At 43.2% G+C, this 122,941-nt stretch overlaps 3 protein-coding genes and 158 non-coding genes across 163 annotated transcripts; 159 read left to right on the plus strand and 2 right to left on the minus strand.

Annotated features, from left to right (window-relative positions):
- Positions 1–26,180: 26,180 nt before the first annotated feature.
- Positions 26,181–26,263, minus strand: trnal-cag (transfer RNA leucine (anticodon CAG)). Its single transcript has one exon. It is a non-coding gene; the product is annotated as a tRNA-Leu (tRNA).
- A 10,414-nt stretch (positions 26,264–36,677) lies between these two features.
- trnal-cag (transfer RNA leucine (anticodon CAG)) lies at positions 36,678–36,760 on the plus strand. The gene has a single exon. It is a non-coding gene; the product is annotated as a tRNA-Leu (tRNA).
- Positions 36,761–36,878: 118 nt separating this feature from the next.
- trnal-aag (transfer RNA leucine (anticodon AAG)) lies at positions 36,879–36,961 on the plus strand. Its single transcript has one exon. It is a non-coding gene; the product is annotated as a tRNA-Leu (tRNA).
- A 507-nt stretch (positions 36,962–37,468) lies between these two features.
- On the plus strand, positions 37,469–37,551 carry trnal-cag (transfer RNA leucine (anticodon CAG)). Its single transcript has one exon. It is a non-coding gene; the product is annotated as a tRNA-Leu (tRNA).
- A 105-nt stretch (positions 37,552–37,656) lies between these two features.
- On the plus strand, positions 37,657–37,739 carry trnal-cag (transfer RNA leucine (anticodon CAG)). Its single transcript has one exon. It is a non-coding gene; the product is annotated as a tRNA-Leu (tRNA).
- Positions 37,740–38,049: 310 nt separating this feature from the next.
- trnal-uag (transfer RNA leucine (anticodon UAG)) lies at positions 38,050–38,132 on the plus strand. Its single transcript has one exon. It is a non-coding gene; the product is annotated as a tRNA-Leu (tRNA).
- Positions 38,133–38,250: 118 nt separating this feature from the next.
- On the plus strand, positions 38,251–38,333 carry trnal-aag (transfer RNA leucine (anticodon AAG)). The gene has a single exon. It is a non-coding gene; the product is annotated as a tRNA-Leu (tRNA).
- Positions 38,334–38,838: 505 nt separating this feature from the next.
- Positions 38,839–38,921, plus strand: trnal-cag (transfer RNA leucine (anticodon CAG)). Its single transcript has one exon. It is a non-coding gene; the product is annotated as a tRNA-Leu (tRNA).
- Positions 38,922–39,039: 118 nt separating this feature from the next.
- Positions 39,040–39,122, plus strand: trnal-aag (transfer RNA leucine (anticodon AAG)). The gene has a single exon. It is a non-coding gene; the product is annotated as a tRNA-Leu (tRNA).
- A 103-nt stretch (positions 39,123–39,225) lies between these two features.
- On the plus strand, positions 39,226–39,308 carry trnaq-cug (transfer RNA glutamine (anticodon CUG)). Its single transcript has one exon. It is a non-coding gene; the product is annotated as a tRNA-Gln (tRNA).
- A 319-nt stretch (positions 39,309–39,627) lies between these two features.
- Positions 39,628–39,710, plus strand: trnal-cag (transfer RNA leucine (anticodon CAG)). Its single transcript has one exon. It is a non-coding gene; the product is annotated as a tRNA-Leu (tRNA).
- Positions 39,711–39,815: 105 nt separating this feature from the next.
- Positions 39,816–39,898, plus strand: trnal-cag (transfer RNA leucine (anticodon CAG)). The gene has a single exon. It is a non-coding gene; the product is annotated as a tRNA-Leu (tRNA).
- A 310-nt stretch (positions 39,899–40,208) lies between these two features.
- Positions 40,209–40,291, plus strand: trnal-cag (transfer RNA leucine (anticodon CAG)). Its single transcript has one exon. It is a non-coding gene; the product is annotated as a tRNA-Leu (tRNA).
- A 118-nt stretch (positions 40,292–40,409) lies between these two features.
- trnal-aag (transfer RNA leucine (anticodon AAG)) lies at positions 40,410–40,492 on the plus strand. Its single transcript has one exon. It is a non-coding gene; the product is annotated as a tRNA-Leu (tRNA).
- Positions 40,493–40,801: 309 nt separating this feature from the next.
- On the plus strand, positions 40,802–40,884 carry trnal-aag (transfer RNA leucine (anticodon AAG)). Its single transcript has one exon. It is a non-coding gene; the product is annotated as a tRNA-Leu (tRNA).
- Positions 40,885–40,992: 108 nt separating this feature from the next.
- trnal-cag (transfer RNA leucine (anticodon CAG)) lies at positions 40,993–41,075 on the plus strand. Its single transcript has one exon. It is a non-coding gene; the product is annotated as a tRNA-Leu (tRNA).
- A 507-nt stretch (positions 41,076–41,582) lies between these two features.
- On the plus strand, positions 41,583–41,665 carry trnal-cag (transfer RNA leucine (anticodon CAG)). The gene has a single exon. It is a non-coding gene; the product is annotated as a tRNA-Leu (tRNA).
- Positions 41,666–41,975: 310 nt separating this feature from the next.
- Positions 41,976–42,058, plus strand: trnal-cag (transfer RNA leucine (anticodon CAG)). The gene has a single exon. It is a non-coding gene; the product is annotated as a tRNA-Leu (tRNA).
- A 118-nt stretch (positions 42,059–42,176) lies between these two features.
- On the plus strand, positions 42,177–42,259 carry trnal-aag (transfer RNA leucine (anticodon AAG)). The gene has a single exon. It is a non-coding gene; the product is annotated as a tRNA-Leu (tRNA).
- A 108-nt stretch (positions 42,260–42,367) lies between these two features.
- On the plus strand, positions 42,368–42,450 carry trnal-cag (transfer RNA leucine (anticodon CAG)). Its single transcript has one exon. It is a non-coding gene; the product is annotated as a tRNA-Leu (tRNA).
- A 118-nt stretch (positions 42,451–42,568) lies between these two features.
- Positions 42,569–42,651, plus strand: trnal-aag (transfer RNA leucine (anticodon AAG)). Its single transcript has one exon. It is a non-coding gene; the product is annotated as a tRNA-Leu (tRNA).
- A 108-nt stretch (positions 42,652–42,759) lies between these two features.
- Positions 42,760–42,842, plus strand: trnal-cag (transfer RNA leucine (anticodon CAG)). The gene has a single exon. It is a non-coding gene; the product is annotated as a tRNA-Leu (tRNA).
- Positions 42,843–42,960: 118 nt separating this feature from the next.
- trnal-aag (transfer RNA leucine (anticodon AAG)) lies at positions 42,961–43,043 on the plus strand. Its single transcript has one exon. It is a non-coding gene; the product is annotated as a tRNA-Leu (tRNA).
- Positions 43,044–43,336: 293 nt separating this feature from the next.
- trnal-cag (transfer RNA leucine (anticodon CAG)) lies at positions 43,337–43,419 on the plus strand. Its single transcript has one exon. It is a non-coding gene; the product is annotated as a tRNA-Leu (tRNA).
- Positions 43,420–43,538: 119 nt separating this feature from the next.
- trnac-gca (transfer RNA cysteine (anticodon GCA)) lies at positions 43,539–43,621 on the plus strand. The gene is given in 2 exon segments: positions 43,539–43,582; positions 43,587–43,621. It is a non-coding gene; the product is annotated as a tRNA-Cys (tRNA).
- A 119-nt stretch (positions 43,622–43,740) lies between these two features.
- trnal-aag (transfer RNA leucine (anticodon AAG)) lies at positions 43,741–43,823 on the plus strand. Its single transcript has one exon. It is a non-coding gene; the product is annotated as a tRNA-Leu (tRNA).
- A 108-nt stretch (positions 43,824–43,931) lies between these two features.
- Positions 43,932–44,014, plus strand: trnal-cag (transfer RNA leucine (anticodon CAG)). The gene has a single exon. It is a non-coding gene; the product is annotated as a tRNA-Leu (tRNA).
- A 118-nt stretch (positions 44,015–44,132) lies between these two features.
- On the plus strand, positions 44,133–44,215 carry trnal-aag (transfer RNA leucine (anticodon AAG)). Its single transcript has one exon. It is a non-coding gene; the product is annotated as a tRNA-Leu (tRNA).
- A 309-nt stretch (positions 44,216–44,524) lies between these two features.
- Positions 44,525–44,607, plus strand: trnal-aag (transfer RNA leucine (anticodon AAG)). Its single transcript has one exon. It is a non-coding gene; the product is annotated as a tRNA-Leu (tRNA).
- Positions 44,608–44,715: 108 nt separating this feature from the next.
- On the plus strand, positions 44,716–44,798 carry trnal-cag (transfer RNA leucine (anticodon CAG)). Its single transcript has one exon. It is a non-coding gene; the product is annotated as a tRNA-Leu (tRNA).
- A 118-nt stretch (positions 44,799–44,916) lies between these two features.
- On the plus strand, positions 44,917–44,999 carry trnal-aag (transfer RNA leucine (anticodon AAG)). Its single transcript has one exon. It is a non-coding gene; the product is annotated as a tRNA-Leu (tRNA).
- Positions 45,000–45,493: 494 nt separating this feature from the next.
- trnaq-cug (transfer RNA glutamine (anticodon CUG)) lies at positions 45,494–45,576 on the plus strand. Its single transcript has one exon. It is a non-coding gene; the product is annotated as a tRNA-Gln (tRNA).
- A 320-nt stretch (positions 45,577–45,896) lies between these two features.
- trnal-cag (transfer RNA leucine (anticodon CAG)) lies at positions 45,897–45,979 on the plus strand. Its single transcript has one exon. It is a non-coding gene; the product is annotated as a tRNA-Leu (tRNA).
- A 116-nt stretch (positions 45,980–46,095) lies between these two features.
- Positions 46,096–46,178, plus strand: trnal-aag (transfer RNA leucine (anticodon AAG)). The gene has a single exon. It is a non-coding gene; the product is annotated as a tRNA-Leu (tRNA).
- A 306-nt stretch (positions 46,179–46,484) lies between these two features.
- Positions 46,485–46,567, plus strand: trnal-cag (transfer RNA leucine (anticodon CAG)). Its single transcript has one exon. It is a non-coding gene; the product is annotated as a tRNA-Leu (tRNA).
- Positions 46,568–46,672: 105 nt separating this feature from the next.
- On the plus strand, positions 46,673–46,755 carry trnal-aag (transfer RNA leucine (anticodon AAG)). The gene has a single exon. It is a non-coding gene; the product is annotated as a tRNA-Leu (tRNA).
- Positions 46,756–46,860: 105 nt separating this feature from the next.
- On the plus strand, positions 46,861–46,943 carry trnal-cag (transfer RNA leucine (anticodon CAG)). The gene has a single exon. It is a non-coding gene; the product is annotated as a tRNA-Leu (tRNA).
- A 306-nt stretch (positions 46,944–47,249) lies between these two features.
- trnal-cag (transfer RNA leucine (anticodon CAG)) lies at positions 47,250–47,332 on the plus strand. Its single transcript has one exon. It is a non-coding gene; the product is annotated as a tRNA-Leu (tRNA).
- Positions 47,333–47,451: 119 nt separating this feature from the next.
- Positions 47,452–47,534, plus strand: trnac-gca (transfer RNA cysteine (anticodon GCA)). The gene is given in 2 exon segments: positions 47,452–47,495; positions 47,500–47,534. It is a non-coding gene; the product is annotated as a tRNA-Cys (tRNA).
- Positions 47,535–47,653: 119 nt separating this feature from the next.
- trnal-aag (transfer RNA leucine (anticodon AAG)) lies at positions 47,654–47,736 on the plus strand. The gene has a single exon. It is a non-coding gene; the product is annotated as a tRNA-Leu (tRNA).
- A 108-nt stretch (positions 47,737–47,844) lies between these two features.
- On the plus strand, positions 47,845–47,927 carry trnal-cag (transfer RNA leucine (anticodon CAG)). Its single transcript has one exon. It is a non-coding gene; the product is annotated as a tRNA-Leu (tRNA).
- A 307-nt stretch (positions 47,928–48,234) lies between these two features.
- Positions 48,235–48,317, plus strand: trnal-cag (transfer RNA leucine (anticodon CAG)). Its single transcript has one exon. It is a non-coding gene; the product is annotated as a tRNA-Leu (tRNA).
- Positions 48,318–48,422: 105 nt separating this feature from the next.
- Positions 48,423–48,505, plus strand: trnal-cag (transfer RNA leucine (anticodon CAG)). Its single transcript has one exon. It is a non-coding gene; the product is annotated as a tRNA-Leu (tRNA).
- A 118-nt stretch (positions 48,506–48,623) lies between these two features.
- Positions 48,624–48,706, plus strand: trnal-cag (transfer RNA leucine (anticodon CAG)). The gene has a single exon. It is a non-coding gene; the product is annotated as a tRNA-Leu (tRNA).
- A 118-nt stretch (positions 48,707–48,824) lies between these two features.
- On the plus strand, positions 48,825–48,907 carry trnal-aag (transfer RNA leucine (anticodon AAG)). The gene has a single exon. It is a non-coding gene; the product is annotated as a tRNA-Leu (tRNA).
- A 108-nt stretch (positions 48,908–49,015) lies between these two features.
- On the plus strand, positions 49,016–49,098 carry trnal-cag (transfer RNA leucine (anticodon CAG)). The gene has a single exon. It is a non-coding gene; the product is annotated as a tRNA-Leu (tRNA).
- A 105-nt stretch (positions 49,099–49,203) lies between these two features.
- On the plus strand, positions 49,204–49,286 carry trnal-cag (transfer RNA leucine (anticodon CAG)). Its single transcript has one exon. It is a non-coding gene; the product is annotated as a tRNA-Leu (tRNA).
- Positions 49,287–49,405: 119 nt separating this feature from the next.
- trnal-cag (transfer RNA leucine (anticodon CAG)) lies at positions 49,406–49,488 on the plus strand. The gene has a single exon. It is a non-coding gene; the product is annotated as a tRNA-Leu (tRNA).
- A 118-nt stretch (positions 49,489–49,606) lies between these two features.
- Positions 49,607–49,689, plus strand: trnal-aag (transfer RNA leucine (anticodon AAG)). Its single transcript has one exon. It is a non-coding gene; the product is annotated as a tRNA-Leu (tRNA).
- Positions 49,690–49,794: 105 nt separating this feature from the next.
- trnal-cag (transfer RNA leucine (anticodon CAG)) lies at positions 49,795–49,877 on the plus strand. Its single transcript has one exon. It is a non-coding gene; the product is annotated as a tRNA-Leu (tRNA).
- Positions 49,878–49,996: 119 nt separating this feature from the next.
- Positions 49,997–50,079, plus strand: trnal-aag (transfer RNA leucine (anticodon AAG)). The gene has a single exon. It is a non-coding gene; the product is annotated as a tRNA-Leu (tRNA).
- Positions 50,080–50,187: 108 nt separating this feature from the next.
- On the plus strand, positions 50,188–50,270 carry trnal-cag (transfer RNA leucine (anticodon CAG)). Its single transcript has one exon. It is a non-coding gene; the product is annotated as a tRNA-Leu (tRNA).
- Positions 50,271–50,389: 119 nt separating this feature from the next.
- trnal-cag (transfer RNA leucine (anticodon CAG)) lies at positions 50,390–50,472 on the plus strand. The gene has a single exon. It is a non-coding gene; the product is annotated as a tRNA-Leu (tRNA).
- Positions 50,473–50,591: 119 nt separating this feature from the next.
- trnal-aag (transfer RNA leucine (anticodon AAG)) lies at positions 50,592–50,674 on the plus strand. The gene has a single exon. It is a non-coding gene; the product is annotated as a tRNA-Leu (tRNA).
- A 494-nt stretch (positions 50,675–51,168) lies between these two features.
- On the plus strand, positions 51,169–51,251 carry trnal-cag (transfer RNA leucine (anticodon CAG)). Its single transcript has one exon. It is a non-coding gene; the product is annotated as a tRNA-Leu (tRNA).
- A 119-nt stretch (positions 51,252–51,370) lies between these two features.
- trnac-gca (transfer RNA cysteine (anticodon GCA)) lies at positions 51,371–51,453 on the plus strand. The gene is given in 2 exon segments: positions 51,371–51,414; positions 51,419–51,453. It is a non-coding gene; the product is annotated as a tRNA-Cys (tRNA).
- A 119-nt stretch (positions 51,454–51,572) lies between these two features.
- On the plus strand, positions 51,573–51,655 carry trnal-aag (transfer RNA leucine (anticodon AAG)). The gene has a single exon. It is a non-coding gene; the product is annotated as a tRNA-Leu (tRNA).
- A 108-nt stretch (positions 51,656–51,763) lies between these two features.
- trnal-cag (transfer RNA leucine (anticodon CAG)) lies at positions 51,764–51,846 on the plus strand. Its single transcript has one exon. It is a non-coding gene; the product is annotated as a tRNA-Leu (tRNA).
- A 116-nt stretch (positions 51,847–51,962) lies between these two features.
- Positions 51,963–52,045, plus strand: trnal-aag (transfer RNA leucine (anticodon AAG)). Its single transcript has one exon. It is a non-coding gene; the product is annotated as a tRNA-Leu (tRNA).
- A 105-nt stretch (positions 52,046–52,150) lies between these two features.
- trnal-cag (transfer RNA leucine (anticodon CAG)) lies at positions 52,151–52,233 on the plus strand. The gene has a single exon. It is a non-coding gene; the product is annotated as a tRNA-Leu (tRNA).
- Positions 52,234–52,351: 118 nt separating this feature from the next.
- trnal-cag (transfer RNA leucine (anticodon CAG)) lies at positions 52,352–52,434 on the plus strand. The gene has a single exon. It is a non-coding gene; the product is annotated as a tRNA-Leu (tRNA).
- A 105-nt stretch (positions 52,435–52,539) lies between these two features.
- Positions 52,540–52,622, plus strand: trnal-aag (transfer RNA leucine (anticodon AAG)). Its single transcript has one exon. It is a non-coding gene; the product is annotated as a tRNA-Leu (tRNA).
- Positions 52,623–52,727: 105 nt separating this feature from the next.
- On the plus strand, positions 52,728–52,810 carry trnal-cag (transfer RNA leucine (anticodon CAG)). The gene has a single exon. It is a non-coding gene; the product is annotated as a tRNA-Leu (tRNA).
- A 118-nt stretch (positions 52,811–52,928) lies between these two features.
- Positions 52,929–53,011, plus strand: trnal-cag (transfer RNA leucine (anticodon CAG)). Its single transcript has one exon. It is a non-coding gene; the product is annotated as a tRNA-Leu (tRNA).
- A 118-nt stretch (positions 53,012–53,129) lies between these two features.
- Positions 53,130–53,212, plus strand: trnal-aag (transfer RNA leucine (anticodon AAG)). The gene has a single exon. It is a non-coding gene; the product is annotated as a tRNA-Leu (tRNA).
- Positions 53,213–53,320: 108 nt separating this feature from the next.
- trnal-cag (transfer RNA leucine (anticodon CAG)) lies at positions 53,321–53,403 on the plus strand. The gene has a single exon. It is a non-coding gene; the product is annotated as a tRNA-Leu (tRNA).
- A 105-nt stretch (positions 53,404–53,508) lies between these two features.
- On the plus strand, positions 53,509–53,591 carry trnal-cag (transfer RNA leucine (anticodon CAG)). The gene has a single exon. It is a non-coding gene; the product is annotated as a tRNA-Leu (tRNA).
- A 119-nt stretch (positions 53,592–53,710) lies between these two features.
- On the plus strand, positions 53,711–53,793 carry trnal-cag (transfer RNA leucine (anticodon CAG)). Its single transcript has one exon. It is a non-coding gene; the product is annotated as a tRNA-Leu (tRNA).
- A 118-nt stretch (positions 53,794–53,911) lies between these two features.
- On the plus strand, positions 53,912–53,994 carry trnal-aag (transfer RNA leucine (anticodon AAG)). The gene has a single exon. It is a non-coding gene; the product is annotated as a tRNA-Leu (tRNA).
- Positions 53,995–54,301: 307 nt separating this feature from the next.
- On the plus strand, positions 54,302–54,384 carry trnal-cag (transfer RNA leucine (anticodon CAG)). Its single transcript has one exon. It is a non-coding gene; the product is annotated as a tRNA-Leu (tRNA).
- A 119-nt stretch (positions 54,385–54,503) lies between these two features.
- trnal-cag (transfer RNA leucine (anticodon CAG)) lies at positions 54,504–54,586 on the plus strand. Its single transcript has one exon. It is a non-coding gene; the product is annotated as a tRNA-Leu (tRNA).
- A 119-nt stretch (positions 54,587–54,705) lies between these two features.
- trnal-aag (transfer RNA leucine (anticodon AAG)) lies at positions 54,706–54,788 on the plus strand. The gene has a single exon. It is a non-coding gene; the product is annotated as a tRNA-Leu (tRNA).
- A 494-nt stretch (positions 54,789–55,282) lies between these two features.
- On the plus strand, positions 55,283–55,365 carry trnal-cag (transfer RNA leucine (anticodon CAG)). Its single transcript has one exon. It is a non-coding gene; the product is annotated as a tRNA-Leu (tRNA).
- Positions 55,366–55,484: 119 nt separating this feature from the next.
- trnal-aag (transfer RNA leucine (anticodon AAG)) lies at positions 55,485–55,567 on the plus strand. Its single transcript has one exon. It is a non-coding gene; the product is annotated as a tRNA-Leu (tRNA).
- A 108-nt stretch (positions 55,568–55,675) lies between these two features.
- Positions 55,676–55,758, plus strand: trnal-cag (transfer RNA leucine (anticodon CAG)). Its single transcript has one exon. It is a non-coding gene; the product is annotated as a tRNA-Leu (tRNA).
- A 116-nt stretch (positions 55,759–55,874) lies between these two features.
- Positions 55,875–55,957, plus strand: trnal-aag (transfer RNA leucine (anticodon AAG)). The gene has a single exon. It is a non-coding gene; the product is annotated as a tRNA-Leu (tRNA).
- A 105-nt stretch (positions 55,958–56,062) lies between these two features.
- On the plus strand, positions 56,063–56,145 carry trnal-cag (transfer RNA leucine (anticodon CAG)). The gene has a single exon. It is a non-coding gene; the product is annotated as a tRNA-Leu (tRNA).
- Positions 56,146–56,263: 118 nt separating this feature from the next.
- Positions 56,264–56,346, plus strand: trnal-cag (transfer RNA leucine (anticodon CAG)). Its single transcript has one exon. It is a non-coding gene; the product is annotated as a tRNA-Leu (tRNA).
- A 497-nt stretch (positions 56,347–56,843) lies between these two features.
- trnal-cag (transfer RNA leucine (anticodon CAG)) lies at positions 56,844–56,926 on the plus strand. Its single transcript has one exon. It is a non-coding gene; the product is annotated as a tRNA-Leu (tRNA).
- A 118-nt stretch (positions 56,927–57,044) lies between these two features.
- Positions 57,045–57,127, plus strand: trnal-aag (transfer RNA leucine (anticodon AAG)). The gene has a single exon. It is a non-coding gene; the product is annotated as a tRNA-Leu (tRNA).
- Positions 57,128–57,232: 105 nt separating this feature from the next.
- trnal-cag (transfer RNA leucine (anticodon CAG)) lies at positions 57,233–57,315 on the plus strand. Its single transcript has one exon. It is a non-coding gene; the product is annotated as a tRNA-Leu (tRNA).
- Positions 57,316–57,433: 118 nt separating this feature from the next.
- On the plus strand, positions 57,434–57,516 carry trnal-cag (transfer RNA leucine (anticodon CAG)). Its single transcript has one exon. It is a non-coding gene; the product is annotated as a tRNA-Leu (tRNA).
- Positions 57,517–57,634: 118 nt separating this feature from the next.
- trnal-aag (transfer RNA leucine (anticodon AAG)) lies at positions 57,635–57,717 on the plus strand. The gene has a single exon. It is a non-coding gene; the product is annotated as a tRNA-Leu (tRNA).
- A 108-nt stretch (positions 57,718–57,825) lies between these two features.
- On the plus strand, positions 57,826–57,908 carry trnal-cag (transfer RNA leucine (anticodon CAG)). The gene has a single exon. It is a non-coding gene; the product is annotated as a tRNA-Leu (tRNA).
- Positions 57,909–58,013: 105 nt separating this feature from the next.
- On the plus strand, positions 58,014–58,096 carry trnal-cag (transfer RNA leucine (anticodon CAG)). The gene has a single exon. It is a non-coding gene; the product is annotated as a tRNA-Leu (tRNA).
- A 119-nt stretch (positions 58,097–58,215) lies between these two features.
- Positions 58,216–58,298, plus strand: trnal-cag (transfer RNA leucine (anticodon CAG)). The gene has a single exon. It is a non-coding gene; the product is annotated as a tRNA-Leu (tRNA).
- A 118-nt stretch (positions 58,299–58,416) lies between these two features.
- trnal-aag (transfer RNA leucine (anticodon AAG)) lies at positions 58,417–58,499 on the plus strand. The gene has a single exon. It is a non-coding gene; the product is annotated as a tRNA-Leu (tRNA).
- A 307-nt stretch (positions 58,500–58,806) lies between these two features.
- On the plus strand, positions 58,807–58,889 carry trnal-cag (transfer RNA leucine (anticodon CAG)). The gene has a single exon. It is a non-coding gene; the product is annotated as a tRNA-Leu (tRNA).
- A 119-nt stretch (positions 58,890–59,008) lies between these two features.
- trnal-cag (transfer RNA leucine (anticodon CAG)) lies at positions 59,009–59,091 on the plus strand. The gene has a single exon. It is a non-coding gene; the product is annotated as a tRNA-Leu (tRNA).
- Positions 59,092–59,210: 119 nt separating this feature from the next.
- Positions 59,211–59,293, plus strand: trnal-aag (transfer RNA leucine (anticodon AAG)). The gene has a single exon. It is a non-coding gene; the product is annotated as a tRNA-Leu (tRNA).
- Positions 59,294–59,787: 494 nt separating this feature from the next.
- Positions 59,788–59,870, plus strand: trnal-cag (transfer RNA leucine (anticodon CAG)). Its single transcript has one exon. It is a non-coding gene; the product is annotated as a tRNA-Leu (tRNA).
- A 119-nt stretch (positions 59,871–59,989) lies between these two features.
- On the plus strand, positions 59,990–60,072 carry trnal-aag (transfer RNA leucine (anticodon AAG)). Its single transcript has one exon. It is a non-coding gene; the product is annotated as a tRNA-Leu (tRNA).
- A 108-nt stretch (positions 60,073–60,180) lies between these two features.
- On the plus strand, positions 60,181–60,263 carry trnal-cag (transfer RNA leucine (anticodon CAG)). The gene has a single exon. It is a non-coding gene; the product is annotated as a tRNA-Leu (tRNA).
- A 116-nt stretch (positions 60,264–60,379) lies between these two features.
- Positions 60,380–60,462, plus strand: trnal-aag (transfer RNA leucine (anticodon AAG)). Its single transcript has one exon. It is a non-coding gene; the product is annotated as a tRNA-Leu (tRNA).
- Positions 60,463–60,567: 105 nt separating this feature from the next.
- On the plus strand, positions 60,568–60,650 carry trnal-cag (transfer RNA leucine (anticodon CAG)). Its single transcript has one exon. It is a non-coding gene; the product is annotated as a tRNA-Leu (tRNA).
- A 118-nt stretch (positions 60,651–60,768) lies between these two features.
- trnal-cag (transfer RNA leucine (anticodon CAG)) lies at positions 60,769–60,851 on the plus strand. The gene has a single exon. It is a non-coding gene; the product is annotated as a tRNA-Leu (tRNA).
- Positions 60,852–61,348: 497 nt separating this feature from the next.
- trnal-cag (transfer RNA leucine (anticodon CAG)) lies at positions 61,349–61,431 on the plus strand. The gene has a single exon. It is a non-coding gene; the product is annotated as a tRNA-Leu (tRNA).
- Positions 61,432–61,549: 118 nt separating this feature from the next.
- On the plus strand, positions 61,550–61,632 carry trnal-aag (transfer RNA leucine (anticodon AAG)). The gene has a single exon. It is a non-coding gene; the product is annotated as a tRNA-Leu (tRNA).
- Positions 61,633–61,737: 105 nt separating this feature from the next.
- On the plus strand, positions 61,738–61,820 carry trnal-cag (transfer RNA leucine (anticodon CAG)). The gene has a single exon. It is a non-coding gene; the product is annotated as a tRNA-Leu (tRNA).
- A 118-nt stretch (positions 61,821–61,938) lies between these two features.
- On the plus strand, positions 61,939–62,021 carry trnal-cag (transfer RNA leucine (anticodon CAG)). The gene has a single exon. It is a non-coding gene; the product is annotated as a tRNA-Leu (tRNA).
- Positions 62,022–62,139: 118 nt separating this feature from the next.
- trnal-aag (transfer RNA leucine (anticodon AAG)) lies at positions 62,140–62,222 on the plus strand. Its single transcript has one exon. It is a non-coding gene; the product is annotated as a tRNA-Leu (tRNA).
- A 108-nt stretch (positions 62,223–62,330) lies between these two features.
- On the plus strand, positions 62,331–62,413 carry trnal-cag (transfer RNA leucine (anticodon CAG)). The gene has a single exon. It is a non-coding gene; the product is annotated as a tRNA-Leu (tRNA).
- A 105-nt stretch (positions 62,414–62,518) lies between these two features.
- Positions 62,519–62,601, plus strand: trnal-cag (transfer RNA leucine (anticodon CAG)). The gene has a single exon. It is a non-coding gene; the product is annotated as a tRNA-Leu (tRNA).
- Positions 62,602–62,720: 119 nt separating this feature from the next.
- On the plus strand, positions 62,721–62,803 carry trnal-cag (transfer RNA leucine (anticodon CAG)). The gene has a single exon. It is a non-coding gene; the product is annotated as a tRNA-Leu (tRNA).
- Positions 62,804–63,109: 306 nt separating this feature from the next.
- On the plus strand, positions 63,110–63,192 carry trnal-cag (transfer RNA leucine (anticodon CAG)). The gene has a single exon. It is a non-coding gene; the product is annotated as a tRNA-Leu (tRNA).
- Positions 63,193–63,311: 119 nt separating this feature from the next.
- trnal-aag (transfer RNA leucine (anticodon AAG)) lies at positions 63,312–63,394 on the plus strand. The gene has a single exon. It is a non-coding gene; the product is annotated as a tRNA-Leu (tRNA).
- A 108-nt stretch (positions 63,395–63,502) lies between these two features.
- Positions 63,503–63,585, plus strand: trnal-cag (transfer RNA leucine (anticodon CAG)). The gene has a single exon. It is a non-coding gene; the product is annotated as a tRNA-Leu (tRNA).
- Positions 63,586–63,690: 105 nt separating this feature from the next.
- trnal-cag (transfer RNA leucine (anticodon CAG)) lies at positions 63,691–63,773 on the plus strand. The gene has a single exon. It is a non-coding gene; the product is annotated as a tRNA-Leu (tRNA).
- Positions 63,774–64,875: 1,102 nt separating this feature from the next.
- On the plus strand, positions 64,876–64,958 carry trnal-cag (transfer RNA leucine (anticodon CAG)). Its single transcript has one exon. It is a non-coding gene; the product is annotated as a tRNA-Leu (tRNA).
- Positions 64,959–65,077: 119 nt separating this feature from the next.
- trnal-aag (transfer RNA leucine (anticodon AAG)) lies at positions 65,078–65,160 on the plus strand. The gene has a single exon. It is a non-coding gene; the product is annotated as a tRNA-Leu (tRNA).
- A 108-nt stretch (positions 65,161–65,268) lies between these two features.
- Positions 65,269–65,351, plus strand: trnal-cag (transfer RNA leucine (anticodon CAG)). The gene has a single exon. It is a non-coding gene; the product is annotated as a tRNA-Leu (tRNA).
- Positions 65,352–65,456: 105 nt separating this feature from the next.
- trnal-cag (transfer RNA leucine (anticodon CAG)) lies at positions 65,457–65,539 on the plus strand. The gene has a single exon. It is a non-coding gene; the product is annotated as a tRNA-Leu (tRNA).
- A 119-nt stretch (positions 65,540–65,658) lies between these two features.
- trnal-cag (transfer RNA leucine (anticodon CAG)) lies at positions 65,659–65,741 on the plus strand. The gene has a single exon. It is a non-coding gene; the product is annotated as a tRNA-Leu (tRNA).
- A 105-nt stretch (positions 65,742–65,846) lies between these two features.
- Positions 65,847–65,929, plus strand: trnal-cag (transfer RNA leucine (anticodon CAG)). The gene has a single exon. It is a non-coding gene; the product is annotated as a tRNA-Leu (tRNA).
- A 321-nt stretch (positions 65,930–66,250) lies between these two features.
- trnai-aau (transfer RNA isoleucine (anticodon AAU)) lies at positions 66,251–66,333 on the plus strand. The gene has a single exon. It is a non-coding gene; the product is annotated as a tRNA-Ile (tRNA).
- Positions 66,334–66,441: 108 nt separating this feature from the next.
- On the plus strand, positions 66,442–66,524 carry trnal-cag (transfer RNA leucine (anticodon CAG)). The gene has a single exon. It is a non-coding gene; the product is annotated as a tRNA-Leu (tRNA).
- A 1,090-nt stretch (positions 66,525–67,614) lies between these two features.
- On the plus strand, positions 67,615–67,697 carry trnal-cag (transfer RNA leucine (anticodon CAG)). Its single transcript has one exon. It is a non-coding gene; the product is annotated as a tRNA-Leu (tRNA).
- A 511-nt stretch (positions 67,698–68,208) lies between these two features.
- trnal-cag (transfer RNA leucine (anticodon CAG)) lies at positions 68,209–68,291 on the plus strand. Its single transcript has one exon. It is a non-coding gene; the product is annotated as a tRNA-Leu (tRNA).
- Positions 68,292–68,410: 119 nt separating this feature from the next.
- On the plus strand, positions 68,411–68,493 carry trnal-aag (transfer RNA leucine (anticodon AAG)). Its single transcript has one exon. It is a non-coding gene; the product is annotated as a tRNA-Leu (tRNA).
- A 108-nt stretch (positions 68,494–68,601) lies between these two features.
- trnal-cag (transfer RNA leucine (anticodon CAG)) lies at positions 68,602–68,684 on the plus strand. Its single transcript has one exon. It is a non-coding gene; the product is annotated as a tRNA-Leu (tRNA).
- Positions 68,685–68,802: 118 nt separating this feature from the next.
- On the plus strand, positions 68,803–68,885 carry trnal-aag (transfer RNA leucine (anticodon AAG)). The gene has a single exon. It is a non-coding gene; the product is annotated as a tRNA-Leu (tRNA).
- Positions 68,886–69,191: 306 nt separating this feature from the next.
- trnal-cag (transfer RNA leucine (anticodon CAG)) lies at positions 69,192–69,274 on the plus strand. The gene has a single exon. It is a non-coding gene; the product is annotated as a tRNA-Leu (tRNA).
- A 510-nt stretch (positions 69,275–69,784) lies between these two features.
- trnal-aag (transfer RNA leucine (anticodon AAG)) lies at positions 69,785–69,867 on the plus strand. Its single transcript has one exon. It is a non-coding gene; the product is annotated as a tRNA-Leu (tRNA).
- A 105-nt stretch (positions 69,868–69,972) lies between these two features.
- Positions 69,973–70,055, plus strand: trnal-cag (transfer RNA leucine (anticodon CAG)). Its single transcript has one exon. It is a non-coding gene; the product is annotated as a tRNA-Leu (tRNA).
- Positions 70,056–70,173: 118 nt separating this feature from the next.
- Positions 70,174–70,256, plus strand: trnal-cag (transfer RNA leucine (anticodon CAG)). The gene has a single exon. It is a non-coding gene; the product is annotated as a tRNA-Leu (tRNA).
- Positions 70,257–70,374: 118 nt separating this feature from the next.
- trnal-aag (transfer RNA leucine (anticodon AAG)) lies at positions 70,375–70,457 on the plus strand. The gene has a single exon. It is a non-coding gene; the product is annotated as a tRNA-Leu (tRNA).
- Positions 70,458–70,565: 108 nt separating this feature from the next.
- On the plus strand, positions 70,566–70,648 carry trnal-cag (transfer RNA leucine (anticodon CAG)). Its single transcript has one exon. It is a non-coding gene; the product is annotated as a tRNA-Leu (tRNA).
- A 307-nt stretch (positions 70,649–70,955) lies between these two features.
- trnal-cag (transfer RNA leucine (anticodon CAG)) lies at positions 70,956–71,038 on the plus strand. Its single transcript has one exon. It is a non-coding gene; the product is annotated as a tRNA-Leu (tRNA).
- A 307-nt stretch (positions 71,039–71,345) lies between these two features.
- Positions 71,346–71,428, plus strand: trnal-aag (transfer RNA leucine (anticodon AAG)). The gene has a single exon. It is a non-coding gene; the product is annotated as a tRNA-Leu (tRNA).
- Positions 71,429–71,533: 105 nt separating this feature from the next.
- trnal-cag (transfer RNA leucine (anticodon CAG)) lies at positions 71,534–71,616 on the plus strand. Its single transcript has one exon. It is a non-coding gene; the product is annotated as a tRNA-Leu (tRNA).
- Positions 71,617–72,999: 1,383 nt separating this feature from the next.
- trnal-aag (transfer RNA leucine (anticodon AAG)) lies at positions 73,000–73,082 on the plus strand. The gene has a single exon. It is a non-coding gene; the product is annotated as a tRNA-Leu (tRNA).
- A 108-nt stretch (positions 73,083–73,190) lies between these two features.
- Positions 73,191–73,273, plus strand: trnal-cag (transfer RNA leucine (anticodon CAG)). Its single transcript has one exon. It is a non-coding gene; the product is annotated as a tRNA-Leu (tRNA).
- A 105-nt stretch (positions 73,274–73,378) lies between these two features.
- On the plus strand, positions 73,379–73,461 carry trnal-cag (transfer RNA leucine (anticodon CAG)). The gene has a single exon. It is a non-coding gene; the product is annotated as a tRNA-Leu (tRNA).
- Positions 73,462–73,580: 119 nt separating this feature from the next.
- On the plus strand, positions 73,581–73,663 carry trnal-cag (transfer RNA leucine (anticodon CAG)). The gene has a single exon. It is a non-coding gene; the product is annotated as a tRNA-Leu (tRNA).
- A 685-nt stretch (positions 73,664–74,348) lies between these two features.
- trnal-cag (transfer RNA leucine (anticodon CAG)) lies at positions 74,349–74,431 on the plus strand. The gene has a single exon. It is a non-coding gene; the product is annotated as a tRNA-Leu (tRNA).
- Positions 74,432–74,752: 321 nt separating this feature from the next.
- Positions 74,753–74,835, plus strand: trnal-aag (transfer RNA leucine (anticodon AAG)). Its single transcript has one exon. It is a non-coding gene; the product is annotated as a tRNA-Leu (tRNA).
- A 108-nt stretch (positions 74,836–74,943) lies between these two features.
- On the plus strand, positions 74,944–75,026 carry trnal-cag (transfer RNA leucine (anticodon CAG)). Its single transcript has one exon. It is a non-coding gene; the product is annotated as a tRNA-Leu (tRNA).
- Positions 75,027–75,131: 105 nt separating this feature from the next.
- trnal-cag (transfer RNA leucine (anticodon CAG)) lies at positions 75,132–75,214 on the plus strand. Its single transcript has one exon. It is a non-coding gene; the product is annotated as a tRNA-Leu (tRNA).
- Positions 75,215–75,319: 105 nt separating this feature from the next.
- Positions 75,320–75,402, plus strand: trnal-cag (transfer RNA leucine (anticodon CAG)). The gene has a single exon. It is a non-coding gene; the product is annotated as a tRNA-Leu (tRNA).
- A 119-nt stretch (positions 75,403–75,521) lies between these two features.
- trnal-cag (transfer RNA leucine (anticodon CAG)) lies at positions 75,522–75,604 on the plus strand. The gene has a single exon. It is a non-coding gene; the product is annotated as a tRNA-Leu (tRNA).
- Positions 75,605–75,899: 295 nt separating this feature from the next.
- trnal-cag (transfer RNA leucine (anticodon CAG)) lies at positions 75,900–75,982 on the plus strand. Its single transcript has one exon. It is a non-coding gene; the product is annotated as a tRNA-Leu (tRNA).
- A 307-nt stretch (positions 75,983–76,289) lies between these two features.
- Positions 76,290–76,372, plus strand: trnal-cag (transfer RNA leucine (anticodon CAG)). The gene has a single exon. It is a non-coding gene; the product is annotated as a tRNA-Leu (tRNA).
- A 321-nt stretch (positions 76,373–76,693) lies between these two features.
- Positions 76,694–76,776, plus strand: trnal-aag (transfer RNA leucine (anticodon AAG)). Its single transcript has one exon. It is a non-coding gene; the product is annotated as a tRNA-Leu (tRNA).
- Positions 76,777–76,884: 108 nt separating this feature from the next.
- Positions 76,885–76,967, plus strand: trnal-cag (transfer RNA leucine (anticodon CAG)). The gene has a single exon. It is a non-coding gene; the product is annotated as a tRNA-Leu (tRNA).
- A 105-nt stretch (positions 76,968–77,072) lies between these two features.
- Positions 77,073–77,155, plus strand: trnal-cag (transfer RNA leucine (anticodon CAG)). Its single transcript has one exon. It is a non-coding gene; the product is annotated as a tRNA-Leu (tRNA).
- Positions 77,156–77,274: 119 nt separating this feature from the next.
- On the plus strand, positions 77,275–77,357 carry trnal-cag (transfer RNA leucine (anticodon CAG)). The gene has a single exon. It is a non-coding gene; the product is annotated as a tRNA-Leu (tRNA).
- A 685-nt stretch (positions 77,358–78,042) lies between these two features.
- On the plus strand, positions 78,043–78,125 carry trnal-cag (transfer RNA leucine (anticodon CAG)). The gene has a single exon. It is a non-coding gene; the product is annotated as a tRNA-Leu (tRNA).
- A 321-nt stretch (positions 78,126–78,446) lies between these two features.
- On the plus strand, positions 78,447–78,529 carry trnal-aag (transfer RNA leucine (anticodon AAG)). The gene has a single exon. It is a non-coding gene; the product is annotated as a tRNA-Leu (tRNA).
- Positions 78,530–78,637: 108 nt separating this feature from the next.
- Positions 78,638–78,720, plus strand: trnal-cag (transfer RNA leucine (anticodon CAG)). Its single transcript has one exon. It is a non-coding gene; the product is annotated as a tRNA-Leu (tRNA).
- Positions 78,721–78,825: 105 nt separating this feature from the next.
- On the plus strand, positions 78,826–78,908 carry trnal-cag (transfer RNA leucine (anticodon CAG)). The gene has a single exon. It is a non-coding gene; the product is annotated as a tRNA-Leu (tRNA).
- A 105-nt stretch (positions 78,909–79,013) lies between these two features.
- On the plus strand, positions 79,014–79,096 carry trnal-cag (transfer RNA leucine (anticodon CAG)). The gene has a single exon. It is a non-coding gene; the product is annotated as a tRNA-Leu (tRNA).
- Positions 79,097–79,215: 119 nt separating this feature from the next.
- Positions 79,216–79,298, plus strand: trnal-cag (transfer RNA leucine (anticodon CAG)). The gene has a single exon. It is a non-coding gene; the product is annotated as a tRNA-Leu (tRNA).
- A 295-nt stretch (positions 79,299–79,593) lies between these two features.
- Positions 79,594–79,676, plus strand: trnal-cag (transfer RNA leucine (anticodon CAG)). The gene has a single exon. It is a non-coding gene; the product is annotated as a tRNA-Leu (tRNA).
- Positions 79,677–79,983: 307 nt separating this feature from the next.
- Positions 79,984–80,066, plus strand: trnal-cag (transfer RNA leucine (anticodon CAG)). The gene has a single exon. It is a non-coding gene; the product is annotated as a tRNA-Leu (tRNA).
- A 321-nt stretch (positions 80,067–80,387) lies between these two features.
- On the plus strand, positions 80,388–80,470 carry trnal-aag (transfer RNA leucine (anticodon AAG)). Its single transcript has one exon. It is a non-coding gene; the product is annotated as a tRNA-Leu (tRNA).
- Positions 80,471–80,578: 108 nt separating this feature from the next.
- trnal-cag (transfer RNA leucine (anticodon CAG)) lies at positions 80,579–80,661 on the plus strand. Its single transcript has one exon. It is a non-coding gene; the product is annotated as a tRNA-Leu (tRNA).
- Positions 80,662–80,965: 304 nt separating this feature from the next.
- trnal-cag (transfer RNA leucine (anticodon CAG)) lies at positions 80,966–81,048 on the plus strand. The gene has a single exon. It is a non-coding gene; the product is annotated as a tRNA-Leu (tRNA).
- Positions 81,049–81,368: 320 nt separating this feature from the next.
- Positions 81,369–81,451, plus strand: trnal-aag (transfer RNA leucine (anticodon AAG)). Its single transcript has one exon. It is a non-coding gene; the product is annotated as a tRNA-Leu (tRNA).
- Positions 81,452–84,750: 3,299 nt separating this feature from the next.
- Positions 84,751–92,620, plus strand: fxyd5 (FXYD domain containing ion transport regulator 5). The gene is made up of 10 exons (XM_088307495.1): positions 84,751–84,900; positions 87,506–87,551; positions 88,148–88,189; positions 88,266–88,385; positions 88,506–88,556; positions 89,606–89,677; positions 90,011–90,040; positions 91,638–91,712; positions 91,786–91,831; positions 92,207–92,620. The coding sequence occupies exons 1-10, from the start codon at positions 84,841–84,843 to the stop codon at positions 92,223–92,225; spliced, it is 561 nt and encodes a 186-aa protein (XP_088163621.1). The 5' UTR covers positions 84,751–84,840; the 3' UTR covers positions 92,226–92,620.
- Positions 92,621–92,790: 170 nt separating this feature from the next.
- On the minus strand, positions 92,791–106,338 carry LOC148329346 (uncharacterized). 3 transcript variants are annotated; one of them, XM_088307501.1, is made up of 8 exons: positions 103,610–104,091; positions 99,749–99,806; positions 98,670–98,705; positions 97,826–97,858; positions 96,593–96,667; positions 96,398–96,466; positions 96,168–96,210; positions 92,791–94,323 (listed from the first exon to the last, which is right to left on the minus strand). In XM_088307501.1, exons 1-8 carry the CDS (start codon positions 103,763–103,765, stop codon positions 94,278–94,280), a joined length of 516 nt encoding a protein of 171 aa, XP_088163627.1. In that variant the 5' UTR covers positions 103,766–104,091; the 3' UTR covers positions 92,791–94,277. The 3 variants fall into 3 exon arrangements, 2 of the variants coding, with proteins under 2 accessions (XP_088163627.1, XP_088163628.1); XM_088307502.1 differs by having other exon boundaries at positions 99,749–99,803; positions 103,610–104,089; XR_015845669.1 differs by lacking the exons at positions 92,791–94,323; positions 96,168–96,210; positions 96,398–96,466; positions 103,610–104,091 and adding an exon at positions 106,228–106,338 and having other exon boundaries at positions 96,643–96,667; positions 99,749–99,803.
- Positions 104,144–121,025, plus strand: fcgbp (Fc gamma binding protein). The gene is made up of 26 exons (XM_088307500.1): positions 104,144–104,301; positions 106,617–107,741; positions 107,828–108,162; positions 108,256–108,835; positions 108,902–109,491; positions 109,566–110,109; positions 110,186–110,727; positions 110,793–111,330; positions 111,493–111,689; positions 111,967–112,108; positions 112,403–112,983; positions 113,091–113,655; positions 113,920–114,488; positions 114,582–115,143; positions 115,223–115,416; positions 115,874–116,009; positions 116,092–116,411; positions 116,479–117,058; positions 117,134–117,720; positions 117,797–118,361; positions 118,612–119,189; positions 119,259–119,814; positions 119,885–120,084; positions 120,171–120,545; positions 120,617–120,892; positions 120,959–121,025. Exons 1-25 carry the CDS (start codon positions 104,259–104,261, stop codon positions 120,890–120,892), a joined length of 11,280 nt encoding a protein of 3,759 aa, XP_088163626.1. The 5' UTR covers positions 104,144–104,258; the 3' UTR covers positions 120,959–121,025.
- Positions 121,026–122,941: the final 1,916 nt, after the last annotated feature.

The raw sequence follows: 122,941 nt of genomic DNA on the forward strand, positions 1-122,941 counted from the left end.
ATGGTTACGTCAAGCATTGTTGGTAGATGGAGCCTATTTATGAGGGTTGAAACCAACAGCTGTTGTTTTCCTGCGATCCTCCATTGAGAATCCTCTCTACACTCCTATGGTTCTCTGGTGTTTTTAGTTGGGCGTCTTGGGAACTCTCCAGCTGCGGATTGTCGAGGATGGACAGTTGCAGCTGTGCTGTTTATGAAGGGCAAAAGTGTGAAGGGACCGACTTAAAAATGCCCTCGCAGCCTTGCTCCTAAAGGGTTGTTTGTTCCACCTCACAGACTCAACTGATTCAAAATACATGACTAATCTGAGCCTTGATAATGATCTGATGGATCCAATCTCGTGTTAGTGCTGAACTGGGACTGGGAAAACCGCGCGTCCTTTTTGAAGAGCACTGTGTCTGATGAGTTCCCCACGGCCTTCTCCGTCATTGAACTACAGCTCCCAAGGCCCCACACCGCTGGCCAGTCAACCGTGGCCGCAACCCATCAAGCTCTGCATCAAATCAAAACACTATAAACGCTTTATGAGCAGATACAGTGGCAGAGAGGGGCGGAGGGTGAAAACAAAACAGGGGATTGCTGGTTGTATAATTGGATTCTTGGGTCAGCGGGAGTGGCATCATGACTGGCTAATTCAAGATGGATCACCACAGGCAGTAAATATCTGGCAAAAATGTCAATAAGCCCCATCCATAGGCTTACAAAGTGATGTTTTCAAGACATTTCCATCAGTGCAACATAACTCTTGTGTGTTTTTGCCTTCCTGCAGAGCTTAGATGGGGGATTACTGCAATAGGCAGATCAAGTGCCAGTGAGTAATCCATGACAATAACAACCTCTAGCCCATCCACCGAAACGCCCTCCTCAGCTCAAAGTTCCCCTTCACTTTGCCAATCACATACCTGACGCATCCGGTGTCTCGGTTTATACCATTACCCCAAGCATTTAATCCTATTAATGAACAGCTCGCTCCCCTGAGAGAATTGCATGGATGTACGGATGCCTCCTGCAAATATTCCAAATATGTTTTAATGTGCTCTGATTTTAGACTGTCTTACTCATCCAGTTGCCCCAGTTGGGTTTCGTGGAGACATGCATGCACATGTCCCCCCTATGTTTAGGCTTATTATAATTTTTTTTGTTGTGGAGTTTGAGGACGTTTTAGGAACCAGAACTGTAATGCGTTTTTTTTTTTTTTTTTATCTCTGCAGTGCCTAATGACAAGCACTCAAAGAGAATATAATGAGGCTTCATTTCAGGACTCCCTGTTATGAATTATAGAACAATTTATAAATGATGGCGCAAGCAACACAGAGCATGGTGACTTTATTCATCTGTGTTCATGAAAAGATCTGACAGTTGCCCAATATAACCCCATGAAAGGACAACATGTTAAAAAATAGCAGCGGTGTTACAAGCCCAGAATGATGCTATTCCTTGAATGTATGCGAATAATGCTACAAAAATGTTGAAATAATATAAATCAGCAGTCACCGATACGGTGCCTGTGATCACCAGGTGGCTCACAAGGATCAAATGATGAGCCTGTGTTCTATAAGTAGCTCACCAATGATGGCAAATTGTGATTTCCTTAAAAATGCTGTAGAAGTCATCATTCAGGAGATTGAGAGAAAAAATATGGCATATTGATATTTATTTTTTTTCTTACCTTGTTAAAATCCTACTAGCCCATTTTCCGTGACACTTAACATACCATAACCTAGCCTATCCCAGCTGACTTCGGAGCAGAATAAGTGTACACCCTGAACTGGTCACAAGCTAATTGCAGGACACATATAATCTAAAGACCTTAAGAATTCTTACCCTTTACTGTATGACTACAGCTCTTGTTAAAATAAGGCCTTTTTTAACACGTGTTCCATTTTAATGATGTACCCAAATATGGGAGTCAGATACTTCCCACATTTTATAAAAGTGCATTGTGCATTGGAAGTCAAATTTACAGTCACTTTGTATTTTCAAGGAAATTTGAAGTGTGCGTGCGTGCGTGTGCGTGTCTCACGGTGCACACGTGATTTGTGTCTAGCGTCACTATTATTTCCTTTAATTTAACATGTTTTAGAGGCCAAATTACTTTTTGAACTTCCTGTAATATTTCTTCGAGGAAATGAGCTTTACATGCTGGTGGATGCTTTCCGAGAAAAGCAAAACAAACGGAGCCTGCGTGCATATTCATTTGGCTGTCATTGTGTTCATGTGTGCTCGTGCAGTCCACTTGAGTTTATCTCTGTGCTTGTGTTTATGAAAGAGAAAAGGCAGTGAGTGTGTCTGTATGTGAAAGGAAGAAAAATGGATGATAAAAAAAAGCTGCTTATGCATACTGATGTGTGCCTGTTAATCTGCTTCTTATCTGCCTTATCTATCCATCCGTCTGTATTTGTGTAATGAATTGAATTTTGCGGCTCACTGTTTCTCGTCTGAGCAGACTTTGCATGCCTCTCTATTTTTCACTTCACATGTGCGCCTTAATAAGACAGCCGGGATACAGAGGGAACGCAGGCGACCGGATTTAAAAAAAGAAAAGCAGACAGACAAGTTGACAATGAGCGAGGGGAAAGAGTTAATTAAAAGAACAGCATGTTTGCTCTCTCTTATTTGCTCTGAGTGCATGTCTGCTAAATTGAACAGCATGTGAGCTCCTTTGCTATCACATTTTTGCAAAGGTGTGTGTGTGCGCGTGTGTGTGTGTGTGTGTAGTTCTTCCCGACTAGGCTGATTGGGTCACATGGTTAGCCTGAGTAGATGTGGAGGGGCTGTAATTTCCAGCATGAGCTGTAACACACCTTCCCTCCGTACTTGTGTAGTTTATCTGGAGTGGTCAAGAAGGATTGTGTTGGGAGACACCTGGAAGATGGCAGTTGGTGAGTTGCTGGGGATAGGGGCTGGTGGGGGGAGGCTGTTAACCACCAGAGACATGATGGAGTGAGAAAGAGATTAGAAGAATAGGCCAGCAAGCGAGGACGAAATTAGATACCTGCCTTCCTCATTTGTGTACATATCATTATTCTTACTTTAAGATTTGTTTGGTTGCCAGGAGCACAACAAGTGATATGTGAATGGTCCGGGTCTGAGTAGATTGAGAGCAAAGGCGCTGTCAGTAGATGTTTCTCCGGGAAGAGGGTTCGCATGGACGGTGGGGGGGTAAACAAATGCATCTCATTATTTCGACGTGCGCCTCTGCAGTGCTCTGGGTAACCCATCACAGTCCGCACAGATTCAATTGCTTCTTTTAAATCAGTTTGAGGCTGAAGCCACATCTCATCTGTCTCAATAGGAGAGCTGAGCCACTGGGCCACTCTGCACACAGCAACAGCACCCCCTAGTGGCTGAGGGAGGATTTTATGTGTGGACTGGTGAGTGTAGCTGTTTAGCCAGAATTAGTGGAAGCTTTATCTCGGAATTCAACAACCCACTCTTCATTCCTACCCAGCTGTCTCGCTCACACAGTCTGCCCTTTGACTTGATCTCACTCGAAAGAAATACAACCTTAATAATTAGCAAGTGTACTTTTTCAGACTCGTCAGACTTGCCCAATGCAGGCACAGTAGACAATCAGCTTCCAGTGGTAGTTTGAGCTGATAGTCTAAGTAAAAACAAGAACAAAAAATGGATTAATCGCAAAATAATCAAATAATCCCTGCATTCAAAACATTGTTTATTCTTTCCTCTTGGAATGACTATTTACGGTCAGTTAAAAGATCTGTCGCGTACAGAAGTGAAGAGCTCTTTGATCAGTCTAGAAAGCACACATTTAGCTGGGGGGCGATCTGAGAAGTGTTTGGTGTTTGCCATGATGGATTAGCATTGGATTGGTTTCATCACTATTTCATCTCTTGTGTTCTCTTCTTGTTCAAAATTAGTGTTCTAATTTGAACGGAATGTAAATCTCACTAGAGTACGACACTTAAGCTCAGTTAAGACGGTTTTGCATGACAAGTAATGCACTGTAGCACATATGGGGGTTTGTCTTGTTATTTTTCATCAATATATTTCATCAATCCATGCTTGTCCTCATTACGGTATGCGCATGGGTGAGCTGGAACCTATTCCAGCTGACTTCATGCAGGAGATGGGCTGATTGCCAGCCAATCACAGTGATGAGGAGATCACAGGAATATATTATGGCCAGTTTTTAAGTTATAGCAAAATACAATATAGTGATTTTGGCAGCATCCTTTTCAGTAGAATGAGTGTTTTTCATCCTCATTAGATCGTACTCCATGCATCCGAGCCCAAGTCACTTCCAGTCTACTTGATGTAAAAGTCAATATACTCTATTGACTGAGCACAGTTATGAAGGACTCAGAGACAACTAAAATAAAGCAAGAGATTACTGACTTAATTCTTGTGGCATTACAACTTTTAACAACAACAACAAAAATCCTTCTTATTATATAGAGAAGGAGACTATGCAGTTCCCTCCTAGAGCCGTCACCTTATCGTGGTGGAGGGATTTGTGTGTTGGCCAGACGCAGGTTATTATGTTTAATATTTCATATTATATGTTGGCCAATTATATTTTTCCCCTCAAAATTTTACACATAGCACCACATAATTACAACCTGATTTTTTTGGGATAGATTACATGATATATTTTTTAACTAATAAATCACATTTACTGTACATTTGAATTGGAAGCCTTTGCTCAATAATTTGGTTTTATGCACCTCGGCCGCCAATACCAGCCTCAATTTCTAATAAGATACCACTAGTTTGTCACATCTCCAGCGATGTTTCAAAAAGGAATTAATCTACGTTGAAATAAGGCTATCATTTCAAATATAAAATAAAATGCTGTGGATACTTTCTGGTTGCTCTGTCGATAATATGCAGCTGACTTGTTTATGTATTACAGTTCATACATCGGAGCCTTACTCTCAAGCGGACATGGTGACACCGTGGGTGGCAGCAAAGAAATATATTGTCACCTGTGTCACCATTGATGCAACGCTGGTGGCAGAAATGACACTTTGCAAAAGCCTTTCAATAGCTTTAAAGGTAACAGACATGGTCTGCCAGAAAGCTTGAAAAGAGTCAGCCCAATAATTCAATTCTGAGTCCTCTGTGGGTTACAACCTGATTATTTTAGCATAAAAACACTTCAAGGAGGATGAAATGCAAGTTCAGAAACGATTTTATATTTCACGTTTTTCTAATCGAATAATTGAAAAGGAGCAGACTCTGTGTGAGAGGTAATAACCTGAACATTTGAATTTCCAATTTTTACTGACACGACACCGCATGTACGGTGGCTGGATTGCAAGTTCTGAGTTGTTTACAAAGCCGCCCTACAGCGTTCCCATTCTCAATTTTGCCCACTGCCTCCCTTAGTCACACTTCCTCCAATGACAGCGTGTTGTTTTGTGATGCCTAGTATAGAGTTGTGTCGCACGAGTAAATAACTCACTCACAGGTGTCCGTCCCACCCCTCTCCGTACAGCACAGTGATTGGCTACTGGTAACATCAAGCGTTCAGTTTTGTTTAAAGCCTTACAAGCATCCCGCATCTTCAAAGGTTTCTGGTAGTGAGCCCAAGCGCCAGAGGAAGTTCCTGACCATTCAGAAGAAAATAAAACTCTTGGATATGCTCCGGGAAGGATGGATTTACGCAGCTATTGTATTGAGATTGCTTTTCCGTTCCCCCTCAACATAACAAGCACATAAAAACTCCATGCTCTGGGCTTGACTGGCATTTAAAGTTATTCACAGCACCCAGCACTGATCAGTGCTTTAAAGTCTTACAATTTATGCTTAAAGATATTTTGCGTGAAGTGTTCAAATATGTTTGATGTTTAAAAGTTGGATATTTACACGTTTAAAAGAATTTGTAGTTGTCTGTTATTTACCCTTTCAAATTTCTATTTTTTTTTTCGTCGGCACTTGGGAAGTTGTGATCTTTTCAGCCAGTTGTACCCACCTGCCCACACGTTAGCACCAGTCAGCCAACTGTCAGCGGCTGTCGGAGCAGCTCAAATGGCTCAAAACATGTCATTTGCTGTTTCACCCTCACTGGACTTACTCCAGCCTCTGGAGTGTGCAAGAGGCATGGCGCTGAAGTCTCGGTCAGACAAGGATTGCCATCATTCAAGGGTTGCTCCGCCCAGAGTGCGTACAGTCGACTTTAGTCAATGGGAGGATCTGCGCAGGCTAAAAAGTGCAGCTTCGCACCTTTTCTGACTTAAGCACACAGAAAATACTGTAAGTCCCCCATTACACGTTGGTCTGGAGTCAGTAACCATAATCTACACATGAATGGCGTGTTGTACGGCATCTTGAGGTGCGGTGTTGTTTTAAATCCTGTCACAGTATTGAACGCACACCAACCCATGTAAACGCGTGTATACATGATTTGTGTATCTATACTCCATTGTGTCTTTTAGATGGAGTGGAGCTGACAGGTGCACCGTCTTCCTCCATATCTGGCTCAAAGGATAAGCTTGTGAACACGCATGCCGAAGTAACGTATGTGTTCATCCGCCTGCCAGACTCATTCTCCTCACCAGCCTCTCCGCTCCAAGTCTATCTTTGTCTCTTGTTTCCCGTCTTTTCCACCCAGCTCCTATTTTCACATTCGCTTATAGTGAGCACAATGAATTTGGGCACACGGCGCACTGTTACTTGGCACTGTGCGATTGAATTAGCTCCTGTCAAAGGCACAAAATTACATTCCTGTGGGGAGACAAATCCGATCGTCGCCCGTTCGCCAGGTGCCTTTACATTAAACAGGGCCAGAGATTGCTTTAATGCTGCTTGTCTCCTCTGTGTCGAAGATAATAACTTGGTGTCATATCCTGAGATAACACTGGTCCCGAGGACGTGCAACATTGTTCGGTGCTATTGCAGCCAAAGTCTTAAGCAATATTGAGTCTGCTTCTTCTTCATATTCGAACGGCGCGTACACAGTAGTGGGTAATGTGTGATGGCTGTACTTGGCAATGAGGTGCAATTTCAAACAGAAGGTACCAGGTGAAAAGGTACACGAGGCCCAGAATAAAAATAATCTACTATGTGTCTTAAAGACATCATCTTAACTCCCATAGCCAAAAAACATGTTTTGCTAGATTAATGAAGACTCTCGGCGTGACCCCCTTGTTTTCTGCACTTATTCAAATGTTCTTCAACAACTACCCCCAAAAAAAAGTCCAATCTGCCAAATATGAAAAACTGGTGCAATGGACACTACCAAGTTTTGAGAAGTTGGCAAAGCTCATTTCAAGGCCACATCAGAGGACAAACGGGGCAAAGGCTTGAGTGATCGAGAGTGAAGACGAAACAAATATGGACACTAATGGTGATAAGACAAATTATTGTGTTGTGACTGGATTAATTTAGAGATGCTACCTAAAATTGCATGCTAATTTGTGCATACTAACCCACAAAACAAACTTGAAATTGAATATTAAAGGATTTCAGACAGACATAAAATATGGATTGGTGCAAAGATGGAGAGTAGGTTAAAAGATTTGGTGGACACACCAATGAAGGGATGAAGGAAAATGGAAAGCATGGATAGAAATTTGGGCAAATGAATGAATAATTGAATGGACTGGTGGCTAGATGAATTGATGGCAGATCATTGACGGACGGCCAAATAGTCAATTCAGGAAAGCAGGACAAATGTTCGAAAAACAGAATGCATGCACTTCTTGAATTTCAGGTTTTATGAACCTTAAAGTCACTAAGCGAGTGATACACTATGCTTAAAATAATATTTTATCATTCAAGAAACCTAACTGAATCTTTCTTGCCCAAAGGGTCACCTGAGATCTGACAACGGACGACAGCTTTTATATCACACCAAGAATCACATTTTTCTTTTTGCCAGTGGAGAGCATGACAATGAATGTGGAGTACTTTTGTAAAGTGACAGTCAAAACAACACCACCACGTGAAGACAGCAGGCCACCTAACCTTGAGGATGCCTTGGAGTATTGGGCCTTGTCCTCTCAGTCTGCTGGGGAATATAAGGAAACACATTTCACTTGAAGGCAAACGCTCATCTGCTTCCTGAAACTGGAAGACTGGGAGTAATATGCACAAAGAATGACGCACTTTACAGGCAAAAATATGTCAATCTGATGTGGATCAAGCCTCTCATGTTCCATATGCTTTATTCCGCTTGTTTTGTACACCGGGACACATTAAGGTTGGAAAACAAAGAGCTTTCCCCAAACTGCTCGCCCAATGTTGAAAGGATAAAATAGTGCAAAAATATTTTCATGTCCAAGTTTAAAAAGAAAAAGTAAGATTCAGGGAGAACTATGGGGTCACTCATATGAGTGTGGCTTGTGTGTCTCTACCTCGGTGCTCTGTGATTGACTGGCCTCCAGTCGAAAGTGTGGTCTGCCATTTGCTCAAATTCAGCTGGGGGTAGGCTCAAGCCCCCTGCGACAATTAGCTGTATGAATGTTATGACAAATGGTTGGAGAGATCAAATGTTAACTGAAGTAGGGAAACAGATTACATTTACCTGTAAAGAATTTCCCAATTGTATCCAATATAAATCATGCAGTGATGAGAGCCAGCAAGAGCAAAAATTTGGCAGAGGGTCCGGACCAGGAGAAGATGGATGGGTTGTTTTGGTAACCTCACCTCATCTGAGAAAAAAAAATACATTTAATTTTAAATGAAAGTGAACAAAAGCATTACAACAATCAACAATCAACAATGTCTTTGAAAAAACCACAGTATTTAGAAAATAAAACATTAACAAGGTTTATTCATTCAATTTTTTTCAAGTCCGGCGGGCCGGATTATAACGTTTAATGGGCCGCATGTGGCCCCCGGGCCGCAGTGTGCCCACGCCTGGTATACAGTATCATCAAAGCTCAAAGTGCAGAAACTGGACTTTTATGCAATCAAATAAACCCAACCAGGATGATTTTGTTATCAGCTCAATTTGCATTTGGAGTCAAGTGACGCAGGATGACGTGGCTTTTTTTGGAATTTATTTACCCAAGCAAACATTGTGAAACTACGCAACCATAATGCCATTTGGACTACAGCAGAAACATGCAGAAAACTGATTTTGTCTATGATGGGCATTTTTCTTTTTCTGGATAAACCGGCATTGAATGTTGTTACAGAAAAATAAAGTGATTGTCAAGTCTACTACATCGGCATCTGAGCTCTGCCCCTACATGCGTGTGTGTAATTGTATTTTTGGACGCAGCTGCACCTCATCCAACATATTAGCAGCTGCCTGTTCTTAAGGCGCTCTACTACGCTGCCAAATTGCCACTTATCGTCGAGTTCTTAGCAGTCAGTCACTTTGAAAATTCTCGCGTGTAGTTTGCCTCCTGTACTCATGGTATCCAATGCACTCTTGCTTCGGATCCCCATCCCTGTCAATGTTTCCCTTGCTTTCAGATTCCTCCGAACCTACCAGAGGAAATAGGCCTTTTCCTCCAGCCGCAGCAATTTTGAACTGCATAACAATAAATATCTCTGCCGCGATGCTGCTGCAACTGTGTTGCAAAGTGGCTTTTAGTGTCTTCTATTCCATTGATTGTTTGAAGTAACCAATTGTTTAGTTTTTACAGTCAGCCCACCTGCTTTGCCATGAGCTAAATCACACTGTTGATGACAGTGGAACACAACTGTCCACTCCTTCTGTCCTCTATTCTGTGAGTCTGTCTTGCAGTCGCTATCAGCCACGCTTTATCCATTCCCAGGAACTGTGAGCACTATTCCCTCCCTCTCCGTACTGTTGCTCGCTTTCCTCCGAAAAATGGCTTTGTCGTAAGTGTTAATTTTGCAGAGCTGGCTGGGGCCGCAGGTGCATTCAGAATGCCAGCCCATCATAGCAAGAGTACTGGCCATTTTCAGCCGCCTTGATTGTTCGCAATGGGCAATTTGTCTTGTTGGTCCGGTCTGCACTCTGAAACTGATTACAGCGATAATAAATGGCTGCCCTCCTTTAATTTATTTGACTGCATATATTTTATTCAAGAGGAGTGTAATCTATTTGTACTTCCTGTCGTCTTATAACTATTTGAACATTTTTTTATTTTGCTTCATGGGCTGGATCCATCTCACTGCTCATTTAATTCTTTCATCAGATCTGGAGCTCTTATCCACAGTCATGTTCAATGTGTCCAATTTATTGGCGCTGTCTCAGCAAATAGGGATGCGTCCTACTCAATTGTAGAGAGTGCTCCTATCGTACAGCATTCTCTTCTTTTATGTCCATTGATGGACACTCCTCACACATGTCTCAGTACTCCTGCTGCTTCCTCATTTCAACTCAACTTATTCCCGCTTCAGTTCTATTTTAACCTCGTTTAGCCCACATTTACATGTTGGTTTCACTGCAGACGTCCCTAAGCCTCCAGTCATTTTGGGTCTGGATTAAGGTGAAGTCAAAGCACACAGAATTCATTGTTGGTTGGTGTGTGTGTGTCTTTTGGTGAATCCTTCTCCAGTGGACCAAGGTAAAACGTCAGCGCCATCTGTTAATAATGTTACGAACGCGTTGTCGTGCTAGCCAAAAAAAGTCATTTTAGTTACAGAACTTGCATTGCAGGTGCATCAAATTGGCAGTACCCTCTGCATTACACCATCTGGGTCTGTCTTTAATCACAACGAGGAGTAGGTTCAGAACTTCTGACAAATAGGCCACGCAGGCACAGACCAGCAATATACTTGACCAGAGTAGACAAAAAGGTAGTGCTATTTTGTGAAGGCCTGGCAATATGGTGAACCAACCATTTGCTATTGAACATCGTAATCTTTTTTTGGGGGGGCCGAAATACCTGAATAGCGTTTAAAACACTCCTGGACTTTAAAAAATACAGCACAATAAACAGCCTCGGCTAAGCATGCAGATGAACAATGCCCAGTTCCTACGGCAACAACTGATTATTATTTACTGCATTGTTGCAACCCGGTACAAATCACACACGACACACTTGACTGCACAGCAAAGTGCAGGAGGTACATAGTGCCGCAGATGCCCGTGCTGGGTGAATCTGGGGAAAAATGACAAACCTTGACAAGGGACCACATTTGGGGGATTCCCCTTCCAGGATGATCGGGCTCCGATGGATGCCAAGTGGGAGTGTGTTGATCAGGTGTGCTCACTGCTCAGCTACAAGCGTTGCAAGAAATTGTTTTGAAAGTTTGTGTGAGGGTTAAAATGATTGGCTATGGTTAAACGGTCTCGCTATATCGTGGCTTTTTACCTATTGTTGGTGAGTCTGGAAGATGTCTCCCACAATCAACAGGCACTCACTGTAATTTGTGGATTTACATTAATTGCTCTGAGGATGGATACAATTAGTCTTAACTCCAAAACAAAGTCTTCTGCAGTCCCAGCATAAATTCTTTTATTAACACCATTATTGAAACTAATGATTATTCCACATTTTTCACAATTGCCTCCAGATTAGTGTCAGTGCATACACTTTTATAGCAACTATGCTAATTTAGCTGAATTGCTTCAGTGTACAGCCCCGAGGCGATTAAGCCCACACTTTGTGCGACTGCAACTCCTATGGTTAATAGATAATGCTTTTCTCTCTGAATAGAAAATGTTTGTTTCAGCTATAATAGAACAAACACAGAATTAATATTCAACAGTCTTGGTGCACTGAGTCTAACACCTATTTCCACTACAGAGCCGGAGAGTCCAAGTCACAGCCTCAAATCCGGTTTCAGTGATGCACCTACTTTATGTAAATACTTTGATTTGAGATATTCTGTTCATACTATGCAATGATGTCAGGAATTTTCAAGTTTGCTCCAGGGCACAGACTGTCTTACTTGTGAACCAAGTAATAAACTTTCTGCACTCTTTATGTGTGGCATGCAGAATTGCATCACATTTGGTATCACTTGGGGTAGACGCAAAGATTTACATATATGACCCAGTCTACCCCAGTCTTCGTGTTCCTCTGGGGGCGACATGCAGTTGCAGCACATTGCCCGCAGCCATTGCACACTATCTCCCGCTGTGGTTGAAATGAATCAGACTTTTACAAACCACATTGAAAACCTGAGAAAAACAGCCTCCACACTGAGTTATTGTCACGCTCACTGTGCCACCGTTGTAATTATCTGTTTTTATCTCGTTCCGGACCTGTTGTGGTGTCTGCATGCAAAGCTGACACTGCTGCGCTCCTTCACGGTCATTGAGGGTCAAGACTTGAGTTCTAGGTGCTGTACCATCTTGAGTAATGCTTGCCACAATCTCTGAATTTGAAGCGTGATGGATCACTTACTTCCTCTTTAAGATATTTGGGATACAACTTTGGTTAAAGCGCTTATAATTAGAATTAGAATTAGAATTAGAATTAGAAATCCCTTTATTGTCATTGTACTCAAGTGTGCAACGAGATTAGAGGGCTCCCCTCTCCAGTGCAATACAACAATAATACAGACAAATATATAAATTAGATAAATAAATAAGAGAGTGCAATGGAATTTAGTACTGAATAGTGTATATAAAAACACATCACAATGCTGTTCTGCAAGGTAACTATCACAATTGAAGCTACTCAGCGTCACACTAAAGTTAAGATGTCAGAAAACAAATCAGTGTTTATAAATGTACCAATTATCCAAATCTATTCAAATTAAGCTTCATCTTTCTTAGGTTGCAGGGAGATTGGCAGCAGCAACTTTAAGAGCAGGAAGAAACCCCAACAGAAATAAGACACACTATGTGAACATTTATATTTATATATATTAAACTCCTAAATATTTAGAACATTCAGTTTTTCTTTTAACAGTATTCGTGTTGGTATCAGTTAGTGTCAAAGTTGGTGTCAGATCTGATTCACATAAAAATGTCTGAGAACTCAGAAATAAATTACAAAAAAAGATTTGGCCCAAAATAATCCTCTTCGACGGTCCACCCAACCTCCAGGGAAATACGTGGCCAGGGAAATCCTAACGTCACTCGCCGACGTCCCACGAAGCATCGATCCACTTTCAGGTGCAGTTCAATCTTTAGACCGTTCTCCTTTAATTCACATGCAAAAGAAAGTATACGAGAGGCGACGTCATTCGCGCCGCGGTGCTTTCTTGGTACATCGGAAATAGCAGTAGCACTAAAAAAAAAAAATCACATTAACAGAAAACAAGAATAGAATAAAAAGAAGTCTGAGCAAAAACATGGGTTTTTCACTGTTAACAAAAAAACGTTACATTTAAGTATTAAAAAAAATGCAGCAGCATTCTCACATGTATACTTCCCATCTTGAGGGATTGCAAAAAGAACATGTTTTTAATCTTTTTTTTTTATGAGCACAACATGATATGATGACATGAAATACAAAAATGTGAGCATTCACTCAAACCAACTCTTTTCGTAAGCAACAACATTGAGAAAATGACCTCTTTCAAGACACCACAACAAAAGGAAGGGTTGTGACCATGAGCAGTGCACCTTCATACCGAATCAGCAGCTGATTCCAAAAAGGCAAGCGTGTCTCTCTTCACCTCGTCTCTTGCAAATGTTAATAAGCTCAAAGTGAATAAAAGCTGACACAGACGATGAGCATTATTAACCAGGCTCTTATTTGTCTGGCAGCCGCATCCTCGTTTGATCTTACACAAGGTACTCCGTGTTCTGTCGTGTGAGCGCTAATGCATGCGAAACAGTGTGAGGTTAATTAAGACTGACGCTTCTTCACGGTGTCTGAATTAGTCTTTCTTGACTGTGACTTTCTCTGTAATCACCCAAATAAGAACCTTAATTTCTAGATGTGCTGCACTGGCATGGCTACTCACAAAGAGGAGCAGAATGATGCTTTGCACAATATATTCAAGTGTACAAAAGAGGAGAGTTTAATATTCTTATTTGCAAGAGATCATGCACAGCATTTCTGATTATACCCTGGTTAATTTGCCATTTGTATTCAGCAAGACAGTCTAAGAGTGTTTTGTGTTGTTGTGTGTTAGAAGAAATGGAAAAAAATCTACCTAGTGACCTGCCATGTATGATTTGGACTTGCATGGGCACAATGGTTGGATATCCAGCATCATTCATAAGACCTCCAAGGAGAATGACAGCCATCAGCAATCTATGACCTGTAAGGCGTTCACAGCCAACAACCTAAGGCCACAACAATAAACAAACAAAGTGTGAAATAAATATCTTGCAATGTATATTAAAGAACAGCATTCCTATGTTTGCAAGAACACATTTTGATACGGCAATTCACCTCAGATTTCGCAGGTGTTTTTCTTTCTCCGGGTATAGAATCAATCACAATTGGACCGTTCTGTTTGTCTTGGTAGACATTCCGCCTCCAAGAAGGCTTCATCAGCTTATGCAACGAGGCTTGGTTCGGACTAACCAGCCTGAGCGAAATGTATTCTAAGACAAAGTGTGCAGTCCAGCTGCGGTCGTTTCAATGCCCTGAGAAAGTAATGAGCGGGATGAATGAGAATATCCTCAAGCATTTTGCAGACGTACATGATTGCATGAACTGTGAGTGAGTACAACAAAGGTCCAATTTATGGATCGGGGGTCCTTCACAAGATGTAGCGCAAACACCAGAGTTTTTTATTACTTAATTATACGTTATAAAACTTCACTGAAATAGAGTTATGTCTAGCAGGTGTAGAAATATATTACAATAATATAATACAATGAAGGTATTTAGATTAACGGCATTTATTGCGCAATACGATATGTGTTTCAGGAATAGTCTGGATGCAAGACAAAATGCACAGAGAAAACTCTTGTTGATGGAACACAAAACAAGTCTTTATTTGGAAACTAAACAATTACTATACGGCACTATAACCTGGGTTTATGAGTGTTCTCACTCTAAAACAACAAAAAAAGAACAAAATAACAGATCGATCGTATACTAGAATCAATTTTCTACACCACAGGTGTCAGGCTCTCTCCTGTTTCAGATGCGTCTCATCTCCAAGCTCTGCAGGAGCATGATAACGATCCTGATCATTTGAATCAGGTGTGCTGGAGGAGGGAAACATCTAAAACATGCAGGAGAGCGACCCTCAAGGGCTAGAGTTTGACGCCCGTGGTCTTGACGGAGCCAATTGATTAAGTTGATGAAAATGATTGTTTGGACATTTTTGGGGGTAAATGTCATGTTAGTCCTCTCCGAATAATCAAAATGGATTTATGGCACTTTGGAAAGAAGCCCTTTTGATTTTTTGATGATGTGTCAGATTTTTGAGGGCATCACTTGCGCACTCCGGTCCTCGTCATAAATAGAGTGAAAATATATATATCTAATTAACTATGCAGATGTGCAAGTTTGATTTGTAAGCTTCCCTCTTGATGATCAAATATTCTGGATGGGATTTGTGTCTTTAGGTAACAGCAATGCAGCGGCCCGCAGGAAGGCTCCGTATGGAGGTGTTTCATAGCACGGTTTTCTCTTCCTGGATCTCAGCTCGCTGCATCGCAACTGAGTCATTTGCCAAGCGTCCACTCCTCAGTTAAATGAGGGGGGCCAACACATTCTTCCAGCTCATTGGGCTTTGTAAGGGAAGAGCGAACACTTCTATTTTTCTCTCCTTGGTTTGTTTGCACGCTTCTCAAACGATGCATAATGATGTAAACTGCTTTGCTGGTGTTCTTTTTTTCCTGTTTGGCTTTGCTTTAAAACCTTTGTTGTGATTTTTGGGTCTGCTATACGCTGCAGCAATGTGTCCTAATTGTGCATTTGCTTTGCCGCATGGCCGTCTTTGTGTTTGATGCCATTTCACAGGAAGCAGCCCGCCACAGCTTCAAAGCTCGGCAGTGTGCATGAGCATGAAGGAATGTCACTGTGTGTTTGTGGGGAACAGCAGTCGGACAACAGCACTGTCACTAGCCATTTTAATGCCTGTCCCTCTCCCTCCCACGTCCTTCGCTACTCCCATCGTCCACGTGCGCGCGCGTGGTTGGATCTGGAACGAGTTGGATGTTGTTTTTCCACCAGTTGACGGTTATTAGTTACTTTCTCTGCAATTTCAATTTGCGGAATACTTTGTCATGTCATTATGCGTGCCTGCGTAGTCTTTCCATGCCTCTGCTTGACTGCAATTGGTCGCGGTCCAACTGTGCTCTGTGTGTGTCAGACCCACCAAAGTTCAGGTGGTGGAGGATGACATGGCAACCATCCCACTGCTCATCTCTGCCAACACAGAGGAGGTCTCCTGCGTTTGGCTGAAGAGCATGAGAGAAGCGGGTCAGAGGTGACGGCTCTATAAAACCAGGTCCTCGTTGAGCTGAGCTAGCAAGTAAGCACTCAGTGCTGCCATTTAGGGTCTGAATAAAACATGGCAGGTTATAGTCAGCATGGGACCCTGCCAAATGTGATTCTCATTAACGCTCTAATGTATGCAGTCTAAATGAGGATTGCTCTCTCTGTGAATACAAGAGCTAAGGTTCTAAACCCGTTTTTGTCCTGCGGGCCTTTGTCATCCTGCTGTACTCACTCTTTTTCTCTGTTCGCTCCATCATACTCACCATAAAATAAAGTTTCCTGAATGCAACAACCCAGAAACTAGTTCTGGTATCTTTCACAAAGCCCATTGTTGGCTTGTCATGGGATTGCAGTCTGCCCAATCAATAATGCAAGATTAGATGTCACATCGCCAGCAACCAATGGCCAAAGGGCATGTGTTTGATGAGTGTGGGATGAATGCTTAATTTAAAATAGTGTGCATTGTGTGTGTGTGTGTGTGTGTGTGCATGTTATAGGGAAAAGAGGCATCCACATGTTTTCTAGTCCGGGCACACAGAGGGACTGTTGGAGTATAAATGCACAAATGAGAGTGTCAACCCTACATTTATCGTGCTGAGCATCCTCTGTCAGAACATTTCTTACATGCTTTAACACACATTTCTTAATCAGTTATTCAATCCACAATCAACACTGTTCCAATTAAGCTATATAAGACATTCAGAACAGGGGTCTGCGTCCATTCCTTTTACAACTCTTGAATGGTCCAACATGAGTTTATTACCAAGCATGCATGGGCAAAATTTCATAGAAATTTGTCTCAGAAGAGTATGAGCTGAATGTTGCAAAGGATAGACTAACGCCATGGGCCTCAAGTCCCAATGACTTTGTCCTGATGATGGACCTTCAATTAAAGTTGAACACCAGATTTCGGATTTGACAAATTTAGAGAAAATCTAAAAATCCTGAGAACATTTTATTTTAGTTATGTCAATTGCACACTAGTTGCTTGTGTGATCATTGAAATGTTTGCGTTTGCAAATATATCACAAGGCGAGGGATGTGCATAGACATTTTGGAATTACAGTGAGAAAAAGGTCAATTCATTCATGAATAAATAATCAAGCGTCCCTGACTTATTTACCTATTTATTTCAGTATCCTTACAATCACATTGTTGTTGAATTCTCTAAAAAAAATAGTCTGGCCACACTAAGAAATTTTTTTATTGTACTCAGAGTTTATCACACAAGTAAACATGAACAAAAGTGTGAGGTTCCTTTTCCAGTGTATCTGGAAAAAGCAAAAGGCAGGATTCTAGAAGTGCAGAGCAAAGCAAGATATTTTTAACAAAAAGTGATTTATTTACGACAACTCAGAAAGTTTGGCGCAGGACAGACAAAGTTGAGGCGGGTAAAACAATCACCAGGAAAATAACCGCGGAGAACAAAACACGCATGCAAAAAAAAAAGGGGGGGGGGACAAAAAGTAATAACAAAAATATCTTGTCGCAAAACAACAAGGCAATCCAATTCCATAAATAACCAACTGAGAAATACCAAAAACAACAAAAGCGCTTAGGAAGTCCTTTAGTAGTCCAATTTTAAATGACGGAGATGAGGAACAGGTGCGCGACTGGAAAGGAACGCCTCTCCAGCAAGTGATGACGTGTCCCGGACGAACGGCTGGAGGGAAACGCCTCCACTCCAGCTGGACAGACATTTAACAAAACAGAAACATGACAAAAAGAAGCTGTGACACCGTGCGTGTTTTGTAAGCTAGAAGTCTCGAGTAAATATTCAGAGATATTATTAAAATTGTGCTCATTCTTTTAATGCTGTGGTTATTACCACCACAAAATCACTCTCCACACTTGGACATAGTCATTGGGAAATGATTAAATTCAGTAGCTTTCACATTTGAGGCAGGGTTTTCTGTGGTGATTAATTCCCACTAAGAACAAACTAGTAGAAAAAATGATTTAAAGATGAGGAGCCTACAATCAAAATCAGAATCTGTTTAAGACATGACGCTTCAAGTTTCACATTCGAGCCATTTTGAGATTAAAGGTTATGGATATTTGGTCTCATTCATTCAAAAAGAAGAAAATAGCAAAAAAGACATGTGCCCATTTAGAAGGCATTTTTTCAAACTGCCTTGTATGTGTTTGTATCAGAAGATTTTCCCTTATTTTAACAAACCAAGTTCTCTCCATATTTAAACATGTTGGGGAAGATATTGTTTTTAAAAAATGAAGAATTTCTTTCTGAGGTGATTTGTTTTCCTTCTTTTTTTATCCCTGCAATACCTTGGCAAATGCAAAAATATGCAAATGAGTGCATTTTAATTAATTAGCACACGATGTACATACCAATGAGGTATTTTAGACATGCACCTAATTGTATTCACCTGTAGTCTACCAGTATCACATAAGCCTCTATTCCCATCATGAAGCGCCTCAGCTGACCCAAACGCATCAACCAGTAGCTCATTTGTGCACATAAAGACACACATTAACTATGTTTGGTCGTGTCATTTATGACTCAAGAACGTCCTTCATCACCACTCAGCGCCGAGATTAAAAACACCATAAACAAAAGCAAAACTGCGCTGAGGGGGGCTGCTGCCCGTCTCTGCTTCTGTGCTGGCAGCCGCTGCTACAGTGGGGTAGAGGGGGGGGGGGGGACTGAGTGCATTGAGCATCGGCTCCTGACCAGTTATTTTCTTTTTCTTAATTCATATTTATTTGACAGTGAAACTGTGCCAAAACAGTAATGTATATGCATATAAGCATATACATTAATTCATGTCTTTAAAAAAAAAAAAAATTAAACAGAAACTCAGGAAATAAAGGGGACATATTCCTCAGAAAGAAAAAGGGAAGGGGATCAAGCCCCCTTTGATGTCTATATGTGTGCATGTGCCTTCCCAGGACACACAGGCAGAGTAAATTGGTTCAAATATCGCACATTTGTAGCATACCAGCGCGCTCAGTACGAGCCAAAATTTATCCAATCCCGTATTGTGTTTTATCAGAGGAAGCGGATTTGAGATTTTGTTTCTGAAAGCAACAAATGTCACGTTACTTAAGCGTCTGACCCATCACCGCATACCCACCCAAACAACTCTGCCTTTTCAGCCAATACCAAGCAAACATTCTCTCATTAGGGCTCCGTACGAGGCCACACTACTCCAGTGAAGCCCCAGGTCCCGCCTCGGGCGTCAGGCCCTCTGCCCTGGTAGTGATGATTAAATAATGCAAGTGTTGAAAATGTAGGCCTGCCTAATTCGCCAAAGCCCATGGTACAAACCTAATGGATTCTGCCATCCTTATCTGATGGGTTTGACAGTTGTAGATATTCATTATGTATGGAAAATTGTAGTAGCTTTTATGGGTGGCGATGTAGCCCACTTAACAATGTCGGTCTTTGTTAGCAGACCAACACGGGAAGATCTAACCATCCCAGAGGTTTGAGTCTCTTAAGCTTTTTCTCGGCAGTGTTCTTCAAGTGTGAACATAGTTTGAGACAAGTAGGCGCTAATGGCCTTATTGTTTCAAGTACATGGCACCCCCGGGAAGTATAAAGTGCTTCTCGGGTAGAGGCAAATAAAGACAAGAAGTGAGCAGACGAAGACCGTGCAGGCTTCGAGCAGTGAGAATTATTTAGATAGATAGATGGATGAAAGAGGAGAATGGGCCACAGTTTGAATGCGATTGTGTTGTCAGTGCTTGGCCTTCTGCGTCACAGGACCAATTCTCAGTTGTGCAACAGAAGCCTCTGCGGTGCTCCAAGAAATAAAGAGGTTAATGGCGTGATAACGAAAGCACAGAGGCCAATTAGGGCAGGGTTATGAACACGTTCAGACGGAAATGAGCGCAAGAGTAATTACAGCAATGCAGCATACCTGTTTAATGGGTTGGTAAATGACGTGTCCCAAGTTGGCATGTTAGCCTTTGATTGTGCTTTTGCTTTGTCCCCCTTTTTTAACCTCAGATGCTCCCACTGCTAAAGCGAAGCTTGGCCCTTTGTTATTGAGTGTGGGCAAAACGGCTGACCTGATATCTGCGACAGATGCCGACCCCATCGCAGCTGATGAGGTCCAGCTACACGTTCATACGCTACCTGTGTTATTCATGTTTCTTTCTATAATCTGATCTGGTCTCAGCATTTATCACTGACCTTTGGAAATGCACAAAAGCAACATATTTTACTGGCTTCAACTATCCCTCTACGCCACCTATCACAGCACCGTACTCAGCCCAAATCCAGAAAAATGGCTTTCATTACCACCGCATGAGTAAAGGCCACATTTGTCAACGTGGCGAGGGCTCTGTATCTACTGATTGCCTTTTCTAGTCCAAACTCCCCTCACCCACTGGCAGTTTGGAGTTTTCTGTTTCCTACCTGTAAAACACCCTCCTTTTCTTTTTAATCTGCGGTTTTTCCAGCCTGCCGTGTTATCCTTATGAGTCCACGATGCTTGTTGGTACCTCTGCTAACCCCACCTCAAATCCCGGTGCCCACCCCCTCACCAAAAGTCCTTTGTCCATCGGAGATGTTTTATAGCTTACGAGGAAGATGCCATCCTCTACTTATTCCTCTAGGTCTTTCTTTCACAAGAAAATGAGGAGATGCAGATGGGAGAGGGAACCCAGGATGATGAATCAGGCCTCCTCCCAATCTGTAATGTGACTTGGGCTCAAGCTGGAATTTACCTCCACACAGCCAGTAATGTCATTGCACCCACGGGCAGTGACAATGTGCATCTTGTGCAGTGTGGGTGCAAATCATGTACCAGTGACTAAGTTTGATATCTGCAGTCATGCCTCAGCCTCCTTTGGAAAGTCTATTCCAGCACTCTGGAGATTACAGTCCATCTGTTCGTTGGATTTTGGATGCAGGAGAAACTGTTCTTTTGTCCCGCTCATTAAACTCTGGAGCAGTTCCTTACCGTCACCAAGAGACTGGAAGGGTGCATGAGAGTCCCACCATTCCATACTTTGTGGACTAGGAAATTGCATTTCACTTCTTTATTTTGATTACCTCAATTGATCACGTGGGTTCCACTAGTTCACTCCATTCTTTTAAACACTTCAGGGCTATTGTATTTTTCACTCGAGGTTCGGAAGGTGGAATTGATCCAATCAAGTCTTAGTTGGTGTGTGTAACAAACCAATTTAGGCTGCTTTAATGTGTTGATGAAAATCAGTTTAAGAATGAGAAATGTTTCCGCATTGCAGATCTTGGAGACTTGGCAACAAGTCTAAAAGAGGGTTTAATGCTTTAGGCAAAATGGTGGATGGTTCCATTTTGGAACTTTTGGGAGATTGCTGCAAGCGCATGATGAAGTTTGATGGCATTGGAATGGTTGATGTTGGTGGCTCAAGTGGTGAAAACAATTTTGAGACAAAGGTTGAAGCTCTTATTTTTGGGAAGTTGTTGCGATCTCCTACAGATGCCTCCCGAATCACGTGGCGAAGCATGCTCTTTGGACTTACACCCCATGTTCCAGACATGTCCAACCCGGAAGGAAGCCTCAAGGCAGACACACTGCAGGGGCAGTATTTGACTGCCTTGTGTGGGAGCACGTCAGTGTCACCCCATTGGAATAAAAGTTGGAGGCCGGGGACAGAATAGTTTGGATATCCGTTGCATCTGATGACACAAATGAATGCCTGAATGTGCATTAGTTGTGTATCTTTCTAAACGATATGTCTTCTGGCCTGTGCAGTTAAATCTTTTGAATGGAGCTCAGCGAAGTAAAGTTGCAGGAAAGGGGACAGAACGAGAAAACCAAATCGGAGCATTCTTTGAACTCACCGCACTGCTCTGCCATTGGTTAAACGTCTCATAGTTCATAGAGGCTATATTGTCACCCTGGGTCCCCATTGCCTTTGAGCCTATTTAAGAGTCGATTTTCAGCAATTTGGGGGTAAAATTGTTGTGTGGCCATAGGCTGTTCCCTCATATGTATTAGTGCTGTCAAGATTCAGTTAACTCAGTTTGATACACTTCAAAAATAATTTGCATACTTTGCAAATATTGTACCATATTAGCTATCCATCTTTACCACATCATCTCAGAATAAAACACCCAGCTCAAGTTACCACAGGGCCTTACAAATCAACACTGCTGGAGTGTGTTGCCTGTGGGCAGTTTTGAGAAATGTAAGAAAAATGCCTGTAAAGATGTCTCTGTTTAGATTATGTTCAAGAATCAAAGAAAGCTGTCAGAAGAATTTTTTTGTGATTAATTAGTTAAAAATATTAATCAATTGACAGCACTATATATATATATATATATATATATATATATATATATATATATATATATATACCACCGCTTTGTTTAGGAATATGTACCAGAATTTAAATTGAAATGCACTGCGTCGAAAACATTCACCACTGAGAAGTTAATTATGGCAGTTTGAATTTAAAACGCCCTATTAAAAAGGAAGTCAAGCAACTAGTAAAACAATGATAACGTCAGTCAGAAGTTTAGCTTAAATGAGCTTTCCAACAGGTGATTGTTTATTAAAAAGACCAAGAAGCCGTGTGAACGTGGGGCCGTAGTGTTGGAGTCTTTCTGCCCCCTTGTGGTCATAAATCACTTCATGCCGTTTTACACACAAATAAAATGATCAAAGTCAATGGTCAGCGCGTACAAAACATGAATGGATTATGCATATCACGTATTTGACAGTGGAGGTTACATTTTTCCTTTGGTTCCCATTCGGTAGAATCAGGGGGGAAAAAATGCCTGTGCAGCTTTTTATCAGCCTTTTGCAGCCACATTACAATAGTGTAGGAGGGCCACTAAGGGTACACGAGTGTGAAGTGAAGAGAATTGCTACTTCTGAGCTTCGGGAACTTATACCATGGCTCTATCGCTACCTTATCAGTTAGCTCACAGCACTTCTTCACCCTCTCTCAGATAATGCTGCTCTGATATACTTTGCACGCTATATGTGCGTCGACGTTTTTAGCCTCAAGCTGCAAGTCGTCACGGTATCCCCGCAGCACCACCTCTATCAGCTCACTACTGCCAAAAGCCACCATTGGACATGTTTAATGTTGACAATATAGCCCATAAAGTATGATGCACCGCTGGCCCTGTCTCCAAATTTTCTCTGTAGTGTAAATTTACATAATTAAGCGAAAATGCGTTTTTGATTCTAAAGGTTACCTTATCATTTGAGAAGAGAGCGAGGGAGAGGATGCCTATTTGTTTTAGTTTTTTTTTTTTAATATTATTATTATTCCAATGAGAGAACATCTAAATAATACTGGCCTCTTTGCTCTGGAAGGTTATGAGTGGAGCTGATAGTGGAAATTATTCAGTAAAGTGGGGTGCTGCCTGCAGCAAGAGAGGAGTCGACTGAGTATCATCCTCTCGTGTTGCTCCTATCACCTCCTTGACTGTTTCTCCCTCTGCCCCTAAAAGCACCTTTCATTTTTTTTTTCATGCGCCAAATGTAAAGTAATCCACCATTTTCTCCACCTATCTTGATTTCATTTGCTCTTATCTTTGTTAATGTTGATTATGATAAACGCTTCCATTGTCATCTTTGGCTGGATAAATGATCCATTTTGTTGAGTGAAAGATCAACCATCACTGCCCGTGCTTCCAAAACATTTCATACAACAAAGCTCTACCAAAGGCAAAAAAACAACTAAATAAATAAAGTCAGTCGATGAGTAATGCAAAGTGTTTGCTGTCAAAAACATGTTCTTTTCAAAGCTAGTGGAATGAACTGCGAGATAAACACATGAGAAGCTTTGAAGCCTGCCTGACGAGTTTTGACCTTGATGATGTTGATATCTCTTGGCTGATATTATTTCACCATTTATTCATCACATCTCCCACCATTGAAATACAGCACCTCTTGACAGTGTTTGATAAACGCCTGCCTATCAACAATGCTTCACCCGCAACTCAAAAATATTAGCCTAAGAAAAGAAAAAAAGCATACAAGCACACCACATACACTACCAATACATTGCTACCCTGACAAAAATATGTTTGCTTTTATTTTAAATCTAAAAATAACTGAAACAAATCAGGATTTGCTTTGTGCACTAATCCACACCAGTGCATTACTTGGCGAATGCAATGTGGAATTTAAAAATTGGTGGCAAAGGAAAATATGTCAATCTACTTCTTTATCGGAATCATCACCAAACATTGGTAGGTTATTCGTTTATCAGTGTGTGTGCATCTAGAAAAGCAGTGCAATACATTTTCCTTCTTACATTATTTCCATTCACGGATGGCAAAGTGATGCTTCGCTATATGCAAAACTTTGAATTTGTACTTGACAAACCTTTGTATGAATCTGCACCAAAATGGAATCCTAGTTGCTCGGTGTTCTGAGTAATTTTTGCTCAATCCAACGTGCAAAACTTCAAACACATTAATATACTATAGCATCCACCCTCATATTCTTGGTGGAGTTGAAAATGACCGGTATATATTCCAAACCTGACACATAAAATTGAAAATAATAACAAGATCTGGTGGCGTATTTGACAGAAGAAAATAAGGAAAAAGAAAATAGCTCATAACTTTCTCCCCCCTTCTATTTCTATTAGAGAGTGTCAGCTGCTGTCTCCACATAACAGCTCTCAGAGAAAGATGGAGCACCAGTGGGAAGATACAATCTCATAGTGAAAACGTGTTGATCCAGATATGACAAAGGTAATTATTGGACTATTTTGGGTCAGTTTCAACACCATCATAGTCATATTATTAGAGTCATATTGAGGAAAAGATCTTTCATCAAAAATGTTCCCTTCATCTTTCTTGCCCACCATTCGGTCAAAGGTGGTTTGCACCAAAAAATACGCATCAGATGAACCATCAAAACAGGATGTGAGCTTGATTATGGCTCATTCTCATAATTAAAGAGAAGCTTGTGTTTTTGACTTACCGACACCGTTGGGACCAGTTGGGTTGTTTCCTGTACGTGTGTACGTGGATGCATTTCCTCCCTAAACGACAATTTTCACTGTGACTATTCTGCAACCACCAAAAGTCCCTGTCAGTGCACTCAATGCAATGGGCGAGAGTTGCTGCACTGATTACAATACAGTGTTGACAGTCACCACCACAGGTCAGTTTGATGTCACTCCCATTCAGATGTGTTGTATGTTATAAAAATACACAATGAATTCATACCTAAGCTCTTTGTCCAGAAAGAGTGACATTTTGTTTTTCTGTAGAGCCCATGTGGTACCGAAGACATCCTGGATGATGACGATCGGGCCTCTAAAAGTCCAAGTACATAAACACGAAAGGGAAGGCTATGCGGAGAGACCAACTGCCAATCACTAGTGGCAATGAAAAACTTCTCGTTGCATAAACTAATAGTAATGTTTACATTTAAAAGCTTACCTGCGTTGAAAGTGAAAATGCGAGCACACGTTATTATTTTTAGCACAAAGGTAGAACCCTCTGTCAATTGGTGAATAAATTCAACTGACTTTCTTCTTCAACTCTGCCGAACATTTCAACATGCCGATGGGCTTGGCGGTGAAGCGCCTACCAAAAAGAACTACAATCATCAGCCATGGGTTTCGATATATATATATATATATATATACATATATATATATATATTTTTTTTTTTTTGCATTCGATACATTCACCGTCTTCTTAGCATTCAGTCATGAACACATTAATCTAATCAGAGTGCTTTTTTTTTCCAGGAAAATGGTTATTTACACATTGTGGGGTAAAATCGAGACAACAAGCTGGCCAAGGCAAAAAGAAACCAGTGAACGAAATACAATCAAGCATATGAGACAATGAAGTACACTTAGACAAAACAAGAGCAGCTGGAGGGAGCCAATAGGTTAACTGAAGCGACAGTGCTGACAAGAACAGCTGGAAACAAAAGCCTATTGAGCAAGACGTAAAAAGGGAAACAGGGGAAACACAGAACAAACACAATTTCTATAAAGATAAAGAATTAGTCCCACAATGGGGAAATTTGCAAAATATATATGTCAGAAGTGGGATTCGAACCCACGCCTCCAGGGGAGACTGCGACCTGAACGCAGCGCCTTAGACCGCTCGGCCATCCTGACATGTTCCCCCCTGGCCAACCTGACTTAATCTAGTCGTTTAGCCTGAATATCAATGCCTGGAGTGATCTAGTCTCGTCTTGCCAACTCGACAAGAAATAAATACTTATAAATACTTGCTTTAACGTCAAGTGTAGCCGGAGTATGAATATTTTTTGGCTTCAAGATAAATAGTTGTACCTTCTGTGGAGACAGTTGTTACTAAAAGCTGTGGAAAAAGTGACTCAGAGGCATTCGTTTTCTTGAGTTTCAGCCGCAAAAGTATGATGGCACAGTTGTATTGTATTCATGACGTGATCTTTAAACAAGGTCATACTTCAAAACTCAATTTCCTTTCCATCGCTTTAAAGGCAGTTGGAAATTCTGATTCGCACAACAGCTAGCGTCATCGACCTAAATCATGTTAATGTATGCAACTTCCAGGCCATTATTTTTTTCCCCTGCGTGAGACTACAGGTTGTCATGGCGCCCACCCTTTATTTGCCCCTCGTCGAGTCTTTTGTCAATTGAGGTAAATTGAAAAACTGGTTGATACGCTCTTATGTCCCTTTGTATGCCCTGATGTCCTTGTAAATCCCTCCTTAGCTCTCATTTCCTGGAGGTGATTGCTAATATTTGCCAACCATAATTATGGAAAGCCATTTGAGAATTATTTTGATATCCTTGATATCCAGATTAAGGTCCATGTACTGCTATGCGCTTCATCTTCACTAGTAAGACAATTCAGCCGAATTCAATTCTTTTTTTCAACTACTTGTTCCCCTTTTGGTAGAATTTTACATCAATATTGGGGCTGCAGTTATTGAATATTTTAATATTTTAAAATTTATTTTTCTATTGAAAATTCATTCATTCTCTTCCACTTATCCGAGGTCAGGTAGCGGTGTTATCGGCTTAAGCAGGGAAGCCCAGACTTCCCTCTCCCCAGCCACATTGTCCAACTCCTCCTGGGGGATCCCGAAGCGTCATAGTCTCTCTACCATGTCGTCCTCTGGGTCTCCTACCAGTTGGACATGCCCTAAGCAGGGATACGTCTAGGTGGCATCCTGACAAGATGCCCGAGCCTACTCATCTGGCTCCTTTTAATGCGGAGGAGCAGCGGCTCACCTTATCTCTAAGGGACACCCTGCGATGGAAACTCATTTCAGCTGCTTGTATCTATCAATTACATCTAAAATTGTTTATTGCAAATATTTTTCCTCATCACTATTTATTAACCAATTATTACTATTTATTAACCAATTATTGCTGTTTATTTGGTATTGTTTAATTTTTCAACAAAACCAAATAATGAACGACTTTCGGCTCATGCAACAGTTGTGTTGTCGGTCATCTTCATAGTCTTGCTGGTGTTCAATTGTTTCCTCAGTTTGAAGTGGCAAATGAAGTGAGCAAATGGATCTGGAGAGATTTAGGTGCAATTACCTTCCTTCAGCCCTAATGCTACAACATAAAATGGTGACTCAGAAGCATGATGCAATTGTCAGCACACAACCTCACGGGCCTTTTATCTCCGTCACCACCCTCCTCCTCTTCCTTGGGACGCATTCATCCCTCAAAGATGTCACTTCTTTCTTGCTTACTTATCTTTTATCTCATATTATAGCTTCATGTCCTGTCTTTCTCTCCCATTGCTTTCTGCTCACCCCCACTTTTAGCTTGTATTTTTCTTCGCTCTTACCTCTCGCTGACCTTGCTGTTACACCGATCAAGTTCAGGGCTTGTGAGATGATGCTAGTCATTTCAAACTGTAATTTCCCAAACACTAAGCCTTTCCCCACCTTTGTTTGTCAAACCTAAACCTCCCACCCCCACCCCACCCTCGCTCCTAGGGCCTTGAAAAGGCTGAGTACGGGATTGAAAGAAGCGTGCAGAGGAGGGGTGAGTAGAGGAGCTGTACTGAGGCAAACATCAGTCTACAGTGGAACCTCTAGTCATGTCCCCCTCAGGTCATAGAATTTGGAAACCAACATTTAAGAGGAAAAGTCTGACTCAGCTGTTAGTTGAGCAAGAATCAAAGGATGAACTTCTGTATGTTTTTGGTATTTGTTTTACTTTTTACACAGGAAAAACGTGTGAATTCCACATGGCAAGACTGGACGGTCACAACGTGAACCCAACAATTTTGAGGCAGACAGAAAAATGGTTGTGTAGCGTATGTAGTTTCAATAATCATCTTGGTAGAATTATTTTGTGAGTGCGAAAGTATTGCTGCTGAGCTTCTTAATGTCACAAAAAGATTTCATTTTCTCTTTTACGGTTATTGGCACAGTTTTGCTCTGGTATGATTTTGTGGATGCATTACACACAAAAAGGCAAAGTAAAAGCAATGCACCTGGGTGTTGTAAACCATTTAGAACAAGTGTGGGCAAAATACGGTCCAGGGGGCCACATGCGGCCCATTAAACGTTTTGATGCGGTCCGCCGGACTTTAGAAAAATTAATTGAATAAACCTTGTTAATGTTTTATTTTCTAAATACTGTGGTGTGTCAAAGACATATATTTTGTTCTTATGCTTTTGTTCATTTTCATTTAAAATTAAATGTATTTTTTTCTCCGATGAGGTGAGGTTACCAAAACACTCCATCCATCTGCTCCTGGTCCGGCCCCTCTGACAAATTTTAGAACCCATTGTGGCCCGCCAATCAAAAAGTTTGCCCACCCCCGATTTAGAAGATCAAGATCATTCTCATGAGATTAGCTGATGTCATGCATGATAACATATTTCTTTTTTCTCTGTTTCATTGATGTCCAAATTGGATCACTTTTGGGGAGTTTCACTGCATTTACCATGGAAATATCCGAAAAGAAATTTGAGGTCAAACATGTCCTCATTTTCTGTTAAGACAATTTATGCATTACGGAAACAAAATGTACGTCATTCTCGACATCTCTTTTAATTAAAATATTAACGAGCAAGACTTGTGTGGGGATCTCCATGCAGGGCCAGTCATTCAAATGTGAGCCAACCTAGTAAGTATGAAAGCAGAGAGAAGATCAGCGCCACAGCCCAGTGCACTCTCCTTGTGAAATCTGCATCAGACAGGAAAAAAAACGTCAATGAGAGCCACGCTGCGGTAAGAGCAGGAGAAGAGAGGAAAGGAGAGGAAGTGGAAGGATGATGGGAGCAAGAAGCAATTTAGAAAATATGCAGAGGTGCAGAAAGGGCTCAGTAAACAGATGAGTGGAGGAGAAAAAAGGTGTGGCTGAGGCATGACGCTATCATGCAGAGGAGAATCTATCTTTACCGGAGGTGGGGGGAGGGGGATGGATAGATAAACTAATGAAACCTTTAGCTGCTCATGCTGATGGAACACAGATCAATAACTTGCAGTTAGTATTTAAAACAAGCATTGATTTCTCAAGATTTATAATATTCTACTTCCAACAAGCCCACAACGAATGTTTTCGGACATGGCTGAAATAATATAGTTATATTGTTAACATAGTTCTTTGAGTAAAAAAAAAAAAAAAACAATGTATAAGGTATTAAATAAAGGATATATTGTTAATGCATATTATATTATTCAGTTGCCATAACAAATTACAATGACAATGTCATAATTGGTCTTCACAAACCTTAATTTATACAAGGAAAATATATAAATGACCAAACAATACTTGAAAATCAGAATATAGTGGAACCTCGATTTAACAAACTGATTGATTTTTTTTTTAATCATTTAACTGCTTGCAACATGGCTAATAATGACATATAACTCTCCCATGTTAACACCACCTGTAGAATTATTTATTTCTTTTTTGGGGGTAGGGTGCAATACCCGCTTTTAAAAGAAACTGTTATTTGGCAACATCCCCTGCATTTTATTTTTTTTTTGTTAAAAAATGCTTTATAATGTCAATGTCAACCATATTCTCATTTTCGTTATTCACAGGCTGGCAACAGCTGTTCCCCCACGAATATTGTTCATTGTTTTGTTTGGACTTGTTCGCAGGTCTGCTGTTCAACTGTTAGCTAGTAATGTGCAGGGAACTTTTCTGACGCGTTGTGGGATTGGAACAAACTCAAAAATGACAAAAATTACCGGAGATTGACATACATGCATTTTAATTTTTAAGTGTGTTCCTACGAAATGAAAGTAAGTTTTAGTGTTCCCCATTAGTATTGCGCAAAAGATGGTTGGCAAAGTTTACTTCACACTATCTTTAAAGTGCTCTTAAGAATAAGTTGTCTTTAAACTATAGCAAAGCTATTGTGATGACTATGTTCTGTGTCCTTGAACTGAGTGTTCAGGGTGTGCAAAAGGTGAATCAATAAAAACAAAGCACCCCTGAGACAAAAAGCATGTCTGTATTTGTGCGCTACTTGCGAGAAACCTGGAATAGTGAGTCATACAGGGTCACTTTGGGTCAGAGACATTGTGATGCTATCTCTTGCTTTTTGTTTCACTAATTTAAGGAAAATTCTCTTTATTATTACCCCGCCGGAGACTGCACGGTAACACTGAATTTGGATCCCGAGGAAAGCGGTACGCATTGAATTATCCTGCCAATAAAACAGAAACCAATCTAAGATGAGAGTGACCAATGGCATCTGATGAGTGCTGTGTAGAACATTCTGTCTTTACAAAATCAATTCTGCTCAGGTTTTTCTTTTGTTGATAATGTCAGAAAGGTATTCATTTAAAATAACCTTTACTTTTCAGTATTCAAAATTATTCTCATTAGGGCTCCTACTTGATGCAGTGAATCGTCAATGTCACGCTTGCGTCTCAGATCCCTTACAATGTAGTCAAAGAAATTTACAGACCATGAGATGATATTCATAGCATTAATTGGGCTGCGGATATAGGAGGCTCCTCAATGAAGTAGTGGAGTTCAAAGAGGTTAGACACGTGACGCGAGATCTTCCCTTTGAGCTGTGAGGCGAGTCGGTCATAAATGAAAAGGTCAATCCAAACAAATAAAGCACAATATTCGTGGAAGTTTTGTGCAAAAATTTGTTTCCAATACTTTATCTGAAGTTACCTGTTAAAAGAGTAAGTTCAGAATAACACACAGTAATTCAATATTTCACAGGCTAGTAGAACACTTTATTGCCAACGGTTTATCTGGAACACTAGGAATGCGTGTGTTCCTTCATTGTATCTGTTTACGATGGCTTTAACACACAATGCAAAGGGCAGGATCTGGGTTAGGGTTAAGGGTTACGGGTTAGGTTAGGGTTTAGAGTTTATGGTTTAGGGTTTAGGGTTTGGGTTAAGAGTTAGATTTAAGGGTTAAGATTAGGGTTAGGGTTTAGGGGTAGGGTTCGGGTTGGGGTGATGGGTAAAGTTTAGGGTTTGGGCTTTAGGATTAACCTTAGGGGTCGGGTTCGGGTTTGGGTCAAGGGTTAGGGTTAAGCAATTTTGAGTGTCTAATTAACTTGCCATGCATGTTTTTGGAATGTGGAAGGAAAACTGGAGTACCCGGCGGAAACCCACCCAGGCACGGGGAGAACATGGAAGGCCGGAGACGGAATCGAACACATGACCTCTGAGGCCTCTTTCTCTCTCTCTCTCTCTCTCTCACTCTCTCTCACTCTCTCTCTCAGTCTCTCTCTCTCAATAGATCGATAGATAGATAGACAGATAGATAGATAAATAGATACATGGTATTCAGTGTTACTTCAGTTCCTATGCAGAGATGTTAGTGTGAGTGTGAATCGTTCTCTGTCTTTATATGTGCTGTGTGATTGACGAGTGGCCTGTCCAGTGTGTAGTCTGCCTTTTGCCCAAAGTCAGTTGGGTACGGGCCCAGCTCTCCGCACCCCTGCTCATGATAAGCATTTTAATATATTTCATCGGAGCTGGCTTGTGGCTTGCACTATAAAAAGCTGCAATGAGTGATACCACCAGAATGATTCTGCTTGTCCTATCCAAGAAACAAATCTGTCTGAACTGAACACATTAAACAGAAAAACCTTCAGCTTCCAAGTTTAGACACAATGCATATACATGTGCACCTTGCTTCACCTTACACTGTCCAACATTTCATATTAAAATCATCATCTTTTATTCATTGACAGTATAACAAGGGGAAGGCAGCGAGAGGGCCAATTTTGTGTTGGTATAACAGAAGTGTCATGTCGGCTCAGTACATAGAACTTGTGGTTTTTCTTCAAGGTTAAGAGAATCCTTCCAACCACAGTAATCATCAGAGCAACACATACACATCCCACACAGATTCATCCACCCTGAATAAAAAAGTAGGAGAAGGTCGTGGAACAAACAATCCCCCCCTTTCCAAGCGAAAGCATCATTCAAAGTGTTTCTTAATCAAACAAAACAGAGTACTTATGTCGGTAATTGGTACCAGTCAAATGTTTTTGTCTTGATGCTATTAAAACACACGAACACAGCCAATTCTGAGAGGTGCACTTGAGAATACTTTTGCTTTTAAATGTCAAGTTTTTTTTCTCCGGCATTTTCAACATGTCACTCTAACGTGGATTTGGACTTTGTTCAGATCATTTTCCTTTTGTGATTAATGGCTTTTAGGCTGAACGTATACTGGATTGTGTGATGGACACATTCACATTTCAGAGTGAAAATCGTTTTAATGTGCTTTTGTTTCTGTCTGCTTCACTCAGTGTCCTTGGTAACCACACACAGACTCAATGATTTCTGGATCCGGCCCCCAGCTTTGATGGCTTATAAAGTCCATACGCGACACGAAAGTGAAATTGCATGTTCGGTTTAGATAAAATTTCTAAATATAAAAATATTTCTGACACATTTGTCAGAAATGTTAATCCACTGTAGCAGGCATTCTGATATGCTCTCCCCCAGGAGCCCACATTTGGTCTTTAAATACGATACAAGTCATACTTTTGAGTCAATGCTACTCAATTCTAAATAAATGACTTTTTAAAAATAACCTTCAAAAATCATTCACCATATTATTATTTTAAACACAATTACACATATTTCACAGCACGCCATAAGAAATTGAGAAAGCTAATTAATTATCAAAATTGCACAAAATAAGTAAGAATGCACAGGACAACTACATGTATAAAATGCTATATGATTGAATTAAATACTATGAGTGCACCAAATGAAAAAGGCTAATTAGTGTTTTGCGTTTATCTGTGCATTTAGGTAAAACTAAGTAGGAGGTAGTATATAAAAGGCCCGCACTAATGTTTTTTTTTCTCTTCTTTTCTATTTTTTTACAGTGCATTTTAAAAACTTACAGAATTGCAAACGATTTTGTGTTCATGGCAGGCCTTTTTTTTTTTTTTTTTTGTGCATCCATCAGTCTTCCTGTCCCCAAGCAGAAAGGTACAACAAAGTTCAGTGTGGAGAGGAAATTTGTCCATTAGCTTAACATCGGAGCCAAGAATACATTGTCCGAGGATCTATGACACATTAGATTGGCTGCTTGACTAGGATCGACATAGTAGCCACTCTAAGGATATTTGAGGAGGTGGCTGGAACCTCTTTCACACAATTGCCATAAAAATATCACTTGAGCTACATAAGAAGACTCCGTATTTATCATTCTGTTCTTTCACACAGAAACCTATCATCTAAATGCATACACTTTCATAAAGCCAATAGAATATAGTTTAAAGCAGTGATTCCCAACCAAGTTGACGTCGCATATTAGCACATTTTTAGAGCTCATCAATGATGGCACAGGGAATCATCCAATTTCACTTAATTTCTCAGATTTTTGTTTTTTTTAATTACAACACCATTGAATGCCGTTCCACTAGATGGCAGAAGGAGCAATAAAGCTGTGTTGCCATTCAAACTACAGGATGAGAATATGACAGAATGGAATCCTCTGGAGCAGTTCAAAATAAATATTTATCGATAAATGTAGCAAAAACATAAATGTAAATAAAATATATCATACTCACTCAGGATGCAGATTATGAAATGTATTCATCCGTGCAGGTCGCAACATGTGTGTTTTGCTAGTTTTGCTCTGACTGACCAATCAGACTGAAGTCAAATGAAGAGTCTGGACCGCAGGGAAGGATTTGATTACATTTCACAGAGCAAATATTATAATTTAGGTTTCCTACCTGGCCCACACTGTTCACCACTGATGTAAAGTTACCAAATATGATTCCTTACCCAATAAAGGGTTAAACCTGAGATGTCACTAAATACCTTGTACCGTTACCGCTTTTTTAGTTCCTCTTAGCTTGTTTGGAACCCTTTTACTTTGCACAATTCACAGACAAGAGCGTTCAGGCTCACATTTGTCTGCAGACGGCCATTACATTTTCGCCCTCAGCTTCTGCTTTTCCCTCTCGCACGATTTGTCACGTCAGTCACATGAGCAAACACAGGCAGACAGCCAAAACATACTGGATTGGGAACTATGCGTTCAACCCCCCGCCCATTCTTTCAGATCATTCGATTTGCTTCTTCTGAACAGCTCTGTCATTTCATCGCAATTACGGTTAAACTAACACAAGTCAACATGATTTTTTTTTTTCTTAGAAAGTGGGGTCATCCTAGTTCTTCCATGCAATTCCTGACAGAAGCCTGCGTGGCAGCTCAAAGATAAGTCTCCCTGTTTCCCTCCGATACATTTCCTCAATTAGGCTCACTGTTCTCCTCCATGAACCGACAACACATGCTTGGTTTGTTACTAAACATTTGTTTAAGTTCAGGCCTGCAAAGTCGAAAATGCCTCATCAGCGACAGTCATGTGCTAAACTGAAAGCGTGACAGCTCAATACTCCGTCAACGTCTATCATCTCTGCCACGGGCACATTTTTCATAGAATCTCCAGGGAGCGTGAACATACGTGTTGCAAGAGCGCACAATTAAGAAAAAAAAAAAGCGGAACAAATGGTTAGCTTGGCTACCAGCCCGTTTTCACATCCTTCCTTAATGCTTTCCTGACTGCTGTTCTGAACAAACAAATGTAAGCCAAGAGTGAAAATTGGCGATGGCTTTAACAGGCTGTGCCTCAATTTCCAGGCACACAATTTGCATGACAAAAATCTCAAGGAACATAAAAAAAGTCACCAAATTCATAGTTCAGAGCACTCAGTGATGCAGCGTATTGCTCAATAATGGCTGCGATCTTGAGCAACTAGTAATCTAACCCATTACTGAATCTAAAGTAGTAACCTGAATGAAGTCACTTTTCAAAGACTTAATGGATCATTTTTATCCGTTGTCTTTTCAAGGTTGAAATATAGTCCCTATGTTGAGTTTGTGTCAACTCAAAAAGAAAATAGGTTGCTTGTACACTCCGCGCAGCATGATTATAAAAACACGGAGTGATGAGTGATGATCAGAGTTTTCCTCCGGCTTGAAATAATGATAGACTGACAATGAAAGAAGGGTGGCTAACACTAACCCTCAGCCCGGCAAATGACGAATGACGGATCAACAAAATTTACGGCTGCGCCTATCGCAGACATTTATGTTTAGTGAAATCCAAAAAGACAAATTTTTTATTTAAGATGAGTTATTTATGTGAAGTCAAAAAGGCTGTCTGGGGGAAACCTGTCTCTCACTTATATCCATTAGGCTACAGCTCACCCACATCCCACGCGAGGACATACTGTATACCTGATGATCTCTCACTGCCCACTACTGTGCATCTGCATCCCAAGGGCCAAGTCAAACCCAGAACAATACCTTATAGCACAGCACATCAATATACACTATACCTTTTTACAAAGTGTGTGTAGATAATGCAGAGAGACAACTCGACTGGTCCCCAGTCAATAACAGGGCACATATTGACTAACAACCATTCACATTAAGGCCTATATACAAATTAGAGCACTGGTGTAGAGGTTATTTTTGTTGCTGACCACATTATAATTACGTTGCTCCTAAGGGGGGGTCTTTATGACTGTGAACTCATATCAATGTATGATCGCCTCATATTGCATACTGTATACACAACCAATTGATGCACAGCTAATTCTGAAATCAGAAGCCAATACAATTAAATAATTTGTTAAACCCTTACATTATTGCAATAAGGGATGTTGTAAAAAAACTTAAAATTAAAAAAAAAACGTGGAAAATATAAGTTCCCTTTGTAGGTCACATAAAGTGATGTGAAGGACCAAATCTGGTCCCTGGGCCTTGAGTTTGACACCAGTGATTTAGCATCTTCTGACAAATCCTGATGAACAAATTAACATTGTGATGTGATCCCAGTGTTTTTGTGGTCAACACATTCACCAATAAAAGTACCAACAAAGAACCAAGCAAATATATTCAGGGAACAGCAGGCAGTTGTCAGGATGGCTGAGTGGTCTAAGGCGCTGCGTTAAGGTCACAGTCACCCCTGGGGGTGTGGGTTCAAATCCAACTTCTGACAAAAATCCTTTTGACCAAATTCCCATTATGTTGTGATCCCCGTGTTTTTTTTTACCACTTTCACCAATAAAAGAATCAAGCAGTCAAGACAACGCCACCACTTGTCAGGATGGCCGAGCGGTCTAAGGCGCTGCGTTCAGGTCGCAGTCTCCCCTGGAGGCGTGGGTTCGAATCCCACTTCTGACAATTCCTTCTGACCAAATTTCCATTATGTTGGTATACCAGTGTTTTTGTGGTTACCACTTTCACCATAAAAGTACCAACAAAGAACCAAGCAAATATATTCAGGGAACAGCTGGCAGTTGTCAGGATGGCCGAGTGGTCTAAGGTGCTGCGTTAAGGTCGCAGTCTCTCCTGGAGGCGTGGGTTCAAATCCCACTTCTGACAATTCCCTTTGACCAAATTTCCATTATGTTATGATCCCAGTGTCTTTGTGACCACTTTCACCAACAAAAGAACCAAGCAAACACAGTCAAGATGGCTCTACCACTTGTCAGGATGGCCGAGCGGTCTAAGGCGCTGCGTTCAGGTCGCAGTCTCCCCTGGAGGCGTTGGTTAAAATCCCACTTCTGCCAGTTCCCTTTGACCAAATTTCCATTATGTTGGTATCCCAGTGTTTTTGTGGTTACCATTTTCACCATAAAAGTACCAACAAAGAACCAAGCAAATATATTCAGGAACTGGGTGGCGGTTGTCAGGATGGCTGAGCGGTCTAAGGCGCTGCGTTCAGGTCGCAATCTCCCCTTGAGGCGTGGGTTCAAATCCCACTTCTGACAATTCCCTTTGACCAAATTTCCATTATGTTGGTATCCCAGTGTTTTTGTGGTTACTATTTTCACCATAAAAGTACCAACAAAGAACCAAGCAAATATATTCTGGAACTGGGTGGCAGTTGTCAGGATGGCCGAGCGGTCTAAGGCGCTGCGTTCAGGTCGCAGTCTCCCCAGGAGGCGTGGGTTCAAATCCCACTTCTGACAATTCCCTTTGACCAAATTTCCATTATGTTATGATCCCAGTGTTTTTGTGACCACTTTCAACAACAAAAGAACCAAGCAAACACAGTCAAGACAGCTCTACCACTTGTCAGGATGGCCGAGTGGTCTAAGGCGCTGCGTTCAGGTCGCAGTCTCCCCTGGAGGCGTGGGTTCGAATCCCACTTCTGGCAATTCCTATAGACCAAATTTCCACTTTGTTGTGATCCCAGTGTTTTTGTGGTCAACACATTCACCAATAAAAGTACCAACAAAGAACCAAGCAAATATATTCAGGGAACAGCAGGCAGTTGTCAGGATGGCTGAGTGGTCTAAGGTGCTGCGTTAAGGTAGCAGTCACCCCCGGAGGCGTGGGTTCAAATCCCACTTCTGACAAAAATCCTTTCGACCAAATTCCCATTATGTTGTGATCCCAGAGTTTTTGTTTACCACTTTCACCAATAAAAGAATCAAGCAAATACAGTCAAGACAACGCCACCACTTGTCAGGATGGCCGAGCGGTCTAAGGCGCTGCGTTTAGGTCGCAGTCTCCCCTGGAGGCGTGGGTTCATATTCCACTTCTGACAATTACTTCTGACCAAATTTCCATTTTGTTGTGATCCCAGTGTTTTTGTGGTTACCACTTTCACCATAAAAGTACCAACAAAGAACCAAGCAAATATATTCAGGGAACAGCTGGCAGTTGTCAGGATGGCCGAGTGGTCTAAGGTGCTGCGTTAAGGTCGCAGTCTCTCCTGGAGGCGTGGGTTCAAATCCCACTTCTGACAATTCCCTTTGACCAAATTTCCATTATCTTATGATCCCATTGTCTTTGACCACTTTCACCAACAAAAGAACCAAGCAAACACAGTCAAGATGGCTCTACCACTTGTCAGGATGGCTGAGCGGTCTAAGGCGCTGCGTTCAGGTCGCAGTCTCCCCTGGAGGCGTGGGTTCAAATCCCACTTCTGCCAGTTCCCTTTGACCAAATTTCCATTATGTTGGTATCCCAGTGTTTTTGTGGTTACCATTTTCACCATAAAAGTACCAACAAAGAACCAAGCAAATATATTCTGGAACTGGGTGGCAGTTGTCAGGATGGCCGAGCGGTCTAAGGCGCTGCGTTCAGGTCGCAATCTCCCCTTGAGGCGTGGGTTCAAATCCCACTTCTGACAATTCCCTTTGACCAAATTTCCATTATGTTGGTATCCCAGTGTTTTTGTGGTTACTATTTTCACCATAAAAGTACCAACAAAGAACCAAGCAAATATATTCTGGAACTGGGTGGCAGTTGTCAGGATGGCCGAGCGGTCTAAGGCGCTGCGTTCAGGTCGCAGTCTCCCCTGGAGGCGTGGGTTCAAATCCCACTTCTGACAATTACTTCTGACCAAATTTCCATTTTGTTGTGATCCCAGTGTTTTTGTGTTTACCACTTTCACCATAAAAGTACCAACAAAGAACCAAGCAAATATATTCAGGGAACAGCTGGCAGTTGTCAGGATGGCCGAGTGGTCTAAGGTGCTGCGTTAAGGTCGCAGTCTCTCCTGGAGGCGTGGGTTCAAATCCCACTTCTGACAATTCCCTTTGACCAAATTTCCATTATCTTATGATCCCATTGTCTTTGACCACTTTCACCAACAAAAGAACCAAGCAAACACAGTCAAGATGGCTCTACCACTTGTCAGGATGGCCGAGCGGTCTAAGGCGCTGCGTTCTGGTCGCAGTCTCCCCTGGAGGCGTGGGTTCAAATCCCACTTCTGCCAGTTCCCTTTGACCAAATTTCCATTATGTTGGTATCCCAGTGTTTTTGTGGTTACCATTTTCACCATAAAAGTACCAACAAAGAACCAAGCAAATATATTCAGGAACTGGGTGGCGGTTGTCAGGATGGCTGAGCAGTCTAAGGCGCTGCGTTCAGGTCGCAATCTCCCCTTGAGGCGTGGGTTCAAATCCCACTTCTGACAATTCCCTTTGACCAAATTTCCATTATGTTGGTATCCCAGTGTTTTTGTGGTTACTATTTTCACCATAAAAGTACCAACAAAGAACCAAGCAAATATATTCTGGAACTGGGTGGCAGTTGTCAGGATGGCCGAGCGGTCTAAGGCGCTGCGTTCAGGTCGCAGTCTCCCCAGGAGGCGTGGGTTCAAATCCCACTTCTGACAATTCCCTTTGACCAAATTTCCATTATGTTATGATCCCAGTGTTTTTGTGACCACTTTCAACAACAAAAGAACCAAGCAAACACAGTCAAGACAGCTCTACCACTTGTCAGGATGGCCGAGCGGTCTAAGGCGCTGCGTTCAGGTCGCAGTCTCCCCTGGAGGCGTGGGTTCGAATCCCACTTCTGGCAATTCCTATAGACCAAATTTCCACTTTGTTGTGATCCCAGTGTTTTTGTGGTCAACACATTCACCAATAAAAGTACCAACAAAGAACCAAGCAAATATATTCAGGGAACAGCAGGCAGTTGTCAGGATGGCTGAGTGGTCTAAGGTGCTGCGTTAAGGTAGCAGTCACCCCCGGAGGCGTGGGTTCAAATCCCACTTCTGACAAAAATCCTTTCGACCAAATTCCCATTATGTTGTGATCCCAGAGTTTTTGTTTACCACTTTCACCAATAAAAGAATCAAGCAAATACAGTCAAGACAACGCCACTACTTGTCAGGATGGCCGAGCGGTCTAAGGCGCTGCGTTCAGGTCGCAGTCTCCCCTGGAGGCGTGGGTTCAAATCCCACTTCTGACAATTACTTCTGACCAAATTTCCATTTTGTTGTGATCCCAGTGTTTTTGTGGTTACCACTTTCACCATAAAAGTACCAACAAAGAACCAAGCAAATATATTCAGGGAACAGCTGGCAGTTGTCAGGATGGCCGAGCGGTCTAAGGCGCTGCGTTAAGGTCGCAGTCTCTCCTGGAGGCGTGGGTTCAAATCCCACTTCTGACAAAAATCCTTTCGACCAAATTCCTATTATGTTGTGATCCCAGTGTTTTTGTTTACCACTTTCACCAATAAAAGAATCAAGTAAATACAGTCAAGACAACGCCACCACTTGTCAGGATGGCAGAGCGGTCTAAGGCGCTGCGTTCAGGTCGCAATCTCCCCTGGAGGCGTGGGTTCAAATCCCACTTCTGACAATTCCTAGTGACCAAATTTCCATTTTGTTGTGATCCCAGTGTTTTTGTGCTTACCACTTTCACCATAAAAGTACCAACAAAGAACCAAGCAAATATATTCAGGGAACAGCTGGCAGTTGTCAGGATGGCCGAGCGGTCTAAGGCGCTGCGTTAAGGTCGCAGTCTCTCCTGGAGGCGTGGGTTCAAATCCCACTTCTGACAAAAATCCTTTCGACCAAATTCCCATTATGTTGTGATCCCAGTGTTTTTTTTTACCACTTTCACCAATAAAAGAATCAAGCAAATACAGTCAAGACAACGCCACCACTTGTCAGGATGGCCGAGCGGTCTAAGGCGCTGCGTTCAGGTCGCAGTCTCCCCTGGAGGCGTGGGTTCAAATCCCACTTCTGCCAGTTCCCTTTGACCAAATTTCCATTATGTTGGTATCCCAGTGTTTTTGTGGTTACCATTTTCACCATAAAAGTACCAACAAAGAACCAAGCAAATATATTCAGGAACTGGGTGGCGGTTGTCAGGATGGCTGAGCGGTCTAAGGCGCTGCGTTCAGGTCGCAATCTCCCCTTGAGGCGTGGGTTCAAATCCCACTTCTGACAATTCCCTTTGACCAAATTTCCATTATGTTGGTATCCCAGTGTTTTTGTGGTTACTATTTTCACCATAAAAGTACCAACAAAGAACCAAGCAAATATATTCTGGAACTGGGTGGCAGTTGTCAGGATGGCCGAGCGGTCTAAGGCGCTGCGTTCAGGTCGCAGTCTCCCCAGGAGGCGTGGGTTCAAATCCCACTTCTAACAATTCCCTTTGACCAAATTTCCATTATGTTATGATCCCAGTGTTTTTGTGACCACTTTCAACAACAAAAGAACCAAGCAAACACAGTCAAGACAGCTCTACCACTTGTCAGGATGGCCGAGCGGTCTAAGGCGCTGCGTTCAGGTCGCAGTCTCCCCTGGAGGCGTGGGTTCGAATCCCACTTCTGGCAATTCCTATAGACCAAATTTCCACTTTGTTGTGATCCCAGTGTTTTTGTGGTCAACACATTCACCAATAAAAGTACCAACAAAGAACCAAGCAAATATATTCAGGGAACAGCAGGCAGTTGTCAGGATGGCTGAGTGGTCTAAGGTGCTGCGTTAAGGTAGCAGTCACCCCCGGAGGCGTGGGTTCAAATCCCACTTCTGACAAAAATCCTTTCGACCAAATTCCCATTATGTTGTGATCCCAGAGTTTTTGTTTACCACTTTCACCAATAAAAGAATCAAGCAAATACAGTCAAGACAACGCCACTACTTGTCAGGATGGCCGAGCGGTCTAAGGCGCTGCGTTCAGGTCGCAGTCTCCCCTGGAGGCGTGGGTTCAAATCCCACTTCTGACAATTACTTCTGACCAAATTTCCATTTTGTTGTGATCCCAGTGTTTTTGTGGTTACCACTTTCACCATAAAAGTACCAACAAAGAACCAAGCAAATATATTCAGGGAACAGCTGGCAGTTGTCAGGATGGCCGAGCGGTCTAAGGCGCTGCGTTAAGGTCGCAGTCTCTCCTGGAGGCGTGGGTTCAAATCCCACTTCTGACAAAAATCCTTTCGACCAAATTCCTATTATGTTGTGATCCCAGTGTTTTTGTTTACCACTTTCACCAATAAAAGAATCAAGCAAATACAGTCAAGACAACGCCACCACTTGTCAGGATGGCCGAGCGGTCTAAGGCGCTGCGTTCAGGTCGCAATCTCCCCTGGAGGCGTGGGTTCAAATCCCACTTCTGACAATTCCTAGTGACCAAATTTCCATTTTGTTGTGATCCCAGTGTTTTTGTGCTTACCACTTTCACCATAAAAGTACCAACAAAGAACCAAGCAAATATATTCAGGGAACAGCTGGCAGTTGTCAGGATGGCCGAGCGGTCTAAGGCGCTGCGTTAAGGTCGCCGTCTCTCCTGGAGGCGTGGGTTCAAATCCCACTTCTGACAAAAATCCTTTCGACCAAATTCCCATTATGTTGTGATCCCAGTGTTTTTTTTTACCACTTTCACCAATAAAAGAATCAAGCAAATACAGTCAAGACAACACCACCACTTGTCAGGATGGCCGAGCGGTCTAAGGCGCTGCGTTCAGGTCGCAGTCTCCCCTGGAGGCGTGGGTTCAAATCCCACTTCTGCCAGTTCCCTTTGACCAAATTTCCATTATGTTGGTATCCCAGTGTTTTTGTGGTTACCACTTTCACCATAAAAGTACCAACAAAGAACCAAGCAAATATATTCAGGGAACAGCTGGCAGTTGTCAGGATGGCCGAGCGGTCTAAGGCGCTGCGTTAAGGTCGCAGTCTCTCCTGGAGGCGTGGGTTCAAATCCCACTTCTGACAATTCCCATTGACCAAATTTTAATTATGTTATGATCACAGTGTCTTTGTGACCACTTTCACCAACAAAAGAACCAAGCAAACACAGTCAAGACGGCTCTACCACTTGTCAGGATGGCCGAGCGGTCTAAGGCGCTCCGTTCAGGTCGCAGTCTCCCCTGGAGGCGTGGGTTCAAATCCCACTTCTGACAATTCCCTTTGACCAAATTTCCATTATGTTATGATCCCAGTGTTTTTGTGACCACTTTCAACAACAAAAGAACCAAGAAAACACAGTCAAGACAGCTCTACCACTTGTCAGGATGGCCGAGCGGGCGAAGGCGCTGCGTTCAGGTCGCAGTCTCCCCTGGAGGCGTGGGTTCGAATCCCACTTCTGACAATTCCTATAGACCAAATCTCCACTATGTTGTGATGCCAGTGTTTTTGTGGTTACCACTATCACAAGTAAAAGTACCAACAAAGAACCAAGCAAATATATTCAGGAACTGGGTGGCAGTTGTCAGGATGGCCGAGTGGTCTGAGGCGCTGCGTTCAGGTTGCAATCTCACCTGGAGGCGTGGGTTCAAATCCCACTTCTGACAATTCCTACAGACCAAATCTCCACTATGTTGTGATGCCAGTGTTTTTGTGGTTACCACTATCACAAGTAAAAGTACCAACAAAGAACCAAGCAAATATATTCAGGGAACAGCTGGCAGTTGTCAGGATGGCCGAGCGGTCTAAGGCGCTGCGTTAAGGGCGCAGTCTCTCCTGGAGGCGTGGGTTCAAATCCCACTTCTGACAAAAATCCTTTCGACCAAATTCCCATTATGTTGTGATCCCAGAGTTTTTGTTTACCACTTTCACCAATAAAAGAATCAAGCAAATACAGTCAAGACAACGCCACCACTTGTCAGGATGGCCGAGCGGTCTAAGGCGCTGCGTTCAGGTCGCAGTCTCCCCTGGAGGCGTGGGTTCAAATCCCACTTCTGACAATTACTTCTGACCAAATTTCCATTTTGTTGTGATCCCAGTGTTTTTGTGGTTACCACTTTCACCATAAAAGTACCAACAAAGAACCAAGCAAATATATTCAGGGAACAGCTGGCAGTTGTCAGGATGGCCGAGCGGTCTAAGGCGCTGCGTTAAGGTCGCAGTCTCTCCTGGAGGCGTGGGTTCAATTCCCACTTCTGACAAAAATCCTTTCGACCAAATTCCTATTATGTTGTGATCCCAGTGTTTTTGTTTACCACTTTCACCAATAAAAGAATCAAGCAAATACAGTCAAGACAACGCCACCACTTGTCAGGATGGCCGAGCGGTCTAAGGCGCTGCGTTCAGGTCGCAATCTCCCCTAGAGGCGTGGGTTCAAATCCCACTTCTGACAATTCCTTGTGACCAAATTTCCATTTTGTTGTGATCCCAGTGTTTTTGTGCTTACCACTTTCACCATAAAAGTACCAACAAAGAACCAAGCAAATATATTCAGGGAACAGCTGGCGGTTGTCAGGATGGCCGAGCGGTCTAAGGCGCTGCGTTAAGGTCGCAGTCTCTCCTGGAGGCGTGGGTTCAAATCCCACTTCTGACAAAAATCCTTTCGACCAAATTCCCATTATGTAGTGATCTCAGTGTTTTTGTTTACCACTTTCACCAATAAAAGAATCAAGCAAATACAGTCAAGACCACGCCACCACTTGTCAGGATGGCCGAGCGGTCTAAGGCGCTGCGTTCAGGTCGCAGTCTCCCCTGGAGGCGTGGGTTCAAATCCCACTTCTGACAATTACTTCTGACCAAATTTCCATTTTGTTGTGATCCCAGTATTTTTGTGGTTACCACTTTCACCATAAAAGTACCAACAAAGAACCAAGCAAATATATTCAGGGCACAGCTGGCAGTTGTCAGGATGGCCGAGCGGTCTAAGGCGCTGCGTTAAGGTCGCAGTCTCTCCTGGAGGCGTGGGTTCAAATCCCACTTCTGACAATTCCCTTTGACCAAATTTCCATTATGTTATGATCCCAGTGTCTTTGTGACCACTTTCACCAACAAAAGAACCAAGCAAACACAGTCAAGACGGCTCTACCACTTGTCAGGATGGCCGAGCGGTCTAAGGCGCTCCGTTCAGGTCGCAGTCTCCCCTGGAGGCGTGGGTTCAAATCCCACTTCTGACAATTCGCTTTGACCAAATTTCCATTATGTTGGTATCCCAGTGTTTTTGTGTTTACCATTTTCACCATAAAAGTACCAACAAAGAACCAAGCAAATATATTCAGGAACTGGGTGGCAGTTGTCAGGATGGCCGAGTGGTCTGTGGCGCTGCGTTCAGGTCGCAATCTCACCTGGAGGCGTGGGTTCAAATCCCACTTCTGACAATTCCTATAGACCAAATTTCCACTATGTTGTGATGCCAGTGTTTTTGTGACCACTTTCACCAACAAAAGAACCAAGCAAACACAGTCAAGACGGCTCTACCACTTGTCAGGATGGCCGAGCGGTCTAAGGCGCTGCGTTCTGGTCGCAGTCTCCCCTGGAGGCGTGGGTTCAAATCCCACTTCTGCCAGTTCCCTTTGACCAAATTTCCATTATGTTGGTATCCCAGTGTTTTTGTGGTTACCATTTTCACCATAAAAGTACCAACAAAGAACCAAGCAAATATATTCAGGAACTGGGTGGCGGTTGTCAGGATGGCTGAGCAGTCTAAGGCGCTGCGTTCAGGTCGCAATCTCCCCTTGAGGCGTGGGTTCAAATCCCACTTCTGACAATTCCCTTTGACCAAATCTCCACTATGTTGTGATGCCAGTGTTTTTGTGGTTACCACTATCACAAGTAAAAGTACCAACAAAGAACCAAGCAAATATATTCAGGGAACAGCTGGCAGTTGTCAGGATGGCCGAGCGGTCTAAGGCGCTGCGTTCAGGTCGCAGTCTTCCCTGGAGGCGTGGGTTCGAATCCCACTTCTGACATTTCCTATAGACCAAATTTCCACTATGTTGTGATCAGTGTTTTTGTGGTTACCACTTTCACCATAAAAGTACCAACAAAGAACCAAGCAAATATATTCAGGGAACAGCTGGCAGTTGTCAGGATGGCCGAGCGGTCTAAGGCGCTGCGTTAAGGTCGCAGTCTCTCCTGGAGGCGTGGGTTCAAATCCCACTTCTGACAATTCCCTTTGACCAAATTTCCATTATGTTATGATCCCAGTGTCTTTGTGACCACTTTCACCAACAAAAGAACCAAGCAAACACAGTCAAGATGGCACTACCACTTGTCAGGATGGCCGAGCGGTCTAAGGCGCTGCGTTCAGGTCGCAGTCTCACCTGGAGGCGTGGGTTCAAATCCCACTTCTGACAATTCCCTTTGACCAAATTTCCATTTTGTTGGTATCCCAGTGTTTTTGTGTTTACCATTTTCACCATAAAAGTACCAACAAAGAACCAAGCAAATATATTCAGGAACTGGGTGGCAGTTGTCAGGATGGCCGAGTGGTCTAAGGCGCTGCGTTCAGGTCGCAATCTCCCCTGGAGGCGTGGGTTCAAATCCCACTTCTGACAATTCCCTTTGACCAAATTTCCATTATGTTATGATCCCAGTGTTTTTGTGACCACTTTCAACAACAAAAGAACCAAGCAAACACAGTCAAGGCAGCTCTACCACTTGTCAGGATGGCCGAGCGGTCTAAGGCGCTGCGTTAAGGTCGCAGTCTCTCCTGGAGGCGTGGGTTCAAATCCCACTTCTGACAATTCCCTTTGACCAAATTTCCATTATGTTATGATCCCAGTGTCTTTGTGACCACTTTCACCAACAAAAGAACCAAGCAAACACAGTCAAGATGGCACTACCACTTGTCAGGATGGCCGAGCGGTCTAAGGCGCTGCGTTCAGGTCGCAGTCTCCCCTGGAGGCGTGGGTTCAAATCCCACTTCTGACAATTCCCTTTGACCAAATTTCCATTTTGTTGGTATCCCAGTGTTTTTGTGTTTACCATTTTCACCATAAAAGTACCAACAAAGAACCAAGCAAATATATTCAGGAACTGGGTGGCAGTTGTCAGGATGGCCGAGTGGTCTGTGGCGCTGCGTTCAGGTCGCAATCTCACCTGGAGGCGTGGGTTCAAATCCCGCTTCTGACAATTCCTATCGACCAAATTTCCACTATGTTGTGATGCCAGTGTTTTTGTGACCACTTTCACCAACAAAAGAACCAAGCAAACACAGTCAAGACGGCTCTACCACTTGTCAGGATGGCCGAGCGGTCGAAGGCGCTGCGTTCAGGTCGCAGTCTCCCCTGGAGGCGTGGGTTCGAATCCCACTTCTGACAATTCCTATAGACCAAATCTCCACTATGTTGTGATGCCAGTGTTTTTGTGGTTACCACTATCACAAGTAAAAGTACCAACAAAGAACCAAGCAAATATATTCAGGAACTGGGTGGCAGTTGTCAGGATGGCCGAGTGGTCTGAGGCGCTGCGTTCAGGTTGCAATCTCACCTGGAGGCGTGGGTTCAAATCCCACTTCTGACAATTCCTATAGACCAAATCTCCACTATGTTGTGATGCCAGTGTTTTTGTGGTTACCACTATCACAAGTAAAAGTACCAACAAAGAACCAAGCAAATATATTCAGGGAACAGCTGGCAGTTGTCAGGATGGCCGAGCGGTCTAAGGCGCTGCGTTAAGGGCGCAGTCTCTCCTGGAGGCGTGGGTTCAAATCCCACTTCTGACAAAAATCCTTTTGACCAAATTCCCATTATGTTGTGATCCCAGTGTTTTTTTTTACCACTTTCACCAATAAAAGAATCAAGCAAATACAGTCAAGACCACGCCACCACTTGTCAGGATGGCCGAGCGGTCTAAAGCACTGCGTTCAGGTCGCAGTCTCCCCTGGAGGCGTGGGTTCAAATCCCACTTCTGACAATTAGTTCTGACCAAATTTCCATTTTGTTGTGATCAGTGTTTTTGTGGTTACCACTTTCACCATAAAAGTACCAACAAAGAACCAAGCAAATATATTCAGGGAACAGCTGGCAGTTGTCTGGATGGCCGAGCGGTCTAAGGCGCTGCGTTAAGGTCGCCGTCTCTCCTGGCGGCGTGGGTTCAAATCCCACTTCTGACAAAAATCCTTTCGACCAAATACCCATTATGTTGTGATCCCAGTGTTTTTGTTTACCACTTTCACCAATAAAAGAATCAAGCAAATACAGTCAAGACCACGCCACCACTTGTCAGGATGGCCGAGCGGTCTAAGGCGCTGCGTTCAGGTCGCAGTCTCCCCTGGAGGCGTGGGTTCAAATCCCACTTCTGACAATTCCCTTTGACCAAATTTCCATTATGTTATGATCCCAGTGTCTTTGTGACCACTTTCACCAACAAAAGAACCAAGCAAACACAGTCAAGATGGCTCTACCACTTGTCAGGATGGCCGAGCGGTCTAAGGCGCTGCGTTCAGGTCGCAGTCTCCCCTGGAGGCGTGGGTTCAAATCCCACTTCTGACAATTCCCTTTGACCAAATTTCCATTTTGTTGCTATCCCAGTGTTTTTGTGTTTACCATTTTCACCATAAAAGTACCAACAAAGAACCAAGCAAATATATTCAGGAACTGGGTGGCAGTTGTCAGGATGGCCGAGTGGTCTAAGGCGCTGCGTTCAGGTCGCAATCTCCCCTGGAGGCGTGGGTTCAAATCCCACTTCTGACTATTCCCTTTGACCAATTTTCCATTATGTTGGTATCCCAGTGTTTTTGTGGTTACCACTTTCACCATAAAAGTACCAACAAAGAACCAAGCAAATATATTCAGGGAACAGCTGGCAGTTGTCAGGATGGCCGAGCGGTCTAAGGCGCTGCGTTAAGGTCGCAGTCTCTCCTGGAGGCGTGGGTTCAAATCCCACTTCTGACAAAATTCCTTTCGACCAAATTCCTATTATGTTGTGATCCCAGTGTTTTTGTTTACCACTTTCACCAATAAAAGAATCAAGCAAATACAGTCAAGACAACGCCACCACTTGTCAGGATGGCCGAGCGGTCTAAGGCGCTGCGTTCAGGTCGCAGTCTCTCCTGGAGGCGTGGGTTCAAATCCCACTTCTGACAATTCCCTTTGACCAAATTTCCATTATGTTATGATCCCAGTGTTTTTGTGACCACTTTCAACAACAAAAGAACCAAGCAAACACAGTCAAGACAGCTCTACCACTTGTCAGGATGGCCGAGCGGTCTAAGGCGCTGCGTTCAGGTCGCAGTCTCCCCTGGAGGCGTGGGTTCAAATCCCACTTCTGACATTGACTTCTGACCAAATTTCCATTTTGTTGTGATCCCAGTGTTTTTGTGGTTACCACTTTCACCAATAAAAGTACCAACAAAGAACCAAGCAAATATATTCAGGGAACAGCTGGCAGTTGTCAGGATGGCCGAGCGGTCTAAGGCGCTGCGTTCAGGTCGCAGTCTTCCCTGGAGGCGTGGGTTCGAATCCCACTTCTGACATTTCCTATAGACCAAATTTCCACTATGTTGTGATGCCAGTGTTTTTGTGGTTACCACTTTCACCATAAAAGTACCAACAAAGAACCAAGCAAATATATTCAGGGGACCGCTGGCAGTTGTCAGGATGGCCGAGCGGTCTATGGCGCTGCGTTAAGGTCGCAGTCTCCCCTGGAGGCGTGGGTTCAAATCCCACTTCTGACAATTCCCTTTGACCAAATATCCATTATGTTATGATCCCAGTGTTTTTGTGACCACTTTCAACAACAAAAGAACCAAGCAAACACAGTCAAGACAACGCCACCACTTGTCAGGATGGCCGAGCGGCCTAAGGCGCTGCGTTCAGGTCGCAGTCTCCCCTGGAGGCGTGGGTTCAAATCCCACTTCTGACAATTCCTCTAGACCAAATTTCCACTATGTTGTGATCCCAGTGTTTTTGTGGTCAACACATTCACCAATAAAAGTACCAACAAAGAACCAAGCAAATATATTCAGGGAACAGCTGGCAGTTGTCAGGATGGCCGAGCGGTCTATGGCGCTGCGTTAAGGTCGCAGTCTCTCCTGGAGGCGTGGGTTCAAATCCCACTTCTGACAAAAATCCTTTCGACCAAATTCATATTATGTTGTGATCCCAGTGTTTTTGTTTACCACTTTCACCAATAAAAGAATCAAGCAAATACAGTCAAGACAACGCCACCACTTGTCAGGATGGCCGAGTGGTCTAAGGCGCTGCGTTCAGGTCGCAGTCTCCCCTGGAGGCGTGGGTTCAAATCCCACTTCTGACAATTCCTATAGACCAAATTTCCACTATTTTGTGATCCCAGTGTTTTTGTGGTCAACACATTCACCAATAAAAGTACCAACAAAGAACCAAGCAAATATATTCAGGTAACAGCTGGCACTTGTCAGGATGGCCGAGCGGTCTAAGGCGCTGCGTTCAGATCGCAGTCTCCCCTGGAGGCGTGGGTTCAAATCCCACTTCTGACAATTCCTCTAGACCAAATTTCCACTAACTTGTGATCCCAGTGTTTTTGTGGTCAACACATTCACCAATAAAAGTACCAACAAAGAACCAAGCAAATATATTCAGGGAACAGCTGGCAGTTGTCAGGATGGCCGAGCGGTCTAAGGCGCTGCGTTAAGGTCGCAGTCTCTCCTGGAGGCGTGGGTTCAAATCCCACTTCTGACAATTCCCTTTGACCAAATTTCCATTATGTTATGATCCCAGTGTCTTTGTGACCACTTTCACCAACAAAAGAACCAAGCAAACACAGTCAAGACGGCTCTACCACTTGTCAGGATGGCCGAGCGGTCTAAGGCGCTCCGTTCAGGTCGCAGTCTCCCCTGGAGGCGTGGGTTCAAATCCCACTTCTGACAATTCGCTTTGACCAAATTTCCATTATGTTGGTATCCCAGTGTTTTTGTGTTTACCATTTTCACCATAAAAGTACCAACAAAGAACCAAGCAAATATATTCAGGAACTGGGTGGCAGTTGTCAGGATGGCCGAGTGGTCTGTGGCGCTGCGTTCAGGTCGCAATCTCACCTGGAGGCGTGGGTTCAAATCCCACTTCTGACAATTCCTATCGACCAAATTTCCACTATGTTGTGATGCCAGTGTTTTTGTGACCACTTTCACCAACAAAAGAACCAAGCAAACACAGTCAAGACGGCTCTACCACTTGTCAGGATGGCCGAGCGGTCGAAGGCGCTGCGTTCAGGTCGCAGTCTCCCCTGGAGGCGTGGGTTCGAATCCCACTTCTGACAATTCCTATAGACCAAATCTCCACTATGTTGTGATGCCAGTGTTTTTGTGGTTACCACTATCACAAGTAAAAGTACCAACAAAGAACCAAGCAAATATATTCAGGAACTGGGTGGCAGTTGTCAGGATGGCCGAGTGGTCTGAGGCGCTGCGTTCAGGTTGCAATCTCACCTGGAGGCGTGGGTTCAAATCCCACTTCTGACAATTCCTATAGACCAAATCTCCACTATGTTGTGATGCCAGTGTTTTTGTGGTTACCACTATCACAAGTAAAAGTACCAACAAAGAACCAAGCAAATATATTCAGGGAACAGCTGGCAGTTGTCAGGATGGCCGAGCGGTCTAAGGCGCTGCGTTAAGGGCGCAGTCTCTCCTGGAGGCGTGGGTTCAAATCCCACTTCTGACAAAAATCCTTTTGACCAAATTCCCATTATGTTGTGATCCCAGTGTTTTTTTTTACCACTTTCACCAATAAAAGAATCAAGCAAATACAGTCAAGACCACGCCACCACTTGTCAGGATGGCCGAGCGGTCTAAAGCACTGCGTTCAGGTCGCAGTCTCCCCTGGAGGCGTGGGTTCAAATCCCACTTCTGACAATTAGTTCTGACCAAATTTCCATTTTGTTGTGATCAGTGTTTTTGTGGTTACCACTTTCACCATAAAAGTACCAACAAAGAACCAAGCAAATATATTCAGGGAACAGCTGGCAGTTGTCAGGATGGCCGAGCGGTCTAAGGCGCTGCGTTAAGGTCGCAGTCTCTCCTGGAGGCGTGGGTTCAAATCCCCCTTCTGACAATTCCCTTTGACCAAATTTCCATTATGTTATGATCCCAGTGTCTTTGTGACCACTTTCACCAACAAAAGAACCAAGCAAACACAGTCAAGATGGCACTACCACTTGTCAGGATGGCCGAGCGGTCTAAGGCGCTGCGTTCAGGTCGCAGTCTCCCCTGGAGGCGTGGGTTCAAATCCCACTTCTGACAATTCCCTTTGACCAAATTTCCATTTTGTTGGTATCCCAGTGTTTTTGTGTTTACCATTTTCACCATAAAAGTACCAACAAAGAACCAAGCAAATATATTCAGGAACTGGGTGGCAGTTGTCAGGATGGCCGAGTGGTCTAAGGCGCTGCGTTCAGGTCGCAATCTCCCCTGGAGGCGTGGGTTCAAATCCCACTTCTGACAATTCCCTTTGACCAAATTTCCATTATGTTATGATCCCAGTGTTTTTGTGACCACTTTCAACAACAAAAGAACCAAGCAAACACAGTCAAGATGGCTCTACCACTTGTCAGGATGGCCGAGCGGTCTAAGGCGCTGCGTTAAGGTCGCAGTCTCTCCTGGAGGCGTGGGTTCAAATCCCACTTCTGACAATTCCCTTTGACCAAATTTCCATTATGTTATGATCCCAGTGTCTTTGTGACCACTTTCACCAACAAAAGAACCAAGCAAACACAGTCAAGATGGCTCTACCACTTGTCAGGATGGCCGAGCGGTCTAAGGCGCTGCGTTCAGGTCGCAGTCTCCCCTGGAGGCGTGGGTTCAAATCCCACTTCTGACAATTCCCTTTGACCAAATTTCCATTTTGTTGCTATCCCAGTGTTTTTGTGTTTACCATTTTCACCATAAAAGTACCAACAAAGAACCAAGCAAATATATTCAGGAACTGGGTGGCAGTTGTCAGGATGGCCGAGTGGTCTAAGGCGCTGCGTTCAGGTCGCAATCTCCCCTGGAGGCGTGGGTTCAAATCCCACTTCTGACTATTCCCTTTGACCAATTTTCCATTATGTTGGTATCCCAGTGTTTTTGTGGTTACCACTTTCACCATAAAAGTACCAACAAAGAACCAAGCAAATATATTCAGGGAACAGCTGGCAGTTGTCAGGATGGCCGAGCGGTCTAAGGCGCTGCGTTAAGGTCGCAGTCTCTCCTGGCGGCGTGGGTTCAAATCCCACTTCTGACAAAAATCCTTTCGACCAAATACCCATTATGTTGTGATCCCAGTGTTTTTGTTTACCACTTTCACCAATAAAAGAATCAAGCAAATACAGTCAAGACAACGCCACCACTTGTCAGGATGGCCGAGCGGTCTAAGGCGCTGCGTTCAGGTCGCAGTCTCCCCTGGAGGCGTGGGTTCAAATCCCACTTCTGACAATTCCCTTTGACCAAATTTCCATTATGTTATGATCCCAGTGTTTTTGTGACCACTTTCAACAACAAAAGAACCAAGCAAACACAGTCAAGACAGCTCTACCACTTGTCAGGATGGCCGAGCGGTCTAAGGCGCTGCGTTCAGGTCGCAGTCTCCCCTGGAGGCGTGGGTTCAAATCCCACTTCTGACATTGACTTCTGACCAAATTTCCATTTTGTTGTGATCCCAGTGTTTTTGTGGTTACCACTTTCACCAATAAAAGTACCAACAAAGAACCAAGCAAATATATTCAGGGAACAGCTGGCAGTTGTCAGGATGGCCGAGCGGTCTAAGGCGCTGCGTTCAGGTCGCAGTCTTCCCTGGAGGCGTGGGTTCGAATCCCACTTCTGACATTTCCTCTAGACCAAATTTCCACTATGTTGTGATGCCAGTGTTTTTGTGGTTACCACTTTCACCATAAAAGTACCAACAAAGAACCAAGCAAATATATTCAGGGGACCGCTGGCAGTTGTCAGGATGGCCGAGCGGTCTATGGCGCTGCGTTAAGGTCGCAGTCTCCCCTGGAGGCGTGGGTTCAAATCCCACTTCTGACAATTCCCTTTGACCAAATATCCATTTTGTTGTGATCCCAGTGTTTTTGTGCTAACCACTTTCACCATAAAAGTACCAACAAAGAACCAAGCAAATATATTCAGGGAACAGCTGGCAGTTGTCAGGATGGCCGAGCGGTCTAAGGCGCTGCGTTCAGGTCCCAGTCTCCCCTGGAGGCGTGGGTTCGAATCCCACTAATGGCAATTCCTATAGACCAAATTTCCACTTTGTTGTGATCCCAGTGTTTTTGTTTACCACTTTCACCAATAAAAGAATCAAGCAAATACAGTCAAGACAACGCCACCACTTGTCAGGATGGCCGAGTGGTCTAAGGCGCTGCGTTCAGGTCGCAGTCTCCCCTGGAGGCGTGGGTTCAAATCCCACTTCTGACAATTCCTATAGACCAAATTTCCACTATTTTGTGATCCCAGTGTTTTTGTGGTCAACACATTCACCAATAAAAGTACCAACAAAGAACCAAGCAAATATATTCAGGTAACAGCTGGCACTTGTCAGGATGGCCGAGCGGTCTAAGGCGCTGCGTTCAGGTCGCAGTCTCCCCTGGAGGCGTGGGTTCAAATCCCACTTCTGACAATTCCTCTAGACCAAATTTCCACTAACTTGTGATCCCAGTGTTTTTGTGGTCAACACATTCACCAATAAAAGTACCAACAAAGAACCAAGCAAATATATTCAGGGAACAGCTGGCAGTTGTCAGGATGGCCGAGCGGTCTAAGGCGCTGCGTTAAGGTCGCAGTCTCTCCTGGAGGCGTGGGTTCAAATCCCACTTCTGACAATTCCCTTTGACCAAATTTCCATTATGTTATGATCCCAGTGTCTTTGTGACCACTTTCACCAACAAAAGAACCAAGCAAACACAGTCAAGACGGCTCTACCACTTGTCAGGATGGCCGAGCGGTCTAAGGCGCTCCGTTCAGGTCGCAGTCTCCCCTGGAGGCGTGGGTTCAAATCCCACTTCTGACAATTCGCTTTGACCAAATTTCCATTATGTTGGTATCCCAGTGTTTTTGTGTTTACCATTTTCACCATAAAAGTACCAACAAAGAACCAAGCAAATATATTCAGGAACTGGGTGGCAGTTGTCAGGATGGCCGAGTGGTCTGTGGCGCTGCGTTCAGGTCGCAATCTCACCTGGAGGCGTGGGTTCAAATCCCACTTCTGACAATTCCTATAGACCAAATTTCCACTATGTTGTGATGCCAGTGTTTTTGTGACCACTTTCACCAACAAAAGAACCAAGCAAACACAATCAAGACGGCTCTACCACTTGTCAGGATGGCCGAGCGGTCGAAGGCGCTGCGTTCAGGTCGCAGTCTCCCCTGGAGGCGTGGGTTCGAATCCCACTTCTGACAATTCCTATAGACCAAATCTCCACTATGTTGTGATGCCAGTGTTTTTGTGGTTACCACTATCACAAGTAAAAGTACCAACAAAGAACCAAGCAAATATATTCAGGAACTGGGTGGCAGTTGTCAGGATGGCCGAGTGGTCTAAGGCGCTGCGTTAAGGGCGCAGTCTCTCCTGGAGGCGTGGGTTCAAATCCCACTTCTGACAAAAATCCTTTTGACCAAATTCCCATTATGTTGTGATCCCAGTGTTTTTGTTTACCACTTTCACCAATAAAAGAATCAAGCAAATACAGTCAAGACCACGCCACCACTTGTCAGGATGGCCGAGCGGTCTAAAGCACTGCGTTCAGGTCGCAGTCTCCCCTGGAGGCGTGGGTTCAAATCCCACTTCTGACAATTAGTTCTGACCAAATTTCCATTTTGTTGTGATCAGTGTTTTTGTGGTTACCACTTTCACCATAAAAGTACCAACAAAGAACCAAGCAAATATATTCAGGGAACAGCTGGCAGTTGTCAGGATGGCCGAGCGGTCTAAGGCGCTGCGTTAAGGTCGCAGTCTCTCCTGGAGGCGTGGGTTCAAATCCCACTTCTGACAATTCCCTTTGACCAAATTTCCATTATGTTATGATCCCAGTGTCTTTGTGACCACTTTCACCAACAAAAGAACCAAGCAAACACAGTCAAGATGGCACTACCACTTGTCAGGATGGCCGAGCGGTCTAAGGCGCTGCGTTCAGGTCGCAGTCTCCCCTGGAGGCGTGGGTTCAAATCCCACTTCTGACAATTCCCTTTGACCAAATTTCCATTTTGTTGGTATCCCAGTGTTTTTGTGTTTACCATTTTCACCATAAAAGTACCAACAAAGAACCAAGCAAATATATTCAGGAACTGGGTGGCAGTTGTCAGGATGGCCGAGTGGTCTAAGGCGCTGCGTTCAGGTCGCAATCTCCCCTGGAGGCGTGGGTTCAAATCCCACTTCTGACAATTCCCTTTGACCAAATTTCCATTATGTTATGATCCCAGTGTTTTTGTGACCACTTTCAACAACAAAAGAACCAAGCAAACACAGTCAAGACAGCTCTACCACTTGTCAGGATGGCCGAGTGGTCTAAGGCGCAGCGTTCAGGTCGCAATCTCCCATGGAGGCGTGGGTTCAAATCCCACTTCTGACAATTCCTTCTGACCAAATTTCCATTTTGTTGTGATCCCAGTGTTTTTGTGGTTACCACTTTCACCATAAAAGTACCAACAAAGAACCAAGCAAATATATTCAGGGAACAGCTGGCAGTTGTCTGGATGGCCGAGCGGTCTAAGGCGCTGCGTTAAGGTCGCCGTCTCTCCTGGCGGCGTGGGTTCAAATCCCACTTCTGACAAAAATCCTTTCGACCAAATACCCATTATGTTGTGATCCCAGTGTTTTTGTTTACCACTTTCACCAATAAAAGAATCAAGCAAATACAGTCAAGACCACGCCACCACTTGTCAGGATGGCCGAGCGGTCTAAGGCGCTGCGTTCAGGTCGCAGTCTCCCCTGGAGGCGTGGGTTCAAATCCCACTTCTGACAATTACTTCTGACCAAATTTCCATTTTGTTGTGATCCCAGTGTTTTTGTGCTTACCACTTTCACCATAAAAGTACCAACAAAGAACCAAGCAAATATATTCAGGGAACAGCTGGCGGTTGTCAGGATGGCCGAGCGGTCTAAGGCGCTGCGTTAAGGTCGCAGTCTCTCCTGGAGGCGTGGGTTCAAATCCCACTTCTGACAATTCCCTTTGACCAAATTTCCATTATGTTATGATCCCAGTGTCTTTGTGACCACTTTCACCAACAAAAGAACCAAGCAAACACAGTCAAGATGGCTCTACCACTTGTCAGGATGGCCGAGCGGTCTAAGGCGCTGCGTTCAGGTCGCAGTCTCCCCTGGAGGCGTGGGTTCAAATCCCACTTCTGACAATTCCCTTTGACCAAATTTCCATTTTGTTGCTATCCCAGTGTTTTTGTGTTTACCATTTTCACCATAAAAGTACCAACAAAGAACCAAGCAAATATATTCAGGAACTGGGTGGCAGTTGTCAGGATGGCCGAGTGGTCTAAGGCGCTGCGTTCAGGTCGCAATCTCCCCTGGAGGCGTGGGTTCAAATCCCACTTCTGACTATTCCCTTTGACCAATTTTCCATTATGTTGGTATCCCAGTGTTTTTGTGGTTACCACTTTCACCATAAAAGTACCAACAAAGAACCAAGCAAATATATTCAGGGAACAGCTGGCAGTTGTCAGGATGGCCGAGCGGTCTAAGGCGCTGCGTTAAGGTCGCAGTCTCTCCTGGCGGCGTGGGTTCAAATCCCACTTCTGACAAAAATCCTTTCGACCAAATACCCATTATGTTGTGATCCCAGTGTTTTTGTTTACCACTTTCACCAATAAAAGAATCAAGCAAATACAGTCAAGACAACGCCACCACTTGTCAGGATGGCCGAGCGGTCTAAGGCGCTGCGTTCAGGTCGCAGTCTCCCCTGGAGGCGTGGGTTCAAATCCCACTTCTGACAATTCCCTTTGACCAAATTTCCATTATGTTATGATCCCAGTGTTTTTGTGACCACTTTCAACAACAAAAGAACCAAGCAAACACAGTCAAGACAGCTCTACCACTTGTCAGGATGGCCGAGCGGTCTAAGGCGCTGCGTTCAGGTCGCAGTCTCCCCTGGAGGCGTGGGTTCAAATCCCACTTCTGACATTGACTTCTGACCAAATTTCCATTTTGTTGTGATCCCAGTGTTTTTGTGGTTACCACTTTCACCAATAAAAGTACCAACAAAGAACCAAGCAAATATATTCAGGGAACAGCTGGCAGTTGTCAGGATGGCCGAGCGGTCTAAGGCGCTGCGTTCAGGTCGCAGTCTTCCCTGGAGGCGTGGGTTCGAATCCCACTTCTGACATTTCCTCTAGACCAAATTTCCACTATGTTGTGATGCCAGTGTTTTTGTGGTTACCACTTTCACCATAAAAGTACCAACAAAGAACCAAGCAAATATATTCAGGGGACCGCTGGCAGTTGTCAGGATGGCCGAGCGGTCTATGGCGCTGCGTTAAGGTCGCAGTCTCCCCTGGAGGCGTGGGTTCAAATCCCACTTCTGACAATTCCCTTTGACCAAATATCCATTTTGTTGTGATCCCAGTGTTTTTGTGCTAACCACTTTCACCATAAAAGTACCAACAAAGAACCAAGCAAATATATTCAGGGAACAGCTGGCAGTTGTTAGGATGGCCGAGCGGTCTAAGGCGCTGCGTTCAGGTCCCAGTCTCCCCTGGAGGCGTGGGTTCGAATCCCACTAATGGCAATTCCTATAGACCAAATTTCCACTTTGTTGTGATCCCAGTGTTTTTGTTTACCACTTTCACCAATAAAAGAATCAAGCAAATACAGTCAAGACAACGCCACCACTTGTCAGGATGGCCGAGTGGTCTAAGGCGCTGCGTTCAGGTCGCAGTCTCCCCTGGAGGCGTGGGTTCAAATCCCACTTCTGACAATTCCTATAGACCAAATTTCCACTATTTTGTGATCCCAGTGTTTTTGTGGTCAACACATTCACCAATAAAAGTACCAACAAAGAACCAAGCAAATATATTCAGGTAACAGCTGGCACTTGTCAGGATGGCCGAGCGGTCTAAGGCGCTGCGTTCAGGTCGCAGTCTCCCCTGGAGGCGTGGGTTCAAATCCCACTTCTGACAATTCCTCTAGACCAAATTTCCACTAACTTGTGATCCCAGTGTTTTTGTGGTCAACACATTCACCAATAAAAGTACCAACAAAGAACCAAGCAAATATATTCAGGTAACAGCTGGCAGTTGTCAGGATGGCCGAGCGGTCTAAGGCGCTGCGTTAAGGTCGCAGTCTCTCCTGGAGGCGTGGGTTCAAATCCCACTTCTGACAATTCCCTTTGACCAAATTTCCATTATGTTATGATCCCAGTGTCTTTGTGACCACTTTCACCAACAAAAGAACCAAGCAAACACAGTCAAGACGGCTCTACCACTTGTCAGGATGGCCGAGCGGTCTAAGGCGCTCCGTTCAGGTCGCAGTCTCCCCTGGAGGCGTGGGTTCAAATCCCACTTCTGACAATTCGCTTTGACCAAATTTCCATTATGTTGGTATCCCAGTGTTTTTGTGTTTACCATTTTCACCATAAAAGTACCAACAAAGAACCAAGCAAATATATTCAGGAACTGGGTGGCAGTTGTCAGGATGGCCGAGTGGTCTGTGGCGCTGCGTTCAGGTCGCAATCTCACCTGGAGGCGTGGGTTCAAATCCCACTTCTGACAATTCCTATAGACCAAATTTCCACTATGTTGTGATGCCAGTGTTTTTGTGACCACTTTCACCAACAAAAGAACCAAGCAAACACAGTCAAGACGGCTCTACCACTTGTCAGGATGGCCGAGCGGTCGAAGGCGCTGCGTTCAGGTCGCAGTCTCCCCTGGAGGCGTGGGTTCGAATCCCACTTCTGACAATTCCTATAGACCAAATCTCCACTATGTTGTGATGCCAGTGTTTTTGTGGTTACCACTATCACAAGTAAAAGTACCAACAAAGAACCAAGCAAATATATTCAGGAACTGGGTGGCAGTTGTCAGGATGGCCGAGTGGTCTAAGGCGCTGCGTTAAGGGCGCAGTCTCTCCTGGAGGCGTGGGTTCAAATCCCACTTCTGACAAAAATCCTTTTGACCAAATTCCCATTATGTTGTGATCCCAGTGTTTTTGTTTACCACTTTCACCAATAAAAGAATCAAGCAAATACAGTCAAGACCACGCCACCACTTGTCAGGATGGCCGAGCGGTCTAAAGCACTGCGTTCAGGTCGCAGTCTCCCCTGGAGGCGTGGGTTCAAATCCCACTTCTGACAATTAGTTCTGACCAAATTTCCATTTTGTTGTGATCAGTGTTTTTGTGGTTACCACTTTCACCATAAAAGTACCAACAAAGAACCAAGCAAATATATTCAGGGAACAGCTGGCAGTTGTCAGGATGGCCGAGCGGTCTAAGGCGCTGCGTTAAGGTCGCAGTCTCTCCTGGAGGCGTGGGTTCAAATCCCACTTCTGACAATTCCCTTTGACCAAATTTCCATTATGTTATGATCCCAGTGTCTTTGTGACCACTTTCACCAACAAAAGAACCAAGCAAACACAGTCAAGATGGCACTACCACTTGTCAGGATGGCCGAGCGGTCTAAGGCGCTGCGTTCAGGTCGCAGTCTCCCCTGGAGGCGTGGGTTCAAATCCCACTTCTGACAATTCCCTTTGACCAAATTTCCATTTTGTTGGTATCCCAGTGTTTTTGTGTTTACCATTTTCACCATAAAAGTACCAACAAAGAACCAAGCAAATATATTCAGGAACTGGGTGGCAGTTGTCAGGATGGCCGAGTGGTCTAAGGCGCTGCGTTCAGGTCGCAATCTCCCCTGGAGGCGTGGGTTCAAATCCCACTTCTGACAATTCCCTTTGACCAAATTTCCATTATGTTATGATCCCAGTGTTTTTGTGACCACTTTCAACAACAAAAGAACCAAGCAAACACAGTCAAGACAGCTCTACCACTTGTCAGGATGGCCGAGTGGTCTAAGGCGCAGCGTTCAGGTCGCAATCTCCCATCGAGGCGTGGGTTCAAATCCCACTTCTGACAATTCCTTCTGACCAAATTTCCATTTTGTTGTGATCCCAGTGTTTTTGTGGTTACCACTTTCACCATAAAAGTACCAACAAAGAACCAAGCAAATATATTCAGGGAACAGCTGGCAGTTGTCTGGATGGCCGAGCGGTCTAAGGCGCTGCGTTAAGGTCGCCGTCTCTCCTGGCGGCGTGGGTTCAAATCCCACTTCTGACAAAAATCCTTTCGACCAAATACCCATTATGTTGTGATCCCAGTGTTTTTGTTTACCACTTTCACCAATAAAAGAATCAAGCAAATACAGTCAAGACCACGCCACCACTTGTCAGGATGGCCGAGCGGTCTAAGGCGCTGCGTTCAGGTCGCAGTCTCCCCTGGAGGCGTGGGTTCAAATCCCACTTCTGACAATTACTTCTGACCAAATTTCCATTTTGTTGTGATCCCAGTGTTTTTGTGCTTACCACTTTCACCATAAAAGTACCAACAAAGAACCAAGCAAATATATTCAGGGAACAGCTGGCGGTTGTCAGGATGGCCGAGCGGTCTAAGGCGCTGCGTTAAGGTCGCAGTCTCTCCTGGAGGCGTGGGTTCAAATCCCACTTCTGACAATTCCCTTTGACCAAATTTCCATTATGTTATGATCCCAGTGTCTTTGTGACCACTTTCACCAACAAAAGAACCAAGCAAACACAGTCAAGATGGCTCTACCACTTGTCAGGATGGCCGAGCGGTCTAAGGCGCTGCGTTCAGGTCGCAGTCTCCCCTGGAGGCGTGGGTTCAAATCCCACTTCTGACAATTCCCTTTGACCAAATTTCCATTTTGTTGCTATCCCAGTGTTTTTGTGTTTACCATTTTCACCATAAAAGTACCAACAAAGAACCAAGCAAATATATTCAGGAACTGGGTGGCAGTTGTCAGGATGGCCGAGTGGTCTAAGGCGCTGCGTTCAGGTCGCAATCTCCCCTGGAGGCGTGGGTTCAAATCCCACTTCTGACTATTCCCTTTGACCAATTTTCCATTATGTTGGTATCCCAGTGTTTTTGTGGTTACCACTTTCACCATAAAAGTACCAACAAAGAACCAAGCAAATATATTCAGGGAACAGCTGGCAGTTGTCAGGATGGCCGAGCGGTCTAAGGCGCTGCGTTAAGGTCGCAGTCTCTCCTGGAGGCGTGGGTTCAAATCCCACTTCTGACAAAATTCCTTTCGACCAAATTCCTATTATGTTGTGATCCCAGTGTTTTTGTTTACCACTTTCACCAATAAAAGAATCAAGCAAATACAGTCAAGACAACGCCACCACTTGTCAGGATGGCCGAGCGGTCTAAGGCGCTGCGTTCAGGTCGCAGTCTCTCCTGGAGGCGTGGGTTCAAATCCCACTTCTGACAATTCCCTTTGACCAAATTTCCATTATGTTATGATCCCAGTGTTTTTGTGACCACTTTCAACAACAAAAGAACCAAGCAAACACAGTCAAGACAGCTCTACCACTTGTCAGGATGGCCGAGCGGTCTAAGGCGCTGCGTTCAGGTCGCAGTCTCCCCTGGAGGCGTGGGTTCAAATCCCACTTCTGACATTGACTTCTGACCAAATTTCCATTTTGTTGTGATCCCAGTGTTTTTGTGGTTACCACTTTCACCAATAAAAGTACCAACAAAGAACCAAGCAAATATATTCAGGGAACAGCTGGCAGTTGTCAGGATGGCCGAGCGGTCTAAGGCGCTGCGTTCAGGTCGCAGTCTTCCCTGGAGGCGTGGGTTCGAATCCCACTTCTGACATTTCCTATAGACCAAATTTCCACTATGTTGTGATGCCAGTGTTTTTGTGGTTACCACTTTCACCATAAAAGTACCAACAAAGAACCAAGCAAATATATTCAGGGGACCGCTGGCAGTTCTCAGGATGGCCGAGCGGTCTATGGCGCTGCGTTAAGGTCGCAGTCGCCCCTGGAGGCGTGGTTTCAAATCCCACTTCTGACAATTCCCTTTGACCAAATATCCATTATGTTATGATCCCAGTGTTTTTGTGACCACTTTCAACAACAAAAGAACCAAGCAAACACAGTCAAGACAACGCCACCACTTGTCAGGATGGCCGAGCGGTCTAAGGCGCTGCGTTCAGGTCGCAGTCTCCCCTGGAGGCGTGGGTTCAAATCCCACTTCTGACAATTCCTCTAGACCAAATTTCCACTATGTTGTGATCCCAGTGTTTTTGTGGTCAACACATTCACCAATAAAAGTACCAACAAAGAACCAAGCAAATATATTCAGGGAACAGCTGGCAGTTGTCAGGATGGCCGAGCGGTCTATGGCGCTGCGTTAAGGTCGCAGTCTCTCCTGGAGGCGTGGGTTCAAATCCCACTTCTGACAAAAATCCTTTCGACCAAATTCCTATTATGTTGTGATCCCAGTGTTTTTGTTTACCACTTTCACCAATAAAAGAATCAAGCAAATACAGTCAAGACAACGCCACCACTTGTCAGGATGGCCGAGCGGTCTAAGGCGCTGCGTTCAGGTCGCAGTCTCTCCTGGAGGTGTGGGTTCAAATCCCACTTCTGACAATTCCCTTTGACCAAATTTCCATTATGTTATGATCCCATTGTTTTTTTGACCACTTTCAACAACAAAAGAACCAAGCAAACACAGTCAAGACAGCTCTACCACTTGTCAGGATGGCCGAGCGGTCTAAGGCGCTGCGTTCAGGTCGCAGTCTCCCCTGGAGGCGTGGGTTCAAATCCCACTTCTGACAATTCCTATAGACAAAATTTCCACTATGTTGTGATGCCAGTGTTTTTGTGGTTACCACTTTCACAAGTAAAAGTACCAACAAAGAACCAAGCAAATATATTCAGGGAACAGCTGGCAGTTGTCAGGATGGCCGAGCGGTCTAAGGCGCTGCGTTCAGGTTGCAGTCTCCCCTGGAGTCGTGGGTTCGAATCCCACTTCTGACAATTCCCTTTGACCAAATTTCCATTATGTTATGATCCCTGTGTTTTTGTGAACACTTTCACCAACAAAAGAACCAAGCAAACACAGTCAAGATGGCTCTACCACTTGTCAGGATGGCCGAGCGGTCTACGGCGCTGCGTTCAGGTCGCAGTCTCCCCTGGAGGCGTGGGTTCAAATCCCACTTCCGACAATTCGCTTTGACCAAATTTCCATTATGTTGGTATCCCAGTGTTTTTGTGGTTACCATTTTCACCATAAAAGTACCAACAAAGAACCAAGCAAATATATTCAGGAACTGCGTGGCAGTTGTCAGGATGGCCGAGCGGTCTAAGGCGCTGCGTTCAGGTTGCAATCTCCCCTGGAGGCGTCGGTTCAAATCCCACTTCTGACAATTCCTTCTGACCAAATTTCCATTTTGTTGTGATCCCAGTGTTTTTGTGCTAACCACTTTCACCATAAAAGTACCAACAAAGAACCAAGCAAATATATTCAGGGAACAGCTGGCAGTTGTCAGGATGGCCGAGCGGTCTAAGGCGCTGCGTTCAGGTCCCAGTCTCCCCTGGAGGCGTGGGTTCGAATCCCACTAATGGCAATTCCTATAGACCAAATTTCCACTTTGTTGTGATCCCAGTGTTTTTGTGCTCAACACATTCACCAATAAAAGTACCAACAAAGAACCAAGCAAATATATTCAGGGAACAGCAGGCAGTTGTCAGGATGGCTGAGTGGTCTAAGGCGCTGCGTTAAGTTAGCAGTCACCCCCGGAGGCGTGGGTTCAAATCCCACTTCTGACAAAAATCCTTTCGACCAAATTCCCATTATGTTGTGATCCCAGAGTTTTTGTTTACCACTTTCACCAATAAAAGAATCAAGCAAATACAGTCAAGACAACGCCACCACTTGTCAGGATGGCCGAGTGGTCTAAGGCGCTGCGTTCAGGTCGCAGTCTCCCCTGGAGGCGTGGGTTCAAATCCCACTTCTGACAATTCCTATAGACCAAATTTCCACTATTTTGTGATCCCAGTGTTTTTGTGGTCAACACATTCACCAATAAAAGTACCAACAAAGAACCAAGCAAATATATTCAGGGAACAGCTGGCAGTTGTCAGGATGGCCGAGCGGTCTAAGGCGCTGCGTTAAGGTCGCAGTCTCTCCTGGAGGCGTGGGTTCAAATCCCACTTCTGACAAAAATCCTTTCGACCAAATTCCTATTATGTTGTGATCCCAGTGTTTTTGATTACCACTTTCACCAATAAAAGAATCAAGCAAATACAGTCAAGACAACGCCACCACTTGTCAGGATGGCCGAGCGGTCTAAGGCGCTGCGTTCAGGCCGCAGTCTCTCCTGGAGGCGTGGGTTCAAATCCCACTTCTGACAATTCCCTTTGACCAAATTTCCATTATGTTATGATCCCATTGTTCTTTTGACCACTTTCAACAACAAAAGAACCAAGCAAACACAGTCAAGACAGCTCTACCACTTGTCAGGATGGCCGAGCGGTCTAAGGCGCTGCGTTCAGGTCGCAGTCTCCCCTGGAGGCGTGGGTTCAAATCCCACTTCTGACAATTCCTATAGACCAAATTTCCACTATGTTGTGATGCCAGTGTTTTTGTGGTTACCACTTTCACAAGTAAAAGTACCAACAAAGAACCAAGCAAATATATTCAGGGAACAGCTGGCAGTTGTCAGGATGGCCGAGCGGTCTAAGGCGCTGCGTTCAGGTCGCAGTCTTCCCTGGAGTCGTGGGTTCAAATCCCACTTCTGACAATTCCCTTTGACCAAATTTCCATTATGTTATGATCCCAGTGTTTTTGTGACCACTTTCAACAACAAAAGAACCAAGCAAACACAGTCAAGATGGCTCTACCACTTGTCAGGATGGCCGAGCGGTCTAAGGCGCTGCGTTCAGGTCGCAGTCTCCCCTGGAGGCGTGGGTTCAAAACCCACTTCTGACAATTCCTATAGACCAAATTTCCACTATGTTGTGATGCCAGTTTTTTTGTGGTTACCACTTTCACCAATAAAAGTACCAACAAAGAACCAAGCAAATATATTCAGGGATCGGCTGGCAGTTGGCTGGATGGCCGAGCGGTCTAAGGCACTGCGTTCAGGTCGCAGTCTCCCCTGGAGGCGTGGGTTCGAATCCCACTTCTGACATTTCCTATAGACCAAATTTCCACTATGTTGTGATCCCAGTGTTTTTGTGGTTAACACATTCACCAATAAAAGTACCAACAAAGAACCAAGCAAATATATTCAGGTAACAGCAGGCAGTTGTCAGGATGGCTGAGTGGTCTTAGGCACTGCGTTAATGTCGCAGTCACCCCTGGAGGCGTAGGTTCAAATCCCACTTCTGACAAAATTCCTTTTGACCAAATTCCCATTATGTTGTGATCCCCGTGTTTTTTTTTACCACTTTCACCAATAAAAGAATCAAGCAAATACAGTCAAGACAACGCCACCACTAGTCAGGATGGCCGAGCGGTCTAAGGCGCTGCGTTCAGGTCGCAGTCTCCCCTGGAGGCGTGGGTTCGAATCCCACTTCTGACAATTCCTTCGGACCAAATTTCCATTTTTTTGTGATCCCAGTGTTTTTGTTGTTACCACTTTCACCATAAAAGTACCAACAAAGAACCAAGCAAATATATTCAGGGAACAGCTGGCAGTTGTCAGGATCGCCGAGCGGTCTGAGGCGCTGCGTTAAGGTCGCAGTCTCTCCTCGAGGCGTGGGTTCAAATCCCACTTCTGACAATTACTTCTGACCAAATTTCCATTTTGTTGTGATCCCAGTGTTTTTGTGCTCAACACATTCACCAATAAAAGAATCAAGCAAATACAGTCAAGACCACGCCACCACTTGTCAGGATGGCCGAGTGGTCTAAGGCAGTGCGTTCAGGTCGCAGTCTCCCCTGGAGGCGTGGGTTCAAATCCCACTTCTGACAATTACTTCTGACCAAATTTCCATTTTGTTGTGATCCCAGTGTTTTTGTGCTCAACACATTCACCAATAAAAGAATCAAGCAAATACAGTCAAGACCACGCCACCACTTGTCAGGATGGCCGAGTGGTCTAAGGCAGTGCGTTAAGTTAGCAGTCACCCCCGGAGGCGTGGGTTCAAATCCCACTTCTGACAATTCCTTCTGACCAAATTTCCATTTTGTTGTGATCCCAGTTTTTTTGTGGTTACCACTTTCACCAATAAAAGTACCAACAAAGAACCAAGCAAATATATTCAGGGATTGGCTGGCAGTTGGCTGGATGGCCGAGCGGTCTAAGGCACTGCGTTCAGGTTGCAGTCTCCCCTGGAGGCGTGGGTTCGAATCCCACTTCTGACATTTCCTATAGACCAAATTTCCACTATGTTGTGATCCCAGTGTTTTTGTGGATAACACATTCACCAATAAAAGTACCAACAAAGAACCAAGCAAATATATTCAGGGAACAGCTGGCAGTTGTCAGGATCGCCGAGCGGTCTGAGGCGCTGCGTTAAGGTCGCAGTCTCTCCTCGAGGCGTGGGTTCAAATCCCACTTCTGACAATTCCCTTTGACCAAATTTCCATTATGTTATGATCCCAGTCTTTGCGACCACTTTCACCAACAAAAGAACCAAGCAAACACAGTCAAGATGGCTCTACCACTTGTCAGGATGGCCGAGCGGTCAAAGGCGCTGCGTTCAGGTCGCAGTCTCCCCTGGAGGCGTGGGTTCAAATCCCACTTCTGACAATTACTTCTGACCAAATTTCCATTTTGTTGTGATCCCAGTGTTTTTGTCGTTACCACTTTCACCATAAAAGTACCAACAAAGAACCAAGCAAATATATTCAGGAACTTAGTGGCAGTTGTCAGGATGGCCGAGCGGTCTAAGGCGCTGCGTTCAGGTCCCAGTCTCTCCTGGAGGTGTGGGTTCAAATCCCACTTCTGACAACCTCTTTCGACCAAATTTCCATTATGTTGTGATCCCAGTATTTTTGATGTTACCACATTCACCAATAAAAGTACCAACAAAGAACCAAGCAAATATATTCAGGGAACAGCAGGCAGTTGTCAGGATGGCTGAGTGGTCTAAGGCGCTGCGTTAAGTTAGCAGTCACCCCCGGAGGCGTGGGTTCAAATCCCACTTCTGACAAAAATCCTTTCGACCAAATTCCCATTATGTTGTGATCCCAGAGTTTTTGTTTACCACTTTCACCAATAAAAGAATCAAGCAAATACAGTCAAGACAACGCCACCACTTGTCAGGATGGCCGAGTGGTCTAAGGCGCTGCGTTCAGGTCGCAGTCTCCCCTGGAGGCGTGGGTTCAAATCCCACTTCTGACAATTCCTATAGACCAAATTTCCACTATTTTGTGATCCCAGTGTTTTTGTGGTCAACACATTCACCAATAAAAGTACCAACAAAGAACCAAGCAAATATATTCAGGTAACAGCTGGCAGTTGTCAGGATGGCCGAGCGGTCTAAGGCGCTGCGTTAAGGTCGCAGTCTCTCCTGGAGGCGTGGGTTCAAATCCCACTTCTGACAAAAATCCTTTCGACCAAATTCCCATTATGTTGTGATCCCAGTGTTTTTGTTTACCACTTTCACCAATAAAAGAATCAAGCAAATACAGTCAAGACCACGCCACCACTTGTCAGGATGGCCGAGCGGTCTAAGGCGCTGCGTTCAGGTCGCAGTCTCCCCTGGAGGCGTGGGTTCAAATCCCACTTCTGACAATTACTTCTGACCAAATTTCCATTTTGTTGTGATCCCAGTGTTTTTGTGGTTACCACTTTCACAATAAAAGTACCAACAAAGAACCAAGCAAATATATTCAGGGAACAGCTGGCAGTTGTCAGGATGGCCGAGCGGTCTAAGGCGCTGCGTTAAGGTCGCAGTCTCTCCTGGAGGCGTGGGTTCAAATCCCACTTCTGACAATTCCCTTTGACCAAATTTCCATTATGTTATGATCCCAGTGTCTTTGTGACCACTTTCACCAACAAAAGAACCAAGCAAACACAGTCAAGATGGCTCTACCACTTGTCATGATGGCCGAGCGGTCTAAGGCGCTGCGTTCAGGTCGCAGTCTCCCCTGGAGGCGTGGGTTCAAATCCCACTTCTGAAAATTCTCTTTGACCAAATTTCCATTATGTTGGTATCCCAGTGTTTTTGTGTTTACCATTTTCACCATAAAAGTACCAACAAAGAACCAAGCAAATATATTCAGGAACTGGGTGGCAGTTGTCAGGATGGCCGAGTGGTCTAAGGCGCTGCGTTCAGGTCGCAGTCTCCCATGGAGGCGTGGGTTCAAATCCCACTTCTGACAATTCCTTCTGACCAAATTTCCATTTTGTTGTGATCCCAGTGTTTTTGTGGTTACCACTTTCACCATAAAAGTACCAACAAAGAACCAAGCAAATATATTCAGGGAACAGCTGGCAGTTGTCTGGATGGCCGAGCGGTCTAAGGCGCTGCGTTAAGGTCGCCGTCTCTCCTGGCGGCGTGGGTTCAAATCCCACTTCTGACAAAAATCCTTTCGACCAAATACCCATTATGTTGTGATCCCAGTGTTTTTGTTTACCACTTTCACCAATAAAAGAATCAAGCAAATACAGTCAAGACCACGCCACCACTTGTCAGGATGGCCGAGTGGTCTAAGGCAGTGCGTTCAGGTCGCAGTCTCCCCTGGAGGCGTGGGTTCAAATCCCACTTCTGACAATTACTTCTGACCAAATTTCCATTTTGTTGTGATCCCAGTGTTTTTGTGGTTACCACTTTCACCATAAAAGTACCAACAAAGAACCAAGCAAATATATTCAGGGAACAGCTGGCAGTTGTCAGGATGGCCGAGCGGTCTAAGGCGCTGCGTTAAGGTCGCAGTCTCTCCTGGAGGCGTGGGTTCAAATCCCACTTCTGACAATTCCCTTTGACCAAATTTCCATTATGTTATGATCCCAGTGTCTTTGTGACCACTTTCACCAACAAAAGAACCAAGCAAACACAGTCAAGATGGCTCTACCACTTGTCAGGATGGCCGAGCGGTCTAAGGCGCTGCGTTCAGGTCGCAGTCTCCCCTGGAGGCGTGGGTTCAAATCCCACTTCAGACAATTCCCTTTGACCAAATTTCCATTTTGTTGCTATCCCAGTGTTTTTGTGTTTACCATTTTCACCATAAAAGTACCAACAAAGAACCAAGCAAATATATTCCGGAACTGGGTGGCAGTTGTCAGGATGGCTGAGTGGTCTAAGGCGCTGCGTTCAGATCGCAATCTCCCCTGGAGGCGTGGGTTCAAATCCCACTCCTGACTATTCCCTTTGACCAATTTTCCATTATGTTGGTATCCCAGTGTTTTTGTGGTTACCACTTTCACCATAAAAGTACCAACAAAGAACCAAGCAAATATATTCAGGGAACAGCTGGCAGTTGTCAGGATGGCCGAGCGGTCTAAGGCGCTGCGTTAAGGTCGCAGTCTCTCCTGGAGGCGTGGGTTCAAATCCCACTTCTGACAAAAATCCTTTCGACCAAATTCCTATTATGTTGTGATCCCAGTGTTTTTGTTTACCACTTTCACCAATAAAAGAATCAAGCAAATACAGTCAAGACAACGCCACCACTTGTCAGGATGGCCGAGCGGTCTAAGGCGCTGCGTTCAGGTCGCAGTCTCTCCTGGAGGCGTGGGTTCAAATCCCACTTCTGACAATTCCCTTTGACCAAATTTCCATTATGTTATGATCCCAGTGTTTTTGTGACCACTTTCAACAACAAAAGAACCAAGCAAACACAGTCAAGACAGCTCTACCACTTGTCAGGATGGCCGAGCGGTCTAAGGCGCTGCGTTCAGGTCGCAGTCTCCCCTGGAGGCGTGGGTTCAAATCCCACTTCTGTCATTTACTTCTGACCAAATTTCCATTTTGTTGTGATCCCAGTGTTTTTGTGGTTACCACTTTCACCAATAAAAGTACCAACAAAGAACCAAGCAAATATATTCAGGGAACAGCTGGCAGTTGTCAGGATGGCCGAGCGGTCTAAGGCGCTGCGTTCAGGTCGCAGTCTCCCCTGGAGGCGTGGGTTCGAATCTCACTTCTGACATTTCCTATAGACCAAATTTCCACTATGTTGTGATTCCAGTGTTTTTGTGGTTACCACTTTCACCAATAAAAGTACCAACAAAGAACCAAGCAAATATATTCAGGGAACAGCTGGCAGTTGTCAGGATGCCTGAGTGGTCTAAGGCGCTGCGTTAAGGTAGCAGTCACCCCCGGAGGCGTGGGTCCAAATCCCACTTCTGACCAGATTTCCATTTTGTTGTGATCCCAGTGTTTTTGTGGTTACCACTTTCACCATAAAAGTACCAACAAAGAACCAAGCAAATATATTCAGGGGATTGCTGGCAGTTGTCAGGATGGCCGAGCGGTCTATGGCGCTGCGTTAAGGTCGCAGTCTCCCCTGGAGGCGTGGGTTCAAATCCCACTTCTGACAATTCCCTTTGACCAAATATCCATTATGTTATGATCCCAGTGTTTTTGTGACCACTTTCAACAACAAAAGAACCAAGCAAACACAGTCAAGACAACGCCACCACTTGTCAGGATGGCCGAGCGGTCTAAGGCGCTGCGTTCAGGTCGCAGTCTCCCCTGGAGGCGTGGGTTCAAATCCCACTTCTGACAATTCCTCTAGACCAGCGGTCGGCAACCTTTGACACCGAAAGAGCCATTTGAACCCGATTTCCACGGAAAAGAAAACACTGGGAGCCGCACATCTAAAATGAAAAAAAAAAATTCTACTACTTTACCGCAGCATGTTTCTTATGAAATCCACGTGCTACAGAGAAAATTACATTTTATTCATTTAATGAACACATTTTTAACATTTTGAATTCTTGAAAAATAATAACAATGAATGTCTCTTTCAAATAAATTAAAAAGCTGAATTTAAATTGTCCATGTAGCAAACGAAAGCAGAAAAATGCCATGAGGCGTCATCCTTATATCCATTTATCTTATCTAAAATGAAGATAACACTGTATATATTGCTTTTTCTTACCTTTACACTTTGTATAAACAACTATAGTGTGGTTATGTCTTATGAAGTGCTACGGAGAAAATTATGTGACGTCTATTTTGAGCGACGAAAAAATTGTCAGGACCGCTTCCCAGCCTGAAGCGGTGTAAGGTGGACCCTTAAGCGCAGACTCAGGAGGTAGGATTGACAGGGCGTTTATTGAAGGCCGACAAGCAACACACAATAATCACTATAGGATCAATATTTATAAATTTACTAACCGCAAGGGTTCTATGATTACCACCGCCGGGAGGGCGAAACGGAAAACGCTGGGTGACCGGGTCACTCCAGGAAATAAATAAGGAAAGAACAGAAATCGCTTGCAACGCAAGGAACCAAAAAACAATGTTTACCACAAAAATGGCGAAGACAAGACCAATTGGAACGAGAAAACTTAAAGCGAGCCATAAAGTAGCTGTGAGCAAACCAAGGACAAAATACTCAAATGACAAAAACGAGAGCAAATCACGAGGAGAACAAACTATGAACAAGACCATGAGCAAGCGCATGAGCAACGCTTAAATAGTCCGTAATCAGAGTCCCAATGAGGCGCAGCTGTGGCGATCGGGAGCGCGTCCGGCTCGTGGCCGCTTCCGGGAGCGGAGCCGCCGGGCCACGCTCACTCGCTGGGAGCGCAACAGACTGATCGTGACAAAAATAGTATCAAATAATTTAATTAATATTTTAATATTTCAAGATCACAATAATCTTCAAATTAAGAACTAAAAGAATATAAAAACTAACACAAATAAAACACACTTCAATGAAAAAAAAAAAAAAAAAATTGTAATTTATTTTCCCAAGCCAATCAGAGCCGCATTATGAGGATGAAAGAGCCGCATGAGGCTCCGGAGCCGCGGGTTGCCGACTGCTGCTCTAGACCAAATTTCCACTAACTTGTGATCCCAGTGTTTTTGTGGTCAACACATTCACCAATAAAAGTACCAACAAAGAACCAAGCAAATATATTCAGGGAACAGCTGGCAGTTGTCAGGATGGCCGAGCGGTCTAAGGCGCTGCGTTAAGGTCGCAGTCTCTCCTGGAGGCGTGGGTTCAAATCCCACTTCTGACAAAAATCCTTTCGACCAAATTCCTATTATGTTGTGATCCCAGTGTTTTTGTTTACCACTTTCACCAATAAAAGAATCAAGCAAATACAGTCAAGACAACGCCACCACTTGTCAGGATGGCCGAGCGGTCTAAGGCGCTGCGTTCAGGTCGCAGTCTCTCCTGGAGGCGTGGGTTCAAATCCCACTTCTGACAATTCCCTTTGACCAAATTTCCATTATGTTATGATCCCATTGTTCTTTTGACCACTTTCAACAACAAAAGAACCAAGCAAACACAGTCAAGACAGCTCTACCACTTGTCAGGATGGCCGAGCGGTCTAAGGCGCTGCGTTCAGGTCGCAGTCTCCCCTGGAGGCGTGGGTTCAAATCCCACTTCTGACAATTCCTATGGACCAAATTTCCACTATGTTGTGATGCCAGTGTTTTTGTGGTTACCACTTTCACAAGTAAAAGTACCAACAAAGAACCAAGCAAATATATTCAGGGAACAGCTGGCAGTTGTCAGGATGGCCGAGCGGTCTAAGGCGCTGCGTTCAGGTCGCAGTCTTCCCTGGAGTCGTGGGTTCAAATCCCACTTCTGACAATTCCCTTTGACCAAATTTCCATTATGTTATGATCCCAGTGTTTTTGTGAACACTTTCACCAACAAAAGAACCAAGCAAACACAGTCAAGATGGCTCTACCACTTGTCAGGATGGCCGAGCGGTCTAAGGCGCTGCGTTCAGGTCGCAGTCACCCCCGAGGCGTGGGTTCAAATCCCACTTCTGACAAAAATCCTTTTGACCAAATTCCCATTATGTTGTGATCCCAGAGTTTTTGTTTACCACTTTCACCAATAAAAGAATCAAGCAAATACAGTCAAGACAACGCCACCACTTGTCAGGATGGCCAAGCTGTCTAAGGCGCTGCGTTCAGGTCGCAGTCTCCCCTGGAGGCGTGGGTTCAAATCCCACTTCTGACAATTCCTATAGACCAAATTTCCACTATGTTGTGATCACAGTGTTTTTGTGGTCAACACATTCACCAATAAAAGTACCAACAAAGAACCAAGCAAATATATTCAGGGAACAGCTGGCAGTTGTCAGGATGGCCGAGCGGTCTAAGGCGCTGCGTTCAGGTCGCAGTCTCCCCTGGAGTCTTGGGTTCAAATCCCACTTCTGACAATTCCCTTTGACCAAATTTCCATTATGTTATGATCCCAGTGTTTTTGTGACCACTTTCAACAACAAAAGAACCAAGCAAACACAGTCAAGATGGCTCTACCACTTGTCAGGATGGCCGAGCGGTCTAAGGCGCTGCGTTCAGGTCGCAGTCTCCCCTGGAGGCGTGGGTTCAAATCCCACTTCTGACAATTCCTATAGACCAAATTTCCACTATGTTGTGATGCCAGTTTTTTTGTGGTTACCACTTTCACCAATAAAAGTACCAACAAAGAACCAAGCAAATATATTCAGGGATCGGCTGGCAGTTGGCTGGATGGCCGAGCGGTCTAAGGCACTGCGTTCAGGTCGCAGTCTCCCCTGGAGGCGTGGGTTCGAATCCCACTTCTGACATTTCCTATAGACCAAATTTCCACTATGTTGTGATCCCAGTGTTTTTGTGGTTAACACATTCACCAATAAAAGTACCAACAAAGAACCAAGCAAATATATTCAGGGAACAGCTGGCAGTTGTCAGGATGGCCGAGCGGTCTAAGGCGCTGCGTTAAGGTCGCAGTCTCTCCTGGAGGCGTGGGTTCAAATCCCACTTCTGACAAAAATCCTTTCGACCAAATTCCTATTATGTTGTGATCCCAGTGTTTTTGTTTACCACTTTCACCAATAAAAGAATCAAGCAAATACAGTCAAGACAACGCCACCACTTGTCAGGATGGCCGAGCGGTCTAAGGCGCTGCGTTCAGGTCGCAGTCTCTCCTGGAGGCGTGGGTTCAAATCCCACTTCTGACAATTCCCTTTGACCAAATTTCCATTATGTTATGATCCCATTGTTCTTTTGACCACTTTCAACAACAAAAGAACCAAGCAAACACAGTCAAGACAGCTCTACCACTTGTCAGGATGGCCGAGCGGTCTAAGGCGCTGCGTTCAGGTCGCAGTCTCCCCTGGAGGCGTGGGTTCAAATCCCACTTCTGACAATTCCCTTTGACCAAATTTCCATTATGTTATGATCCCATTGTTCTTTTGACCACTTTCAACAACAAAAGAACCAAGCAAACACAGTCAAGACAGCTCTACCACTTGTCAGGATGGCCGAGCGGTCTAAGGCGCTGCGTTCAGGTCGCAGTCTCCCCTGGAGGCGTGGGTTCAAATCCCACTTCTGACAATTCCTATGGACCAAATTTCCACTATGTTGTGATGCCAGTGTTTTTGTGGTTACCACTTTCACAAGTAAAAGTACCAACAAAGAACCAAGCAAATATATTCAGGGAACAGCTGGCAGTTGTCAGGATGGCCGAGCGGTCTAAGGCGCTGCGTTCAGGTCGCAGTCTTCCCTGGAGTCGTGGGTTCAAATCCCACTTCTGACAATTCCCTTTGACCAAATTTCCATTATGTTATGATCCCAGTGTTTTTGTGAACACTTTCACCAACAAAAGAACCAAGCAAACACAGTCAAGATGGCTCTACCACTTGTCAGGATGGCCGAGCGGTCTAAGGCGCTGCGTTCAGGTCGCAGTCACCCCCGAGGCGTGGGTTCAAATCCCACTTCTGACAAAAATCCTTTTGACCAAATTCCCATTATGTTGTGATCCCAGAGTTTTTGTTTACCACTTTCACCAATAAAAGAATCAAGCAAATACAGTCAAGACAACGCCACCACTTGTCAGGATGGCCAAGCGGTCTAAGGCGCTGCGTTCAGGTCGCAGTCTCCCCTGGAGGCGTGGGTTCAAATCCCACTTCTGACAATTCCTATAGACCAAATTTCCACTATGTTGTGATCACAGTGTTTTTGTGGTCAACACATTCACCAATAAAAGTACCAACAAAGAACCAAGCAAATATATTCAGGGAACAGCTGGCAGTTGTCAGGATGGCCGAGCGGTCTAAGGCGCTGCGTTCAGGTCGCAGTCTCCCCTGGAGTCTTGGGTTCGAATCCCACTTCTGACAATTCCCTTTGACCAAATTTCCATTATGTTATGATCCCAGTGTTTTTGTGACCACTTTCAACAACAAAAGAACCAAGCAAACACAGTCAAGATGGCTCTACCACTTGTCAGGATGGCCGAGCGGTCTAAGGCGCTGCGTTCAGGTCGCAGTCTCCCCTGGAGGCGTGGGTTCAAATCCCACTTCTGACAATTCCTATAGACCAAATTTCCACTATGTTGTGATGCCAGTTTTTTTGTGGTTACCACTTTCACCAATAAAAGTACCAACAAAGAACCAAGCAAATATATTCAGGGATCGGCTGGCAGTTGGCTGGATGGCCGAGCGGTCTAAGGCACTGCGTTCAGGTCGCAGTCTCCCCTGGAGGCGTGGGTTCGAATCCCACTTCTGACATTTCCTATAGACCAAATTTCCACTATGTTGTGATCCCAGTGTTTTTGTGGTTAACACATTCACCAATAAAAGTACCAACAAAGAACCAAGCAAATATATTCAGGGAACAGCTGGCAGTTGTCAGGATGGCCGAGCGGTCTAAGGCGCTGCGTTAAGGTCGCAGTCTCTCCTGGAGGCGTGGGTTCAAATCCCACTTCTGACAAAAATCCTTTCGACCAAATTCCTATTATGTTGTGATCCCAGTGTTTTTGTTTACCACTTTCACCAATAAAAGAATCAAGCAAATACAGTCAAGACAACGCCACCACTTGTCAGGATGGCCGAGCGGTCTAAGGCGCTGCGTTCAGGTCGCAGTCTCTCCTGGAGGCGTGGGTTCAAATCCCACTTCTGACAATTCCCTTTGACCAAATTTCCATTATGTTATGATCCCATTGTTCTTTTGACCACTTTCAACAACAAAAGAACCAAGCAAACACAGTCAAGACAGCTCTACCACTTGTCAGGATGGCCGAGCGGTCTAAGGCGCTGCGTTCAGGTCGCAGTCTCCCCTGGAGGCGTGGGTTCAAATCCCACTTCTGACAATTCCTATGGACCAAATTTCCACTATGTTGTGATGCCAGTGTTTTTGTGGTTACCACTTTCACAAGTAAAAGTACCAACAAAGAACCAAGCAAATATATTCAGGGAACAGCTGGCAGTTGTCAGGATGGCCGAGCGGTCTAAGGCGCTGCGTTCAGGTCGCAGTCTTCCCTGGAGTCGTGGGTTCAAATCCCACTTCTGACAATTCCCTTTGACCAAATTTCCATTATGTTATGATCCCAGTGTTTTTGTGAACACTTTCACCAACAAAAGAACCAAGCAAACACAGTCAAGATGGCTCTACCACTTGTCAGGATGGCCGAGCGGTCTAAGGCGCTGCGTTCAGGTCGCAGTCACCCCCGAGGCGTGGGTTCAAATCCCACTTCTGACAAAAATCCTTTTGACCAAATTCCCATTATGTTGTGATCCCAGAGTTTTTGTTTACCACTTTCACCAATAAAAGAATCAAGCAAATACAGTCAAGACAACGCCACCACTTGTCAGGATGGCCAAGCTGTCTAAGGCGCTGCGTTCAGGTCGCAGTCTCCCCTGGAGGCGTGGGTTCAAATCCCACTTCTGACAATTCCTATAGACCAAATTTCCACTATGTTGTGATCACAGTGTTTTTGTGGTCAACACATTCACCAATAAAAGTACCAACAAAGAACCAAGCAAATATATTCAGGGAACAGCTGGCAGTTGTCAGGATGGCCGAGCGGTCTAAGGCGCTGCGTTCAGGTCGCAGTCTCCCCTGGAGTCTTGGGTTCGAATCCCACTTCTGACAATTCCCTTTGACCAAATTTCCATTATGTTATGATCCCAGTGTTTTTGTGACCACTTTCAACAACAAAAGAACCAAGCAAACACAGTCAAGATGGCTCTACCACTTGTCAGGATGGCCGAGCGGTCTAAGGCGCTGCGTTCAGGTCGCAGTCTCCCCTGGAGGCGTGGGTTCAAATCCCACTTCTGACAATTCCTATAGACCAAATTTCCACTATGTTGTGATGCCAGTTTTTTTGTGGTTACCACTTTCACCAATAAAAGTACCAACAAAGAACCAAGCAAATATATTCAGGGATCGGCTGGCAGTTGGCTGGATGGCCGAGCGGTCTAAGGCACTGCGTTCAGGTCGCAGTCTCCCCTGGAGGCGTGGGTTCGAATCCCACTTCTGACATTTCCTATAGACCAAATTTCCACTATGTTGTGATCCCAGTGTTTTTGTGGTTAACACATTCACCAATAAAAGTACCAACAAAGAACCAAGCAAATATATTCAGGGAACAGCTGGCAGTTGTCAGGATGGCCGAGCGGTCTAAGGCGCTGCGTTAAGGTCGCAGTCTCTCCTGGAGGCGTGGGTTCAAATCCCACTTCTGACAAAAATCCTTTCGACCAAATTCCTATTATGTTGTGATCCCAGTGTTTTTGTTTACCACTTTCACCAATAAAAGAATCAAGCAAATACAGTCAAGACAACGCCACCACTTGTCAGGATGGCCGAGCGGTCTAAGGCGCTGCGTTCAGGTCGCAGTCTCTCCTGGAGGCGTGGGTTCAAATCCCACTTCTGACAATTCCCTTTGACCAAATTTCCATTATGTTATGATCCCATTGTTCTTTTGACCACTTTCAACAACAAAAGAACCAAGCAAACACAGTCAAGACAGCTCTACCACTTGTCAGGATGGCCGAGCGGTCTAAGGCGCTGCGTTCAGGTCGCAGTCTCCCCTGGAGGCGTGGGTTCAAATCCCACTTCTGACAATTCCCTTTGACCAAATTTCCATTATGTTATGATCCCATTGTTCTTTTGACCACTTTCAACAACAAAAGAACCAAGCAAACACAGTCAAGACAGCTCTACCACTTGTCAGGATGGCCGAGCGGTCTAAGGCGCTGCGTTCAGGTCGCAGTCTCCCCTGGAGGCGTGGGTTCAAATCCCACTTCTGACAATTCCTATGGACCAAATTTCCACTATGTTGTGATGCCAGTGTTTTTGTGGTTACCACTTTCACAAGTAAAAGTACCAACAAAGAACCAAGCAAATATATTCAGGGAACAGCTGGCAGTTGTCAGGATGGCCGAGCGGTCTAAGGCGCTGCGTTCAGGTCGCAGTCTTCCCTGGAGTCGTGGGTTCAAATCCCACTTCTGACAATTCCCTTTGACCAAATTTCCATTATGTTATGATCCCAGTGTTTTTGTGAACACTTTCACCAACAAAAGAACCAAGCAAACACAGTCAAGATGGCTCTACCACTTGTCAGGATGGCCGAGCGGTCTAAGGCGCTGCGTTCAGGTCGCAGTCACCCCCGAGGCGTGGGTTCAAATCCCACTTCTGACAAAAATCCTTTTGACCAAATTCCCATTATGTTGTGATCCCAGAGTTTTTGTTTACCACTTTCACCAATAAAAGAATCAAGCAAACACAGTCAAGACAGCTCTACCACTTGTCAGGATGGCCAAGCGGTCTAAGGCGCTGCGTTCAGGTCGCAGTCTCCCCTGGAGGCGTGGGTTCAAATCCCACTTCTGACAATTCCTATAGACCAAATTTCCACTATGTTGTGATCACAGTGTTTTTGTGGTCAACACATTCACCAATAAAAGTACCAACAAAGAACCAAGCAAATATATTCAGGGAACAGCTGGCAGTTGTCAGGATGGCCGAGCGGTCTAAGGCGCTGCGTTCAGGTCGCAGTCTCCCCTGGAGTCTTGGGTTCGAATCCCACTTCTGACAATTCCCTTTGACCAAATTTCCATTATGTTATGATCCCAGTGTTTTTGTGACCACTTTCAACAACAAAAGAACCAAGCAAACACAGTCAAGATGGCTCTACCACTTGTCAGGATGGCCGAGCGGTCTAAGGCGCTGCGTTCAGGTCGCAGTCTCCCCTGGAGGCGTGGGTTCAAATCCCACTTCTGACAATTCCTATAGACCAAATTTCCACTATGTTGTGATGCCAGTTTTTTTGTGGTTACCACTTTCACCAATAAAAGTACCAACAAAGAACCAAGCAAATATATTCAGGGATCGGCTGGCAGTTGGCTGGATGGCCGAGCGGTCTAAGGCACTGCGTTCAGGTCGCAGTCTCCCCTGGAGGCGTGGGTTCGAATCCCACTTCTGACATTTCCTATAGACCAAATTTCCACTATGTTGTGATCCCAGTGTTTTTGTGGTTAACACATTCACCAATAAAAGTACCAACAAAGAACCAAGCAAATATATTCAGGTAACAGCAGGCAGTTGTCAGGATGGCTGAGTGGTCTTAGGCACTGCGTTAAGGTCGCAGTCACCCCTGGAGGCGTGGGTTCAAATCCCACTTCTGACAAAATTCCTTTTGACCAAATTCCCATTATGTTGTGATCCCCGTGTTTTTTTTTACCACTTTCACCAATAAAAGAATCAAGCAAATACAGTCAAGACAACGCCACCACTAGTCAGGATGGCCGAGCGGTCTAAGGCGCTGCGTTCAGGTCGCAGTCTCCCCTGGAGGCGTGGGTTCGAATCCCACTTCTGACAATTCCTTCTGACCAAATTTCCATTTTTTTGTGATCCCAGTGTTTTTGTTGTTACCACTTTCACCATAAAAGTACCAACAAAGAACCAAGCAAATATATTCAGGGAACAGCTGGCAGTTGTCAGGATCGCCGCGCGGTCTGAGGCGCTGCGTTAAGGTCGCAGTCTCTCCTCGAGGCGTGGGTTCAAATCCCACTTCTGACAATTCCCTTTGACCAAATTTCCATTATGTTATGATCCCAGTCTTTGCGACCACTTTCACCAACAAAAGAACCAAGCAAACACAGTCAAGATGGCTCTACCACTTGTCAGGATGGCCGAGCGGTCTAAGGCGCTGCGTTCAGGTTGCAGTCTCCCCTGGAGGCGTGGGTTCAAATCCCACTTCTGACAATTACTTCTGACCAAATTTCCATTTTGTTGTGATCCCAGTGTTTTTGTCGTTACCACTTTCACCATAAAAGTACCAACAAAGAACCAAGCAAATATATTCAGGAACTTAGTGGCAGTTGTCAGGATGGCCGAGCGGTCTAAGGCGCTGCGTTCAGGTCCCAGTCTCTCCTGGAGGTGTGGGTTCAAATCCCACTTCTGACAACCTCTTTCGACCAAATTTCCATTATGTTGTGATCCCAGTATTTTTGTTGTTACCACTTTCTCCAATAAAAGTACCAATAAAGAACCAAGCAAATATATTCAGGGAAAGGCGAGCAGCTGTCAGGATGGCCGAGCGGTCTAAGGCGCTGCGTTAAGGTCGCAGTCTCCCCTGGAGGCGTGGCTTCAAATCCCACTTCTGACAAATCAGTTTGACCAAATTACCATTATGTTGTGATCCCAGTGTTTTTGTGGTTACCACTTTCACCAATAAAAGTACCAACAAAGAACCAAGCAAATATATTCCGGGATTGGGTGGTAGTTGTCAATATAACCGAGCGGTCCAAGGCGCTGCGTTAAGGTTGCAGTCTCTCCTGCAGGCATGGGTTCAAATCCCACTTCTTACAAATCCTCTTGACCAAATTTCCATAATGTTGTGATTAATCTTTTGGATTACCACTTTCACTCATAAAAGAACCAAGCAAACACAGTCAAGACACGTCTACCAATTGTCAGGATGGCCAAGCGTTCTAAGGTGCTGTGTTCAGGTCGCAGTCTCCCCTGGAGGCGTGACACTCAACATGACTCTTTCTCAGCTTCCTACAATGAAGGTGATGATGAAGATAATGACCAATATATGTAAATATAACGCAGAACTACTTCAGAAACCTAATGACCCTGAGAGACAGTCTGTAAAATAAGATGCGCTTTGCATAATTACCACTGCAATAACTGTATATTCATATCCATATTTCGTCTGAACATTTGTTTCCAAATCCAGAGTTTGTTTGGGATGTTGTTATTTACATTGCATTGTATAAATGTACCCGTATCACTACATCTTACAAACAACCCACAAGAGATAAAGTAACAAATAGATTAAATTCCGTTTTGTTGTGCATATAGCGTAATATTTTTGTTTTACATTTTTACAAACCAATATGCTTTCTCACAAAACCAGTGTAAGTAAAACAAAGTAGTACTGTAATACCTCGCTACTTCGCGGTTCACCTTTCGCGGGTTCAGTGCTTCGCGGGTCTAAAAAATATTCAAAAATTAAAAACTTTTTTGCCCGGGCACAATCGGGGCTCTCCATTCGCTCCGCTCCGCGGGGGCATTGTAGTTTCGCCGCGCGCTGGAGCGGTTAGACGGCCGGCGTGCGCTGAAGAAGAGCGTGGGCGAAGAGGAGAGTGGACGAAGAAGAGCACGTTCCCCCGGGCACGATCGGGTACCAGAGCTCCGGCCGGCATGCGTGGCAGTTAAGCCGAAGAGGAGCACCTTCCGCCCGGGCACGAGCGGGGCGACATTTCGCTCCGTTCGGGACCGTACGAGAGCTCCGGAGGAGGCCGGCTGGTGTGCGTGGCAATTACGCCGAAGAGGAGCACCTTCCGCCCGGGGCACGAGCGGGGCGAAATGAAACCGAGTTCAACCGAACGGAGACACGCTTCGGGGGATAAGGTCCGGCGTGCGTGACAATTAAGCCGAAGAGGAGCACCTCTTCCGCCCGGGCACGAGCGGAGCGCGAGGCTGTCAGTTATGAATGAATAAATAAATAAATGAAGAATGCCACCTTTCATTTCACAGGGCACACCGGGCGGCGTACCAGCAGGTAAAAGTCGAAGTAATTAAATAAATACAAAAAGAAGTAATTGAATAAATAAAAAAATAATGGCTGGGGAATAAAAAAATAATAAGTTTTAATAATAATTTGGTTTTTTTCGTTATAACATGAATTTCTCTCTCTCTCTCTCTCTCTCTACCCGTATTCTATATGGTGTACTGTATACAGGGGGGTATACAGTAGTATACCTGTATAGTTTTTTTTAAGCATTTTTGAAGGTGCGCCGCTACTTCGCGGATTTTCAGTTTTCGCGGGTGGTCTCGGTCCCCATTAACCGCGATAACCGGGGTATTACAGTATTGTGAATGTCTTACATCATTAGTAAAACTAAGAATCACTTTAACTTTTGTCTTTGCGACTGAAGGAGGTGGGCGTTGACAAAAGGAAGCAGTCACCATCAATGATTAAACTGATATAGTTATTCTCAGCAGAAGGAGGAGGTCAAGCATACACCAGAAATGAATTCTGACGCAAAGTTTTGGTAATATAAGATAAAGTGATAAAGTCCAAAACACTGATCTGAAATATGCTCAGCATGAATTTTTAATTTATGCAAAAGAACAAATTTACTTACAAGCAGAAGGACAGAAACTCCTCTGCACATGTGGATGAATCGCAGGCTTTGTCTAATCCTGTGTAACACACACACCACACACACCCACCCAAGCACACACACGCACACACGCGCACACACACGCACGCACCCACACATGAACTGTATGATTGCTGAAATATTTGTACATTATTGGGCGAGTTTATGATTCCAAAGAAAGGTGCTGGCAATATGCGAATACCAACACAATGTTATGTAAATTCCGTGTAATCACATTTGATTCTAATAATAATCATCAACAAATGTTCTCCATCGTTGGTGACTCTTCATTCGGGGCAGTTAGAGTAATGCCCCACCAATTTCAGCAGATGACTCTGTTGTTCTTTCTAATATGTTTATATTTAATACATGGCAGTGGTTAATTTCCTGATTTCAAATCAAATTTGCGAACAGGGTCAATACCTGCCTTTCCATGTTTTTTACAGTCATAATGGTCTTCTGAAGGAAACCATAACTACACTGTGACCAGTGAGCAAAATGAGTCTGACACCCGTGCATTACTGTGTTGCCACAAACTCTCTCTGTCCAAGGGTACTGCAATCACAGCCCCTAATTGGCCATTCAAACATTCCAACTGAGCTGCTGATACATAATCATGTGAAGGCACCAAGCTGAAACAAACACCTGCTCTGCAGGTGCAGCACCAAGCTATAAGGTAAGCAGAGCTGCAGTGATTTTTGGACACACAGATTATTGTAGGCATCTGATATGCAGCATATATTTGATTGCTCAAGGAAGTTGTGGACAAGGTGGTGGTGGGTATTTGTGTTTGGTGATGTGTCCATATGCCACATACACAGTTTTGTATGAAGTGCTGCCTCCATGAGTGAAAATTATTTCATTGTATTTTCCCATCTTGCTTTTTTCACACGTATAGGGCTCTTTTCTTGGGTTCTGAAATTAGATAAAACGGGTGGTGGTCTGTTCAATCCCCTAGCTCCACCCTTGGTTGTCATGGTAACTGAATAAATACTCACCATTTTCCCAGTTTGCAGGAAATTGGGCCAGCCACTTGGCCTCTCGGCAAGGCAAATTGCATATGTAAAGTTTGCTATAATACTTCCTCCTATTTTTTTTTTCCAAAATCTCATCACTGACACGTTATTAAAGGACACTTCTAAAAATGCATAAATGTCTCAGAAGGATCTTGAAGAAACAACAATCACAGTGTTGCTGAGAGCACTGGAGTGGAAAACAAAGAGTGAGCGAGAGAAGACAAAGGATGTGCAGTTTGGAGGAGTGAACGAATGAGACAGAGTTGACATGTGTGAATGAGGAAGCAGTGACGGTGAACACGTGGGTGTGTCTGCATGCCGTTACCTCATCGGCGTCTCTGAATGAGGAAGAAACAGCCTCGTGGATGATGAGGGTGAAGAGGATGAAGCTTTGGCGCGGGCTGCCTCACACAATGGACACAAAGGTAGGCACGATAGCCTCCGATGGATGATTTGAAGGGCCTGTTTTGGTGAAGGGCAATTGATGGCGGATGACAGAGCGAGAGACATGAGCAAGCAGATGGAGATGTGACAAACGGGCAGGTCATGAGGGGGTAGAAGACTTTAAGGCCCTGAGGGGAACAGGCCTCAGCTTTGACATATGCTATGCAGTGAGATGAAGATTGGCATGACCTGCTAATGTGAGCTGTCACTGCTCATGGCAGCCTCGATGCTCACCTGTCACACTCTTGCAAGCCTGGAGGACGAGCTGCCACCAGGATAGGTCAAAGATTCATTTTCTCTAAGGGGGCTAATCGGGATTTAAAGCGACACTAAGAAATAAACTTCCAGCTAGCACTACTGTTGACCACATCCTGAGTCGAAAAACCAGGGGAGTAGGAAGAAGTGAACAACTTATCTAGCCCTACCCCTTGTCGTGTGTATTTGGACTTGTTACAAATTAATGAAAAAAATCATTCATGTACTCGAGAAAACAAAAAAAAATAAAGGGTAAAAAAATAAAATAAATAAATTACATGTATAAGTAGAACTGCACTTACACTTGCGTGTATGTATACTTATACATCATTATACTCTGCACTCATGAATAATATTTAATTACATTATACTCAATCTAATACTTTCCAAAAATGATGCCATTTGGGCAATGAACTGACTTATAGCTGATTTATATGTATCATTTTGGATTTGGACCTGTTTTTAAGCACTGCAAATGATTCACACTTTTTCTGGTCCGTTTTGTAATTATTCCACAATTTAATGCAATATACAGACTTAAGTTATAGGAACGTTCTCTAATTCCGAACAGTTTCTGAGTATGGAAGTTACGCTGTGATTTGTACATTATTTGTGCTATTTTAAACTCCACCAGATTTCATAGTGTTTAATCTGATAAATAAGGGATTTTTTGGTGCACTATATTTTGATCGATTAATGATTCAAATTGCTTTTTGTTGTAGTTTGAAAACAGGGAGAGCATTTGTTAGAGTGGTTCATTTACAGGGGAGGAATCCATACTGTATAGGATTCAGTAAAGGATTTCCACTATCTTACAAGCAAAATGTTGACATGTTGTCCAAATCCACATATTAATTGGTGACAGGTGAAACACACACTGAAGTTTGATCGATAGAAAGTTTGTCTCAGACTGGAGTGGGAGGATTGTGAACATAATTTAAAGCCTCCGTGGTTATTTGTTTTTTCTTTTGAAGAGGAAAAGAAAAGTGCTTGCCACGATGTGCGCATCTTAAAAAACAATGACATTTAAAGTAAAGAGCAGCTGCGTGCCACGTAGCAGCAGAAGTGTGGAGGATGTTGCTTCAAAGAGGAAGGAGCAGTGCCAAACATGGCATCGACCGCAATGCAAACTTATTGTCTGCTTTGTCAAATAACCCTCATGGAATAAGTGCTCCCACTTTAATCGTTCAAGCCCTATTTTAGCCCGCCGTGTACATATACACAATACCTTGTGAATCGTCAATGATTTGTAATGTTTTGTCCTCCTTATGTCGTAATCGTAGCAACCATCAATGATGACTTATTTCCGTACATATCACGAGGCTTACATATGCTAAGAATGTGCCAGAATTAGATGATACAATCGTATTGACAACCAGCTGTGAATAACACTGTAGTAGAAAATAAAAATACTGTACAGAATAAATTTTCCCATCCTAAACTTTTTTTTAGCTCAAAATGCAATGTTTTAAGGAACACTTTTAAAATAGAAAATGTCAAGTATAAAACAACAACAGAAAGTTCTCGCTTATCCCGTCACCTATATGTGCCTCACACACTTCACAAGTATTTTGAAAGGAAAAATATTGAACAACTTCCACTGTATAGTCTTCTTCTCTGAACACTACTTTATAAGGTTGCTCCTTTTTGGGCATTATCAAATAAAAACCCAAAGAGAAAGCAAAATCTGCAAGATAGAGAGCTAATGCTGACAGAGTTAATATAATCCAATGATGCCAGTGGATCGCTGCAACATCACACGAGTGCACAGAGACGACCGTGGCAGCAATTAAATAAATAAAATATCGAAACAAATCGAAATTGTGATCTGAAAATCGAATTGGGCTTGAGTGAATCGTTACAGCCCTAGAGATTAGTGATACCCTGTATTTTATTAAAAACATAATTCATAGAAGACAGAAGTTACTACTTCTACCTACAGGACATTAGAGTGAATTTAGTACGATTTCATATGAAAAAGCAATTGACTTGAATCAGCAGGAATACAGAATAATTACTTTTTATGACCTAAATTAGTTTTTTTTAATATTTTGACATGAATTTTCACTAAAAATGATTCAACACATTTATAAATGATATTTGCAAAATGTACAAATATGGGGCAGCGCCCGTAGTTGGCACTTTTGACTCACAGTCAAGAAGTACCACGTTCGAATTTAAGCTCCTCCGGCCATCCTTTTTTTTTTTTTTTTTTTTTTCTGTTTTGGTTAGCTCACTGCAAAATACTATTGGTTATGCTAACTGTACTGTTGTTTACTTAAGTCTCAGCTGTTGTTTCACATTGCTTAAAGATGTGTTCTTTTATTTTAGATTTACTTGGCTTCGCTGGTGTTTCTGCTGTCAGGATTGATTAATGGTAAGTAACACGTTTTCTAAATTGGAAACATTACTAGGAAGACATTCATCCGGGTACTATACAGTTCACCATTTGCCATTGATACGACACCTTAAAAGTGTTTGAGCCTTGTCCTAACTGAGCTGTGATTAGCCCATGAGCGGTTCAGCAATGCGGCTAACCGAAACCGTTAATTAAGATGTTCGCAGACCATGCAAAGTCATTGAAAATGCAGCTATATCCCAAGAACGTCAACGTTTTTGAAAGTGGCTTGTTGTTTAATTGGAAGGTGCTGAGAGCCTGAGTGGGTAAACAAGGGCCTTCCTAATGCTTTGAATTGTCCACAACAATCCATCTGTGTGGTCACTGGAGCTTTCATGAGAGTCCACGTCTGTGTACTGTAACTTCACCCCACTCACAAGACTATTACTTTGACATACTGTGAGGCCTCTCCGCTCGGCATGGCCAGGCTCATTGTCACGTGGGTGCCGGGACAACAGATCACATCATTGTTTGAGGCGGTCACAGCTTTGTGCTTTGTTTTTCCACTCCAGTCCACTACAACTGCAGCTTGTTATCATACACTAATACGACTATTACATGTCTTCTCTATGCAGTGTCAAAGGCTATCACAGCTGAACCTTTCACTCCAACATCTGGTATGTCAACTTGTACTTCCCAGCATTTAATCTGTCAGCGGCATGGTGATTTATTGAAACAAACTTGGTGTAACAGGAAAAGGACAGGAGCTCATGAGTACTGCCGACCCTTTTGTGATCACGTTAAACCAGAGCATCATCACCATCCATCCCATCAACATCAGCACCACCAAACCAGGAACAAGCACCCCAGCAGGTACAGTATTCATGTGTGTGGATGTTAATGTTTGCAGTCCCCCAAAAAATCGATCCATCTTTCTACCTATTCTTTTTTTTAACCTGATGAGATTTATCGTGAAGCTTTGTGTCCCTGTAGTTTCCAGTGAGGGGACAACAGAGCGCCCAAGTGAGCTAACTTCCACAAGAGGTAATAGTTTCCACCCTGGAGGTTGCTGATATGTTTGGACTCAGCACGAAGCTGGTGAAGTCAGTGAGCTTATCTTAAATATTGTAGCTTATAGTAGTGGGTCAAGAGCATGGGTGTGAAATGAATCAGGAGGACATTCAGTTCAAGGGAACGACAATGTAGTGAGTAAGTGTCACCTTTTACTCCAGAAAATAATAGCTATCTATATCGGGTAATAGATAGGAAACATTTATTGTCAGTGCATGGTGCAAACATCACAAATTTGTTAGCGTTGAGAAGCAGGTAGCCTCCAAGGACCACATGAGTAGCCTGGGGGCTTGTCCTAGAAATAGTGCACCAGTTATGGGACGTCATTTTCTGGGAATGTTGTAGAATTGATCATTTCAAAAGGCAAACACCAGCACAGATTTATGAAACTAAAGTGTTGCATATGTTTTTCTGTTGCCTCAGGAGAAATCATTAACATGATCCGTGTCTTCACATAATTGAATATCATTATGTTTTTAATAATAACATATAAATGAATTTTGAATAAACGTATTTCCGTTTGTTTGAAACTGGTAGTTCTTTGTATTAATCAATACCCACAAAGTATAGCGCTCACTTTCAAAAAGATCCTGTTCTAATAGCATAGCTCCTTATGGTATGGTTAAATGTTTTTGGAATACAAGAAAAAAATAAATAATAATTTTTATCATCCAAAAAAAAACAAAATAGGTGTTAGCACACATTGGAAAGCTTTTGATCGAGATTTTAAATGATGACCATACATAGTATGATGAAGTATTAAACGTTACCTTACGAGTATAGCATTGACTCATATATTTGTATAATCATATTAGAAAATACATTTAGAATTGAGATTTTAACCGCATTGAGTTTTGATTACTAATATGAACTTTTTTTAAGGGGGATGTATCAAATAGTAGATGTATTCTTAAAAATGTTGTAAATCCTACACTTATAAATATTAATCGCAATGCTGCAAGGAACCATGAAGAAAATATGTATGGTATACTGATTTGGGGTTTTTTTTCCCCCCTTGACAGCGGCAGCAACATCCTCCCCAGCCACCACGAAGGAAACCACCAAAAACGAGACCAATCAAGAGCTTGCCTGGGGTAACCAAACATTTTCCTACTCCATCGTCACATTAAATGCCCCGGGCGTCGACATTTTTATTGTTATCTCATGGCAGACTGACAATCTCACAATTCCCAGCCTTCCAAATAAAACTCACGGCAGACTGGAGGAACAGAACACCTCACTTCCTGTCTTGCCGGCAGATTAATGCTCGATTGTACACTTTGCGAGAGGAGATAAGATGTTTGTGATACACCGTCATCATCAAAGTGTCACCTGAGCTATCAGATGTGTCACTTTCACTTGGATTTCCAGATTATGTGTTTTTTCCGCTTCCTGGCTTCCAACTTCTTTCTCTACTTTTGTTGTAGATCCAACTTGGGATCAAGCGTTCACATATGGTAAGAATTCTTCATTACGCTCTCCTTTGTGGAGTTCATATGTCCCTGGCAAGCAATCCAGGATGTATTTCGACTCTCATCCAGAGTCACGTAGGATGGGCTCTACCTCACCTGTTGAGACAAATTCACTTTCAAAACGTTTAAAACTTACTTTTATTTAAAAAAAACAACAACAAAAAAACAAAGCTAAAAATAAAAGATCTAATTAATAAAAAAATATATTTTTTATGAATAAGGCTGGAAGGCTAGCCAGATCGTGGCCAGAGGGCGGAGGACCGTAAAAAAGGGTCAAGTGCCCAACTCTGCTAGGAACACACAAGGCCTTCGGAAATGGGAAGAGAGAGCAAGTTCACTCGGAAAATGCCAAAACTCATAGGAATAAAAAAAAATTTAAAAATGAAGAGTATAACTTACAGTGTGCAGCACAACTTCTTACTGGTGCGATGCCGATTGCAAGACGGTTATCGGCTCCAGACAAGCAAGTGAGGGGAACGATCTGGTGTCTTCCTGGTGTGCATAACAGCGCTTAAGACTAGGAACCGATTGCTTATCGCTCCACCCAGCTCACTGAGCCCCTTAGGTACACAAAAAAAAACACTGTTATGGAGGCAGATGGCAGCAAATACAAAACTTTACCAGAACATGAAAAACCATGACCAGGATGAGGGCAAGCACTTTAGAAAACAGATGAGAATTGTTGAAATTTGTCACCAAGCAAATACGAATTACTAAGGAATAAACACATAATTAACTAAACCTACTCAATGTGTTCATTTTTATATTCAAGACGGAAAATGTTCGAAAAAGACTCAACAATTGATTTAAATAGTCTCTTCAATTCTCTGGAGTTCAGGAAATGGTACAAGTCCGATATCGGGGTGACTTTTTTTAATCCTCGTGAGGACCCTCACCCAAGATGAATGCAGTCAAGAAAGAAGCAACCATTTAAATGTAGCCCTCATAATATATAGGGTCTCTCACACTAGACAGTTTTTTTCCATCATATGTGAAGTCGGTTGAAATCGCTCTTCCTCTCGTCCTCCGTCTCACGGGTCCAAGGCGGGGGTCTGGTCCCACGGCTGATCCTAGGCCCCGTCTTCTGGCAATCTTGTCTTTAGTGTGGGTCTGAATGGGTGTCCAGATCTCAAATTGTTGTGTCTTTATGTGTGGTTGCCACGATTGGGGCCTAGTGACCCCGGTTGCGCAATTTGTTGCGTCTTTGGCTTTACTGTGTATGTGGCAGATGTGTTTTATCCGTGTTGTACAATGTGAAGTTTTGTCAGTTGTATATGCCGTCTGGTGCAAATATAGAGTGCAAAAGATTTACAGTCAATGAAGTTCGACAAATTCGAATTAAGTAATATATGAATAAAACGTGAGAATAATATAAACCTAGTAAACACAATCCTTTGTCATTACTGTGCATGGTATGAATGATGGACATTCTGTCGGGCAAATGTTTAAGATAATGCCTCTAACATTAATACATTGTCAAGAAAACTTGTTACGATCGAGAAACAATGTACCAACACATCAAAATTCTGTATTTTATATACGTTGAGTCTGACTTTATCATTTCCTTTTGCTATATTTTTAGATTATTGGTCCCTCCAAGTGATTGGACTGTCCATCGCTGGGCTTCTTTTCCTGATCGGCCTCATGGTTTTCGGCTGTAAGAAAACCGTTATGTGATTTCTTGAAATTGCAATGATTTAGTTCAACATTTTCCTCACTCTCTTGTGTAGGTGGTAAGGTCTGCCGGCTTCCCAAATGTCGCAAGAGGTCATCAAAGTAAGAAATGAATTCATTTTATTTCTGTTCTGAGAAAATAGTGCTTTTATTGTGTTTGCTGAGTGGTTTAGGAAAATGCAAACAGACAGTGATTTTTTGAGAAGGGGGTCAAATACAATTCCAGTACGCATGAAGGCTAGCTGCTTATATCATCGGGGCTGAGAAATATTACATATTACACCACTGGATGACATACGAGACACAATCAATCACTTGAGTCAACAGTGAAATAGAATGCTGACTAAGATGTTTGCAGTGATTAAATGATCCAATTCATAAGAGTCTTAACTATGAGAAAAAAATGTCTGGGTTTTTTTTTTTTTTGCTTTTTGTGGTGCTGTAATGGTGATTGCTATGGTAATTTGTGTTTTGCAGGACATATAGACTGGAGTAAAGAGAAGGAGACATTGTAATAATAGTCCGTAGGACCAATGCACCATTGGAAAAGGTCTGACATGTCAAATCAACTTGAGAAATGTGTTCACAAAGCAGAAAGTGGTATTTAATTTGTTGACTATTTCTTTGTCAAGATACAAAAAAAAAAAAAAAAAATTGTATGCGTGACTGTTACTGGCAATTTTGGACAAAACATTTCAAGTCCATCTGCAAGTAAAACTGGGACATTTTTGACCTGACCGTCTCATGGTGGTTGGGAAATGTGTCTGAATCTCTAAGAGAAGCAATCTGAACGAAACACAAATTCAAATGCAAGTGGGTGGAGTATGAAAAACAACACCTGTAACATTTTAAAAATCGATTTTAATAAAATCATTGATGTTTTGTGCTTGACTATAGAGATGCATTTAAACTGATATCAAACCTAAACGCATTCGAGATGAGCAAATGTTCCCAACTTCAAATGTTTGTAGGATTTTGTACTTTTTGAAACAAAACATGGAAACGTTGACACAAAACGACTCACACACAAGTACGTATAAACATGGACACTTGAGTCCCAATTTCAACTTAAAAAACATTTATTTTACAACCATATCGGCAAATATTTCACACCAACTCAATGCTTTCGAGGAAGAAAGGTTATACATAGATCAATGCCATAATGCAAATATTATGCTTTGTAAATTTGTACATGAGAAACTTGGAAGAAATTCAAAGACACAATACTGGACTGAGCTCAGGTAACGTCAGATACAAATAAAGACATGCAGCTGCATGATGAGGGTTCGGCCAAATGATGTCTTGCTCTTTGGAGCTCTAAACAGGGCTTTAGAAAAGCTTTCAAAGTTAAGTATTGATACGTTGAAGCAACTGAAATGTTTTGAATATCATTAATCCTCATGTCCCTTTTGAAATGCTGACACTGCTACCAAGTGCTCAAAGGTGTGATCGGAAAGCCAGGCGGGATCTTATTTGTTTCAAAAAGTTTGATTCTGTGTTGCTTTTCTCAGAGAACGTCTCACTATACGACGAGGGGAAAGTGAAATGGAGCGCCCCATCCAATTCAACATTTTCTACAAAAAGCCACCCCCCCCAAATAACCAACGCTTAGTGTTGTCGAAATGAAAGCTTTGCTTCACAGGGAAGGATTGATTTCGGCTAAAACGACAGCAGGGAAACATCATGCTCAGTGTGGATGGAATGGAGGTATTGTTGCTTTGTTCCCCAATCCCCCATTAGTCTTTATTTGATTCATGAGATTTTCATACCCGGCCTTTTCTGCAACGACTGTGAGCCATTAACCTTCCTCCTTGGCAGTCACATGGCTATTTACAAGCTGCACAACAGTGCATTTTGAAGAGAGAAGTTTCCAAAACAAAAAGAGAAAAGGAAACATCCCCATTCAAGGCAGTCAATTAATTTGTTGCATTGAGAGTGAATGTTTGTCCTAACAGTTTGGGAGTGGCTGATAAGAATAAAAAAAAAAAAAAAATGGCTGAGTACATTTTATCTTCTATTGCACAGCTGGCTGTCAGTCTTAATGGGCCCGGGAACAGAAATTGTCAGACAAGCGACCAAGAGACGCAAGTGTGGACCTTTTTGCTGGCTTAGTTTGGATTAGCAAATTTAGTCTCAGTCAACGACCATTTCACATGGATAAGTCTACTCCATGTGTAGAAAATTAAATATTCTTTCACTATGCAGCTTATTTTTGCTAATAAAACACCAGGGGAGTTCTAGCAGTGCAAAAAAAAAATATCCTTTTAAAAAAGCATTAAGCCTATTTATTGCCTTTTGATTAGATTCCCAAAATAGGATCCAATTGGAAGGTTTGAATATGTTTCACATGTCCCTAAATTAGTTATTTGTTGGGTACAAACAGCAGGGACAAAAACAGTATATAACAGCGTTACTTATGGATTGATAGATGTTGGAGGAGCAATACACAGAGCTATTAAAGAAGCATAATCCTCGTAATGAGATGAAATTGCCTGGTGAGTCGCTCTCGAATTGCGTGTGTGATTCAGATTGGGTTCTTTTCCAGGAACTAGACTGCCCCTTTCTGGTCCTGCTCGGTAGGTACAGAGTAAATCCTAGTAAGACACAGAAAGGGAACAGTGTGGAGGGGAAAAATGATGAGACAGATGAGGTGAGATGGAGCAAAAGCAAACATGTCATCTTCGAGATATTTTTAGGCTACTTCTACGTTTAGCAGCAGGAGGAACATCCTGAGTGTCGGAACTCAGGAAATGCATGGCTGTGTCAAACAGCACAGTTCTGACAGGTGCACAGAAGCTGCAACGCCTCAAAACATAGATCACCCCGGGTGGGTCTGTTGATCCAACAAGCCAGAGGTTGCTGTGTGATTAAGCGTTCTTTCAGCAATGCGATCACTCAGCAGCAAACGCGGCTAACACACGCACACACAAACACACATTGCAGCCCCAGGAGGCAGCCAGTAATCCTGCAGAGGAATTCAACCCTTCAAGCTTGACTTGAACGTCGGCTCTACAAATTCTCCAAGATCGCTGGCATCAGGTTTGAACTTTGTAACCACACATTGACCCAAAATGAGGAGCAAATATTTATCTCTCCGAAAGAAAAGAAACACATTGCTCGCCACATTCAATAAAGTAAGTAAGGCTGAGGGGTGCAGCATTAAAAAAAAAATAATAATTACGTTATGTTGCATATTGATATTTATCCTTTTCCTAACTTCTAAATCATTCAAGATACTGTAATTATTTTGAGACTTATTAACATAATGAGTGTCTTCAAGTTCACATAGATAAATAATTATACTAATCATGGCTCAATAAAAACACCTTATAATTAAAGTAATTTGAGTAATTTTCTACAATCAATTTTAACCCATCTCTGGTCTAGACAGCCCTTTGTAGACAAATCTGTAATTTTAGGGACAGATTTGACGACAAATACAGAATATACGCAAAAGGTAGATCTAATATTGCCATTTAAAGAGCACTTCAAACAACACTACGTACCTTATGGTACATATTTGCCAACAAAAGGTTCAAATCGTCAGGGTCCTATATGCACCCTGTTTACAATTACACCAGAACCTTTTTGGAACAAAAAACATTGTTCTGTTTTTCTCAGGATATGTCCTCCCAACCGTTGCAGTTAGACTTAAGTACTGCACTGCCCAGTGTGACTACTTTGGCTTGATTCCCGGATGTTTTTATCCCAGCTTTTGAGGGGTTACGCGCATGTGACTGTAATATAACAAAACCTACACAGCTTCCTTAAAGACAGATTTTCTTACATAGAGCGCACAGAGAAAAACGTACACGCTTGTGTTGTTTCACAAGCAATTAAAAAGTCATTTCCAATATGTCCGCGTTAAGACTAATACACTGTTGATGTCTTTGCCTCTGCTTTTTTTCACACGCTGCTCAAGGCTGTTGTGCCGCTTGTATGCTGCAGCCGCACTTTCGTCATAAGGCCGTGGATGCTGTACCCTGAAGGTCATCTATCATGAGGTTAGCTGTAGAGCAGGTTAGGTCTTGTTCGATTAGGCCACACCAGCACAGTAGTGCTCATTGTCTTGAGGCTATTGTTTGATGGCTAAGATGGAGAAGCCAAGCATTGGGGAGTGTTCTAACGGTGACGCATGACAACCTCAGGCTGCAGTAATTGCTTAGCAAGTCCAAACAGGCTCGGATGGGTGGATACTGCTTCCATTTTGCCACCTGTTTTTTTTTTTGGGTGGTTTTGATGCTGCCGGTTTGGATAACGTGGGGCTATTTGGCAAAGGCAGCAGGGAAACTGTTAGCCACCAGACTGGTTTAGTCACCTGCAGGTTGACTTAGAGGAAAAAGTAGGGCACAGAGTTCTCCATCCGACATGAATATGGTCTATAGCAGAACTCGAGAACAGCTGAAAAAGAGCAATAAAATGAAGCTTGTGACCTTACCCTTGCTGTTGTTTGTGCATGCGGCGTCTTACTAACATTACAGCTGAAAGAGAGAAATGGAAAATGTCAGCGCTACTGAAGCTTGTTTGTTTAGGTGTCCAAATTTTTAAATGGCACACAAAATTGCAGCCAAGCGTTGTAAGGGCTTCCTCGCAGCGCATTTGTCATCAGTGGACTTGAAACACCCACTATTTCTCATTTCACTCGGTCGGGTTTGAACGTAAACTTACCGACTATTACTGCAACCGAGAGAGTCAACACACTCACAGCTCCAATGATGACAATCAGAGTGAATTGATCTGAAAGAAGATATATAAATTCATGTTTGACTATTAGCAAGTAGTGACAGCTAAAATTCTATCCAATGCTTACGCACATATTGAAAATTATAAGCACTCAGTTTCAACAGCCGATCGTTTACTCACCTGATGTGGCCTCTGCACCTTTGGTTTTATCAACAGATGTTCCTGAATCATTTCGGTCTTGGACCTCTGTAATCTCTGAAAGCGAAGAAATGACTAAATGTCACCTCAGCGGCACAGAGAGCGAAGCTCCTAGCTTATGATGAAGACCTTTGTTGATAAAAGCAGTGCAGCAATATGTTGCCAAAGAAAGATGTCTCTTTCGGCTGCAACAGGGAGTTATAACAAACACACTAATTGCACACATGCAAAATGTTTCCGCAGATCCATAAACCCAGAGAAAACCACAACGTATTTGGCAAACTGAACAATAAGGCTTTCAAGTCTAAGACATGAAGGCACCCTTTTTTCTGATGACCATCAAAGGGCCTTTAGAGAAGCGGGAAAAATGTGTCATTGCAATAACAGACAACATATATATACAGCAGATATTAGATATTTTTTCTATTATATCAGTATATATTGATCAAATTAGTTTCTGGTCTGAAATACAGGGTTTATTTTAGCCATTACAGTAAGTTTGTTATTTGTGTAGCTGATGGAGATGAAGCATGTTATCTTTTCTGACGTGACAAACTAAATATTCTACATTCACTACCAATACATCATTTCTCTAACACCACATCCATGTCCATCTTAACATGCTTTCCAAATGAGCGTAATAGTGTCGTTGCCTTTGCAACAAAGTAAGTAACATCAACAAGACAAAGGCACGTTGGTGTTATTTCCAAATGAAGTGAATAAGAATAAGAATGTGGGTGTACGCTAAATGCGGGCTCAGCAAGTGTAAACGAGGAAATAGTGTCCATTTGCACGTAGGTTGCTTTGAACAGAGCTCTAATTCCATCATATTTCTATCACAGACAAAATGAGGAGTGACACAGGGAGGCGCACTGAGGGGATGAGAATGCCAATGTTGATTAGTTGACCCGCAGGCAGGATGGCGGAGATGTTGAAATGTTCATTGGCCTTTTGGCACAATAGTGAGTGCCCTTATAGGGAACTAATTGATTCTATTCAGGACTTAATGGAAGATGGGGGTGAGGGGGTGACTGTTTCACACATCCCATAGGTCGAGAACAACCTGTACTCAAAGCTTGATGACGATAACTGCCGAGGGCACAACCTTCCTGTAGTCTCCCTTGGACGCCTGCCATTACACTGTTTGCATTAGTGACGCATACCACGCCAAGTCTTACTTCCACTATTTACTCTTGGGAACTGAAATCCACTCACCATTTTCCCCAAATAAATCCTCGTCATCCTGGCCTGTGGATAAGAGGAGAAAATAGATTCAGATATTACACTTCACAATAGCAGGTCACATGGTCTCGTGGTACACATGGCTGACTTTTACGCGGCCAGCGTGGGATCGATTCGGGCTCAGTGGCAGCAGGTGTGAATATAAAAGTCTATATGTGCCCTGTGATTGGCTCGCTACAATTCCATGGTAGAGTCGGCCTTTCACTCAGTACATTCGGGTAAACTCCAGCTGATCCTTAACAAGGTACCGAGTAGAAAATGGATGGATAAATTGTAACATTTATCACAATAGCAATATAAAAAAAATTCTAAATTTAGAAAATCATGAGTGTAGGATATACCTGTACAACTTGATGAATACAAGAACTGTCAACAATGCTGCTTTTATGTTGAAAATATGACTATTATTATTATTAATAATTATGTTGAGCTCCACTAACCACTGCCACCAGCTGCTGAGCAGCAGGCCTATAATAAAAAAGTTTATAGATAATATTAAAAAGTATGAACAATATTATATGGGCCGCTTAGTTTCTCTCACTCAGCAGTACGCCCATAATAACAATAATAACATTATTAATAATATTAGGGAGTATTTTAAACACAAAATTATCGAAACACACAAACATATATTTGATGTGAATTTCCAAGAGAAATTGGGGAAATTGAGGGGTCTGGGATGAAAAAAAATTTTAAAAATGGGTACCATTTCACAACCCTCTCATAGCATCTTGGCAGCTGTAAGACTGCCTGTTTTATTTTTCATGTATTTTTCCCCCAGTAAATATAATGTAAGGTAATGTAATGTATTACATACCATCAAAAGCTGATCCTTCAATCTCATCAGAAAAAACTGTGGAGAAGAAGGCATTAATTCACAACAGGCTTTTTAATCAGTTTGGCTCATGAATAATTAATCAATCATTGACATGCATACAGATATAAAGTAGAATGGATATAAAAAGTCACAACCCTCTTCAGATGCACTGATTCATGATATAAATAATGAGACACAGACATGAATGAATTTTTTTTTTCATAATGTGACCTATAACCTGTGCAACAAAATCAACTTTATCCAAGTTAAAAATAAAGTGGTTGCACAACTGTGCGTCCCTGCTTATAACTGGGAAGTGGATGTGTTCTGATTTAACCAATACAATTCAAACAAATTATTCAACACACACCTGTCAACCATTAAAATTCACTCAGAAAAACCCCAAACAAATTTGCTTTCTAGCAGAAGCCTGGGGATTGTGTGCTAAAACTGACTGATATTTCGAGCTGTTCATAATTCCCTCCACCTTTCTAAAGGCCCCAATTCCAGCTGAAAAAAAAACACAGACCTCAAGTATGATTGCATCACAACCATGCTTCACTGAAGGGACGGTGTTGTTTCGGTGTTGAACAGAATCGAGTTTCCACCAAGCATTATGTTTGAATTATGGCAAAAAAATAAATAAATAAGTTTGGTTGGGTGATTTTGTTGTGGTTCAACAAAACAGAATTGAAACTTTTTGCCCATAATTCCTAAAAGTAGGTTTGGCACAAGAACACCATACCTACGTGAAGCATTGCAACGACTGTTTTTTATGGAAAATGGTTCTAAATTATTTATATTGAGCAAATATTTTAGATCACAAAAATCTGTAATTTGAGCAGGGTTGTGTGTACTTTTTATATTCACTGGATATGGACTACAGCTTGCATGCGTTGTCACTTCCTTGATACCAATTCATTTGTGCATTATAGCCTTTAATATTATTCTTGCATTGTTTCAGCCGGGTGTAAACACCACATGCAGTGCTACCGTACGGGAGATGAGGAAAGCATGCCGGCACGCGGAGGATGATTACATGTTTATCAGCTGCTCGTGCCACAGAGCTGAAAACTCACCAGTAGCGGTTGACAGCAGCAGACACAGGAGCAAAAATCGCATCATCTTCAAATGCTGCTGGGGAGAGCGAGAGGAACCAAGTTTAAAAATATCATATTCAGTCATTGACGTGTGTAAAACAAACCTTGTGTTTTTGGTTCAGACGTGGAGTGTGATGGAAAGCTTCACCGATGCCTGTTATTGGTCATGTTTGGCACCCTGAGAGTCTGTATCACGTAAGCAGCCAGTGGAAAATTAAAAAGTCCTACTTGTGTTGTTTATACTGGTCTGAGGGTATGCACGCTACATTGCAACTTGAGGTGCGTGCGAGAAGCAGCGAAGGAGAGCCTTATTTCCCACACTGCTCAGCAAAAAGAAAGAATTCCGTCACAGTCAGCTGCCAGCAAGAGGCTATTTGACATTGTCCTGTCCTTTGTGTCTTATGGGCCACATTTAAATGATTTCCTAACAAAAAGGAATGGGAGAGAGGGTGTATTGTTTTTTTTCCATGCAATTTAGAAAAGACAAAGTACCTATCAGGAGAGCAAAAATGTACCATTCACAAGCATGGGGAGAAAAAGTAACCGTAACTCCGCGCCACAAAGATGTAAAACACAGCTGTTCCACGTGCTGCCAAACAAAGCGCCAGCTGTATCCAACACAATACACCGGTTGATATTTTTAAAATCGGAAAACATGGGAACGACCTCTCTTCCAGTGGAAGTCCCAGACGAAGCCTCTCTGGTGAGACCAAGTCATTGAGTTTTGCATGGGATCAGGAACCAATACTCACTCATGCGAGTAATACAGAAGGAGCTCTCTCACTGACCTTTGTGGCCACTGGTCATTGTTAGCTATGCCCATTGTGTTTGGTTTCCTCCGCTGTTAATGACTACGTGGAAAGAACCAATGTTACACACATTACATCCATCATAGAGGCGGCAGTAACAGGTCGTTGCTCATGAGCACCGGCGGATAATACTAATTGCACAGGAATCTAGTTTGAAATTACTTTTTATTGATTACTTGGTGAAATAAAGCGAAAATGGACAGACAACAACAGACAAAATAGTACTGTTTTTAATTCGACTTTGTGTCTGCTATAGCTGTTGTCATCTGCAAAATTCCGTTTATCTCCTCCGTGAGTCTGCAATCTAATGAGTGCAGAGCAGTTCACATAAACATTATGTGCTAAATTAGAACTGTATCACAAACTATTAGGTTGGCCATACAGGAAAATAAAGACCTTAATCACACAACAGATGTTGATTGGGGAGGGTGTGTAGTGGGGGCTGTTCCAGCCTCTGGAATAGCTGCAGGAGCTCTCCAAAAGGAAACAACATAAGAAGCTACAAATAAAAACTGCCTTCAAATTGCTTTTCTGAGTTGCTTTGCCTGAAATAATAAGCGGATCCAATTTAGGAAGTATTTATCAAACCATTGCCTCTGTATCAAAATGGCTCCTGGTGCCTGCAGCATTTTCAAATTGGGTAATATATTTTCATATAATTGAATGGTGAATGAATTTACTTTTTCATACAAGACCAAATTTACAACATATAAGAACCATGGGCTTGCTTACGAAGACGAAATACCAGCTGCCTGGAGGACATAATAGAGATTCAAAGATCAGAGAAGCTAAATCTACAAATCATTAAACGAGGGAAGGGAGCAGTGCTGGGAATTTTTAAATTGTACCAAACAGTGCTTTTGTAGTTTTGATTCCTTTTTGTTCCCCAGCCTAGTTGTCAGGATATTAATCAGTTCAATGGGTGGATGATTTAAAAATATATAGTTTCATTCATAATCCAGCTTTCACATCTGGGAAATATGTTATTTATGATTGGTAGATCATTTTATTTAAAGTTTAGCATTTTAAGTCCAATGAATATGGTAATAATAATGAATATAAATGGTGCAAAGGTAAGTGATGAAGTGCCAGAGGTTAAAAACACAGAACAAACAGGTGACCTCGCCACTCCAAAAAAAAATGTACGTTTCATAAGCATAAAAAAAAACCCAACATTTTAACGGGTTTAGGATGAACATTTACAACAGGGTTAGAAAGAACTTTCTGAAGTAACGTTTCTCAAAGCAGCCCACAAGCAGCCCTCCAGCGGTGTTAGTTTGCAAGGCCCAGTAGTAACTTGAGCACAGTGTTTGTTCTGAGATTATGTACCTAAGATATACAGCGATTGTGGCACAATATTTGCAAAGTATTTTTTTAAGTAATGCTTATATATATATATATATATATATTTTTTTTTTTTTTTTTTTTATATATAAAAGTGTCAAAATTATAGATAAAAGTGTCAAATGTGAATGTGAAGCCTCACTTTATGACTGAGTCACTTTATTGGAGAAAGGTCTACCCTGGACTGAAATTATTTCCGACTATTCGTCCTCATTTAGGTCACATACGAGCTAGAGCATATCACAGCTAACTTAAGGTAAGAGAATATAATTTAAAATATTTAGAAAAAGGCAAGCTCACATTTTTTCAGTTGATGCCATGCAGCCTTCATAAACGAGCCGGATAATGAAACACTACTCATGTCATTTGTTGAGCCTCTAAGAGGATACACGTACATCCTGCACTGCCCCCGCTACTCACTCTCCCTGCATGTGTGAAGATGTCAGTCATTTGCATGCACACCCGGATGCCTGAACATATCAAACAATAGGTGCACATAAACGCTAGCATTTTCCCCAAACTTTACCGCCCAAAATAGCTGCAACTAGGACATGCAGACCTCCAATTGACTCTTCTACATATGGAGACAAAGCTCCAATGTACTATTTAGAAAAACACAGAAGCACAACAAGGTTTCAAGTTTTCATCATTCACACTGGAAATGTTCTGTTAAAGTGCTCAACCTACTACATTGCACTAATTCTAGATCTCCAGGTTCCAGAAAGTGACACATTCATGTCAAAAACAAATTAAGTAAACAAAGAGATATTGGCATTTTGGCATCCAGTGGGAGTCCGTTTGCACAAAACAGAGGGACACTAACTCAAAATTTGAATGCCCAGTGGTCGTACACTTTGGAAAACAGCCAAACATTTATGAAGACCTTGTCAAATAATCCTCCTTCCTGCATGGCGTCATGCAAAAACATCAGCCTAAATCATTTGTAACAGCTCCAGCTGTTGTGATATGCTCTATAAATAACGTATAGTATTGTATCGTATTTATCAGTGTACCGCACAAAATCAGAATAAAACCGTTAACACTCAGCAGGATGGAACACCACATCGCAACTTGGGTTGTGCTAATACATACCAAAAGTGAAGTTAATTGAAAACACAAATAAAAGTCAAGTCGGTCCCAGTGAAATATCATCAATATCGATCACATGTCAGGGGCACATACATGTTAGATTTGAACAAAAACAATAACAAAATAATTTTGAGTTTCAAGAGCAGGAAGCCTGCCCCAAAATGGAAAACAATGCTATCAAAATCCGCCAAGGCGGATGATGAAAGATGGACACAAAAATGGTCCTTGGGTCATATCCAACTGCTAAAAGATTCCATAAACATCAGCTCACAATATTGCATCCTGTAATCATGCATGCAGACGGTCAAACAAAAGAGCACCAAATGATAAGCTACATGGCTGAGATACAGACTTAAAATAAAAAGAAAGAAACTCTTAACAGAGATAAAGTGGGTCCTGTCTGACCTCTGACACCTAAGAGTGAAGCTGCTGATACTACTTGGTAGATTTTATAGCGCATAATACACAAAGGAAGTGTTCTGCAGTTACAAACTATCATTACTATGAAGATGTAACAGTAATAAAAGGAAAGAATACAAAGAAAAAATTATTTCAAAGGATCACGCGGTAAAATAAGCAACACCTGCAATATACATACCAATACAGAGAGAGAAGTGAACTGGATGAAGTGCATCCCTGTTATGCCCCTTTGCTGTGTGCCATTAAGAATGACACACTCCCTAAAGCTGCAGCCCATTTCCTTACAGGAATCCGCTGCATTGTGAGTCAAACTTGGACGAAAGTTTGCGCTCATCTACCAGGATGGGAGGGGAGAGGACGAGGGGATTTACGCAGCCGATTTATTAGGCGCTGGGTAATACCGCTTTCCGTCAATGTGTTGGTGCTGTGGAAACTACCGCGACGGTTTCCTGCCTTTTCGGCGAAAAAGTCGCCCCAACTTCCGGTAACGTTCCAGGCAGTGAAACTTGATATTTGTTCAAGTTTCTTTGCAAATAAAAGAAAACAAAACAAAGCAATACAAACGTGGTTACAAAATCTGTTTTTTACGTGTTGCGCACTGTAAAACAAAGTCACTATTGTGCTTGTACTGACACGAAAGACAACGGGCCCTTATCATCATGACGTCCAGCTGCTGACTCGCGATAACCTATAAAACCATATCAGCTGCAGGTGCGCTAATTGACAGCCAGTGCGAGTGATCCATGGCGCTTGCATGAAATCCTTCATCTGCCTTGAAAGTAAAGTCAATTAGCCTGCTCCTATTTTGTTGTTCTAGTGCAGGAAAAATGCGGCGTCTACTGCTGCTTCATATGTTCTTGGTGTGCCTAGGTAAGTAAATGTTTAGCACGGTACTTGAAACTTCTTAAATACAAGGCCTTCTAAGTTAAATGACACTTCACTATACTGAATGTTCCCACCAGAGAAATGTCACAAACTAAGGTAGAATAAAATTGAACAACTATTTTAAAATTTGTTACGCTAAATTCTTAACACCTGTAATATTATGTTGGGCTAATTATGTATATCAACATAACTAAACCATGTATTCTATTATTATTATTGCAGGTGTAGTCATCAATCTAGAGTAATAAAGTATTTGTAGTAGTAAAAGTAATAGAGTATTTGGCACATTTTTCAGAGTAAAATAATACCAAATGATATATAGATTTCATTTTCACCTTTTTTTCCCCCCTCAATTCCCCTACCTATTCATGTCTTAATTTTGTATATCCCAAAGCCAAAAACACTTTGCCAGCTAGTGCTATGCTGGCTGTTAGCCGACTGAGTTGTAATGTCTTAATGGCTAATTGCGGTTGACTTTGGCGAAATACCTGAATCATCGTCCTTTAAATTTGTTTGCCGTCTTTTGATGCTGTCGGGAGCTTTCATAGATGACACTAGAGCAGGCATGGGCAAACTACGCTCCTGGGGCCACATCTGGCCCATTAAACGTTTTAATCCGGCCCGTCGAACTTGACAAAAATTAAATGAATAAACCTTGTTAATGTTTTATTTTCTTTATACTGTGGTTTTTTCAAAAATGTATATAGTTGTAATGCTTTTGTTCATTAATTTTTTTTTATTTTTTTTTTCCCCCGATGAGGTGAGGTTACCAAAACACTCCATCCATCAGCTCCTGGTCCGGCCCCTCTGCCCCGCCAATCAAGAAGTTTGCCCACCCCTGCACTAGAGCATATATGCCATAGTTTTTCTTAGGCCTCGATATTATGAAATTGTTTGTAGCTGGATTGTAAAACCACACTTGTCATTTAAACCTCTTGAACTGATTGCTTCTGTACATGTTGGATGGACTTTCCTAGAAACAATAGAATGGCATGTTTTTTTTTTTGTCGTTTTTTAATTTTCATTCAGAACATGCAGTTTCTTATACCACAGGGGTCTATAAGTCTTGTCCTCAGGAGCCCTAACATCCTGTTTTAGAGGTTTACCTAGATCCAAGACAGCCAATTCAAACGAGGGCTTGTGCAAAGCTTAATGATGAGCTGATCATTTGAATCAGGAGTCAAGTAGGTAAAAAGATAAAACAGGCTGGAAACGGGATCCCGAAGACCAGACTTGGAGAGGCCTGTTGTGCCTTAAGGTGACATGAAAGGCATTTTGAACATGCCGACATGTTTAAATGACAGATGTATTCAGACTTTTTTTTTTTTTTCTTCGTTTGCTCCTTAAAGCTGGTTGTGACTTAGTGACAATGAAATGTCGGTTACAAGTTGACAATCGTTGAGCCATTCATTTAAAATGTTGAATTCGGTCACGTCACTGATCCATGCAGCAGCCACTCAGACTATATTCTGCGTCTGCATCGTTGGGTTTGTTTCTTTTCGCCCTCACTTAAAGCAGCATTCAAGTCTGAACAATTCCTTGCCCGCCCACGCAAATTTGTCCACTTTTGAGTGATGTTGAGGCTGTGCCTGTATTCTAGCCTTTGGAGCCAACCAAAATTAATATTGTACTGTCTGTATGAGACAACTTTTTATGAACCTCGGTCTGCATTTGATTAAACTCTGTCCCTTAAAAATAATGCAGCACACCTCACAAACTATTGAATCACATTTTCAGCCGTTTTAACTTGCACAATCAATTAAAAACTGGAATAGAAGTAATGTTTTTTTCCCCTGTACAGTATACATTTATTTTTGTGCCATATTGTAAGATGCTTTGTATCGAATACGGTATTTCATGCAAGTAAGCCCCTCTCGCAACAGAGCATGCACATATAAAATTCCAACTTACATTAAAGTTTGCTGTAGTGCAGGATTCTCTATGCACTGCTGGTATGCTCTCACTCTCCCACAGATCCTTGTTATCATAGAAACTACTGGAGCCGGTCTGCACATTTAATACAGGTGTACCCAGTCAGGAACTAGGAGCATGCACTTCATTGGCTGCTCAGCTGGTTGAAATTTGACACCACACCTCTTATCTCTGCTTGCACACTGGGAAACCTGTATAACTCTGCACACAAGATGTTATCAGACTTTTGCAAGTGTGGTTTACGGTTGTAAATTCAACTGTTGTCACAATTGCCTGTCCTGGTCATGTTTGCTTTTATGCAGGAACGCCTTCATTTGAATTGTTTTTCAACTTCTGTACAGTACAATGAATTTTGTTCTCCTTCTTAGGACTCTCTGGGGCTGGTATTGGTCGGAATTTTCTGATGATGTTCCCGCCTCATAACGACCCCACAGCTAATGCTAGCCGCCAAGTAACGATAACGGCGACTGGTGTTTGGACTTCAGTGACTGTGAAAGTTCTGCAAAGTGGCTTTACACACAGCATCTCTCTCGATGCCTTTCAATCTCAGACTATTCACCTACCTTCGTCTGTGGGAATAACCAGTGCTCGTTCCTCCTCCCTCCTCAGTATAGCATCTGTACAGCCTGTTGCAGTTCTTGCGACATTCTGCACCCAGACTGGATGTGCACATAACCGCCTTCATGACGTGTCTTCCTGGGGGACTCATTACTATCCAGTTACTCCAAACTTCCCAAATCAGAAATTTGTCAGCGAAATGGTAGTCACCACCTCCAATCGAGAGACATCAGTGGAGATCTTCCTCTCAGGGGATGTGGTCTTTAATGGATCTTTATACTCTGAGGGAAGTTTCCTTAAGTTGCATTTAGGGTTGTTTGAAAGCATCTACCTCCAAAGTAATTTCAGCCTCTCTGGCTCAGAACTTTATGCCCAAGAATCCGTGGGAGTCATAGTTGGTTTGACCTGCAAAAACCACACATTGGGGAACTGCCTGTATGGATTTTCAGAACTTGAACCAGTTTCTCTCTGGGGTTATGAATATTTTGTGCCTCCCTTGGTAAATTCTGGAACAAGTCCCAGTCTCCTCTTAGCTTTGACAAACATCAACTCTAAACTGGAAGTCACCACTAGAAATGGGCAGATGAGTGTCTCTTTAAAAGCAGGGGTTATGAAGACAATCCCAGTTTTGCCCTTGGATGAAGTTCACATCTTTAGCGACTTTCCTCTCCAGCTCGTTTATTACCGACATGATGTTGAACAGCGCGCTTCCACTCTTACTGCGCTGCAGTCTATGGAAGATGTCTGTCAGAATGGGCCAACATTTGATGCAGAAATTGATTCTTCACCGCCAGATTTAAATATCACTTTTTACTCAAACAGTTTGAGCAACTCTGCTAAATTCACTCATGAGGGCTCCGGCTCAACTTATGCAGATGTGGGATACTATCTGAGCACCTTGAACAAAGAGTTGCCTCCATCACTGTGTGACAAAAGTGAGTACTGTATTTTATAAATGATTTCATTGTTCGAATATGCCATTGTGCCTGTGTGCTAACCCTTTTTTTCCCTTCTGTGTCAGATATATCCTCCTGTGATAACTTGCAATGTGGTCACAACCAGCAGTGCTCCTTCAGAAATGGACATCCATTATGTTCCTTGAAAACTAAAATATGCTCTGCGTGGGGTGATTCTTATTATCGCAAATTTGACGGAAAACATTTTGTTCTCCTGGGAAATTGTAATTATACATTAGTGCAGAACACTTGTCCAGGCATAAATGCTTCCGCCCCACTACAGGTGAACATAGCCAGAGCATACTTGAATGGTGCCACTGTCGCCAGCATTCACAGTGTGGAGATAAAAATCCAGGGTTTTAATATATCCATGTTTAAAGGAGAGCGCAATCAAATCAGGGTAAGAACACTATTCATTATCATTGAGAGGGGACAAAAAATGACAATGAATGTCTGTAGTCACTTTTTTTTTTTTTGCCTTTGAAATTCATAGGTCGATGGACATGGCAAAAACCTGCCTGTGATCTTGGGTAACGGAATCCTAAGATTGTATCCAAGTGGTCAGAGTGTTGTTCTGGATACCTCCATAGGCCTGACTCTACAATATGACTGGGATCGTAATATCCAGGTTGAAGCACACCCAGAGCTGCATGGACTTCTGTGTGGCCTTTGTGGAAATGCCTATGACAGCGCTTCAAATGACCCAATCACTTCTATTGGTACTGTGTCCAAAACTATGGATTTCACCCTCCCTTGGGTATTGGCCAGCAACCCGTCTGCATGTATTGAAGACTGTGGAGATGGCCCATGTGAAGTGTGCAGTACCAGTCGATCTTATCCTGGCACAATTGGCAACCCCAATGAGACTAATTGCTCTTTACTGAAGAGGAAGGATGGACCTTTTAGTGACTGTCACTTCTATATTGATCCTGAGCCCTTTGTTCGTAGTTGTGAAAACAACCTGTGTCTCGGTGGCGCTGCCAGTTCGGTGTGTAAGGCATTTGCGGCCTATGCCAAGATCTGCCAGAGGCTTCGGGGCCGGATTCAAAACTGGAGAGCCATCGCCAATTGTCGTAAGTTCTAAACTGCTTGATGTGTACCTTGTTTAATGAGAAGGACTAATAAGTTTCTTTTTACAGGTATGACTTGTCCCATAAATAGCCATTATGAGGTGTGTGGCTCAGCCTGCCAGGCAACATGTGATAGCCCAGATAACCACCATAAATGCTCCCTCCCTTGTTTGGAATTGTGCCAGTGCAACAGGGGATATCTGCTAAGTAATGGCAAGTGTGTCTTACCCAGCGCGTGTGGTTGTGTTCAAAATGGCTCCTATTATCTTCCCACAAAGACCTTTTGGATGGACCAGCAGTGTCAAGAGAAATGTGTCTGCCAGCCTCAGTCCAAGACAATTGTGTGCTCACAGTCTCGCTGCCAGGCTGGAGAAGTCTGCATGATTTTAAATGGAGTCCCTGGATGCCACACCGGTAGACCCGGGCTTTGTGTGGCCCAAGGAGATCCTCATTACACCACATTTGATGGCCAAAAATTTGAAGTTCATGGCAATTGTAGTTATGTGCTCACATCACACTGTCCTAGTTGGGGCAGCTTACCCGACTTCAGTATCAACGTTCAGAACCATGTCAAGACAGCGGTTTCTTTCCGACATGTTGAAATGTCTGTTAGTGGTTTTTCCATTGAGATGTCGCATGAGTGGCGTAGCAAGGTTATGGTAAGTACATTTATTTATTTTTGCAACACAGCGTCTTAATAGTTTTTGGCATTTAATTAATTAAACTGTTTCAGGTGAACGGTTTGCTGCTGGCCCTTCCTTCAGTTTTGAGCAAAGGCAAAGTAATGCTCTACCTGAAGGGACAGTCGACGTGTATTGAAACAGACTTTGGTGTTGTTGTGACATACAGCCCAGACATCTTGACTGTCACAATGCCCAAGGTCTACGCTGGTAGTCTGTGTGGATTGTGCGGGAACTTTAATGATGAGCTACAGGATGACCTGCTAACAGATTACTTTAATATTACACAAAGCATCAGACACTGGAGAATCAGCCCCGAACAGGAATGTTGGGATGTGCCCATGAGCACCTCAGGCTGCAGGCCTCGAGAGCAGAATCTTTATCAGGGAAAGGATTTCTGTGGGCGGTTAATAGATCCTGAGGGGGCATTCCAGAGCTGCCACAAAACAGTGGCCCCACAAGATTTCTATGATAACTGTGTTCATGACCTCTGCAATGGTAACCAGACTACACTGTGCCAGATTCTGTCCCGCTACGTTGCAGTCTGTCAAGAAATGGGCGCTGCAGTGCATGAATGGCGAGATTCCAACTTCTGTTGTAAGTAATAATGTATAATCCTGCATTTTAGGACTCCTATTTGGAGTGTTTACTTTACTGACCTTCTCTTCCTCAGCTGTCACCTGCCCATCTAAGAGTGAATACCACCTCTGTTCGACTCACATGTTTGCCTGTGCCCCAAACCAAAGTCCTCTTTCAAAAAGATGCAAGGAAGGCTGTTATTGCCAGCCTGGGTTTTTCCACAGTGGTGGGGAATGTGTACCAAATACTGAATGTGGCTGCAGTTATAATGGTATTTACTATGAAATTCATGACAACCTTTACCCCGACGAGAACTGCCTTCAGTCCTGTGTGTGTGTGGGCCGCAATCTAGTGCAATGCACAAGCCACACATGTCCAGCTGGAACACAGTGTGTGATTCAACATGGCCGTCGTGCATGCCGTGCCTCACATTTGAAATGCACCATCATGGGTGGCAGACACTTGCGGACGTTTGACGGACATCGCTTTGATTTCAACATGGGAAATTTGCATTACCTCTTATTAAAGTTGTGTGATGAACCTGGGCTTACTGTTGCTGTCCATGGTGTGAAGCTGCACCTTACAATCCATGAAATGAATGTCACTCTGTCTAGAGAGCATTTTGGAAAAGTTAAGGTAAATGGCTCCAAATTCGTTTTTTAGTTTCCACCTAATACTAATAATTGTGCTGTTGATTTCAGATCGATGGTGTTGTGAAGTCCCTACCTGTTTATATGAATGGTGTAGCAGTCCTGGTTTCTGGCTCGCTAATGCGCATCATCGCTTCAGACGAGAGTGCGGTGGTCATCTTTGGAGAACCTAATTTAATACAATTGATGATTCCAGCCACGCCCAAAAGACTTTGTGGCTTGTGTCAAAATGGCCCTACTCTTGCTGCAGATGACCAAGGAAGTATGATGTCAGATGACTCTGTGCGTACATCATCCCGGTGCTCTTCCCCCACTGGCACAAACTGCTCTGTTGACTGCCAGGACTGTTTTTTATGCGACTCAATGAAGGAATTTGAATCAGATGACCTCTGTGGCATGTTGCTTGCTCCTGGAGGTTCATTTGGCTTTTGCCATTCAACAGTGGACCCAATGCCATTTTTCCAGAACTGCGTGAATGATTTGTGCATGTCAAGTAACACTGAATTGTTTTGTGACAATTTGAGGCAGTACACGTTTGCCTGCCAGGATGCAGGAGCTGAGGTCAAACCATGGAGGGGAAAAAAGTGTGGTAAGCTTTTTCACATTTTATAGAGCGGTTATGATAACACCCAGATTTGTAAACATTAACGGCAAAATTTGCCTCAATGATTAATGCAGCCATGTAAGAACCTGTAACACCTCACCCCCACATATAATACACACACCTTCTCTATCAAATTCTCTCCCACAGCACTTTCGTGCCCTGAGCATTCCCACTACAATATATGTGTTGGTGCATGTTCTGACTCCTGCGTTACATTTTCTGATGTACCTTGTCCATCGACTTGCAATGAGGGATGTCAGTGTGACTCTGGATATGTGCAGAGTGGGAATGGCTGCATCAGACCGGATCAATGTGGATGTTTCTACCTTGGGCAGCACTACAAGGCAAGCAATTGCATTTTTTTTTTTTTACCTTGATCAAGATAACGATGATTATCAATTCATGAGAACTGACTTAATTTTTGTTGCTAGACTTTTCTGCGGGAACAGATTGAAATTTGTGGTGTAGAAAAGCAGCCATGTATTTGATATTTGTCTGTCACCTGATCGATAATTGGCTTGGATAATATCCTGATTACAATAAGTCCTGTTGCTTGTTCATTGGGCTTTTGTAGAATGTACAGCAACATGCATTTTTTTTTTTTTTTTTTTTGCTCTACAGGTTGGGGAATTTCTGCGAAATGTAAACTGTACCAAGCAATGTAGTTGCTGCTCCACTGCAACCCAGTGTTGTAGAGTGGCCTCTTGTCCCAGGGGGCAGCACTGTGTATTTAGCAAAACTTGGCAATGCACAGAGAATAAAAGTAAGCCCACTCTAATCGTATATTTGACATCGACATTTCACCACAACTGCTCAGTCAGGTCCTCCATGTGGCACTTTCTTGCATTGTGAAATTTTTTAAAGTCTGTTCTACAGTTGTACTGTATGCACCCTCCATTATTCAATTCTTGAGGACGCTATCTTCGTCCACTAAATACAAAACATAGTTTGTCTTGCGTTATAGGCATGCCTATCTGAATCTAAACTGTCAAGACAAAAGTGCAAACTTGATGTTAATATGAATCGTGTGCCTGTTCTCCGCACCCACTTCTCTCAGGTTTCGTCTGCCAAGCAAATAGCCATTATGAATCCTGTGGGACAGCCTGTCCTGCTACCTGTGAGGCCCACCAAAATCCATCCTGCACTGTAGGATGTGTGGAAGGGTGCCTGTGTGACCCTGGCTTTCTTCTTGATGGTGACACATGCGTCACCCCATCTCAGTGTGGTTGCACATACAAAGGAGCTCGTTACCACAGCAACGAGACATTTTGGGCTGATGAGTCATGTACTCGACAGTGTATATGTGACCCCGATTTGCACCAGATCCTTTGCCATGATGCTTATTGTGACGATGATGAGGAATGTGGTCTTCAGGATGGAGTCAGAAGCTGTGTACAGCGCATTTATCAGATGTGCCGCTACAGTGGTCATCGTGTACTCACCTTCGACAAGCGCGAGTATAATTTCCTTGGCACGTGCCGGTATCAGTTACTGGGCATCTGTGAACAGTATCCAGATCTTGATGTCATTAAAGTTGATGTGCAGGCAGATGCATATAATCAGTCAGCACAAATGGTCTTGCTCAGCATAAATGACCAACAAATGCAACTGGACAGCAACAATTCAGAGAGCATAGAGGTAAGTCTTAACTATGCCTTGCCTGCCACTTGCAGTCAAGTATTTTTTTGTTGTATTGTGTTGACTTAATGTATTTTTTTTTTTTTTTTTGGCACCTTCCCCTGCAGGTTGATGGCACAAGGAGGAACATGCCATTTTATGCCAACGGAACTACATTGATGTTTTCAAAGGGGCTGCACAATTACGTCTATTCAACATTTTTCTTTTTAAGTATTAGCAAAGAAGGGATCGTAGTCATTGGTCTCTCCAGTAAATATGCAAAGGCTACTTGCGGCCTGTGTGGTAACTTCAATTCTGATCCTGCTGATGACCTCACAGTGAATGGCACCCAGGAGCATCTCACTCCAGAACAATTTGGGAAAGCGTGGCGACAAGGACAGAATCACGGCTGTGTGGAAGGCTGTCTAGGTGGAAACTGTCCAAATTGTTCATCTGAGGCTTCGGCCCGCTTTGCTGACCCAGCGGCTTGTGGAAAGATTCTGGAAGTTAATGGACCATTCAGACACTGTCATAGCAAAGTGGACCCCTCCAGCTTTTACAAGAGCTGCATCAGTGACCTGTGTCTTTATGGAGATGTGCAGCCTGCAGTGTGCCGTTCCCTGGCAGAGTATGCTGATGTCTGCCTTCATCACAAGGCTTCAGTTGACGCCTGGAGGAGCTCTGAATTTTGCTGTGAGTATTAGTTATCCGCACTTGTATAGCAACCAAATGTAATTTTGGTGTTAATAGTCAAATTTATCCTTGCATGAAAATTGAGGTGTGACCATTGTCGATCATGAGCACAATCCATTGTATCTAATACATGCGTAAATCTGTTTAAACTGCAGTGCAAGTTGATTAAATAAGCCCCAACCTCCCACTAAATGGTACTAAGGCAACATTACTCACTTGCACCAGAACCTTGTCTTGACTTTTATCCCCACTGTATCTCTGCAGACGATGCCTGTCCCGCCAATACCAGCTACAACATGAGTAATTCCCCTGCTGACATTTGCCGCGGTTGGCTTAATATGACAATTCAAGTTCCTCCAAACGTTGGTGAAAACTGTCTTTGTGGAGCAGGTTTGGTCCACAGTGGAAAGAACTGTGTCCATCCGGACAACTGTGGTTGTTGGCACAAAAATGCAGAATACATTTTACCAGGAGAAGAGAAGTCTACATGTGAGGAAAGGTGTTTGTGTCATCCTGGTGGAAACTTGACTTGTGTTGCTTTGTCCTGTAGTCAGAATGAAGAGTGTACCCTTATCGGTGCCATTCAAAGCTGCCACCCCAAAGTTAAAATGGCCAACTGCTACATTAATGGATCCCAGTTAAGGACGTTTGATGGAGGGTTTTTGGAATTTCATGGTACATGCAATTACACTTTGGTTCAGACATGCAAGAACCTGACTGTGGAGCCACTTTTGATCACAATCAATGGTAACCACAGTGAAGGCCGACAGATTTATCTACAAGTCAATAATATGACTTTTAAGTTGTCTACTGCTTATCCTGAAAAAATCCAAGTGAGTGATGTCATCAATCTAATTACTAATTACATTTAATTATTTGATGGACCACCTGCAATTCACTGCTTAATTTTATTTTATTTTTTTTAGGTTAATGACGTTTACGAGAACATCCCATTCTCAGGCAACAATGTAACAGTATATCAGAAAAATGAGAGGAGGACTATCAAGGCTGGACATTTGGTAGAGATTATTTCTGACCTTCGCAACTATGTAGAGGTCAAGCTACCAAAGCTTTATCACCAGTCAACATGTGGCCTGTGTGGAAACTACAATGATGATCCCTCAGATGACATACAGCTGCCCAATGGCACTGTGGTCTCCAACCCAGACATCTTTGTGGAATCATGGAAGTCGTCAGGCTCAGAATCTTCCTGCAGCGAAACATGTGACAGCACCTGCCAACGTTGTCGATCCCCTGCGCCGGAATATACCTCTGAACTATACTGCGGCCTTCTTACCAAGCCTATGGGCCCGTTCGCCACATGTCACAATTCAACATGCCCTCAGAAATATTACACCCACTGCTTAAATAACCTCTGTGTTGCAGAGGGCGCAAAGCAAGCTTTATGCGAGGCTTTAGAAGTGTATGAAGCGGCATGCAAAGTGGCTGGTGTCAATGTTGGCCCATGGAGGAACATCACAGGCTGTGGTACGCCCAACAATTTAACTTTTTTTTTTCTTTGAAAGACCAACAAACTGTCTGACTGACTTCATTTATATTTGTATAGAGCAAAGTTGTCCTCAGTTCAGCAACTTCAGCCAATGTGCCAATGTTTGCGCCGCCCTCTGTCCTGAGATCAGCTTTCAATGTCCCAGACGCTGTGAGGAAGGATGCCAATGTGATGCTAATCACCTTTACGATGGCCATGCATGTGTGCCAGCTGAGCAATGTGGCTGCATGCATGAAGGAAGGAGGTTTAAGGTTGTGATTAACCAGTAATACTGACTTAAAAGAATCTATGCATTTCTATCGGGGCTAAAAAATATATTAAAACAAATTTAATCGCAATATTGGCTATTGCGATGTATCGCAAAGAGGAGCAATATGATTTAAAGGCTGGTGTATGCTTTTATTTGAATTTTAGATGTGCATCGCCATCCAATAGGTGATCAGTATCTAAGCCGGTACTCACACTAACTTTTTAAATGTATATGAAATGTGCAAGTTATTACAATTGGCTAAGAATAAATTATATTTTATTTTACCGCATGAAAAATATCCTGTTTCATTCTGTATATGGTAAATATCGCAATATTTAACACCGATATTGCATATTTTTCCAATATCATGGAGCCCTAATTTTAGTACTTGCCTTGGTAAGCATGTTGTCGTTCTAATCAACAGTTTTTTTTTTTTGTTGCATTTCTTTTGCGCGCAGGCCTCTGAAAGCAAACTTGTACAAAACTGTACTGTGAACTGCACTTGTGGACCTCCACTTATCTGCGAGGAACACAAGTGTCCCCCACTGCACAGTTGTGTGGTATTGAATGGAACAGCTGACTGTCACAAAGATGGTGAGTCATGACTGGAAAGTGTATTATCACAGCTGTTGGCTTGGTACATTGATCTACAGTGTTTAACTGTTGTTTTGATTAGAGCAAGACAACAATTCATGTGAGGTGAAATGTGACAAATCTGAGCTTTGCCACCTGAGTAATGGAGAAGCAGTTTGTCACAGCCGCCCGGCTCTGTGTTGGACCTGGGGAAGCCAGCACTACCGCACTTTCGATGAATTCAACTATGACGTCAAGGGTACCTGCACCTATCTGCTTTCGGGCAGCAAAGGTGCGGCAAGTGGAGCGATGCCTTTCATGGTGTCTAAAAAGAGTGACTGCAAAGAAGTGTCCTCCGAGCAGCTGGTGACTGTTCAAGCATATGGGTTTGTCATAAAGTTTGGTGACAAGGACAGTGTATATGTAAGTTACGTTTCTTAATGGTAAGTAATTGCTTCCTGATTTTCATGATTGTCTTCTTTAATTTCAGGTTAATGGTGAAGTAAATTATATTCCTGTTACTTTACTTCGGGGTAAGATTGAGGTTTCAAGCAAAGAGGGCAAAACTCTACTGAAGACTGACTTTGGACTGCATGTACTTTTTGACTGGAATACCACCATTATTGTAATGCTGGACCCCATCTATAAGGATATTGTCTATGGGCTGTGTGGCAATTTTAACGGTGATCCTCAAGATGAATACGCCCCCAATTTGCACGGAGTTGCACTCGCTAACACGAGCGTGGAGTTTGCTCAAGCTTATCGTGTTTTTGATGGGGATCATAACTGTTGTACTGGTTGTGAAAACAACAAATTGAGTAACGCTACAATGATGGAAGATGTGCCAAGTGGAGTCATTGTAGGTCAGAAAAGTCGCTGTGACTATCTTATTGATCCAACTGGTCCATTTGCCCACTGTCACATTCATGTCAACCCGGACTCTTTTTATCAAAGTTGTCTTGTTGACCTTGTGCAAAGAAAGTCTGAGGCTTCTCTAGCACAAGCCACAACATCCTATTCTGCAATCTGTCAAGAGCGAAGTGATGACTTGCCCCCCGAACTGACACTCTGTAAGTATTCTTATCAAGCTTTATATATTGTGAGACTGACTATGATTTTTAAATTCTGTTCTGATTATTTTTCAGATGTTCGCTGTCCACCAAACAGCCACTATACGACTTGTGGCTCAGCCTGTCCTCCAACCTGTGACTTCAAAGAGAGAGTCTGTCATAAGGCTTGTGTCCAAGGCTGCTTCTGTAACTCGGGTTTCATCAGTAGTCCAGAGGGCTGCGTGCTACCCAAGCAGTGTGGTTGCGCAGACCACAGAGGCAAATACCACCGCCTTAACTCTACTTTCTGGGTCCCAGATGATTGTGGGCAACTTTGCTTTTGTAAACCAGGAGAAACTAAGTGCAGTTCATCCCAGTGCCCTAAAGGAATGTCCTGCAAGCAACTTCCTAACAAAAGGATGTGTGAAGCTGACAAACCTCTCAACTGTAGTATTGTCACTGGGCTGCACTTCACATCCTTTGATGGACATCATTTTGACTTTAGGGACAACTGTGCATATGTTTTAGTTCAAACAAATGCCAATCTAAATGGATTTGATCCATTCACCATCACTATCTCTGATGCAAGCTGCTACAAAAGATTATTTCATAGCCTAACTTTGACAATGTCCATCTACAATTTGGAAGTAGCAGTTGGCAAAGATGACCCTGACAAAGTGCTTGTGAGTAATTTTTTTCCCCCTTACACTTAAGGGTTACCCATGAAATTACAATTCTTTTCAATTCTTCTGTCCTCAGGTCAATGGAATGCAAACGCTTTTGCCATACTCGCACCATACAGGCCATTTCAATGCCTATCAAACACCTTCATCGCTAGTTATTCATGTTGATATGGGATTGCAGGTGATCGTCTACAAAACTGGCACTGTGTTGGTTGTCCTCCCGAGCACGTATGAATCATCTGTTCGTGGTCTCTGTGGAAATGCCAACTCTGACCCTTATGATGACCAAATTATGCCGGATGAAGAGGAAGCTCAAAATACACTAGAGTTCGTTCACAGCTGGAGGTTGGGAGGAGCGATGACCTGTAGGTCCCGCTGCACTTCCAGACCGAACTGCACTGCAGACGCTCGGAAACGTTTCGAAGTAACTGATTTTTGTGGGATACTCGGGGATGAATTTGGTCCTTTTTCAGAGTGTGCTTCAGTTTTGAGTCCAAAGTGGTACTACCACAACTGTTTAGCTGACACTTGTTTTTATGGAGGACATTATTTGGCACTTTGCAATTCCATCGCAGCATATGCAGCTGCCTGCCAATCAGCTCTGTTGCCTATCGGGAACTGGAGGACTGACACCTTCTGTGGTGAGTAAATTGCTTCTTTTTTTTTTTTTAATAAAGCTTTTAATACTGTAAATGAAAAATCACAATTGGTATAGATATTGTACAAATTTTTCAAGGTATAAGACTTGTACAGTTTATTGCTCACTTGGGAGTTTTGTGGAGCATAATGGACCGAAGCTTTTTAAATTTTAATGTTGCTGTAATATTTTCAATGCATTTTCTTGTCCTTACCCACTATGGTATTTTTTTTCTGAACACCTCTTCTCCCTAGGTATGACGTGTCCCAAGAATAGCCACTATGAACTGTGTGGACCTCGATGTCCTGCTGTGTGTGATGGACTTCCCTCTGCAACCAACTGCAGAGGTGGTTGTGAGGAGGGTTGCCAGTGTGACCGTGGATATGTCCTCAATCATCATCATTGCGTACTGGTGGAAGACTGTGGTTGCTTATATGAGGGAGAGTACCACCCTTCTGGTTACTTTTCAAACAGAAACGGCTGTCTTACATGTTACTGTCATGAGGGGAAAGTGTCTTGCAAACCATCACTCTGCCGGCCCACTGAGGGTTTCTTGTCAAGTGATGGCCTTTTTGACCCAAGACCCCAACAGTATGGCGCATGTGAAGTTTTTGCGGGGTTTGGCTACATCACATTTGATGGGTTGGTTATAACGCACTCTGGCGCTTGCACTTATTTAGTGTCCGAACGCTCGCCAAAAGATTTACATGGCCACAGTCTGCTGCTTACATTTGAGGAGGGCCGAGATGACGCTTTCATTGTCAGCAAGCTGGTATTCATTTTGGCTGCAGTGGAGGTAACCATCAATCCAGAAACACCTTGGAAAATACAAGTAAGTTCTAAAGCTTGAGCTACTGATGTCAAATTAAGTTGTGGAATATTAACTGGCGTTTCTTTTCAGGTAAATGGCGAAGACTTCCATGTGCCTTACAATAATGAGCTGCTTAAAGTTTATAAAGATGGTGGTAGGTTGACCATTGCGTCTGTGACCGGGGTCAGTCTTGAGCTCTCCTCCACAAAGTATCTCCGGCTGAGGATACCTCAGGATTACAATGGCACACCATCAGGCCTTTGTGGGAATTTCAATGGGGACAAATCTGATGACCTTAAACTACAAAGTGGTTACCTTGCCAAAAATATTGCAGATTTTTTCCATGGTTGGTCTATCGTTTCTGCTGGTCAGAATTGCAGTGGGGTTTGTGAAGAGGACTGTGGTCAGTGCGATTGGTCTTCAAAGGCCAAATCAATTTGTGACATTCTCTTGATCACAAGTATTGAGTTCAATCACACCCGGTATGGGGGTGTTGAACCCCAAGTATACATAGACGTGTGTCTCAGAGCCATTTGTGGTGGGGCAACCTATATGGAAGCTGTATGTCTAGCGCTGGAAGGCTACACAGCAGCCTGCCAGGCCAAAGGAATAACTGTCACTTCCTGGAGAGAAAGCAGTCCTTGCTGTGAGTGAAACTTTTTTTATCCAATTCAATGAAATATACCTGTTGTAAATTTGTTCATTTGTCGCACCAGCTTTCAAGTGTCCTGACCGCAGCGGCCTAAGTCATTGTGTTGACTCCAATTCCAACTCGTGTCCTGCCCTGCTGCATCCTGGGTCTTCAGCAGATGGGTGTTCAGGTGGATGCCAGTGCCAAAATGGAAATGTTTTTGACGGGGGTGAATGTGTACCGTTCAGCCAGTGTGGGTGTATGCTTCATGACAGATATATCAAGGTAGCTGCTTAATCTATATACAAAACATTATTTCTAATTGCGTTTATTAGTGACTGCCATTTTACTCAACCCCCTCCTTGTTAAAGCTTGACGAGCAGCACTACAGAGAGAACTGCACAGAGAGATGCTGGTGCCACCCTCAAGCTGGTGCCCTGTGTGAGAAGATAGCCTGCAACCCTGGTCAGTTGTGTTCTTTGAATAATGGCTCCTGGAGCTGTGTTGGACCGGAAGTCTGTCAACTTAAAGGCAGCCTGCAGCTCTCCACTTTCAATGGGCAGCAGCTGAACTTAGCACCACAAACGCCTTATGAGTTGATGGGCCTTTGCAACAAGAGCTCTCCAAATTGGTTCAGCGTCATTTCTTACTATGGACACTGTGATGGGAGCGGCACAAGGCTTGTTACGGTCTTCCGAATCCTCGTTGTGGGATTCTCAATTGTTATCCAGGATGGCATTGTGAAGGTAAAATTACATCAGAAAAATAATTCTCTGTCCTGTTATTGGTCTTAATCAGTCCACTGTCCACACCACAGGTGAATGGACATCTTGTACCTTTGCCTTACACTTTGTCTTTAGGGATGTCCCTGTCATCTGGCATGGCACAGGACAAGTCTGAGATGGTAGTGGTCCTGAGGAGAGATGCTGGACTGGAATCAGAGTTGGAACTAGAGATGGGCATCACGATGGTCACCATCAAGGCAGCTCCTTGGTACACTGGAAAATTATGCGGCGTCTGTGGAAATCTGAACGACCCCCGCTCGCATACATTGGTCAAGTCATGGGCGCTCTCGGATTTTCAAGGCTGCTAGGTAGAACTCTAAGTTTTGTACATGCAATGTTTTCATTACTTCTTACAAATGTTTTTTCCTCCACAGCCTGACTCTCAGAAATGGCAGTGTTAACACCCATTTGAATCGCGCAATAAAAAACGATTTAAAAATACATGGTTCTCTCACGCAGTTTTATTGGCAACATAAGACATTTTTTTAAATTTACAGCATTCTAAATGCATTCATCTGCATTATTAGTAAAGTTAATTGAACGAGCATGCTTAGTACACAAATTTGGGCACATGCCCCTCCATCAAATTACAGCAAAACACTCCATCTGCGATTGATCTTTGATTTAGGCGAAACGCAACAGGCTGTGAATTTTAAGGCTTAAACAAAATATGGAAAACTCTAGTATTGCTCCTATAATTATGAGCATAAATTGTCCTGAAGGCTTCAACACTCAGTGATTGAGATGCATTATTCATTCCATTAAGGGAATTTTAAACCATTGTCAGTTGAATGTTTGACAATCTTGGGTGGCTCGCTCTATTTTTTTTTAAGTTTCTTTGCACTCTACTACTCATTCAAATATTTCCAAACTGCTCTACATCACTGTAGCAATATCTGAAAATGTCACACTGATAAAGTTAAATTATTTCCAGCCCTGGCTGAATATACATTGTGTACTTCAGTAATCCCACTCAAGGAAAACGGTTCTCTTCGATTAACCAAAAGGAATTCTGAAAAATGTCATGAAAGCCGTCATATCCTTCTTGGTAAGCTATATTGAAAATAACAATGTGGCCACACACTGTAATCAACCACAATAGCTTCGAGGAATTCACGCAGCAGGACATGTTGCAGAGGAATGGCAAAATTCATCAGATTGTCTGTGCTTCCCCTTTTCTGCTCTCATCCTCGACGTGCAAGTAAATGAAGCCAAAAGTTTATCATACAGAATTCAAAAGGCATAATGGAGGGCCATCTAAATTTAAGTTTTTTTGTTTTTTGTTTTTTTTGTTTTTTTTTGGGTTAGGATTCCATATACGTTCCACTCTTGTGTACGAACTAGAATGAAATCTATAAACCACTTTGAGTGAGCCCCGGAATCATGTTTTTCCACACTGAAGTCATAATTGAAATATCTGTTCAGCAATTGTCTATGCATGTGACATATTGGCTTGAAGCAGTCAAGTGACTTTCAAAATAATTCCCTTACATGAATAAAAGCAATCGATCCATGACTCTTGAAATCAATCCATCTTTTACTTTTTTTGGGCTGCAGCTCATTTCACTGCAGTTTTTTTTTTTTTTTTTTTTGTTCAAAGCACGACTAGAAATCTGATCAGCTTTTGTGAATGATTTCATCCTTCTGAAACAAATGGTCTGATTTATGAATGCGTTGTCCCCCTTTGTTTAAAAATGTCACACACTGAATGCATTTAGTCGCGTGACAAATGTAATCACTAACACTCCAGCAACCAAAGTATTGAACTCTTAAGTTGGTTTTGATTTTCGTTTAAAAAAAAAATTTTTAAAAATCTTTTATATATTTTTTATTGTTCCATGTTGGCTATTGTCACCGAATACCTTTTGGCCTGACCGATAGCTTTTGACCAGCTCTGCAATTGAACAAAATAATTCCTGTTGAAATCCAGAAGAGTTGAAGCTGCAGTACTTTCAGAAGAGTGACCGATTTTCTCCTTTCCATTTTCACACCCTATTTGTATGATGACCAAATGTCCCAATGCTTTTTTTTTTTTTTTCCATTTCAGAGTTGTCGTTGACAATTGATCTTTTTAAATGATCCTGAAAATCCTGGCTTACATTTCAGGCTCACCCAGTTTTTCAAATGAATAAGGTGGTGCCGCTAGACAAGTATTACGAAATGTGAAATTGGTGCTTGTGGGTTTCAGTCAACCCAAAGGACAATGCAAATTAGATTATCGTTTCAGTTAATGCATTTCAACGCATTTTGCTGCGAGGCCTGCTCTTCCAATGAGAGGTGCTCAATAATGGAGGGAGGATGTGGCTGGCAATTCATAAATCATAAGTCGGTTCAAAACAAAATTATTAAAATGCATG

This window comes from Idiotropiscis lumnitzeri, chromosome 10 (genome assembly GCF_059441095.1).
Source record: "Idiotropiscis lumnitzeri isolate Australia: NSW breed Sydney's pygmy pipehorse chromosome 10, RoL_Ilum_1.0, whole genome shotgun sequence".
NCBI classification, from domain to species: Eukaryota; Metazoa; Chordata; class Actinopteri; order Syngnathiformes; family Syngnathidae; genus Idiotropiscis; species Idiotropiscis lumnitzeri.

Bases quoted from the DNA above. Each gene is read 5' to 3' on its own strand.
- fxyd5 (XM_088307495.1), top strand. From the start codon at position 84,841: ATGATGAGGGTGAAGAGGATGAAGCTTTGGCGCGGGCTGCCTCACACA. The intron at 88,190-88,265 runs GTATGTCAACTT...TTGGTGTAACAG, and splicing joins ACCTTTCACTCCAACATCTG to GAAAAGGACAGGAGCTCATG. The intron at 91,713-91,785 runs GTAAGAAAACCG...TCTCTTGTGTAG, and splicing joins CGGCCTCATGGTTTTCGGCT to GTGGTAAGGTCTGCCGGCTT.
- LOC148329346 (XM_088307501.1), bottom strand. From the start codon at position 103,765: ATGAGCGCAAACTTTCGTCCAAGTTTGACTCACAATGCAGCGGATTCC. The intron at 97,859-98,669 runs GTATGTAATACA...TCTTATCCACAG, and splicing joins TGAAGGATCAGCTTTTGATG to GCCAGGATGACGAGGATTTA. The intron at 94,324-96,167 runs GTAAGGTCACAA...GTGTCTTACTAG, and splicing joins ATGCACAAACAACAGCAAGG to GATTTACTCTGTACCTACCG.
- fcgbp (XM_088307500.1), top strand. From the start codon at position 104,259: ATGCGGCGTCTACTGCTGCTTCATATGTTCTTGGTGTGCCTAG. The intron at 116,010-116,091 runs GTGAGTCATGAC...TGTTTTGATTAG, and splicing joins AGCTGACTGTCACAAAGATG to AGCAAGACAACAATTCATGT. The intron at 118,362-118,611 runs GTGAGTAAATTG...TCTTCTCCCTAG, and splicing joins GAGGACTGACACCTTCTGTG to GTATGACGTGTCCCAAGAAT.